The sequence below is a fragment of the Struthio camelus genome, chromosome 18 (assembly GCF_040807025.1).
Source record: "Struthio camelus isolate bStrCam1 chromosome 18, bStrCam1.hap1, whole genome shotgun sequence".
NCBI lineage: Eukaryota > Metazoa > Chordata > Aves > Struthioniformes > Struthionidae > Struthio > Struthio camelus.
The window spans coordinates 11,831,646-11,975,824 of NC_090959.1; the positions used below are offsets into that span (position 1 = coordinate 11,831,646).

The window sequence follows — 144,179 nt, forward strand, 5'->3', positions numbered from 1 at the left end:
TTTATTTAAATACGTTATAATAGGAAACAGCATCCTGCTAGAGTACTAGCTAGGTGTGTCGCAGCCTCAGTGCTGACAGTAGCACCAAACCCTCTTCCTAGACGACTTTATCAGTGACAAGGTCTTGGTTCCTACAGAATGTCCTAAAAAATTTGAGACATTATCTGCACCTCTGAGGGGTCAAGTCCTAAACGAACACTGCTAGGTTTGATACTAGTATGTCAGGCAATCCTAGTTAGCAGATATATTTTGTATATTATGTAGTGCAGTTAAACCCACCTACATGGGCAATGCAGTTAAATGTGGATCTTGACGCGCATATGATATAATCTGGATTCGGGGGCTGCTGAGGTCTCCAGCCTTGCTGCATTGCTTACTCACTGCTTGATAAAACCTACGGTTGCATATGTTGGGACCTACTTGGGGAACACTGTTGCTGTGCTGGCTCAGGCTGGAAGTATCAAACCGGCACTGGTGGCCAGCAGTCAGGGAAGCTGGCGTCATGCAGGCAGCATCTCTCGAGCTCTGCCATAGCCAAAGGTCAGAGCGAGCTGTCAGTCCCGAAGCTGCACTTTGATACACTGCAGACTCTGATAAATTACATACAGGAAAAGGAAGGATGGATGGTGACCTTGTGCCCTGCCGCTCAGTCCTGCTTAATCCCTCGTCTGTGCTCTGCAGATGGAGGAAGGTCCCTTGATGTATGTCTTCGGGAGAGTGAGGATGAAAAAGTTGCTAAAATGCTTGTAGGTGTCACAGAAATACAAAGCAAGCAAAATGAATGTTACGTTTTTCGCGAGCTAATGCTACCCTGGATTCACTCGGCTTGCAGATGCAGTCAGCATATATTTATTTCTATCTTAACATTCACTGTGTTGACAGTAATTTTGTTAGGGACAAAATATTACAATCAGAATCAGACTTTCCAGTAAAAGGAGGCATTTCATTTGTTGCTTTTTTCCCCTACTATCTTCTCTGCTTCTCACCACCTTGGCCTAGATAAAACAAAATTATTTGAATGAGCTGTGCAGAGGCAAGGTAATTTCAGTGCCTCATACTGCAATATTACTATACAAAATGACATGTTAGCCAGGTTATTGGTTTGTTTATTCTTATTAAATATTGATTATCAGTTGTTTATGCTGAGAGGCACTTTCCCATTTACTGTGCAAGTAGCTATATACCTCTATTCCTTTTTGTATTTTTTTTTTCAAGTTTAGTCTCATGAATTTGCATGTTTTGACACTGACTGATATCTACCAGTAAGTTATGTGTGCCATCCACTAGTATAACTTTAGTGTATTCAAAATCCATGGAGAAAATGAAGATGTTTCTCATTAGGAGTCCTGCTTGCACTTTTCCAGGTGTAGAGGAATCTAGCTTTGAAGGTAGCCTAAATTTTGTGAAGGTTTCATGGATTCTGCGACCCTCCCAATGCTGCTCTGCTGCCTGCAGCTTTGCTGCACTGTCCGTTGCATAGGAGCACACCGTACTCCTATGCACGTACTGGAAACAGAGACCCAGGGGAGGAAGAAGTAACAACACAGAGTACTTGAGAAATCTTTTAATCCCTATGGAATTCATTCACCAAAATCAATTAGCACAATAAAAACCAGATGGGGAAGGAAGAGAAATTCTCAGCAGTTTTGTGCTGTGGGACCAGCTTATGGTTTTGCATTAGCACCAGCAGTAGAACAGGTCACAGTTTTAAGATCAACCTATTCAAATGTCTGCATTTTGAAATATAGTAAATCCAGAATAATTCTTTTTTGTTTATTTTTCCAAAATTAAATATGGCTGACCAAGATTTGCTTAATGATGCAAGGCAGCTCTACAGATTTGGCTTTGTATGAAAAAGGAGAATAAGGGATTTCAAGGTTTGGAATAGCACAGAAAAAAAACACATTTACTGAAGAATTACACCTTTTTATTTTTGGTCATTGCCTATTGCGCTTCATGCAGCTGGAACTGGTCCAAATTCAGAATTTCCATTGCAAAAATCAGACCAAAATATCAAAAAATTATCTCACACTGAAACAAAATTAAACATATGGAATGTCAAAAGCTCTTCAGAGAGATATTACATTTGAATTCCCGTGACCTTGAAGTACTTGATAAGGTTAGAACACCTCATTGTCATATTATCATTTCTAAGCTAGTCTGAAAAATCAAAACAATAGTGGGAAAATGACAGCATTTTTGACCTTATTGAAACAAAATGTCATGGGAGCTTTTCATAAAAAAAAATATTGGCACATGTTACCCATTTGCAGAAAATCATTTCAGGGCGATCAAATCAGAAACTTTTTTGTCAGGCAATGTGTAACCAGTACGAGCTCCATCTGTTCGTGGAAATATCTTCCATAGAAAATATTGCTTCCTTAAAATGGCCTCTGCGGTTTTCATATTCTTTAGCTGGGCAAGTCCTGGAGATGCTTGTCAAAGATCACCCTTAGACTGTGATGAAATAATATCATGGGCTCTGGGGGTGACATGCTGCAAATATAATATGGTGAATGTAACTTCTTTTTAAAAAGCCATCATGACATTTTGAAAAACTAACTGATACCTTCATTTTCTGTTAAAAACAGTGATTTCTGTTTCCAGAGCCCTGAAAGCAAACAAGCTCAGTACAGAGTAATATAATATGTTATTATGAGATTAGAATATAACAATAATCTACTTAAATTATTAACAACAGGCTAGTACTTCAAAATGACCCTTGACTTGATCTTCATTGAAAATAATAGCAATAACATTGTCATTATAATGAGAAGAATTTGCATTTCAATGAAAGCTTATTAAAAAGGTTTTATACATTTTTGAATATCGATAAAGATGTGTAGCATTTGCTTATAGGGAGTACAAATGGTCACTAGACCCCTAGGGAAATGAGAGAAGGACTCCTGTCCTTCTCACATTTGCATCAATATTGAAAGCCCGATAAATAAGTTTTTTTGTGGTGATCATACTGGCTTGCAAACCCAAACAATGAGATTTTCTGGCACACTCTTGAAACATATTGCACGCATGGTAATTAAAATGCATTTTCTCTTTAAATCCTACCATGTGCAAAGGATTTGTTGTTAAAAGTAAAAACGTTAAACAGACATTAACTTCCTAATTCATCAAAGGATAAGCACATTCTTAAGTCCACCTTTACTTAGCAAAGCTCTTAGGAATGTGTTTGCCTGTAAGATTATGCTAGCGCCTAATGAAACCAACAGTGTGTGTTCCCAGGTACTGGAAGAGATTAGAGGAAAGGTCTAAACTTGTTGAAAAGTCATCTACTGTGGCTTTATAATTTGTCTCCTGCTACAAATATCTTTGAAATCAAAATAAATCTCTCATTAATTTTTCTGCATTTTGAATATGCTCCATTATTCTAGTATTAATATTTTTGTGGTGCTTGAGACTGTAAAATATGTTGGCTCACTGAATGCACACTTCTGTACAAGATGAAGCCGGCTGGGTGTCTTAGTTCTTCTCAGCTTTCAACTAGTAATGAAGTCTAATGAATGGTACTATGGGGTTGGCAATGGTGTTCTTGATCTGTGCAACATGTTTACTGAAAATACGTTACTTGGCAAATTTGCAGTTAGATACCTACCCTTTGTAATATGCAACTTCTGTGTTCTTTTTGGGACATTTTATTCTAGTGGAAGGACTTATGCATCTCAGAATAATCTAATTTTGGGGTGTGCTGGTGCATGGGAATGGATGTTTTCATTATTTCTAGCTGAAGCTGCTCTATTTTACGCGTTCCATAAAACAGCACAGCGCAAAGGAGAGGGAAATGTAAAATAATAAAGTCTGCTGTGAGGCAAAGACTGCAAACTTCTCTCTTTCATCTCAAGTGAATTAGCCCTTCAGCCAGAAAGTCTTACATTCTCTCTCTGTAATCCACTCCATCAATTAATTCTTAGTAAAGCCCTGCAAAGCATAATCACCTCTTCAAGCAAGAACTGAAAGCACCACACTGTTTCCATAGCAGAACAACCAGGCTCATTTGAGGTTGCTCCTAAAATGAAGGACCTACATATTTAAACCACAGAGAGGACAGTTGTATCACAGATGAGTTTTGTAGTCACTGAACCATTAAATCCAATTGAACACGACTTCCACCTCGCCCTGCATGGCTGTGAGCTGCTCGGCCTCCCAGGCTGCCCAGGGAGCCAGGGCGCGAATCCTGGGGGCGAGAAGGCGCTGTGGGACTGAGTGCCTGCAAGGCTGAGACATTTTGAGACATTCCCAGAAATGGATTTTGAAGCATGGAGGGAATTCTACTAGTAAAAGTGCAGGTGCTGAAAGACCTAAGACCCTCTATGATCAGGCAGCAGCTGCACAAGGGGCTTTAGCAGCTAAATGTTCACTATCTAAACCCAAAGGCCCTTTTATGCTGCTAGGAGATTCCCTGGGCGTTCCTGCTCTGCCTGCCACCTTGCTACCCTGCTTGCAATTCCCATGGCATGATAATCCTCAAAGTCAAAGTCATCTGGCTGACCTCCTCCTCAGGCTGTCTATATTGGGAATGCTATTAAAAGATGCTATGGAAAGATGAACAGGCCGTTTTTCCAGGACATAGTATTTACAGTATACCACTAACAGATAACCTTTGTAGAGCACGCGGGAATCCCTGGAGTCCCCTCTCGCACGGGCTCTTTGGCACACTCAGCAAGCTTTGCATGTTCTTGGAAAAGGAGAACTTGGTGGATGCAGAAGGCACCCCGGGGCAAGGTGAATGTCTTTCATTAGCACAACCACGTATTGCCTAGAAAATGCAGTGTATGCTTGTGTGACATTTCCACGACATGAAGTGCATTGTAGGACAACAGCTCCGGTTACCGGTCTTCAGCAGGAGATCCTGGAGCTGAGCCATTCGGCAGTCTTTGAGGCACCTGCAAGACTTTCTGGGAAACCCACTGTCCTGTGGAAAACCAGAGGTCCTACCTGCTTAGCCTCAGGCTCGCAGGGCAGATCTGACTACTACCAGCTGACCCACCTGCAGCTGCGTGACAGCAGCCACGGGCTTGATTCAGTCAGTGCACGGTGGCTTAAAATATTTGCGCAAGCTTTAGCACAACTCCTGAAGCAGCCTGCGACCTGGAGACTGGGGAACCCTTTGCTCCTCCAAACGGCTTTTTAGGGGGTGGGAGGGGTCCACAAGCCTTACCGGGAGGGCTGGGTACGGCGGGCGCGGGCACCCGAGCCGGGGGCTGCGGGGAGAGCGGCGGGGGGATAAAAGGGAGGCGCAGCGCGGAGGCGGCGCTGCCGGCAGCCCTTCCCCCGGCGCGGCCCGCCGCGGGGCCGGGGCGCTCCGCGGGGCGGCGCGGAGCGGAGCGGAGCGGAGCAGAGCAGCGCGGCCGCCTCCTCCTCCCCGCCGGGCTGCGCGGCGCCTCCAACTTTGCGCGGAAGGATGGCCTCCAATTTCAACGACATCGTGAAGCAGGGCTACGTGCGCATCCGGAGCAGGCGGCTGGGGGTGAGTGCTGGCCCCGCTCCGCGGCTCGCCCGGCCGGGGGTGGGGGTACCTGCCTCGGGTTTTTATTTTTATTTTTCTTTGCCCTCCTTTTCTGCAAACTGCGTCTGTGGGCTCCTCTGGAGAGGAGACAACTCCCCCCCCCCCCCCAAACTTGGGGGGGAGAAAAGGGGGAGGGGAAGGTATTTAATTGCATGTGCATGTATGCATGGTATACATGCATATATGTACAGATACATATATTTCCCCACCGCTGAGACACGGGGGTCCTGCCAGCGGGGCAGGCTGCGCTCCCTCCCCGCCGCGGCTCTGCCCTTCGTGCGGCGGCCGGGGAGCGCTCGGGCAGCGGCGCGCCCGGTGCCCGCCCTGACCCGGGAGCGGGGCAGCCCCCGCTGCCGGCGACTGTGAGCCGGGGCCCCTGGGGGCCGGGAGGGGATGGGTGCGAGCGGGGGCTCTCTCCGGCCCTGGGAGGAAGGCGGTGGCTTGAGGGATCTGTGCCCCGGCGGTGAGGGCGAGGGCTGTGCCGGGGGTCTCCCTGCCGGCCCCGGGGGTGTGCTGCAGCTGCTGGGGCTCTCGGTGCTGGGGTGGGGCAGTGGGGTGCAGTGAGGAAAGTGCTTTGGGGAGGGGGCTGCTTCAACCTGAGGCTTACAGCTTTCCTCGTGTGGGCCAGGAGAGGACCCTGTGATATCTTCATGGCTTTATGTTAATTGTCTTTGAGTTGCTCCAATGAAAATCCAAAAAAACCCAGCTTCCCCCATCCCCTTAGCTTCCTATTTTGTTGTAAATTTCTTTAAGTCTATTTTTCTTTCACTATCACATGTTCATAGTTTAAGCTGTAGGTGCCAGATATACAATAGCAGCAGGCTATGTTATCCCTTGTTGGGCATTTGCTCTTCTAAAGTGTGGCCTGTGCCTGCCCTTCCTGGGGTGCCGCTACCTGTTCTCCTTAATAAGCTACTCAAGCAGCTGGAGCTGAGACTTGCATGCTCCATGCCTCCTTTCTTGCTTCCTGAGCCAGCGTGGCTTCAGGGGGGACTTGGAGCGGAGGGAGGCTTTGTGAATATAAAATATTCTAATTGGTGTATCTGCCGCAGGACAGGAGAGTAACTCATTTCTGGTGGTTACCAAGAACTGCTAGGTTATTAAACTGGCAATTCTGAATTATTCATAGCATGAATTTTACTTTGAGAATTATTACAGTGGGATTTTACCTGGAAGTTTTTGCTGGCTTATTCCAATTAATGTCTCATTATCTTGCTAGACCATGTTCAATGGATTCTGTACAGTTTTGGTAGCCTCTGTCTCCCTAGCTGGCTTGGAAAGCGGAAAGCATTTTAAAATATTCTGGTAGGCAGCTTTCAGTGGAAGATGATATACATGGATTTGCTGCATGTAATTCATTCTTTATGAACTATGTGATTCAGTGATAAATGGAGATAACTTTATTATGAGAGAGCTTGCAGTAAATTTGGCTGGATTAGCCTACCTATTCTCTTCTAATGGAAGCATTCAGTTTGTTCTATCACAAATGATGATTAAGATTAAACTGTGACACATCTTTCCATATCATAACCTACTGGACCTGTGAATAGGGCAAATCCACTGAGATAAGCTTCTGACCTTTCTTTTAATAAAGATTTCCAATACCCTCTTGTAGGAGGGTGAGGAATAGTGTTCCTCAATATAAGTAGATTTGACAGCTGAATGACAAAAACCGAGGTGGAAATGGAGAACCACACTGAGCCCATAGAAGTGAAACAAATATTAAATGCTTTCTTTGAAAAGATAGTTTCTTTATGTAATCTCAGTTCTTATTCCAAAGGCTTGTACTGTGTTAAATGCCTGAAAAAGTGTGAAAGTGGTAGTGGTGCTGAAGAAGACTAAGCAAAGTGCTAGAGTGGCTGTGGCTCTAAACTTGGTAAAACAAGAAGCCCTGCACTTGCTCTTAGCTCCAGGCTTGCTGTTCTGCTGGCTTTCAAGTGCTGCAGAGAATGTCATGAGGCAGCTTGGGTTGTCCGTGACCCAACTGTTGCTGCTTTAAATCTGGTGGTAGGCCTGGGGCAAAGAAGCTGAGGTCACCTCTTCAAATCTTGATGCTCCACACATCTCATGCTCAACTCTACTTGTTTTCAAACAAGTAGATTTCTTAACTGTAATGCTTTTCTCTTCTTGTAGCTCTCAACTTAGAGTACTGGTTCACTTGTTATTTCAATCATTTATTCCTGAGTAAGTATGATCAGAGTCCTTCCTGTAACTTATTTTCTATAAGCTTTTTAAGATCAGAGTGCCCTTATTTAAAACATCTAAGTGAGAGTGGGTACTTGGGTTAATTATGATTAACCCGAGCTCTTTAAATGCAAGACAAGCTTGTGTTGATTGCTGCAGTAGTGTAACTGTCAGCATTTGCTTCTTAGGATACAGCCACAGCTGTGGTGTCAACTTGCCGCTTTGGGAATTGCTTTCCCTCCTTGATGCAGGTAAGTATGTGCAAGGCCGATATTGAAGCTGGCTAAGCGTCTAGGGTTGATGCTGGGCTTTAGGGAGAGCTTTAATCCAATATTATTAGGTGGCAAATGAGAACGTGGCCCTTTAGAGGAGAAGGAACTATGTAAAGTTTGTTTTCTAGTAGCTAGACTGGGGAGAGGTGTTACACCTCCTCCACCAAGAGTTTGAGGTGGCATGAGAAGGGAAAATATTTTTGCAGACTTTAATTTGTTCAGTTGAAAACTTCTAAAAAAGAACTCTTCTCCATACCATGGAAGTTATAGGAAGGTCAAGCTTGCTCCAGCCCCATGTAGGACTCCTGTTTAATTGAGAAGAATTTCAATACAGTGTGTGTGGTGAGATTTAAGTGGGAGTTATTAAAATACCTTCCAATATTATGGTGGCACAGCTATGATCAGTGAATTTTCTTTGCAGACTGAATTTAGATCCTGGATTTTCCTCAGTAATGCTATGGTAATTCCATCACCAAGGGAACTAGAAGCGGAGCTTACATCTACAAATTATCTCAAGAAGTGACTTTTCAGAGTAACTGGGGTGCAGGTGCTTGATTTGGAAAGAAAGACATGCAGGAAAGCACCTTGCTCAAAACCAAGTCACGCTCTTGCAAAAGGACAATTCTGATAGGCCCTACTTAATTCCAAAGTCTAACTTGGGCCAATTAGTTTTGTACCTGGACTGTTTTATTTACACTTTTAAATATTTAAATTTGCATATTTAATTTAATAGAATAGTTTCTATAGCAACATTGGTGGCACATGTGTCTTCTGCAGAGCCAAATGTATTCAGAAGAAAGGATGCTCTTGATGCTTTCCACCCTTACAGGGGAAAACACAAATCCCTGGGTCAGTGATATCTCTGTTATGTCATTAGCACTGACACATGGAGGAGATAGTGTTCTAGAAAACTGCTGCACAACATTATAGGCTTCCTTTTTAAAAAATGTCTGTATATAGATATCTCAGCTTTGTTCCATGGGCAGCACTTCCTGGAGTCACCGCTGTGCCTGTCTTTTGGGTAAGCAAATGCTCCAAAATACTGAGCACTTTTGCTTGCAGTCACCTTTGAGCAGCCTGAAGTGCTTTATAACTACATGGGGAATAAGAGATTTTTGTAGCTTTTGAACCTAAAATTATTTTTTACTGTTGTGATTGTGATATCTTGTTCTGTGGTACAGATGTGACCTTTGTGGGGTGGGGGAAATATATTGTGTGGGATGTTTTCTCGCTTTAATAAAAAGGCTTATCCCTGTATCTCCATTTTTAAGGACAAAGGTGTGCGTGTGTTTCTTGTGAACACACTTGGACTTTATTTAGGGATGGGCTGCTTCTACTGAGTGTTCAAATGACAAAATCAGAAGTGGAACAGATCTTTGAAAGAGAGGATGAGCCTGACTCTCTGCAGCTGCTGTTCTCACATCTGGTATTAAACTGATGTTGGCTCAGATACTCCCCTTGAAGGAGTGAAGGACACTCCTCATCTGTGGATCAAGTAGCTTGGGGTGCTCTTGCTTGGGTGTTTCATCACAGTACTCTGATACCAACTAAAAATCTGTGGCTTTTATGAAGAGTAGGATATGACAGTTCAAGATATCCCTCCAGAAGGCTTTTTGGGATGAAAACTTGCCCGAAGAGCCTTAAAAGGAAAGGGGCTCCTTGGGCTCAGAGCAGAGGAACAGGCAAGCTCCTTTCCTCCCAGGGTGAGCTGTGCACACTGGTTGCAATCTAACACTTCCACTGAGCTGCCTGTGATTAAAGGCTTAGCTTGCCATTCCTGCATCTGGACCCAAACTGTGGTTTGCTGGAAGGCATGTTTCAATTTGAGGATTAAAGAGCACAAACTCCTCTAAGGATGTCCTCTACTGCCATAATTGCAAATGTAGTCAGAAGCAAGAGTTGCAGGCTCAGAGGGATGGTGGGTGATCTCCCTGCAGCCTTTGCCTCAGGCTCTGTTAAGGCAGGAGCATCCCAGGGTACAGACTTGTGGGCTTGATATATGGGAGACTGCTGGAGCAAGATGCCATGGGGTTAGCTGTCAACTCTTAGCTCCTGGTATGCTAGTAACACACTAGGAGTGTCTTATTGCATTAAGTGATGCAGTACTGGTTAGTGTCAGAGGGAAACATCTCTGATGAACTGCAACTGCCTTAAGCTGTATCCAGCTAAAAGCAAAATAGTGTTGGTCAAACAGAAGTGCCTCAGCACCAGCTGAGATGTACTGGTGTGGAGCAGAGACATCTGAGCTGTGCGTGTTCAAAGCTGGTCAAAGCCTTGGGGTCTGGTTTGACTCTGTGCATTACTTCAGTGACTAGAAGCATTGGCTTCCAAAAACATTCTCTCATCTCTGGCATGCCTGTACACTAAGTACCTTCTTTCTGTTTGGTGGTTTGGCTGCAGCAGCCTTTGTTACTGCTTTCCAGAAGCAAAATACCTAACTGAGCATACCTTAAGACAGTACAGGTTTGACTACACCCTTTCTCCAAGCTTTGTCTGCTATAAACACATCTGGTTTGGGTGTTAGTATTCCCATTGTATCCCTGTTTCTCTTTCTGATGGCATTGCTTTTAAAGTCATCAATAGAAAAGGTGTATCAAGATTTGAACTTCATTCTGCATATGGTGATGTTTGATCTCCTGTGGTACAAGGTAGATCAAAGTTCTGCATGGACAATACAAGGAGACTGAGTTACTGAATAATCTTCCAAGAAAGATCCAGCAGCAAGGATAGACTCTCCAATTTTTAAGGCTTAAAAGAATGTGGAGCCATCTACAGTAGTTTATGCCCTCATACGCTCTTGCTATCCTGCAGCTTCCCTGTGCTGAAGCAGTCCCATCTGTCTTGCTAATAAAGCTTTTTTAGACTGTCTTTATTCTGGAGAAATATCTATGAAAGATCTGTGTTATAACCAATAGTAAGCTAGGCTGAAATAAGGAATGAATTAAGGTTAAAAGTTTGAATGTACAGTTGTTTGCATATTGTGTTTATTTCTCTTATTCTAAAGCAAAGAAAATATAATGCAGTGGGTGTGATGCTTTCTGCTTCAGCAAGCTTCTTTTTAACATGGGAACTACTTATGTTAGTTGGCTGACTGGCAGAATGTTATTTCAGGTTATCTGTCTCTTGATTGCATGGCAAAGATGTAAGAAGTGTAGCTTTACAACTTCAGTTCACACAGACATCAGAAGTAGCCTATCTCAGCTTATATGCACATTTGGAAAAAGGATTCAAGAAAACACTAAATTTCATACACATCTTAAAGCACAATAGGAAATACTAGAGTAATTTGTATAGGAGAATTAAGATGAACTGTATTCTAGGCAGAGATGAAAATTTTTTCCTTTAAAAAAAGCATGATTATTAAAACTGGAACTGTCTAGGACAACGTATGCAGTTGAATTAATATACATAGATTATTGCCTCTGCATGGCAGAAGTATTTAAAACAAATAATCCTGGCCATTTGGTGTATGTTGGAAAAGCCTTACAAAGCGTCCTTCTTTCCAGAAAATATACTACTGTTACTTGGGATGTTTATAACCTAGAAAACAATCTTAAACTACAAATAACATGTAGAACTTTCAAAATTTGACACTCTTAACAGGGGGGCTGATTTATTTTATGATCTCCATGGTTTTATGAAGGTACTTCTGCATATAATCACTGGAGGTCTGGGAGTTTGCTCCACAGTTTATATTACTATCATATTGCTACAGGCGATTAAAAATACTCATTTGGGAGGATCTATTGACTTTAATGGAGCTGTGCTAACAGCTAAATATCTGTTCCTAAAAACCCAAGTCTCTGCAAAGTCTTCATATATCTCTCTTTCAGAGAATAAAGCACATGCAGAAGAACAATATAGTGTTGTTTTTTTTTTTTACCTAACAGTTTCTTGTACCTTCGTCTGGCAAAGGAAGTGCTCTTAACAGATTTCTGCAGACTCCTCCAAGTCTCATGGGGCATCTTCTACTTTGCACTTACAGGCAAGCCTCAGCACTGTTCTTGCAGTCATATCTGTTTAACAACACTTCTAATTAAATCCACAGACTGCACAGCCAGCTCATGGTGTTGTGTGTAACCCCATCTGTTGGAGGCACCTCCTTGTTATGCAAGGAATGATCAGCCTCATCTGTCTATTAGAAAGTGGGTCCTCCATGGAAGTTTGGGCCAGATCCACGAAAGGATCTCAGCACCCAAAGTGAGGGTTAGCTGGATTTTAGTATCTGAAGTCCACAAGTACGATTCTGATGCTTCTGTGTGTCCTTGTGGGTTTCCCAGGGACACTGGAATCTGCCAGCATTCCCCAGGGTTTTTTGGTGATGACAAGCATCAGGTTGTTCAGCATCTGGCGTGTTCCTGCAATCCTGACCAGGGGCTTTTGTCCCCTGTCCTTTGGGCCTGGTTTTGTGCAAGCAAAAGTATAGAATGGAGTTTTAAACAGCTTTCACTATTTTTGTTTCTCTATTTCTTGTTCTCAGAGTGGCCTTGTGTAAGTAGGCACCTGAGTGTCTGGCTGCCCTTTCCAGAGGCGCTGGAACTGAATCCGCCTGCTAAGAATTGACTTCTTGGAGGGGAGGGAAGGGGGGGAAAAATAGGAAATTGTGCTCCTGAAGGAGCTGCATGCATCTTGCTGGTCAGTGAATTGGCACATAGCAACCTTTCCTGCCATGCTGTGGCTGCTGGTGTTTTGCGCGTGGTCACTTAACTCTGCTCCAAACCAGCTTGACTGTTCACTTAAGTCTTGGTTGTCGGAAAATCAGGGAGACGATCAGTGGTAAATGTAAGAGGGTCTTTTATGAAAGATGTCATACTGAAGCTACAAAAGTAGAGTTGTTCCCTCTTTAGTACTAACCTTGCTAAGGGCAGAAACTGAATCTGTGCATGTCAGGCTTCTTTGCTTGATGGGGCTGACTAGCCCAAAAAATCATAATCGCATCAGTGTGAAGGAATGTGATATATGTGGTGTCCTCTGGTGCACAACTAGGGCTGTCTTATAATATCCCGTAATAGAAATTTGTAATAATTATTCTTCAATGGGGCACAGAAGGGAGCTGACTTCATAAGTTTGTTGCTAGTTGCCTATTTCTAGGAAATACTTAAGTGGAGTAATGTGAGCTGTGCTGCCTGCCAGATGTTTCTGGACTGATTTCTAAAAACTCAAAGAAAACTAGTCCTTAGGTTCCAGGACTGCTTCCTGTCTTCAATATTGCAAGTCAGGTATTAGTTAAGAATTTTACTAATTTTAAAAAGCAAAAAATTCACCTAAAATCAGGGATCTTTTGTATTTTAGAGTATTGCATGAAAACTTGCATGTTGGACAGTGGCAATATTAAAGAGGAGAAATAAAATTTCTTGCTGTAGATTGTTCCTTAGGAAGTATAGCATAAATGTTTACTGCATACATTGGCTCTAGAACTAGATGGGAAAACTTTTGATTAATGCTTAGAAGTTTGGAAAAACTTTATCAAAGTTTTGGACTTTTGCTTAGGAAATCAAAAATGAAAAAACTTAAATTTTTAGCTCCAATAAAGCTTTTCATTTTCAAAAACTGAGGAGTTGAAGCTTTTGAAGAGTTTTCTGTTCTTGATTTTAATTTTACTGGCTTCTTGTACACCATTGAGAAGATTGCTGTTGAACATTTTAAATAACATGTACTTTTACAAGTTTTGCATAGCACTGTTTCTGCGAAGCCCTGTGGGAGGAACGGTAAGATGGGGGAGAGACAATCTGCAGGACTAGAACCATATGGTTCGAGACTGGTGCTTGAATAAGCATGCCAGAAGCTAATATGTGGATTTTAGAGTATGAGTTGTGAAAATTGGAGACGAGAATAAAGCAGGACTGAGAGGAGGTGGTGGCTGGGGGGAGTTGTCTGCCTATACCTATGCTTGAAGCAGCCTTATTAATCTATAAGGCTGCTTAATCAGTTAATAAACTCTAGTGTTCACCATACAGCTGCTTTCAGGCTGCAAGTACTGAGACAGCAGAGAACTTGAACGTTTATGTCTGTACCAACTTCAACCTGTAAGATATTAAGCCTGTTGGTTACTCATATTTTTAGAAAACTGTTAAACAAGGTGTTGGAACAAATTCACAGATATTAAGATGTCTTGACTCATTTCAGTGACAGCAGGGATAGGATCTAGGACTACTCGAGCTGCTGTCCTTGAGCTAGGAAGGGGAGAAGTACCAGCAAATGGCCTATTATTGGGTCTGTCAGCCCATGGACAAATCCATTCCAGATTTCCTCTGACACAAAGTTGATGTGACTTTGAGTCTAATCAGTCAGTAGCTGTCTTGATAGGGTTGCCTCAAGTATTGAAGCAAAGGTCCTTGGTGCTAAGATTGAGGTTTCCAGAGTGAGCAGAGGAGAGCTCTGTTAGGCAGCGGCTGTTTGGCTTGCGTTATCCATGCGTTGGACAGCGCCGGACCAGCTGCTTGGGGCTGTGTTCAGGCTGAGCTGAAAGGAGGCTTTCCATGTCTGTTTCTTTTCTTACCATATCTTGATGTTGCCTTGTAAATACAGAGTGGAGAAGCAAGGCTCAGATTTCCTTCCCATGGCCCTTCCTCTTCAAACTGTTTTTTGCTATCTTTGAGTTGCATTTTCAGGCAGCACCTGAATTTTTTGGGGGAAACTGCTCACAGTCCAAGATCTTGTGATCCAAAGCTGAACCTCAAGCTTGAAAATAGGCAAACCTGATCTTTGGCATTGTGTGCAGGGAAACAACAAAGCCTAAATTGGTTCAAGCAAACAAACTTAATGTCTCTAATCTTTCTCTGAAAGGCAGAAGGGGCAAGATTATGCAGATCATGGTTTGGAGTTTGAAATGCTAGTTTTGATGATGGCCTTCTGGGAGTAGGAAGAGCAATTTTCTTTTTTGTTTTTCTAGCATATTTTTTCCACTACATTTTCCATGTTTTCCTTCGGGTTCTCATTGTTTTACTTCAAAATGGTCTGTCAGCCAAATATGGCTCCTTTCATAAATGGAGATAACTAGTAAGTAAGTGGTTCTTACCCATTCTCTATCTAGTTTTAGGTGTGTGGGGGGGAGTTCTCATTTCAAGTCCAATGTGCACCTGACTGGGGTGCCCATGTTTTTTTTGCTTTTATCTCACGCAATTCCCTCATCTTCTGTCAGTCACCTTTCCTGGCTGTTCTCCCTTCCTGCTATTTGATTTTTCTTTGCTAGACACAGGTCTTTACATCTTCTGCAGGTGGCTAGCCGCTGTGCATATAGAAGAGTATGCCAAGAATAACTCTTAAGTGGTGGGAAACCAGTTGTTACAAGGGAAGTTCAGTTTTTTTTTCCCTGGTTGATGCCTTTCCATCATCAGTTTATGTGGTGTGAAGATAATTCTTCTGCTGATGTAAACTGGCATTACTCCATTGAAAGTAGATCACTGATAAATTAGTAAATTTTGTTGTGTTTCTGAAGTCTTTAAAAGAGAAGGAACAGATATAAGGTCTGTGCCTGAGACTGGCATCTTAATTTGATGTTTCTGTAGTTTTAGGTATACTGTGAGAGTTGATGGACTGTTCCTATTATCTTCTTGTCTAACTTCATCAAGTGCTGTCAGAAATACCACTGAAGGTTCAGGCTATTAGAATGAATAGAATCTTTTCTTTCCTTCACTGAGGACAATGTAACTAGTTTCAATTAAAAAATATCAATACAGTAAAATCACTTGTGTTTCCTTCCTTCCTTGTGTTATAACCCTAATTTGTTAGATTAAGCTGTCCCTTTACTTCCTGTATAATGTTTATCTGGGGAATCATAAATGCTATATCAGCAGCAATGGTAAAAACTACTGTTACTGGTCTGACTAACGCATCAACACCAGTAAAGATAGATGTTAGCTGATTGCACTGAATTAACTGTGTATGAGTGAGTGGCATGCTCTTGGCACAGTGCTTACATGGCAGAACACAAGTGGCTATTCTGTTTAATGAAGTGGCGCAAATTAAGAGGACAGTACGCTCAGCGTTCAGACACTTCCTCGGCAGCGGTCATACCTTGCTGAGGCTGGAGTCTGCCTAAATACGAATGAACTCTTAAACAGTCTCTTTCACATCCACTACACAGAAGTGACATGAGAAATTTAACAGGAGCTGGTTTTGTCCATTTGAAGTAATGTGAAGTCCGAGCAAGTGCAAGAGGACTGCAAGAGCAGGTGGAAAGTTATGTAGCAGGGAAATATTGGCTCTGGAATCCTTGTTTTGATTTGTCTCTCTTCAGAAGTAATTAGAGTAATTAAAAATGCTGGCCTCAGTTGCACCTTTACTTTAGTGTCTGGCCACTCTGCTTTTTCACATCATTGCTGAGAAGAAACTTGTGTACAAGTTTCAGTTTACACTGTCTAAAAGCCTGGCATTTTTTACTCTAAATGCACTCTGACTGGAGAGAAGCAAGATGTTTAAGAGGAGTTTTTTTCGTGTGGTCACAGCTTTAAATGTTCTGGCAGGGCAGCTGAGCCCTCTTACATGCAGGTTCATCAGTTTGTATGCAAGATCAAGTCCATCTACTGATGGCAGGCCCATGGATTTGCTGCTGTGACTCAATTCGTTTGTGCACCTGCCTTCAGTAACTCAGTATGTTTGAGATCATTGCTCTGAAGTCAGTGCACCATAGTGCTTGAAAAGGGAAGTGCACTTTAATTGCTGTGGGCTCTTTCCTGAATCGGCTTTGAACAGAGCATCAGGCTGTCTGGCAGTCTAGGCCAGATGACTTCAATTATTTGCTGCAATCCTGTAAGGCAATGCTGCTGTGCTTGTTACTGTGATTTAATGGGCTGCAATTCGATCACTTTTAACAAAGCACTGTGCTTTGAAATCGAACTTGCAGTTATTCACTTGGTAGCAATATTTGCTGTTTCATGCAAATTCACTTTAATTTTAAAACTGATCCGGCTCCCAAAGGAGTTGAGGGAATGACCTATGACTTGCTGCATAGCTGTGATGTCAGAAAAGAAAATGTGGAAGGAGTAAGGTAAGTTTACTTTGGGAGAATAGGATGGGTTAACGGATACTTTAATACTTATTTGAGGTATGTGGAGAGTGTGTGTATGGGAATGGGAGGTAGCGCAAATTTTATTAAGGGATGCCTGTGATGTTTTTTGTTGAAGCTTACAGTTAAACTAGTTGGCGAATGGCAAAGAACAACACCAGACCAAAAAATGGACGTTTGCCTCCATCTGTTGTTGTTGGCTTGTACAGCATTTGTCATTTTGGGCTCTCCAAGCAACACATATGGCACAATAAGTGTCACTAACTCAGCCTAACAGGTGGGCAAGTGGTGACAAGTACAGCTGGATTGCTCAGGTTATACACTGAAGACTGAAATTAAAGTCCTTCTCCTGCTTCTGGCTTTAGGATGCTGACAGCTTGGGGTGATCTGTAGAGATAAAGGCCATATTCACATACACTTCCTGCCTTTCTCATCTCAACATACCTAGTCTTGAAATCACAAGTCCAGCTCTGAAATACTGCTCTTACAAATGGCTGTATGCTGTAGGAGGCTGAAATGAAGCCTGTTTCTCAGAGCCTAAACAAGCACAGCTCATCTCTGCATGCAGAGCAGGGCTCCCTGTACCTTCTGGACATGGAGCTCAGGAGACATCCCTGTTCCAGCTCCTTTAACCAAGGAGCTTGTGCTCTTGTCATAGTTGTGAGTTCCTGTTAGTAAGGGTTAGCACATATGTGGTCTGCAGCCTCTTTACAGTTCATGTGCTAATGAGCTGTATCTATGCCATTTTCCCCTAGATCCCACATAATTAGAGTAACCAGATCAGATGTTTAGTGACCAAAAAAACCCCAATTCCCCAACCATAATTCATAATGGGCACTTAAGTTATTCAGCAGTTGCCTAATTCTAGTACAGCGCTAAAATAGGTTGTTAGACTGGGCTGGTGAATTAACTCGACCTAGTAGAGCAGCACATCTGATGGGGCTTTGCAGAGCTTGGAGCCAGCCTTAATTGCCTGCACAGTCAGCTTTTAGTCTCATGGAAAGAAAAAAGTAAATGTTTCCTTAGTAGCTGAAGTCCCAGACTGATTTCTCTGATAGCTTCATGCCTAGAATTAACTGTGCTCAAACATAAAGCTTAGCACATGTTCAAGGCACCAAATCAGGTGCTTAGTTCCACTCTGACTTTTTTTTTAAACTCTCACTAGCCAGAGAGGACTTCACCTGTAGATGCTTCTTGGCGCTGAGAGGCACTTTTTTCTAATGGCCTAACGCAGCCCAGAATGATAGCCTTTTCTGTGCATGATGAAAACCTATTACTTTGAAGGCTGTGAGCCCATAAAGAAGGGTCTGAAAGTAGGAGGATATTTTAAGTAATTATCTCTTTCTAAAGATACTGTATCCAACTAATGATTTCTGCAGGAGAACGGATTGGAAGTAGAAGTCTTGCTTTTAATTTTTTTTCAGATCCTGAAGTGCTAGACAGCCACTAGAGAAATTGAAAAATTGAGTCAGGTTCTATATTTCCTTCCGTCATGTCAAACAGCGTCACTGCTTATACCTTACGTCTGCTGTGCAGTTTGTGTTGTGCAGTTTATTTACATGTTAGTTTATTAACAGGTCTCCTGAAACTTGTGTGAAAGGAATGCTTGCCAAAAGCCACCATGCACTGAGTAGAGAAGGAAAAGAATAAATGACTCCTTTGCTGCCTGCTTAGGGCACTCATGTGGGATGGACAAGTCCTAAATTTGTTTTCTCTTCTTAATTTACATTTTATATGAAGTAGGTATCACTGGCCTGTTCTAAGTGCCAATCTCCTGGGTGTCCCCCTTGCTCCCAAGCCTATTTTGGTGCATGCACCTGAAGTCCAGATGCTGTTGTAGGTGTCCTGAGTCTGGTGGCGTCTCTGCCCTGTCTGAATTAGACCTGTAGTGTCCTCCCAAAGCCCTCCAAAAATCTATGGTGAAGAAAGAAGCAGACTTCTGTGATAAATGTGCTTCAGCATCTGGCTAGGATGCCTGATTAAGATGCTGCTAAACTCGAGTCCTTCCAGTTACGTGCATCAACAGTTTGAAGGGGGCACATTGCTTCTAAACTACCTTATTGATATTTGCAGGGATTTGCTGTAAAGGGTTCTCGCAAGCTCCTGGTTGCCCTCTTTAAATTCTGTTACCAAGCAGGAATGCAGCTGGAAATCCTTTCCTGTCTTTGGACAGTTACTGGGCAAGTCATTTTATACATCAAAGGGTGGATGTAGGCACGTCTTTGTTCTCTGTGCTTAGACTGTGGCTCTCCCCACCTTGCTGTGAGTCAGATAGTGCCCTGTTTCATGACAAACAGCATTTTGGTTACTGGGGATGTTTTGGAAATAAGTAAATCTTGTGTATAGAATGAACCCCACATAATCATGAAGGACCCAAAGAAGAATAAAACCAGAGCCCTGGTTGTTTAACCAGGGTGCCAAGTGGGAATGAATCTGTAGCCTCACATCCAGCTGTCTGGTGTCTTAAACTAATGCTGGAGGAATGACTGAGTTCTGAGTCTGAACCTTTAATAAAATACTCCTTCATACTCCTTCTAGGTTAATGCAATTGCAGTTAGGGAGGAGAGAGCAGGAAGAAAAGCTCCCCCCCCCCCCCCCCCCCCAAGGAAAGACTGATTAAAACATTTCATCTTTTAGATCAGCAGACTTTCTTTGTATTCTAGATTAATGTGTGTAAGAGGTGTATAAATTTATCAAGATCTGTCAGGTATTGTCCACTGGTCTTATTCTAGCTAATTCTAGCCAGGGTTAAAGTCAGATTTTGTAACTTGATGGGAAAGCTTTGCAGTATTGAGCAGTCTTCACTTGTGCGTGTTCGGGATGCACAGAGACGAGTTTGCTGCTTCATTCCTATTGGCAACTGCAGATCAATTCTTCTTACTTTAAAATATTGTTCCTGAAGATGCAGGGGAAGAAATGAGGTTTGTTTGTCTATATAAATCCTTTTCAAGGGAAGGAGGAGAAATCTAGATTATCTTTAGTTCCCTGGAGAAGAAGATAGCTTGATGTAAAACAGCTTTGATTTATGTGGTCATTATAACCTGATCACAATGAATAATGCAATATCACTTACTCATAACACTAACATTGGATATTCTGGGGAAGTAAAATTGTCCTGTTGCCAAGTGCAGCTATATCTTACAGACATGGACAATGTGGACAATTTTGCTGCTTATTTTGCAAAGCCAGTGAACCAGTTTGCTTCTCCATGCACTTTTGAAGTCACTGTAAACAAATTTCAGGTACAATCTGGGTACATTTGCAGCTATATAATTCTTTCTAGTAATCTCTCTGCTTATAATCATTTTATACTTGTATTGTGTGGGTTTCTTCAGAATGAAACAGTGCTGAACGTAGCTACTGACAGTATATGGAGATAATATCTTTATTTGGGATGAAGTGGAAGATACACAACTGGGTTGGAGAAGTAGAGGCAAGTCATGACCTATGGAAGAAATAAAATACAAGTATTTAATTGGAGTTAATGATGTCCCAGAAGAGTTGAGGGTCTTCACTAGACTCCCTCAACATCCCATTAAACATGATAGCATCATCATGCATGGCGGTGCCTAGACCTTTTTAATAGAAAGCAGTCTTCCGGCTATTCACAGAAACAGCTACCTCATGGAGGTTTACTGCTTCACACACGTCTGAGAAGTGAATATAATTAAATGACTGAGTTACAAGTTGGCTTTCTAAGAGTGTAGTCACTACTGCCTCTTTACATACAGGAAATAAGATACAAACATTTAATGCTACCTAGCTGACTTAACGTGTGTGGGGGGGGAACCTTGCTGCTGGAAGGGATTTTGTATATACAATTCCAACCCAATGGATGTTCCCTGACATAGTTTAGGGCAAAAACATCTTAATTTTCCATATGCAGCTGAAGTACTTCAGTGGTGACCTGTCTACAGTCTTCTTGGATAAGACAGTGCGTTTTTGTTGCAAAAAAGCTGAGGAGACCATACTGTGAGAAATTGCTTACGTTACTGAGTTGTCCTTTAGCTAAGTTATCTGTTTCTACAGGTTATCAGAGTTGCAGAAGTCAAATTACTGGCAGTAGCGTAGACTTTCTGAATGTTATCCTAAGCTGCATAATGGCACTTTTTTAACTGTTTTTAGAAAAGTAAAGTTGTTTGACAACAAGTCCCTATAAATGCATGCCGCTGGAATTTTTTGTTTTCGGGCACAGAGCAGAAAAATACAACGCAATAAAATAAGGCAGCTTTCCCTGAAGGCTTGCTCTTTGTTTGCAAGACAAATTTGCCAAATGATACTTTGTACTATGTCCTTGACCTTTCTTTCCCACCCTGTACTTGTTTGTTATTTAACAGGGATATTCTTTGTCCCTAAGGCAAAATAGGCTTACTTTGCCTTAATTTTTTTAATCCTCTACCACCTGACCCAAGATACCCTCAAATGCTGAAATTATATTTGACTATGTCTGGGCACTCTTTTTAGATCAGTTGCCAAACCAAAGTATAGAGTGGGTAGGGGAAAATCAGCTTGAGCTGAGCTGCAAGCTTTGTTTTTTATAAATTCAGACTTCTGTTCTTGTGCAGAATTTTCATAAAGTAAAGAATGAGATTTTTTGGGGCATTTGAAATAGAGCTTTTCTCTCCTGATCAGTTTGGAAGTGGTAGTGGTGGATATGGTGTTCTTCCTTGCCCATGCCTGTTCTTTACAATAGCTCTGGGATTTGGGCAGTCACATAGGACAAGACTCTGGTTTCAGCGTCTTTCTCTGAGTGTTTCAAACCATATCTGAACCATTAAACCCAGAAAAGTTGGAGGGAAGCCTTTCCATGTTACTAAGCCAGCTAGTGACCAGTTCCAGCTCAAGGCAATAGCTCCTTGCCTTGCAGTGTATTTCCAGCATCGGGAGAAGCAGTGGGAATAGCTGAGGAATTCTGCCCAGTTTGTAAGATGTAGCACTGAGGGGCAGCAATCCAAATGCTTGGATCATGTAATTCCTTTGAAGTTGGTCCTTCTTTGACTTCAGTTGTGGTAATGACTTACATCAGCTGATGCTAATAGCTCAAAATAGAGCTGACTGATTTGATGTGACCTTGGACATGCATAGTAGATCACCTCACCGAGTTTCAGACGATCCATTTCATACAGTCACGTTGTTATTTCCTTAAGAGTTTTATGGTGTTGCCTGCTTTTGGCCTATTAGAAGCTGAAACTTTCAGAAGAGAACATAGGAAGTAGATGTTAATTTTTATGATACTTGAATTAAATCTGAGGTTAAGCTTCTCAGAAGATCTTGCAGAGAGTGCTTTGGAAGTTTTAGGAGGTGTTATGCAAATGAGAGCTATTGCTGTTCTCTGCAGCACATGAGATCCTGATTTGCTCTTTGGATTATCTAATCATTGTCAGTGCAAGTGTTTGGGGTGGAAGTAATTACAGCAGCACTTTTAACTAATTCCTATTCATGTAGTAGTGTGGAAAACATTGAGTTGAGGAATAAGTGAGCTAAGTGTTTGTGACTGAATAGGCACCTAAGCATTTGGAGCTGGTTCTTGTTAGAGCTGTTTTGACAGCAGCACCAATGTAAACAGTTCGTGTCTTCTACTTGAGAAATATTGACAAGTCTCAGACCTGCGCTAGATCATGATGGCATCAAAGACCTAATTACTTGCTCTGTATGTAGCTCATAATAGGTGTAGTGATTAGCTCTCTGTTCTCGAGCATGGCATTCTCTTCTATGCATTGACTGTGGTGAAGAACTCTGTGCTGCAAGGCAGGAGCTACTAAATCTGCCATTGCTGGAAGCTAAGGATCTTGTGCAGTTTAGGTTCAGTTGAGACTGTGCTGGATGTTCATCTAAGATGTTACCTTATAAAGGTATATGGGATACAGAAAAGTTACTCTATGATAGTAGTATCAATGTTGATGGCTATCTCATATTTTCAAAGCTGCTAAACAGACCTTCAGCAGACTGGAGTTAGATGTGTTCCATAAACTAAAACATCAGATCACTGACTTCAGCAGGAATTCAAACAGCTGTTCATTTAGGCACCTTATTCTACAAATATACCTTATTCTACAAATATAATTTATGTATACCTTTGATTTAAATTCTTTAACTTGTCTTACCCCCACCCACCCAAACACCCAATAAGAAAATATGTATTTTTGTTGCTATAAATGCTAGACAAAGCCCCACTGAGGGATCAATCACGCTAAAGTAGCTGGTTTTCTATTTGCATGACTTTGGAGATTTGAAAACTCTCTCAAGAGACTTAAGCATCTCTCTGTTAATTTAACATCCAGGATCTCTAATCATGGACCCAGACCGGATGGCCAGGTACTGCACTGACATGCAACTAAAGTCTGTACAGAGGCAGTTGTACTATAGATGAGTATAGCAATTCATTAGACAAAAGTCACTTTGTAGGTAATCCTTATGAGGATTAAGGATTCACTGCATACCGTTTACCCTTTAAAACGTGGGCAAGCTTCCAGTCGGTGCTGAGCTATGTAAGCAATGCTTCATTGTTAGCAAGCGCTGCTGGTGTAAGTGTATCTTTGAACAAGATATGGTGGCAATAGTATTAACCAAGCAATGGAGCCTTGCTAATAATAGGGGTGGCCTGCTAATCTGCTGGTGCACCCAGCTTTGTTTCAATACCTGGCAATTAGTCTGTAGGTCTTTGTTCATCAGCTGTGGAGGAGCAGCTCTTTTGAGAATGCCATTGCTTAGATGCAAAAAGGCTTCTTGTGAAATACAGTATGAGCAGTGGAAGATAATTTTGTAGGGAGATAGGTCTCAGCCACAGTTATATTTACAAATGCAGTGGGTGATAAACCACTTTGCTAATCTAAGACAAAATAAACAGCAGAACTCTTTAACCTGGCAATGCAGAAAGCTAATATGCTGGCCTTTAGCCTGGAGATGGCATAAAGAGTTGACTAGCTGATACAGAAGGAGGTGGAAGTTCAGGGGAAGAACTGTTATGACCTGATTAGCTTTCTTCCAGTGTTATTACATTATGATGAATAATGTGCTTGCCTTAATACTTTGATCTGGATAATCTTGTGCTGATGGTGCTGGTATAATGACATGTTCCAAGCTTGAGAGGTATTTTTTCTTTTTTTTTCTTCCATTAGAGAAAAATTATTGTAATACTGGAACAGAACCAAAATTTCAAGTCCAGTATTTATGTTGGAGGCTAATTTGGCTTTTTCATCCTTGGAGGTACTTAAATGTAGCAGGTTCTTCCCAGCGTTTCTCTAATTCAGATTTAAATCCAAGAACTGGTCTTGATGCTGCAATAGTCAATTCTTAAACTACAACAATAAAACCCTAATAGCTCCAACTTCTAGTCATTACCATGCTTGAGTCGAGTCTGTCAATAGTGCCTGTGCTCCAAGTGGTGTTTGGAAATGGTGATGACAAACTGGGATCTGTACTCATTCAGAGGCAGAACAAAATTCTTCATTTCCCTATTAGTGTAGAATATCATTCTCCTAGTCTGCCCCTAACTGTCTGTGTGCTGCTGAGGTCGGCACTGCGGCTGCAGCTTTGAGATGCTTGCTGACCTGAAGTGCTTCTGAGAAGAAACGTCCGAGTAGTTTCCGTTTTGTGGTTGTGTTGTCCTAGTGCATGTTAAATAACACCTAAAGCATTACAAAACCATTCTGTTCTCCTCTATGGGACTTTAATTCCTCAAGTTAAAAATACAGCTTTTTTTGAAAAGCAAAAGTACTGAGTATTCATACAGAAAACTCGCAGGAGGTTTTGGAAAGCTTTTGTTTTTAAATCTGATGAGTTGTTTTGTTTTTAAATCTGATAAGTTGGTGCATATTTGAGTTCCTTTGGTGGTAAGCTTTCATTTTGGTCAGTGTCTAGTAATTTTTAAACCATTCAAATCAAGCTTTTGTGGTCCACAGAACATGCTGTTGAGTGTCCAGTTGGCTGGAAAACTGGACGAAAGTCTTAATTGGTTCAGCTGCTGCCTGGCACCCAAGCAGCCTGTCCGGGTGCCAAGTGCTTCCCCAGGCAAGTGGGCAAGTGGGAATGTGAGTGGCCACATATGAGGCAGGATAATAAAACTGGGGGGCATAATGTGGTTCCCTGAACAACTATACAGAAACAGCTTAAAAGTAGTGGAAGAAGCACAAGTAGTCAGCTAGCAATCACTTCTGGGCACAGAAACAAAATTATTGCTACCTTTCACAGGTATAACTTGTATTTTGTGCTCAGAGCAGTTGGAAACCCATCAAGGGTTCAAAGGATGGAGTTGCCTTGGGTGCTGGCTCAGTTGGAGGTAGTGAGATGTTTTTCGTGGGTTTAGTCACTGATCAGTTCCAGGGAACCTGAGCTCCCCTGGAGCTCTGCCAGAGCTGTTAACTCTGTTTGACAGTGGCTGATCAGGATTTCTTCCTTGAAATTGCACTAATTCTATAGGAAATTTTTGTTTCTAACTTACTAGTGTTGCTTTTGAATTATTGATTAAACGTAGGCTGTAAACAGTTGGTAATGCTTAACACTGTCTGTATACTAAGAATTACCTAAGCTGAGAGCCATGGTTCTGAATAGAACAGGGAAGTAGAAAGAACAACACAGTTGAATAGGTGAGTAGATGGCAGGAAATGAGGGGTGGAAGTTTGAGAAATGAATTGGCTTAAAATTGCATTTTTTTTTTTTTTTCCAGCCACAGTTCACAGACAGAACCTGCCCCAATAAGTTAAATTTAAATAGCAGACTCTGAAAGCAAAATTCCCAGTGGTCAGAATGGTCCTAGGTTCTGCAGTTAAATGATCTGGCTTTGCTGTTACCCAGTAGCATCCCCTCTGTATTGATGTTTACCTGTATATACAACATAGGTGTGTATAGTTTTCTCTTTTACTCATCTGATAGAAACTCCATTCCTACCTGCCTGTTCCAGGTTTCTTCATATCTGCCTTAAGCATGCAAAATTGGAACCATCATCAAACTAATTAAAATGGATAGTGTCTTTTTAAAAAAGCTGTTTCCTAGAAGCCCTGTATTTGCAGGCATACTGCTTATAGCTTTTTGTTTCTATGACCTTTCATGCAGGCATGCACTGCCTTCATAAGAATCTTTGCCTGTATTGTAATCCAAAGGAAATGGGATGCAACTAACCCATTAGCCTGACTCTTGAGTTTAAGCTACCGAGAGCCATTAATTGTAGCTCCAGAGTAATAGCTGATTTAAGAGTTCAACTTGAATGCAGATACTAGTGATATTCAAGTCCTTGGAGATGCCACATTTACTTTCTTGTATTTCTAGATTTACCAGAGATGCTGGTTAGTATTCAAAAAAGCTTCAAGCAAAGGTCCAAAGAGGCTGGAGAAGTTCTCAGATGAGCGTGCTGCTTACTTTAGATGCTATCACAAGGTAAGATTTGATTATGTACTTGTTTCTTAAAATTTGCTTTTACATGCAATAAAGAACAAAAACTAAGATGCTGTATGTTATTTGAACTGAAAATTGTAACTTATTTACTATCAAAGTCCTAAACCCATTTGCATGTTCCTTCATTTGGTAATGTAGAGGCAGAGTGAGTGTTACTACTTTTGTGCTTCACAGCTAGTACACATCTTGCTAAGCTAGTGGAAGATGTCTCTAATATTTTTATAGAATAAGTCCTTTCTTCTTTTCAGTCTAATCTTTTCCCTTTTAGATCAGACCTGAAGTATTTCAGAATGACTACTGTTAGTCATAATTACAATAACAAACATCCAAGGTAACATGACATGAATTTAGAAAGCTGGGTACTTAAGACAGGCTGCTATTTTACTAGGACTTTGCATCAGTGGGAAGATGCTAGACCTTTACAGGAATGAAGGGCAACATGAAATTCATCTTTACATGCAAATTTTTCTTACAGTGGTGATGTGAAAACGTTTGAATTCACCAATGTTAAAAGACAGAAAACTACATTCTAATTGCTTTGCTGAAGTTATGTTCTGTTCATATTCATCTGAGAACTTACATGTGTAATTCTCCTGGGCACAGAGATGAAAATAAGAAACCTCTTAAGCTTTTGCCAACAACGATTATAAATTAATACATTAGATTAGGAATTATGTGCATAAATTCCTAGGAATCCGCAAGCACAGCTCAGCTTCAGGCCGATCTGTGCTTATTCACTTTTGACATACACTTAGGAGGAGATCTTGAGGGAATACTGGATCAGAATTCTCAGATTTATCTGTCTGCATGCCACAATTTGTAATTGATAGGTCATAAAACCCTGTGGCTCTTTGTACTAAATCATGTCCAGAAATAGTTTATTCAAACTTCTATTAAGCAACTTTCAAAAGTACTGAAAAGTATATATTTTGATTTGTGAGGATTGCACTGTGTATATGTTAGATGATTTCCATGAATTTCTGATGGCATGGTTCTGTCAACTGTTGATGCAAATGTTCGTTTCTTCTGTTATGTTAACACAATAGATCAGCAGCACATGCACCACTGGTGTGATGTTCAAATTAAGTAATGGATGTGAAATCTAAGAGGAATCTGAGGCTGGGTTTTCTTTTCAAGAAGATATGTAGGTTAGCTCTTGCCATTTGTCACATGTATAACCTAGAAGCAGTTTCCTGCATCTGGATCTGCAGACTGAAGCACCAGAGAAAGCTTTAACTTCAACAGATTTTCAACTTTATCAAGTTCCCATAAACTTACACTAAGCTACTTAATGTTCAACTATTTTCTTCTATGAGCTTATCTTCTCTGGTAGTTTATTTAACAGGAATAAACAACGGCCAAACTCCACGGCCACAAGTTAGTGGGACTTGACTGGCTGAACTTTGCAGTTACTGAAAACGTCAGTCTATTCTTTCAGCTTTTGAAAGTAGTGTCCACGAGCTGTCAGATATGTGCTACTAACAGTTACAGACATTTCAGTCAAGACTAGGCTTGGCTTTAGTTTTGATTTTAAAAAACACTTCAAACAGTAGTAAAACATCTTACAGGAACATTTTGTTCCTGTAGCCAGAGAGTGATTATTTTTATAAGGACTTAACAATCTAAGGTTTGCTTTAGGAAGGTGGCCTAAGCCCAAATCTTTTCAGATTTCTTTAGGGGTGAGAATAGACACTCTTACATTTTGGAGAAGTAAACAAATGTAATGTAGAACACTGGAATGCAGCATGTGCTCCTGAAAGCTGCCGGTTCTAGCCGGAGTGAACTAATCATTTCTTAAGTCCCCTTTTGTGGAGGGAGGAAGAAGGGCAGAGTTCTGAATCTTAAGCTGAGTATACTTAAGATCTGAGCTTCTATCTATTTCTTGGTGTTTTGGACCTGCTGAGATTAGAGCTCACTTTCTCTGAACCCTTCCCCTAAACTTCCTTCTGCTTCACGTCTTGGGTGTGTAGAGCTAAAATAAGGCATGCAAAATCAAGGTTTCTACCAGAAAGCCCATAGTTTGCCTGTATAAAATGGAGAGGTTTCTCTTCCCAACACCGTATCAGCCTGGATGGTGCAGATGAGCCTGCTGTGATAGATGTTAGGGATGCAGACAGGCTGGATGACTGGGCAGCAAGATATCCATTTGTGGGGAAGAACTCTAACATTGTCATCACTGTTTGTTCTCCACATCTGTCATTCCTCTTTGCATGTTCTGTAAACGAAGCAGTGCTAGAAGAACTGCAAGTAGAACTGTTTAAACGCAGTTATTGCAGACTGCAGGCTCATTCACGTCTGATGTTGCTATTTGGCAATGGGGCTCTGCAGCATTCCAGTTTTCCACTGAGATGGAAACTGGGGCTATCTCCTAGTTCTCGAGTCAGTGACTAAGTGTGGACAGGTTCTGCTTATTTTTACTGAACCTTACTGAGAAATTAATGAATGTTAAAAAGCACTTTCTGACAAAAACAAGCTAACTCACAAAGAGAGCACCTGTGGATAAAAGTGATTTTCATCTTAACTAAGCTTTGTGAATGTGTGAAATTCTAAGGTGGTGAATAATGCAAGTACTTCTAACAGTGTTATGCGATGAGGTGTTAAAAAAGGATAACGTCACTACTGCTGTATAGTTGAGCTGGTTCATATAAAAAGCAGAGCTAATTAAAAAACTTAATATGGCAGAGTCCTCATCTAACACAGCTTCTAGCCAGTTTTTGATGTCCCATATATATGGGACTGGGTATCCTAGACGCCGTGTGTGATGCCATGAGTACTGGTCATAGCTGTTGCCTTCATCTGTATGCAGCTAACCAGGAACGGCTTGTAGGAATGGCTTAATAGTGCGTAGCCTTTTTGTGATTATTCACGTTTTGTCACCTGTGCATAGAAAGCTGCTTCTCACTGACTCTGACAAAGTTAAGCCTACAAATGAGAAGACCATTCAGTCCTGTTAATGTGTCAAGTGTCACTGTGTCAAAAGCTTGTGCTAATGAACTGAAGGATGAGTGTAGTGCAGCCTGAGAGATAACAGTGTGAGAGAAAACCCTCCCAAACCCTTATAGATTTCCAGTGTTTAAGAAATGTGGTCACTAATCTCCTACCTGAGTTCTGAAGCCTGATTCTCAGATCTTGGTGAAAGCAGCATCACATGTGGAAAACTGAGGAGTCCCTGCTCACCTCATCAATCCTGGGAAAGTTTTAATCCATCATAAAAATGTAAAGGTCAGGAAAAGAAAAATAGTGAATGCAGCTAAGGTTTCAAAAGCACTTGCTTCCCTCAATGAAGTGTTAAATTGTTGTTCTTGTTTTCTTTTTCTGTGATGCATTAAAGTGCAAACCTTACTTTCCATTTATCAAACTGAGAAGAGCTTGGCTTGAATATTTCTCCTGCTGGCGCTGTGGTGCCTGTCACCAAATCTGAATTGCTGTGGACTGAGATGGCATAGAAGCTGCCTGGTAATTTTATCCAGTCTGCTGTTTATCCACTGGAGTCCTGGATCACGGGCTCAGCAGTGTTTTGGTCACACTGGGGGGTGTGTGCACACATGTGCATAAGCTGTGTGCATATGTGCCATCTGTGCCCTGTTGCACAGTTCTTGCACCAAAAGCTGAGTTTTGACATCTTTCCCTGCTCAAAGCTTGCTCGTGTAACCCTTGCTTTTCTCCCTGTCCCATGGCTGCTCTTCCTATCTCTCATTTTACTGGGGAAAGATTTTTCTCCCATCCCTAAAGCACCAGCAGTCTTGGATCTCAGTTGCTGCAAGCTGGGAATCCTCTGGAGCTCTTGGATCCTTCTGGAGGGTTGATAATGATTAGTTAGCTCAGCGTAATGGATGCATATTAGAAATATCTGAATTCATTCTTTATTCCAGGTCCAGAGACTTGGATGTTCACTTGTTAGGCAACTTTAAGTCAGGGTGTCCTTGCCATCATCTTACATGTACTTTCTTGGGAATCCAAATGTGTATGTGTATATATATAGAGAGAGAGAGAAACCTCTATTTTAAATACGAAATCAATCGTGCATTCTCTGCATCTATCTTTCCTCTAAATCTAATCCATAGGCTAGAGACTTTTACTTAGCAAAGTCAATACATGTATGTGTGATGTGTGCTTTCTTTCTTTTTAAAGACAGGTCAGCTGAGAACAGTCATCAGTAGCTCATGAAGTGCGCTGGAAACTCGCTTTTGCAAAGCAAATTGCCCACTTAATTCATTTGATCCCACAAGGGAGGAAAAATAATTAGGATCCAGGCTACAGAGTCTGGGCAGAAAATTACCGTTCAGGTAGCTGTCTAGCTTTCATTTGGTAAATATAAATAAATATCTACAAGCTACTATATGCTTTAACAAAATAACATTGGGGGGAATGCAGCAATAAAACTGTTTCTCTAAAGGGCTTTTGCCTTTGCAGTGTACCAGAAGAATCCTTAATATTCCAATATAAAACCAGCTAATTGCTTCCTGCTGGCAGGAATACACTGGTTCCTCAAGGGGATCTAAGTTTTAATCCGATTAATCTTGCCTTGAAACAGCAGAAGTAATTTAAACAGTCTTTCCGTCTAGTTATGGAATAATCCATTTGGAAAATTGAATTGTGTAATTTGTAATTGTTTTCCAGGCTTGCTAATGCAAAACTGTATTGGTAGCAAATTAAACGCTTAAAGTATGACCACTGTGCTAATCACTGGCTGTTAGACATTTGTTTTGATGAATATATCCCATGCTATGAATAAAATGACTAGTTTGGGGTTTTAAAAGAATTTAAGTAACTTATCAGGGTGCTTCGGCATCTTTATTGTGATGCCGTGTATCGAGGCTCATGGCAAATCTGTGGGGCGTGGAAGTGGCTCCTGCGCAGAGAGAAGGACCCAAAGGTTGTCAGGCAGCTCAGGGTTGTGGGTTTAGTGCCCATCTCTGCTGCTCCTGTGGCTTATGGGGCAGTTTTTGGGAGTGAATAAAAGTGGAACCTCAAAATCTGGTGGTAGTTCTTGGCCTTAATTTTTTTTTTTAAAAGCTATTTCTTCTAAAAGCTGCTGGAGTACACCAGGGTTCTGGCTGTTGTATATGCAGTTTTGTACAGTAACAAGTAAAAACTAACAGCTGGCAGCTTTTCCCCCTGCAAAAAGGGAGAGGTAGCTCCAGAGCAGTGTAAAACATAGGCATGGCTTTAGATAATATATATTACTTTCTTAGTATGCCATGTTTACATAGTTAAATATGTGCAGGCAAATAGAATAAACAGAAATGGGCTGGAATTGCAGCAGTGACTGCTAACTGTGCACCAGCATGTTGTGGTTTGAGGTCTACCCATAGTCCTTACCAGGCAGCTATCTAGGGAGCCAAGATTAAAACATTAGATATTTGCAAACCATTGAAAGTGGCAGATTTGTAGACAAATGTTCCCATGCATTCTGTACTGAAAGACCACTGGTATTCGAGAATTAAATATACAGTTTAGTGGGCTACAGAGGCTATCTTTTTGGTAAACTGTACATTTGGCATAATTTTTGCAGAGAGTGTGCTGGCACTGAGATGGAAGAATTTTTGCCTGTGCATATCTGGTCAGGGTGAAGCTCTGTCTGCTTGTGTTGTCAACTGAGAAATGAATGATTAGTCCCTGTCCTACCTCTGAGCTCTCACCACATAGCTCAGCGAAGTATTTTAGTTTTTTTAATCTAGTGCAATGTATTTCAATTATATAGATTGTCACCTTAACATAAAGGATACCTGAAAGTAAAAGGGAGGGGAGAAGTGTGCAAAGGAAAATGTCTTTAATCTCTAAACAAAACATTCCTCTTATGATTTCACTGTTAAATACTGTATTAGGAGAGCATCCTGTGACTTTTTTCTTGCCTTTTAGAATTAAATTTATAAATATAAATTTTCTTGCATGCTTTTATTTGTCCTCGACTAAGGAATTAAACCAACCATGAAAATGCTTTGTTGCAGGAGTCTAGCAGGAGGAGAACTATTGCAAAAATGCAAGGAAGAACTTCAGCCTCAGCTATATGCAGGTGCGCAGTGTCTGTTCCTGAGCTCTTTCCAAAAGCACAGTGGAGGGGCTGTTAGCAGCCTGCCACTTTTGGTGCGAATTCAGTGCGTATGTGCCAGACACTCTGAACCATCTGTTGCGTAAGTGCGAGCAACAGGAAGGCTGTTTAGGCATCTGGGATAATGATGGCATCTTGCTGGGTGACACAGCAGGGCAAATATCAACTATCTTTAAACAATTTTCCCTTGGGAACACAGGTGTGCTGTTAAGCCTCGGCAGCAGGAATAGCTTCTTGGCTAAAGTTAGATCTTGCAAGGAGGGGCTATTCCCATCTTGGAGTACATCTCAATCTCAAACTGTAGCAGCTCAGCCTCTAAAAGCAGGACAGGGCAGCTGCTTATTGATTTATGGCTGGCAAAACTGTAGTTGTGTGACAAAGCTGTATGGTGGGCAGAAAGCATGCATGAGCAAAGGGACTGGAAAGCCCTGAAGTGACAAAGGAACTCCCCTGTGTGACGTCACTTCTGTCATTGATTTCCAGAAGATTCCCAGAGTGCCAGCTTTCGTCAAACTTATTCTCCCTGTGTGCACCAAGTCCTGTAGCAAAGAAGAACTTGGTGTGAAACCAGCTGGGAAGAGAAAGTGGTATGGATGTCATCATAGTTTTCTGGACCTAGATCAGGGGTTAGAGTTGGGGCCTGCATGTCCATTGCCTTTTGAAAGGAGGTATTTCAATGTCAGCTTGTGCAGTTATACAGAAACGAATGCCATCAGGAAATCAGATGTATATGAAGAATTTCAGGAAGATTGTGCAGTGTGAAGTGCCATTATACAGGAGTTCTTGAGTAATCAATGCAGCACGAAAGAGCCTAGGGGCTGCCAAATGTTGTATCTGGGTTTTCTCCATATATACATACTTTTTCTCCATTTTATGGATAAAGCATGAGTTACAAATGGTTTGATCACTTAAACTGACAATACAGTCAGTATTCAGCAGCTACCTTGAAGATATTAAGAGGTGAAATCACCTGCAATTTTCTTTGTCCAGGCTCTGAGACAGGACTCTCAGAAGGGATGTATTTGTAATATGTTGCACTACACTTACGCAGTATAGTTTATTCTGCATTTGCACAGCATATAAAGTGATTCCTGGAAGCATCTGACTTATTGCATGCTTTTACAATGTGGGTACTTATCTCAGGTCACTTCTGTTTCCTCCGTTGTCCTAACACATAGCCCTCAGATGGGAGAGAAGTGAATGGGAAAGGCTGTATAACAGAGCCTTGTAACTACTGCTTGAGCATTACGTTGTTCCTCATGCTTTAGACACTCTTCTGTTGTATTCCCCTTACTTCCTCACATCCTGCAGAGCCAGGGAGAAGCCAGTTATCCTGAGTTCCACTCACCAGTGCTGGTAACGCTCATGCTTTGCATCTGCATCCTCTGCTTCCATATTGATACAGGGAGAGACTTTACCTATGGAGATGAATTACTGTTTGTTGATATCTGAGCAAAGCAAAATAGACCATTGTGAAGTTAGCAGATGAGGGCTAAATAATGGTTTAGATAACCTATTTTGTCTGCTTCATAATGCAGTGTGTTTAGGAGTACCTAATAAAGAATAAATGTAGGAGAAAGCATAATCAAAGGAAAACAAATTTTTCTATTCAGAAGGATGAACTTTAGGATTTCAAGCATGAGCTGCATCTTCTAAAATTGCTACTAGAATACATTTCTCTACCATTAGGATTACTGCAGTGAGGTACTTAATAGCCTTTTGAGAGGAACTGATAATAAGAAAGAAAAGGTTGCTGCTTTCAGCTCCCAAACAATTGAGTTATTCGGCCCATATTTCCATACTTAATCATTTCAAAAGGGAAATTCAGGAGGAGTTTTATGCTGTCTTGACATCAAGTCACCCAACAACCATGGTTCTGTCCACCTTGAGTTTTGTGCAAATCTGCAAAGTTCCACTGAAATGCAACTGTAGCATAAAGTGGTTGTCCTCACCTGTGAGGAAGAGAAGTGAGAATCGTGTTGGGCTGTAGGATGGGAAGGAGCTCCTCAGTAACCTTCAGTGAGGCTCCCCTTAGCTGTGAACCCGAAGAAAGAACATCGTGGGTTGCGAGGCTTCTGTTCTGCTTTGTGTGCAAGGTAGATCTTGGTGGTCGTTCACCCGAATCAATCAGAATGACCACCAGAATGACCTGCCTCTGTCCAGAGGGAGGCCACAGGTATCTGAGATACTGCAGGAACAAATAACGTTCCAGAGATGATGTGATCCTAGGGCTGCAAGATGGATATAACACTGAGACATAAGCAGCTGTATGCAAGGCTGGAAGCCTGTGGGTGGGTAGTGGTGTTCTTGGGATTGGAGTATGGAGACTGGAAAGGTAGACAATCTCTAGTAGTACAGAGGCAAGAAGAAATGGGTGCTGGATGCTGTGTGCCAGGGGTGCAAAGACTGCAGGAGCTGGTGTAGAGGGATTGGAGTAGTTGCAGCATGTCACATTAATGACACAAACAAAAAATGAAACAGCTTGGGAGGTAGACTGTAGTCTTAGGGGTGTTGGGAGTGGGGAACGTAAGATGCAGAAGGCTGGAGCCCTAATGACAGAAGCATTAATCAGAGATGTGTTGCTCCTTTACTGTATAAAGATAAAGCAGTGTTTCATTTCATCCTCCTTATGTTCCCGGCAGCATTATGAGCATCTACTCTCATCTGGCCCAGAGGTGCATGCTTAGTCTGAACACAGAATTGTTAGTGACACTTTTTTCCTAGCCCTGTACAATAGCTTGCAATCTCCCATGTCACCAAATGTGCTTTGTCTGCCTTGCTAGGATGTCTACCGCCTCCCCGCCAGGCGGTGCGAGGCAGCGAGTGCTGCTTAGTCCCTAGGGGCTCAAGCAGAGCATGAGCGGTGGGCTCAGCAGGTAGTGCTTCAAAGCTGCCTAATTGGCTGAAAGTGCTTTTTAGCTCTGAGCTCAGGGTCAGCAAGGGAGGTAGTTTGCTGTTCCCTGACTAGTATAAACCTTTCCTGACCTCATTTAAGCCCTGCCATAGCGCCCTCAGGATTCGTTGCGCTACAGAGAACCATGGCGTTATGCAGCAGTAGCAGTGTTAAATGCTTGATTTTAAGAAATGAGTTTTTTGTTGGATGAAAAACTAGATGAATAATTCATTAGCAAAATAATGGCCAAATTCTGCTACTGTTAACTTGAACTGGGTTAGGTACTTGCTTCATCATTGGTCCCAATTTCGTTAGCATGCTCACTTACAGCAAATGGAAGTGTTTGGTGTAAATGTCAGGGTAGCTGCTATCCTGAATGAAAGTCTAGGGTTTTTTTGTCTTCCGTTTGAATACTTTTGTGGCATATGAGAAGAATGAGAGTTGAACTTGGCAGCTGGCAATTTGTGCTTGACCTGTCATGCGCCACGTACGATGGGAATACGCTATGACAGATTTATCATACTTAACAATGAGTTTGTCAGTGTCTTGTTAGCACTGGGGAATGTGTGTCTATCACAGGACTTCCCGTAAGAGTGAGAACTGCTCATGCAAAATTAAGCACAATTAGGAAGTCTCAGTTTTGACACTTAAAATCTTGAACCTGGAGGCTATAAAAACCTGATTTCTAAACTTGGCAGCTCTGGCAGAGGGCTTGATGCGTTCTTTATGCGATGTTCCTTTCACATTGGTACTTCCTTCTGGCACTGACTGCAGAGTGAGCTTCCAGATACAGGCTGTGCTGCTTATTTTCTTTATTATTTTTTTCTTTAATGAGATTGCTCACTAATTGCTTTGTCCTTTCAGCTCAGTGAGATTACCTTTTCAGGGATCTTGCTTGAAAGTCTTACTTTGGCTGCCCTTTTTCCCTTGCTAGAAGGGAATGAGCAGTAACTTGATTAGAAGAAGCTAGCTTAGGATGAAAAGCCTTGGAGATGCAATAGGTATCCTGGTGAATGCCAAGGTGCTCTAGAGGAATACTGCTACCTTTTGCTGGGCCCTACATTGCTGATTACTTTTTGCAATTTCTTTAATTTCTAGATAAGACAGTTGCTGTATTTCTCTATTTAGAGTTAGTACTACTTGGTACAAGACCATTCCACAAGTTTCTGGTCTGTGCCGCCAATGCGACCAAAGGAGTGAAGGTACCTGTTGAGTGTTAGCCTAAATGTTAAAAGGCATGAAATAACAAAGAGTTCCCCCTCAGACAAATTTACAAACGTTACTTATGGGTATGAGGGTTAAAACCAGATATTAGAGAGATATGAAGTGCCTGCAGTATGTATTTACTGAAATTAATGTGTAAGGTTTACGTTCAGTTTTTGGAATAAAAGCTATTTTTCCAATTGTTTTTTGTCAACCGAGCAACAGAAACCTGTCTAAAAGCCTGGATTCACTTTGAACTCTTAAAGTGTTTTGGGTATCTAACTAAAAATGTTATTTTTACATAATAGCTGTTTTTCACCATTCTTAATTTTGTTCTCCATGAAGAAAACTGCAATAGGACTGAACTTGCCCCTCCAAATGGGTGTATTCTCTAGGCTTTTAGTCTCTACTTGCTTCTGCTACCTCAGGTTGGTTTTTCTTTTGCTCTTCATCTAAATATTTTCTGAGCTGAAGTGCGCTTTGATTCTTCTACCAGCCTCTTGGTTTAAATCCTGTTTGAATTAGGTTACACTTAGCTCACAAACAGACAGGGGTTGAACTGGCAGATGTGGCTGCTTCGTCACCCAGAGTCTTCAAGTTGATCGTCTGTCGTGTCAAAAACGCGTTTTGTTAAGAGCAATCACAGCCATGTTCATGTGCTTGCTCGCTCTCTGTATTCTGCACTTGGCATAATTCTGCTCTACTTCTCCAGGCAATAATGCATATATATTTTTTTTTCAAGGTCCTAATCAGAACGCCAAATTGTGCTTTTTCAGGTCACGGAGCTCAATAACGTAAAGAACATATTGCGACTGCCAAAAGGCACAAAGAAGCATGCTGTTGGGATTTATTTCAATGATGACACATCCAAAACCTTTGCTTGTGAGTCAGGTGGGTAAAATGGCAAAGCACATTAGAAAACATAGGGGCACTAACTGTGAAATTATAAATATATTATACCTACACACAGATTTTCTGGGCATTTATACAGAACTTGAGGCAGATGAGTGGTGCAAGGTGTTGCAGATGGAGTGTCTTGGAACACGAATTAACGACATCAGCCTTGGAGAGCCTGACTTGTTGGCCTCTGGAGTGGAGAGGGAGCAGAGTGGTAGGTACATAAAATATTGACTACTTAAATCCTTATTGATTGCATTATTTTGAAGTTTTTGGATTGTCATAGGAAAACTAGAAGTAAGTTGGTATAAAGAAAACTCTATTTTTTCTAGCCACTGTATTTTTTTTGTTACTATTGGAGATAAGCATGGTAATCATGTTATGGGCTTTAGAATTATTCTGGAATAGCACTTTTCTTAGGCAAGTTAATTGCTCTTAAAGATGGGACTTTCTTTTTTGTTGTGCATTTTGTTGTACGGGATCTGCTACAACAGTTTCAGTATGTGACTGAGGCTCTTAGGCGACACTGTAATGCAAATAATAAATAATAGTAATTGCATGCAAAACCTGAGCCCATGGCTACTTCACTTTCCTATGCAAGTGAACTAATTACATGCACAAATGTGCTTGCAGTGTATTTATTTATGCATGCGCTTTTATTAATTGCTTGCAAAGATCAGGATTTTGATGGTGCGGTTCCTTTCTGTATCTGAATGCATGCACAAATCTCTTGAAGCCCTTCGTGTGTAGCATTTTAACTGCTCCAAACACTGAGTTTGAGTTAGTAGAAGGAATTGAGTGTTTGCTCTTGGATTAATTGTTCAAAGTGGAAATAAGATCGTGTAATAGAGGTGGAAAATAGGAAATTCCTTTAATGACTTGTACATTTAATTGGCAGGGATTTTAGACTAACCTTTTGTTTTTCTCCCAGAGAGATTCAATGTGTATTTGATGCCATCCCCTAATTTAGATGTGCATGGGGAATGTACCTTGCAGATAACGATTGAGAATATCTGTCTTTGGGACATCCAGAATCCCAGAGTAAAACTCATCTCTTGGCCATTAAGTGCCCTCCGACGCTATGGACGGGACCCCTCTTGGTTCACGTTCGAAGCAGGGAGGTAGGTGTGTGTTTGCTACAGTGCGTTGTTTTCCTTGCTGGTGTTGGGTGGTACTCTGAACAGTGCTGAGGACTGAGCTTACGTTCCTCAGGTAGAGGCTAGTCTGTACCCTGTATAAAAGTCCAAAATACTGACAAACAAATATAAGATGAAAGCAAATAATAAAGCTGCTAATTCCAAGTTGCAGCTTGAGTGCAAACAGCTGCCAAATACAGGTGCCTGTGGGTGGAGAGGGGAAGAGTAGCTGGAAAGACTGGGAGAGCTGTGGTGTTCAGGAGACTCTAGGGGGAGGCTGACAGCATTGCATGTTACTTCATAAAATAAAAGATGTATAGGAGCTAGAGAACTGGATGGACAGATATGGGAAGAAGGGGTACATATATTCCTGAATTTGTATAACGTGGGCCCTTGGGCACAGTGGAGAATTATGGGTGTTAAGTGGCTCTATAGTAGGAGAATGAGAATTTAAAATTCAAAGCAATGAGTGCCAAGTTGTTTCCCAAAAGCAAACTAAAATAATGAAAGGCCTCTTTTTTTTTTTTCTTCCATGGATTATACTCCTGTTTTCCATTTATTTGACAAATGGGTTTATAAGGAATTTGAATGCCGTTCCTTGTGGTTAGGAGATATCATTCTCTATTGCTTCCTGCAGCTTGTTTTTTTTAATGGGCTGAAGTGTTTGAGGCTGAAGTTGGAGCTCCTGTTTTCTGAACTAAACTATCAAATGCTATTTAAGTGATATGGACACATTACTTTTCGATAATCACATTAATGAATTACAATAGTAAGAAATAAATCCTATAATTAACTTCCCTGGAAAAGAAGAGGCATTTAAATGTCCATTCTCCCTGTTACTGCAGGATTTAGTTCTCTGGGAAAAACAGTGTGTGTGTGTTCTTCAATTAACTGATCACACATTAGCCGTGGTGATATAAGACAATGCAACTAGGATCGCTAAGGATATGTACTTAGTGTTTCAAGTGGAAGGTAAAACTCTGCTTTCAAAGCTAGGAAAGTTTGGAAGGAGAGTAGTTTTTCAGGTGGAAGCAGAGTTCTGTTCTTGCTTTACATTCCCTAGCCTCAGTATTAAGTATCACTTGTAAGTTCTGGTTAAGTTTTTTGCTTTTGTCAAAATGGATGCTTTGCTGTAGGCCGATAAAACTAGAATCATTTCCCACAGGTTCCAGAAATTTGTACCCACCACTAGCATGAAAAATCAGTAGAATGACACTCAGTACTCTTATAAGCAGATCACAGTTTAATAAAACTTAACTTGACCTATTTAAAAAAGGCAGTAAAGGAAGTAAAGTTTCTTCCCTTGCCAGTGCTGCTGACGGCAAGCACAACATGAAGCTCTTCAAGGTAGTCACTGCGGTTTGTTACGGGCAGTGTTTAAAAGCTTGGAAGGGGGAGAAGATTAGAGATTTAGACTCCTAACTAGAATCTGTGTGTCAAAAGTACAGTCTGGGTCTTGAGCATAAGCTCTCTAGAGCTTAAGAGATTAATGCTACTAATCTGAGCCCCTGTTTGGCAAAAGAAGGTGGGTTAAAATAGTAATACTGGACTGGGGCTCTTAAGATCCAGTCATGAAGACGTCTAGATAACTTTGTTCTGTATTTCAACAACCTTTGATTTTTATTCCTACCTGCATGATAGCACTTCTGCAGCAGCATGTTAAAGTTAAACTTTACAGATCGCCATGAACAAGGGAAAACCTCACATCTGGATGCCATCTGTTCTCACTTTGGCAGGATGTGTGACACAGGAGAAGGACTATTCATCTTTCAGACACGAGAAGGGGAAGCAATCTATCAGAAGGTGCACTCGGCCGCTTTGGCCATAGCGGAGCAACACGAGCGCTTGCTGCAAAGTGTGAAAAATTCAATGGTATGGCTAGTAGTTGTGCTTGCTATCTTGCACTTGGCACCAAAGAACAATACATTTCTTCAGTGTGATTTTTACCTTTTGATTCACAGACAGTACACGGTCTGATTCATTTCTCTTATTAACTTGCTTCTGCTTGAATGCAGTATTTGGAGCCACGTATAACTGGGATTGCTTTTCAAGAATCAAAAGAACAGGAGAAATACTAATGCCTTAGTCCTTATGTTTTGTTTCTTGTATTTGCAAAGCATCAGTAAATGTTAAATGATACAAAAGAGATGATCGGATCTTGTCAGTGCGCATTTGCCTTTCTTATTAGATTCCCTTAATCAGCATCGTGAGACTGGAAGCATTTCTCATCAACTTATTTGCAAAATGTTGTGGCTAGAGCTCGGTTTGCCATTTGTTAACTGATGTCTATACTTCAAAGATGATTTGGAAAGAGTCATATGGTTCAAATTAAACTGCGAGTGTGGGTGAAAGATCAGAAACATCTTGTTTCTATGGATGTCTGTTTTCTTCAACATGTGCCTTTTGCATCTTACGCTGTTTTTGACACTCACAGCTCTTAGAAATATAGAAGTATAAGGTGCAGAACTAACATACAGATTGAAACCGTCTGGGATCTCCAGAAGTGTTATGTCTAAAACATAGTTATATGGCCCCTATACTTAAAGGGTTTAAGGCTATTATTTTTCTCATGAAACCTTTGGGGTGAAAAGGAATGTTTGTCCTATATGACAACTATGTGCTGCCAGTCATCCTGTGAATCCTGGGGCGGGATTAGTATCCTGAAGATAACAGATTTCCTAGAATGTATAAGATGCTCTCAATGGGCAGCTGTTCAAGAGCCTGCTTGTAAACAACACTTCCATTCTGGGCAATAGTAATAGGTTTATATAACCTGCAACAAGACTTATGCCATATTTTCTTATTGTAAGCATAAGTTCTGCTGTTATCCGTACCATGTCTAATCCTTTCAGTAATTCTCCTAACATCTTGCTTTCAGGGATAAGTTGTAATGGTGGATAATACTGGAGGACCCAGCAGGGATAGAATAGAAAATGCCATTACTATTTTGGTAACTTATAAGATGAGAATGGATGCTGAGGGAATGAATTGCCTTAAATATTTTTATTTTGCTGCTTTCTTGGACTTGAGCCAGAGTGGAAGCCAAATCCGTGATAGGAAAGTGATTTCTTAGCATTCCAATCAGGAGTAAATAAGGGATGGAGGAGTGGTAGGAAGGAAACTCTTTCAAGGTATCCAGACCAATTTTGTGGAATAGATAGTTCAACTGAGCATCCTGGCACACAGGTAATTCTGTTGTAGCTTGTAGAGCAGGTAGGATAACTGAAATGGGAAAATAGCTGCTCTAGGAAAGGAAAATTCAAGTCTCTCTCTAGGTGATGTGGGTCATGCATTACTTTCCTTTTTTCAACAGGAAGGACTATTGTGACTATACTAATTTGCAGTTGACCCTACTATGTTAACTTCTGGCTATTGTCATTGCAATACAGTCACTTCTGTAAAGTCTGTGGGAGAGCTCTGTGTCTTTGAGGCTTAAGTACTAACTTGAAGCCTTTATTAAATAAGTGAGGAATAAAACTCTGCCCTGTGTGCGTTTAGAGCATGTGCTTTTCCCAGGCGTTTCCGGGTTGATTAGGAAGAGCTTGAAAGTTTGCTTTCTTTCACAAATCTTAACTAGTAGGTAAACTTTGCAGTCAGCAACAATGGTATTTTTCCTTTTCCCAGTAAAATATCATCTAATGCTATTTTTGACTATTTAGTCCTATTTAGTGAAAGCAATTTTTCTCCAAAAATATTCAAAATATCTAACTTGGGACAGAGGGGTAGATGATGTGTTTACTTATCAGTAACTAAATTAAGCAGATTGCAAACAACCTAACATAGGTCAGCATAGCTAGCAACAAGGAGTATTTGTAGCCCACCAGTATTAGAAGAGACCAACGTGCTGAGGAAAAAACACTTTCAAAAAAAAAAGAACTTCAGTAACAATGATCTCCTGAAGTGAATAGGCTTTCGGGCAACTTCATATTTGGTGTTTTTACATTCATGTAATAGCAGCTTTAATACATAGTGGCTGTTGATGCAGTACTGTAAAATTTGTCTTACAAGAGCCAGTTTGCTCAACAGATGCACAGTTGCTATAGATTTCAACAGAGCAGCTGCACAATTTCTAAAAGCTTTTTCATGAACAGTGTCCAACCATAACCCCTAAATCTAAATTTATAGGACCTAGAATGCTATGCTGAGGATAAGAACATATTCCTGTCTAACTGAAAGTCATATAATTTAGTAGAGGAATATAATTGTTTCAGATGAGCACATCTGCCCCTGAATAAGGGTTTCCCCAGCCTGTTATAAAAATGCTGTTTGGTTCTGAAATACTGAGCGAGAGCATATCCTTGAACCCTAGAGCGTACTCTCTAGGATTCACAGATACTCAGATTTAGACCTGGAAGATCTGGAGCAGAGGACCATTCTATCAGCATAGAAATCAGGTGCCTCATTTTACTGATCGCAAAATATTTTGTAAATTGCATCTTCATCGTTCAGAACGATTTCTCCTGTTTTTCTTCTACTTGAACACTTCAACAAAGTTCATTGTAGATGCTTGTGCTTTGTTCTCTGCTGCCTGAGCTGCATCATGTTTCTATGACCAGAAATCACTTACCGCCTGTGAATTTTCATGTTAGTGAAGCTTGAGCTATTATTTACAGAAAGGATAAATTCAAGTAGAAAGTAGGTGATGCAGGTGATGAGGAATTAAGTCTTGGAGGGTCTTCTGCTCACCCCTGTAATCACGGCCACCGTTACATGAGTGATCTGGAGGGTGATCCTCTGAGGCAAAGTGACTTGTGAGGATGGTGACTCACTCCAGCTGCTGTCCCCATGGGGCCATTCCTCAACCTGGGTGAAAGGACGGGGGGGCCTGGATGCCCCCAGCTGAGTGTGTGCGGGGCCTGCGACTGGGCTGACCTTTAGTGTCGGTCACCTTGCGAGGACTTGCTTGCTTTATGTTACAGTACATTGGTTCAGTGCATGAGTGTTACTTGCTCAAGTTTCTGAAATTGTGTGCAGAATTGGTGTGATAGTGGTTCCTGCACTTTCTGTTTGTCCTATGGCTTTCTGGCAAGGCCTGAGCACATGCTGACAAGGGTGTGTAACACACGTTCACAAGTAGATGTAATTTATTTTCCTCTACAGTGAATTCAAAGATGTCAACTTTTTCCCCTTTTTAAAGGGATGAAACAGCTTGCTCTGCTTAGCAATGCATGAAGCCTTTTGGATCGTTTGATAACACTAGTCTCATTCAGCTGCTGCTTTCCTTCACTTTTGCGCTGCCAGACAATGGAAAGGAAGTATCTATTCAGACTGTAGAAACCCTGGTTATCTGGCTGTCATAAGAACTGACCAGTGTAATGTTGAGACTTTACTGTTGTCATTTATGCCTGGGTCATGCTTTAAAAAGTTGTTTTAGGAGACCTCATTATAGCTGGACCTCCCCTTAATGTAAGGAAAGTGAACTTCCCAGTTTTGGAAGCTACAGGTCAGTGCTGCATAGAAAGATGTCATTAGACAGCTTAATGGGCAGCCTGTTCTCCTCCTGCCCCCTGACAAAAAAAAAAAATTTGGGGGAAAAACTTTATACTAGGTCCATGTGAAGTGCATGTGCTTCTGAGTTAGAGCCTGCTATTAGCTCTGGCCATTTCCACAGACTTCTGTAATTAAGAGTAGAAACTTAACTAAGAGGGGCTCACTAACTTTTGAAATAAGAAAAGAATATCTAGTATTCAATAATATGGATAATAATGGAAAGCCAATCAGAAGAGCAACAATGTTATTACCCTTTAATTTCTGAATTTTTTTTTTTTATTGTAGCATTTAGCAAGTGTTACTTAAGCAATTATCTAAGTAATTTTTACTGATTGGGGGATTTTCTTCCAAAAGAAGCAAGTTCATGTACAGAACACAGTGCGCAGAGCACAGTCCCGTCCACATGGGGATCCCAAGAGGAGTTTGCTTAGTGCAAATGCAACTTGTTCAAGATGAGTGTGTTTTGCTAAATCGCTGAAAATTGTATAGTCCAGCCTGAGAAAACCAAATTATTTTTTCCTTCCTTTTCTGGAACCATGTTCAAAGCTAGCTTGGAAGAATGAGGATTTTTAAAAAGGCAGTTTCTGCCTCCAGTGTTAGCTTTGCTTATTGTTCTTAGGTGGGATCCAAGAAAGGAAACACTTATTCCTCCTTCCTTGAGTCCTCAGGTTGTCTAGGAACCAGCTACACTGTTGACCAGACTTATGCTTTGGCCCTGTGAACCTCCTGCTCTGCTGTGACTGCTTCTTGGGGCTGGCTGCTGAGGGCTGCTGCTCCGTCCCCTCTGCCGTGGGTTGCTCACAGCTGCTGGGGCTGAGGGATGGCTTCACGATGTGCCTTGCTGCTCCTTGCCTCCTACTACTTCCTTTGATTTAAAGACTTAATTTAATCCCTGCTGCATGTGGAGAAAGGCACATTTGAACCGTTTGACAACTGTGACCTCTTTTTGGATTTCAGCTCTTCCCTTTCCCCCTAGGGAGATGGTGAGAGGCTATGGATTAATTGTCTTCTAGTTAGCAAATTACTTGTTATGTTGATGATATGCAGAGTTGGATGTCCTATCTGGTGCTCTGCTTGCCGCTATCTTCCAGGCATGTTCCAGCATATCAGTTCCAAATGTTTTTGAGTGGCTTTTCAGCACTGAGTGCCTATGTGGAATAAAGCCAGGTCATTATCAAGTTATTCCTACTTTCTTGGTTGCCACAGAGATTCAGTAGGTTAATTGTGAAATGAAATTGTTGTTAAAGCTGCCTTTGTGCAGAGTCTGAGGTGTTCAGATGAAGTTCTGTGTGTTCAGGGTGTAGCATACTAATTCTTCTCTCTAGCTGTGGGATTTTTAAAGATTTTTCCCCTTGATTCAGTTCAGGAGGGGCACTTCTGGCTCCTTTCTATGTCTTTAATTTGCTTTCCCTAGCTGTTTCTTTTTTTTTCCCAAGATATCCTATTGTTTTTTGCTCTTCTCTAGTCAGCTGAACTGTTGCTCCAACTCTCTGAGCTTGCCAATAAACGGAGCCACCAAAAAATTATCTACCTTTGGGAAAATGTCAGACTTGCAATGCTCTGCTGATTTTTGTTTCCAGTAATAGATCCTTAGTTGTTTGTTTCCATGGTGCTGAAATGTGTGTGGTAATACTGCAAGTCCTATTTGGGCTTTATTGAAGGAACCGTAATAAATACGCAGTATGATGTAGGTAGAAACTTGTATTGTGCAGAGTGATTCACATCTTACTGACTCAGAGGTGGGTGTTTTAAGAGCAAGAGTTTACTTGTGTTTTTTTTTTTGTTTGTTTGATCTTATTTTCAGATCACAGGTACAGTGTCAACTGTGCAGAGAGGAGATTGAGGGTGGACGGCCGCATTTAAATAACGTCACAAAGGCTCTCTGCAAAGACAGCCAGCCCTCATCTCTGCCTCGTCTCTGTGCTTGTTTGATCTTTGTTTTCACTCCGAAATATACTGATTTTTGTAAAAGATTCTTTCACCTCAGGTTCTACAAAAGTAAAAGCGTACTCTTTTATAAAAAGCTATCATTATAAATTAGAAAAATCAAGTGCAAGATCAGTATATTTGAACTGATGCTTTCCTGGGTTTCAGGAAGAAAATTTTAGTTGTACTGTGAAGTTTATTTTAAAATTTGAGTATTTTCATCAATCTGCATATGCATGCTACTGAACTTCATAGAAAAACTGCATTCAAATGGTTAGTTTTCATTAGGCTCAATAAAATAATATATATAATTAACGAGGGCCTGTGGTTGCATGAGAACCGCTGAAGGTCTGTCTGGAGCGGGGGGAACTGTGAGATGGGGCTCAGGTGCATTGCTGGAAGTCCCGTGCTCTCTCCCAGCATGTCTGGACATGCTCTTTGGTCCAGGAAAGTAGTATAAAGGTGCACTTGATCTCGTGTTGAGCTTCTGTGCCATCCAGCTGGCATGTTCCTCAGCTCTAGGAGAGGAGAGATGGACAGAAAATGCTTCAAAATAAGAAACAGTAGGTTCTCCTCAGCCATGCGAAACATCAGTCAGACTCTTGGTTTGTTAAGGCTGCAGTTAGCTTTGGGAGCTTTGCCTGTGTTGTTGGGAAACCTGCTGGCTTTGCTGCTAAAGGAGGGGCCGAACCAGCACTCTCCTGTCTTCTGCTGATCCCCAGTTTCTCTTTCAGCTGCTTGAGTTAAAACTACCTTCAGGGGAAGCAGCCTTAGCCCAGGACCAGGGAAGTGCAAAGGTGAGCTTTGGTGTGCAAAAGCAGTGTAGTCTCCTAACCTAAGCTTTGTGTGCCCGTGGGGCCTAATCCCCAGTTTAGTCACTGCTGTGGAGGGTGGATAGATGGAGGGAGGGGGGTGGCTGCAGCAGTTATTGCATTAGAAGTTTTTGCAGACAGTGGATGTACTAGTCTCAGAAGACGTACAGTAAACACGACTGTCTTGTTCACATTGGTTTACTGCTTTGCAGCTCCAGATGAAAATGAGTGAGCGAGCTGTGTCCCTCAGCACCATGGTGCCATTGCCCCGGAGTGCCTACTGGCAGCACATCACGCGGCAGCACAGCACTGGCCAGCTCTACAGCCTAAAAGGTAAGGAGGTGGTGTGCGAAACGGTCAACGCACGCATTGAATCATGACATACGTTTTGGTACCATCTCAGCTAATGCTGATGTGCAGTCTAAGCAAGATGCCAGTTGCTCTTTATGGTCAGTGAAGGCAGGGGCAGAGGCACATCCCACCATCGGTAGGCAACTTGGATTGGTAGGAGGGTTGTCATCAGGTGCTTCTTGATTGACTAGTTTTCTAACCTTTTTAGACAGTTAAACAAGGAGAAGTTACTATTACAGTACTACCAGTTATCGAGGTTGCCCAGTCCTTCCTGTTACCTTCCTGTTACAAACTGTTTTAATGGCATCTGATTTTGCGAGACTGTTTGGCTCTTGATGTCTGCCTCACGCTAAGAAAGATGTAGTCTTCATTATTCATTTTGTTTACATGATAACATTCAATCAAAACAATTGCATCCTTGAAAACAACTGAATTTGGGAAAGTATAAAGAAATGGCCATGTTAAGTGATTCTAGAGAACTGTGCCTTGACCGCCTTTGCTGCCATGCATTGCAGCATGCCCTGAAGATTGGCAGGGAGCTATCTGTTTCATATGTGCTCCCTGCTGTCAACCCAAGGGACTAATTATTTGGAGACTCCTGCCCAAAAATCCTCAGCGAAGGAGATTCACTGCCAGCTCCCCCCCCCCCCCCCCCCCAGTAAGTCTTGAGACCCTCTTGTGCCATGGTGGTCATCAAGGGACATCTAGTGGTTACTGGGCATATGGCTGAGCACCAAGCACCATGCAAGTTAGGGGGACCAGTGGTCACTAATCAGGGTCTGCGGGAGCACTGACTGACCTCTTCCTGCTGGTGAAATGCCCATTTAGTTCAAAGCACGTGTCAAAATTGTGCTTTAGTTGCCTGAGATAAAGGAAACCAGTGGAAACAGCAGCGTCTTCCAAGCAGTGCCAGAGCATTCTGTGCCTCGTTCTCCAGGGGCACTGCTGGAGTAACCTGTGCTTTCCAGTGCAGAGGTGCAGGTGCTTAGTGCCTCTCAGGAGCTGGCCCTAAACGAGCATCCTGTAGTTATGCATGCTTTATTAGTTAAAAAATAAAAAAAAGAAACTTATTTGTTTTTTAAAACACTTCTAATGCAGATATGAGCTGACTGAATCGTTCAGAAGTCAATGAAATAGATGTATAATAAGCAAGGTGGTAAACTTTGCAGGAAAAACTCAGCAGTAGTACTAGTACTAACATTGAGACTACTACTAACATGGAAATATCATTTGCTGACATCAAGCATTCAGAAATCAGTAGTCAGATGCTTTAAAACATTTAGAAAAATGAGCATCTTTGGAGTTTTTTATACTTCCCTCTCTTCAGACAGTAGGACTTTCTTGAGGAGTGATGAGTTAGACATTTATTTTGTTTTTTTAATAAAGCTAGAGACTCTAAGGATTGGAACTGTCAGAACATGAAGCATCACAAGCTGTGATTAAAAATGAAAAATGCTGGCAGCCCTGAGTTGAATAGCCCTGTTCCATTCTTATCTTCTGATTTTCAGCAATTTGTAAATAAAGCTAATCATATTTTTCTCTCTTTTGAACACTAGAGGGAGCAGGCAACACATTAAAAAGCCCTAAGTAAGCCCTGCAAATGCTTCAGAAAAGGGAAGAATAATAAAAGTAGTACTGACGTGCCTGCTTAAGCTTGTTCAATAAATTAGGGCATGGGAAGATGACCTGCTGGTGGCAGCCTGTGACACAAGAACAAGACTGCTGGCAGCACTCTGGCACAGTCACTGTGCCTTACTGTAGAGTCCTTTATTAAAACAGTAATTCAGCCTTGAGCTGCCGTAAGATCGGTAGACTGTAGTGGTACAAACCACATGTTTCATATTTAGGAAAATAGCTTGCGGCTTAAACTGAAGAAAAGGATCCTAGCAGATTCTCCCCATGAGCATGGGTGAAAATCTTTGAAAAATCCTGGCCCTCAAAACATAAAGCTGTGCAGATAGCATTGCAATTAGGAAGGCTGAAGTTACTGTCTCTTTCAGGTGTCAGGGCTACTATTTCAGTGGTATCTTGAGCATTTCTAGATTAGGTCACCAAAATCTCAGAACGCTCTAATTATTAGTGAAGAAATAATTGGTATAAAGTAACTGCTATACTGAGTTGTATACTTCCCATATATATGTGTATATATATATACACACACACATATGGATAGCAGCATTTTACTCACTGAATGGCAGGTGCTATTGAAATTTTATATGCACAAAGTTTCTTTCATGTAAATTGGACTCTATGGGATTTGAATGGGATCTCTTTTCACTCTCTCATACAAAGAAAAGAACTGGTATTAATATTTTGAGATAAAGGATGATTTTTATTTTAAATGTCAAGTTGGAACTTCTTAAAAATCCATTTTCTCAAACTTTGTTCTGAAAGAACTGTGAAAGAAAGTCCAAGTCTCCATATTGTTTGAGACAGCAGCAGATTGAGCAGATGTAGGTGTAATTAAAAGGCAGTAATCTGTAGTTCAGATAGTTACAATATGCAGCATTCTATAAAGGACTGTTCCTTACTAGTACTGTTCTATTTTTGCATTTGACTTGGAGAAGACGTTTCTAGCCCGATGAAGCTTCATCGAACGGACACTTTTCCCACCTACAGATCAGAGCATCGATAAAGGACCGTAAAGAACTCTACAAACTGTCTTCTGCTAAACTGTCCTAATGGATGGCTGTGATGATGATAAGCAAGGATGGAAACACTGGAAACATTCAGGTTGGATAAAAGATTCTTGCAATACAACTTTTTTTTTTTAAACCTTGGCAAAAGTTAAATCTGTTCTGTAGATATTGGGGAAAAAAAATAAAAAATTGAACAAACGCTCCAGTGTTTGTTTTCTATCTTACAGCCAGATAGAGAAGAAATCTCTCCCTAAATGTTTTAGATGTTTTTGTATGATATGTATGCTGTATATACACGACTTCTGTTTTATACTACTGTGGTTCCACTTTGTTTATTACAGCTGTGGTTCTCTGTGCACTCTGTAGGAGTCTTATGCTTCGTATTTATTGTAAAGTTTATCTTTTAGTTATGAACACTATTGTTCAGCCTAATCTTTCACCTTTGAAGTGATGGCCAGTTTTGAGCAGTTATTGGCTATTTTTTTCCTATTTGAAGCATGATTAAGACTTGATTTTTTTTTATTTTATTTTAAAAAGGACACTATCTTCTATTTCTTGTATTTATTTCCAACTCTGTAATGTTTAAAATAAACTTTTTCCCACTTAAGTTGTAGTACTTCATTTACTGTTGGTAATATCAGCATCACGTCAGCTATCGTGCAGCTGTTAGTGTGGCAGAAGGGAGGACGGAGTGGGAAAACAAGTGGTTTGCTTTGGGTCCTTCCTCTACAACCAAACTATTTCAACTGCTCTTTGGGTATTCTAGTGAAATAAAAACATGAATTCAACAACAGTCTCTCAATTCCACAAACAGTTTTGTGGCAGAAAACACATTTGTTTTGCTTGACAGTCTCCTTGTTATGTTCTGCTTCCAAAGACTGATACCAGCATCTTAATTTAACAGCTAAAGATTTTTCAAAAATTGTTTAGTTGACTCTTGTGTGCTACACCAAATGGTGAGGAATTTATAAGTGCTGTAGATAGAAACCTTTTTGATTATTCTGAAAACAAGCATTGCATTTAGCTAAGCAGAGTTAAGTCATTTGTTAAGCTCGAGTACAAATGACTTAGTTTAACAAGTCAGGCTGATCACCTCTGACCAATTATTCCTGCTTACTTAGCAAGCTTAAGGACTGGATCTTATTTTGATTGCCCCAGTAGGGAATTTGGTGTCTCTGCAGGTTTTTAATTGAAAAAATATGGCATGCAATTTTAATGACAATTGCATCTATCTAGGAATGGAGAATATTATAGCTAATCTATCAGCAGATATCCTGGAAGAGGGAAAAAACGGTAACGGTCAGTATGGGTTTGTAGAGAGTGAATTGGTTCAGCATAACTCACTCTTTCATACAACAGAAGTAACTGTCGTGGTTTGAGTAGAAACATCTTAACTTGACTTTAACTGTGAATATGAAGTTTTATTTAAAAAAAAAAAAAATCGGGGAAAACATGGTGTTGATCATGACCCTCGTGATGACTGTAAAATGTTTCAAAGCTGTACTTACATATTTTGAGGGAGCTATACTCAGAGATGCTGTTGGTGGTCAGCTGTTGGAGCAGGATATCCAGAGTGTAGTGCTGTTCTCCCTGGGTCCAGTCATAACAAATCACCTGGGTGAAGCAATAAGAAGTATGCTTATTAAAACTATGATCTGGACAAATGAGAAATGCAATAGGGACAAGTGCATCTAGGTGAGACTAATTGCCTACACAAGCATATTATGGGGTGGGGGGAAAGGCAAGAGCGGCCTGTCAGAAAGGGCTGTAAATGTTTACAATTGAACATGAGTTGTCAAGGTCATGTTGCTGCAAAACAACTAAATGTCAAAAGATATTTAGCTAAAGTATTTCGCTTAAGACAGCTGAAGTAAAACTTCTGCTCTGCTTAAGGCTGGCAAGGTCTCAGCTGCAGTGCTGTATCTGGAAGGGCGGCTCCCAAACTCATGTGCCCAGCTACCTAAAAATAACTGTATGCTGTTAGAGTTGACAGTGTGGGATAGTTCAAGCATTTTTTGGGTTGACTGTGTGCTATAAAATCCATTTACCTTCCTTTATTCAGTATATTTTCCTTCTGTGAATAAGGGAGCAGTGGAAACTTCCGGTTCAATTCAGTCTTTGTTAGTGTCCTGAAGTAACCAGTTATTCCAGTAAGCTTTTTAGTGGTTTGGGTTTAGCATCTGAATATGAGTTTGATAAACCTATGATTATTTTGCAGAACACTGGAAAAATGTAAAATGTTAGATTTCTCCGTCTAATAGGGTTGTACTAACAGAACTGAAGGTGATGGAAGCTTTCAGAAAAGCAAACTGATTAAGCGTGGGAAAGGTAAATAGCAGCATGCGTTTCTGAAGGAGAAAAATCAATACACTATCCTTGCTTAAGGTATGCTGTATGTAGTGCTAAGATAAGCTTAATTTATAGTAAATAAGGATTATATTCACTTTATTTCAGAGCTGGACTGCTAACATAAATGAGTGATTGAAAAGGCATGTTATGACTAATAGGTCTTTTATCTTTCAGGTTTACTTCTGCTAATGTATTCACTTTAAAGCTGACTTTATCATGGATATGACAGTTCAGTAAATGCTTTTATTCGCCTTTCACTTATGCAGTGATTGATATAGTAAGACTTTACCTGTGGTTGAACAGTCCAATTATAAAGAAGACAAAAAACACTCTAACCTTGGCTTTTAAATGAAGAGGCCTTAAATCAACTAGATCTGATTTTTTTTTTTTCTAGTGAAACCGTCTGTGATGGGTAGTAAAAATGGCCTAAAAACAACTTTGTGTTAAAATACTCTGTATGTATGATGTGTAATATCAAAATGTTACCTCTTTTTAATTTGAGGTTCCTATGACTACGACAGATTAAATGACTTATCTTTGCATTGTTACTTACTCCCTTAGTTGGCAAGGACATTAGCGAAGGCAACTGAAGGGATTTGCTCCTCACATAGCTGCTGGCTTTATGGTGAGGGAAAGGTTTCGGTTTTATTTGGAGGTCAATTGTTTAGACTGTACAACAGATTATATACATAAAATAGCGATGAGGTGATGATGCCTTTGCACATGCCAGTTGGGTGCTGCTGGTACCTGGTAGCCTGGGAAAAGCAGATGTAGAACTGGAATGGAAATGGTTCGTGTAACTGAGCTATGCTCTGAAAAGACGCACTTGAGAAGATATTCTGCAAATCCATTTGTAGAACTGTAGAGCTTAAGGATGCCATGGATTCAGACTGAGATCAGCGTGAGGAATCCTTGAGAATTATATTTTCTTCAGCCTCTGCTATATACACAGGCCATCCATGTTAATGAGATCTTATAGTCTTTTAAGCTTGTCCTGTGTGTAAAAGGATGGTAACAATTTTATGGGCTAGATTCAACTGCCCCTCCAAATTCTGTCGCCACCTCTTGTCGTCTTCAACCTTGTTTTTTCTCAAATGAACGCAGATCTTCCTAACTTTTTCAAAGGCACAAAAGCGTTCTGTGAAGTCATCCAAACCAGCAGCTTTTTGGCTCTGTATCACCTCTCTCATTCATATGGCAGTAAGTAATGCTGTGCTATTTATTGGGCTGCTGTTCCTCAAAGATCTGACAGAAATGTCGTCACCTCTGAGCTTTCATCCCACAAAAGATCAGTGAGCAGTCTGCAAGTCATAATAGAGGAGAAGAAAGAATATATTTTAGGGGTAAAGGAAGTGGTCTGAAAATAAAGTGTAGGCTGCTTACCCCACTTCAAATCTGTGTTTTTTTTATCTATTGGGCAGATATGAATAAGCCAACTAGTAGCAGCCCAGGGAGTAAATGGAGATGATCCAGACTGCGGCAAAACTCTGCGGGTAATGATCTTAAAAGGCTAATATTGGAATGAAGTCCCTTAGGAAAAAAATGTCCCGATGTCAAGACAAAATGTTTTTTTGTAGATATCTTATTACAGGTAGCAGAATGCAAATGCCATTATCTAATATAGCATAGAGGGCAATGTAACTATCACAAATCATTGTGCTACTGTGAGAATTAGGATGGCTAACATCCTCTCCCCTTTCATTTTATAGACAGTGACAGTGTCATGCAAGGATTTTGTAATAGTTGTTCAAGGCCTTTGTTCTAGGTGAGACAATGGTCTAGCCTGGCTACCTCAGTGTGCATCTTGGTTCTTCTTCCTGTTATCCTTTCTTATTAGTTCCAGCTGGTGGTCTCCTGGAGTGTTTGGTTATTAAGAGACAGTCAAATGGCCTTCCTCTGCTGTTGGAGGAAGGCCCTATGCAAGATGGGATCACTTCAGAAGTACTAATAGAAAGGTAGAGACCACTTAGGTTAGTTACTGTGTTTTCTTGGACTGGCAATACTTACTTTTTTTTTATTCTCCTTAGGATCTATCTCATAATTCAGTGAAGTGCCAAAGTCTTTTCGGACGTGTACGTGAGCATGGTCCACATACTGCAACTGGAAATGAACAGATCAGACTGAGCATTTGACACTCCCATTCTTACTACTTGGGGTATGCAGACACCACACCAGCATTGTTCCTTCTTTGTGACAAAAGTTTCTAAACTTGGAATTAACAGTCCTACAGGTTGAATTTTTTTTAAAGCTGTTTGAAAAGAATAGCCACTGGATGTTCAGTAGTGTGCTAAAAAATTTCCAGGAGGCTGCTCTCGGCCACTGTTGAACACTTGCCAAGTGTAGCGAAAGGCGTGCTGCAGCTGGGTGTGTGCATGCCTTGTGCTCATCAGACAGCTTTTTGCTAGGACAGACCTCCAGCTTACCCTTGACTTCATGCTGAAGTGCTGAGATGAAGTTGAGAGGCTCCATGTTGCAGCGACAAAGCTCCTCTTGACCAAAAAAAAGCAAAGGTGCAAACAGCAGCTCTGAGCACCTGCAAAAGCCGCAGTGAGAAGGTGCTGAAGGGAGCAGAGCCTGGGTCTCTGTGGCCTGGGCTGGCCTGGCAGGACAGAAAGAGGGCCCTTCAGTAATTTGTATTTCCTGCTGACAAGATTTAATTTATAGAGTGGAATTCCCCTCAGTAATAATTTAAATATGAGAAATTTCAGGAAAATTAAAAGTCAAGAAATGGAACGCATTTGTCAGAACGCATCAACTGCTTCATACTGTTTCAGTAACAAGTTGCTTAAAACACTTTAAAGGGTATTGTAATATCTCCTTGAGGGCATTTCACAGAACTTTCAAATAATAGGGAAAAACTCAATCTCATTTCTTACTACTCAAGATCATGTTTTTGGGAGTAGGTTTTCTATATTTCAGAAAGCTCTCTAACTGATAAGCTGCCTATATCATGGGACACGGTGGAGGCCTGGGGCTTTTTAAATAAAAAATGTTGAAGATGTTACTTTCATCATACTTCAAAACCTACTTTTTTTTTTTTTTTTTAATAAAGACGACTTTTTTTTTTCCCGCCTGACCAAGCTTTAACAGGGTAACTTTTGCTTCCTTGAGGGATAGGGGTTTTCTAAGTGGGTTGTTTCGGTGTTTGTCCAAGTGAAATGATTTTATCGTTAATGTTTGGAAAGTTGTTCATATTAATTATTAAAATTGTTAATATTTAGGTTTGCTTTCCCTTTTCACACCTAACAGTAGAGAGCAGCATTAATATTTAAACAGATGAGCATCTCTTGAAGTTTGTGACTTGCAGCCATAATGCTGTTAATTTTAATAATCACACAGATGAAGCTAATGCAAGAAGTTTTGTATCTGAGTGCTGTTGCTGAGCAATGTTGGAAAATGAATAATAATTCTGCTGCCTCAGGCACTGAGATCAGGGGTCACTATGTGATATTTCTATGTATTCATTAACTTTCACAAGGGCAGACTGATCTTCAGTTTCCGTAAATGCTAATGAACCATTTTCTTATTTTTAGGGAATATTTTTATCACTACCACTACCCATGTAGTCTTTAAAGAAAAGCTGTTTTCAAACAAAAGGCTCTAATTAGAATTTTAATATCAGCTGTATTGATTGCACTACACTTTCACAGTGGCTATACTTGATAGGGGAAAGTTTGTGGTGGCTTTCTCTGTAGTATTTAGTCTGTTTTTGCTTTCTGGTTTTTTTTCTCTCTCTATTTCTTGTCAAGCCCAAAAAAGGGAACAAGGTGCTGAGATATTCAGGATGATTGGTTTTATATGTTCAAAGGACTCAGCTGGGAAAGTGCTCATATTCAAAATCGATCTGGAAATCTGGGAAATAAAAGGTGAGTGGTGTTCATCTTCCTTTAAGCTCTAAAAACAAGTTATAGTCTCTCTTGTGAAATTAATTCCTGGTCTTAATCAAGGCATACGCTATTAAAGGCTTTGCTAGACACTTGAATGTGAGAACATAAAGAAGAGAATACCTAAAAATAGCTCAGATTGTGTTTGGCTTAGTTCTTTTTTTGTCTCAATAGATTTGCTTCTATCAAGGGCTAGAGATAATCCTGAACCTCCGTTTTTGAAGTGTAGGTGTGATCTCTGTCGCAGCCACTGGGCGCCACTGTTTCCACGGGAAAGCAGAAAGGGATCCGGTTTATTTACTTTATTACTGTCTGCTTGGTTCTCTGATCTTCTGCTAAACTGAGGTTTATAGCTAATAAAGTAAAAATATCTCACACTTTTTCTTCTTTATCTTTCTTGTGGCACCTTCCACCATTTCTTCCATATCAAGCCCATATACTTTATCTCTTACCCTGCTTGCATAGCAATAGAATCCAAGTGAAACATTTGGGTTGTTCTAAAAGGGGATCTCTATGGCTAAATCTTATAAAAAATACAATGGAAGCGTAATTGTATTGGAGAACTATATGTTCCTTTTGTACAAGCAAAAAAGGGGATGAATATCCTTTTCTGTGCGCTACTGCTGCTTTTGCATGGTATGAACAGAATTGAGGAAGGTGCCAACATCTGCAGTTTGCTGATGACTTGAGGGAGGTGTTTCAGCCAGGCAGGAGCTATTGTTTCCTGGAGGGTTACACACAGAAGCTAGGTAAGGTAGAAATACTTGGGCAACAACCAGGTTTGCCCAAATTTCTCCTGCTGCTTGCACCAATCTGAGAACTCAACATGTGTGAAAGAGCTCCGGCCAGCCTGGGTGCCCGCAGCACAGCACAGCCCCCTGCACGGCCAGCTGCTCGCCGGGGGGAGGGGGGGCAGAGAAGAGGAGTCTGGGGCTTGCCCTAAGGCAGATTGTTCATTTGTTTGTTTAAATTACTTCTGATTCCTCGTTGTTGTTGGGTTTTGTTTTTGGATGACACTAAGCACGTCTCCTTAATCTGGAGGTGTCTTTGGAGAGGAGCACAGTTCGTGGGATCTTCTGCCAGCCCCTGCAGCTCACCTCCTGCGGTAGCAATGGTCCAGTATGGTTGCGTTAATCACATGTTAGGTCGTAGTCACCTAACTGCAACTGGTCATCTCTGATGCCTCCAGAAAGCCACCTCGTAGCTAAAGAAGCAGTGTCTGAGCAAATTCATCTCAAGTGAACACTGAAAACAGGGAATGCAGCAGGGTTATCCTACCCCTGGGTTTCAGGGAAAGGTAGCGACCCAAGGGAAGATTTTTATACTCTAGGATGGGGAAACCAGCAGCGTTTCTCTCACTCCCTCCAGCCTGGCACTGCCCTATGTGCCTCACCACAACAATAGGATGGTTAATAGGTGTCTAAGCAGTTCCTCCTGCAAATGGGTTAGTTTCTCATCTCAGACTCTTTCCAGTTTGGCCTGGGTGTCCCATTTGATTTGCATTTATCCATCGTAAAAATGGCAATAGCATGTTCTTAGGCAGGAGTCCTGAGGATAAACGTTCAGTAGCAGTGGTGCCATTTCCAGAAACAATATAGTAAGGACCACATAAAACAGTGTGAAAAGGACCTTTGTCCTGTTGGACAAATTATATTTTAGATAAGCCATAAAACAGAGACTACCTACCTGTGCTCATTAAGAAGCTTTTGGGTTTTTTTTCCTGAAGATTCGGAATTGCACCCTAGCCACATTTAAACTCTGGCAACTGCCTGCATTTTGTCTTGTTTTTCTAGGTTGACTTTGCCTGCTCTCCTATACTTTTATAGTCTGCTGTGAACTTTTTTTTTTTTCTTAAAAATACGTACTCCACCCCGGAGGTTCATGCATTGCTTATACACAGGGTATGAAAACATACTTGTCATTTATATTCCTCAGAGGTGGAAAATTATAGCTTCTAATAAGATATTATCTGTATTTTAAGATTGCTGGATAAAAGACATTTAAAATAAAGGCATGACTTAGCTAGACTGAGAGAATTTCACTAGTTAATATAGTTTACTGTATCTTTCTCTTTGAACAAAAGGTGCTTAATTTTACATAACTTGATAAAATGTATACAGACCAAATGACATAGAGAACTTTGTGATGAAGCTGGTACAGCCTTTGGAATACACTGTCCATAAAACTGAAGTAAGGAGTTGCATAAATCCTTATTTCTCCATGTAAAGACTCAGCCACACTGTATTATTGATGCATGGTCTCTGTTTTTGGCATGTTTAGTAAAATGAAAGGATACGTACTTTTAGCATAAATGAAATATACAGATGTTCTGTAAAGTAGGAAGGTAGCTCTTCTGCCCAGGTGACACAGTAGGAGTTGTAGGGAGTTGTAGGGACCTGAGCTGAAGAGCTCTGGTGACCCTTGGTGCTCTTACTTAATATCCTTTTCCTCATGTATTTGACACCCAGTGGAGACCAGGCCAGACATTCATCTGCTTTTTATACCTGTTGGGGATAGGCCCAAAGGATTTCTGGATGTTGGGATGTCCCTGGGCATAAGCATCGAGGAGGAACTAGAGCAGCTTGTGAGGCAGTTGTGTCCATATAAAACCTCTGCAAAATGACCTCCTTCCTTCAGCCAGGTGAGCAGACAGAATTAAAAAGCTGAGTCTGCTGTCAGTCCTGACTTTACCTCACCCTGCAACTGCGACAGACTGCAAACCAGAAAACGTGGCCCAGGCCTACTTTGTGAAAATGAGCTGCACTGCTTCTGGTGTTTCACTCTACTCAAGCCTTCCTCTGTACTAGTATGCTCATACCAATATGATAAAGACTAAAAAATTATGTCGGTCACTACCCGCAGCTTCCAGTCTCCTTGTAAAGTGCCTGCAGCTCACCCCTTCCATCGAGGGGACCTGGCTGCTGCTGACCCCTCCTGCAGGAGGACTAGTGGTCATTGGCATGGGCCCTGGAGGGTACTGGGGTGCCCTCTTCTAGTTCGGATATGGACTTTCAGTGGTAGTTCTCAAGAAAAAAAAGGTCTCCTTCTCTGCTCCCTTCATCCTATGTAATTCCCAGCTGGGGCTGCAGTATTCTTCTGGAGAGATTTGGCCTCATTTGCGGGAGACAAGGGCGCTGGGAAATGGACTGGGCAAACACTCGCTGGTGGTCCCTCTAAGACACGAGCAGCGTTCCTTTTGGCGGCTGGGAAAGAGAATCGAGTGCAGTAGCCAGGCAGACGCACTCTATTAGACACACTGTCAAGCAACGTGCTTTAACCTGAGCCTACTGCGCATTCTTACTATTTTATTCCCTTTCTTCTCCAAGACATTTGCCATTTTTACAAAATCTCTTTTCAGTAACAAACTAAAAGAAGAGCAAGACATGTAGTTTAAGAGTGGTTCAGTCATCCTCCTTCCTGAGAGCCACGGTAGGTCTCAAGCATGGTTTATCTTTTTTTTTCCTGCTTCAGAAAGTTTACAAATATTTATAAGAACAAAACGCTACTGTGGTAGACCTTTGCTGACCTTTTGCAGTTGGCTGATAAGGATCAATCAACACCAGGGTCTATGTAGAGCAGCGTTATATAAAATAAAAATTCCACTTACCTTTGTTTGGGGGTTCTGTTATTTATAGCATTTGTTTAGCCCATGTATTATTCAATTGACTTGTTTACAGAGTGAAACAAAATCAATCCAAAGTTGCTTTTCCTTTGCTACACGTGACTGTCAAATCCTTGTGGAAAACTGCCTGAATTGCGTGATCTATGGTTCACAGTGAGAAGAGAACATTTAATTAGAGTTTAATTATCTTGAAAGATTTGAAGCTCTTTGATTGCTTTTGTTTTACTTCTTAACTTACTCAGAGCTCTCTGTTGAAGAGTGCCTACATTTATAGCGGAACCAGGTGCACAGGTTGAAACTGCACAGTTCACCAACACATGAGAATGTATTTTCTCTTCAGTCTCGTGCTTACATGTCCATCTGTCTAACTGACCTCTTAGCAAGAAAAGTAAAATATGCATCTTAACTTAGGCCTGATCCTGAGAGCTGCTCACTGAGTACGTAAAAACCATCTGGGTGGACGTTATGTTCTGTTTCAGTCACTGTTTTTAAGGCCAGAGACAGGACTCTCTGAAGAGCTGTGATTTGTGCCATTGAAAGCCACCACTTAACCCATTCATTCAGGAGCTACTAATGCTCTTGGATCCCAGTGCCTGATGTCACACTAACTGGATAAAAGTTTTCCCTTGGGGATACTTAGGGGTTTTTTGGTTAAGTATATTTAATTTGAATTAGTTCCCGAATCTGGTTCACTCGGGGCTTCGCAAAGGCTGCTGCTAGCGCAGAGAGGGCTGAGGCAGAGGCAGGGAGGGGTACAGGAGACAAACTGCTTTTCGCATCAGTGCTGGGCCGTGGTGGCTTATGAAGACCACTGAACTGTGGTGCAAAGCCTCATTTGATTCAGAAGTGAGACAGAGAAAAGGCAGATATTAAAGCTCATGGGCAGAATTTGCCACTGAAAATCTTGACATCTTGAATCTTAATGTCGTTCAGTGTCAAGAGAATTTTTGGATTTGAGTTTTGCTCAGGTTTTGGATCTAAGTTTCACTTTCATTTTGCCAAGGGAGAATAGGATTGTTCACTAACTTCTAGTAAGTTAGACTTATGCTATTTTAATGATAACAAAGATTTCTTGCTGTAGGATGGGGAGAATTTGGCTGGAAAAACTTCTTACCTATAAGAGGTAAGGAATTAAGAACCCATGAAGAAGATGCATTTGCAGAGGGTGATTTTTCTCTTTTGCATATTTTCTTTACCCGTGTTGTTTAACTGGGGATTATTTAAATAAAAGCATATAGTGAATTATATATATAAGAAAAGGCTGCCTTCAGTGTCAGACTTCCTCCAGGCTCACTCCTTGAGCTGCACAGCCAAAAATAAAACCTGACATTTGAGCAAGCCCAGGTAATGTTTGTGTTATTTGCAATAGTCACTTCTTAATTCAACCTTAAACTGGGAAAGTGAACAACTGAGCCACTGAAGGCGACAGGAATCCTTTCCATTGATATTACCGGGCTGGATCAGGCAACCATTTATTAGCACTCTTGGGATTACACAAAGTCAGCATCGAATGACAATGGCATTATTACTGGCTGTCGCTGGTAATGTCACTGTGAACATTAGGTCTGTAGCACATAAAATGAAGCAAGAAGTCCAAGCACCGTAGGAATAAAGAAAGAAAATCCTAGGAGAGGAAAGTTCGCAGTGCTATTTTTAATCTGTTTGAATCTATTAATTGGCTAGTAACAAATCTTTATGTATTATTTGGTTATATTTCTATGCCAGTTAATTTGTTTGGTCATGATTAGGATATTCAGAAGAATAATACTAGCTTTTTCTTGTTTTATCAGAAAAACAAAATCTGATGTGTCATTACCCATGAAAGGTTGTGAGCGCTCCTCCTACTTTTGACATGTGTTCGACCGAACTTTTCCTACCTTGTGGACCAAGAATACAAACTCAGGTACTCAGGTAGGTACTGAGGATGTAGTTTCACCTGCTTTACAAAGTGTGGGAAGGTTTTGCAGGTTCAAGATTCAAAATATATTCTCTGCTTGCCAAGAGAAATTAGATTTGTATCTTCTTTTAATTCTGTTGATTTGCAGTGTTGAGCTGTAATGCTACTTCTGTTCTCAGGAGCAATATCTCATCCAGGCCTTATTGCAAAGGAGAAAGAAGCCAAACATAGGTTCATCGGAAAAGAAGAGACAACTAATTCAAAACACATCTAAGAAAGCTGGATGTAATTAAAGACAAAAATCTGTACTTAAGCAATAATACATTAAGCTGGAGACAAGTTGTTTTATGATAGTAAAATATGAGCAAGCTTTTTTGGGGCGGCCACTACTGCAGTAGCTCTCCAGCAAAGATGCCATATGGATCCTTTGAGTGCATCTGTCGGCACCTACCACCTATCTGCAACCTCTGCTCTTTGACTGCTTGGAGTTATTAGAAGCAGCTGCAGGTTAAATCAACTCTTGGCTTGCTCTGAGTTGGATCAAGCACTGTGTCAGTGCGCAAATGCGTGCAGAGTAGGAAATCTGGCTGCTGCTTCTGTGGGCAGGGAATTACCATACAAACTAGCAGACGTTACTGAAAAAGGAAGGCAGGAATTGAAATGCACAGGCAGTGAGAAGTTTAAACCCTGTTCTTGTCCATGCAGTTTCCTGCACGTTGCGCAGTTCCTTTTCCAGTTTGCTAAACTACAACATCTTTTTTTCCCCACCACTATAGAGAATACCCTGATCCAAAACACTTTCTGATGAATCTCATTAGGAAGGAATCATTCAGCAGAATATCTGTGTTCTAACTGCAATAAGACCTGAACTATCAATTTATAATTTATTTTCTTGCATTGCATTTTTCACCAGTTTTGTAACTTGTGAACAGGTCAGTGAGCAGTTGCTGTTCAAAAACCCCAACAAATATTGACTTTGATATGGTACACCTGGCGTGTTTTCACAGTGGTTCTGTAAACACATCCTGATGGGACATAAAGAGCCCGTATCATTCCACACCTAGCAGTTTGTTACCCAGTTTACATACTGTTATATTACCTTTGTGAAAAGTCACAGTCAAAGAAGTTAGGGAGTTCCTCAAACAGGTAATTGCACTGGCTTTCCCGTGTGGGTGGGTTTGAGCTCTCTGGGTGCTGAATGAGGCAGAACATACTTTTTGACGTTGCAACATGCTTAAATTCTTCTTGTTTTGGTTCTTTGTGTGAGGGAATATTTCTTTTATATCTCTCCTGATGCCTTCAAAAATCATCAGCTGGAGCTGGAGGAGCTGAAAGTACTGTAATTGTCCAAGTGCCAAACACGGATTAGGGTAAAAAGAGGTGGGATAGAAGTAGATGAGCCACACGGCATTAGCCTTTAAATGAATATCTCAATAGTTAGGTGTGCCAGCATTGGGAGGGTCCGAGCTTCTGGATTTTTTTTAGTGAACTCCAACTCGCAAGTCTGAACCTGTGATAGGGAGCACTGTTATTCTGGTGCACAAAGCAAAAGCTGGATCCTAGCAGCTTAGAGCCTGGAAGGTGCTCGGGCGTCACGAGGGTGAGTCTGGCATTTCCTAAGTCTCGAGCAACTGTCTTCCATAGGAAGGTCATTGCCCTGAGGTAGGTGAGGGTTGAAATGGGAGCCAGATGCCCAAGAACGGGCTTCTCGCCAACCCACTATGGCTTCAGCAGAGGTGAGAGAGAGCACTCCTTCCCATCCCTCCTGTGGATCTTATTAGATGATTTTTTTTTTTTCCTGTGGAAAATAGATGAAAGGGGTCTCACATATTCTGAAGAGCACTAAGTCCAAGAGCACTAAGCATTCTCTCGTTTTATAATTTCCTGTCAGGACCGTGTTTCTTCCACTCTCTAGCAATGTGGGAACCTCTTCAGAGAACAATTTGGTCTCTAAAGTGGGCAGCTGGCCAACATGCAATGCTGCACATCTGTTAAAACATGAGCAAGAACGGCAACTAGTACTCTTTCCTTAAAATAAAGAATTAATCAGGCACTTCTGAGTGAAATAAGGCAAGAGTGTTGTTTTTCTTACCCTGATGAAACTTAGCAGAGATTTCCAGCTGAAATACTGTAATATCACTTGTTTTTCCCCTTATGTCCTGTCAATTTTGAAAAACCATGCATTCAAGAATGAAAAGTTGTAGCTAAATTTTATTTGCCCTCTCTTACCAGCAACCTGCAGGGTGCCGCTGAAATGCCCTTTTATACTATCCTTCAATGGTCAATCAGCTGGTTACATAATAAACCCCTATAGGGGTATCTATCTGAAGCATACAATGATGTAAAAAATACGCAAATGTATTAAGATGTCTATTTCCACCTAAAATACTGTAATTTCCATCATTTCTTTTTCCCTCCCTTCTCCAAGCATTTTCTGCAGCGCACAGAGATAGAGATATATTTTGTTAAAAGAGATTTTAGATCATAAAGCAATGTGTCGGTGACCACCATCAGAATGAAGAAAAGGGTATTTATGATATACTGACGCTGATCCATAGAATCAACAGCTTTTGTCACTGTGGTCAGCCACTGTCTTAACAGCCCTTTGAAGAGCATGGGCTTGATAATTTGTTTTATAAAATTACACTGAATTTTGAAGAACCTATTCCATTGAAGTTGCTTGCATTGTAAATAAGGCAGATTGGGGTGCAATTTAAGTGGTGCAGGCCTAGCTCAGGAGAACATCCCAGATCTTCATTTCATTTCACTGTTACTGGTCTTTTGAGAAGAAGAAAGAATTGATTGCTGATTTACATGCTTTGTCTTTCATTGTGTTATATTTCTGCTGTGCAGGGGGTCACAACAGAGCCTATTAACAGCAACCGAGGCAGAACCAGCTGATGTTCTTACAATCACATCAGATTCTCTTCAAAATTGCTGCTAGTTGCTTTTTCTCTGTAGTTGTCTCCAAAGTTTGCAGTCTGTTCTCCTAGCCATGACTAGAATTTTAATGGTCTTGCAGTCTGTTGTCTGTTAGGGTTTTTATTAGTATTAATATGGTCTATTTTTCTAGCTATCTGTTTCACTATACTTAATTTCAAATTGTTCTGAAGTACAGGCTGAAGGGTTGCTCTCAAGCCACCATTTGCTGAGAGTCCATTTTAAAGCCATTATTATAAGCCGCCAACGAACCCTCATATTACTTTATGCAGCAAAGACGAAGGACACATCCAACTGACTCTCCACTTCTTAGAAAAGATTTTTAAAAAGATTTCAGCACTATAGTAAATGCCTAAATAGAAGATTTTTCAGAGTGATTACACCTCACTGTTGAGATATACTGACTATATGTAATCTGCATTTGAGTTTGCACTGTGGTTATGGTCTCAAAGATCATTAAGCATTGTGAAGATCACAAGCTTTGTGAAAGACAGAGGTTTTCAAGTGAGGGAAAGGCTGAAATATGAACTAGACACCGAAGAGATCCCTACAGGGAAAGATGCAAGTGGAGCTCCTTCCTGACTGTTCACCCCCGGGACACAGATCCCAAAGAAATGAGAGCCCACTAGTTGTGTTGCTTGTAAAAGGTGTTTGTTTACCCGTGCTCAACCCCGCACTAGAAGATGATTTAAGGAATGACTAGAGAGACAAGTGTTGGAGCCCCTCTGGCTGCCAGCTACCCACAACAGAGAGAGTTTTCCTGTAGCTTTCGTTGAATAACAATTTTCTTATGGGCCCAACATCCTTTCGTTGTCTTTGTTTGTGGCTGCCAGGCCTGCAGAAGTAGAGCTGCCGTTCCTTTCTGTGCCGTGTAAATCCATGGAAAGCTGGACATGGGGAAGACATGACAGAAACGTGGAATTCCTGCAATGCATCTTTTAATTTGATATTTAAGAAGAAAAAGAGATTGTTCTGTTGCAACAGATCAGTTTCACCAGATGCAGCTTTCATAAGGAAATGCACCAAAGTTCATGATACCAAAAAGTCCCTTTTATAACATGTTGGTGACAGGTGCTCTGCTTGGGCAAAACTCCCATTGATTCCTGGCCTCTTGGGAATTTTGACAGAATGAAACTTTAGTGTTGTCCTCCCTCTTCCTGGTGTTTCTAGAATAACACATAATAGCGTAAGTGCATTACTGCCATCCGGCTACAGGAGGCTTCATTAATTTGATTTCTGAGCTCCCTTCCTTAATCAACAGTTTCTTATCTCCGTAATGTTTGGAACCGGAGCGTGAGATATGAACCTTTTTGCCCTAGGTTTGGATGAACGAGGCTTAGATTAAAGCGAATCTCTGGTCCATAGGCTGTATGGCATAAAAAAAGCAAAGCAAACCAAAACACAATTGCATTTGAAAATAACTTTGATGTTCTCTGGTGGAAAGCCTAGTTTCTGTCTCTATTTCTGTGATGTTTGTTTCTTGCTGTGTTTTACTTGGCTAGGAAAGAATTTTTCTTTGGCAGAAGCCAGGCAACACAAGAAGTCATCCTTTACAATTTACACACAGTGTGAAAAGCTTTATTTTCTTACTGGCTTCTTTCACCAGCCTGCAGCAAACATTTATCTTCCAATTCCACTAATGCGATGTGACTTGTTGTGACATCATATTTTGAAAAGCTGTGATTTAATGGGTGTGTGTTATCCCCCCTACCCCAACATGCATATGTTATGCAGAGATTCTAATCATTTAAAATGCAGGGCGTCCTCCTGGCAATTGGAGTTGCTGCTAGAGGCTTTTCCCCACTTGCTCAGTCATGACTTTGCACAAGTCCGTCATAAATAAACATCTTCGGCATCAGATGCATTCAAGATCAAGCAGAATTCCCTGGCCCTGCAATAATGCAGGGCATTGTAATGCAGATCACGCTGGCGAGATATAAGTTACACAGAATTAGCTGTACTGCATTAACATGTGCACTGAATCCCACAGAAATGAGAACATTGAGTTTCCTGTATTATTTTGCTTATATCAAGTATAAAAGGCCAAAGTAACACACTGATAACTTAAAGAAATATCCATTTCCTCCCCTCGCAGTACGGATCGAAGATAGAATTCGTTCCATCAGGGAAGCACCCTAAGGAAATTCTGAGCTGTCAGCCGGAGTAGGACTGTATATAAAACACCTCTGGCTGTATTAGTATTTGTGCCATTCCTGATGAGAGTCTTTAATCGTCACCATCTGATTCGGGGGAGACTGGAACATGCTACATTTTCTTTCCTGAATGAATTATGTAGACATCTGTTTTTTACATTTTTGTTTATTATTTTAAACAAATAGAATTGGCACTGAGCAAATCCTGTATGCTGTTTTCAGATGGGTTTTTCAAGCTGGGTTTACCCTGCCTGAAAAGAATTCAGTCCTGGAGGGACAGCTTCTTCAGGACCAGCACTTTGCAAGGCGAAAGCCGTCCTATCCCTTCTGGGAACTGCCTGCTCCAAAAGCCTCCAGGGCTGGAAGGGACATTGCTATGTAGCGGGGTGGCACCACCTCTGCAGTCCATGCTGCACAACCATCCCAACTGGTGACCCAGCAACACCTTGACGCCCAGCGTTTGCTCTCGAAAGTGGTGCTCCTCATAAAAAGAGGGGGAGCATGCAACAGGGTGATGATTGTCTTGATTTGTCTCTCACAGATGAAGCTACATGGCACATAAGAGATGAATAAGCAAGCATGGGGACTGAAGACAGTATAACTATACTAACACAGGGCTACATAGGGGCTGACCAGCCCCGTGCTGTGCTAACAGAGTGGTCACATAGGGAACCCAGGACGGTGGTCTCCAATGCTGTATGTAATACAGACCTGAATGTCTTAGGCTACGCAAAGCAGTGGTAAAGCTTGGAAACTGCTGATGCTGAGAATAAGCAGCACTAGCAGATGCTTTCAACCTGTGTTTACAGGTCTCTTGGGTGTCTACAGCTGCCTCCCCACGGCTCACCAAAGGGCATTAGGAAAGCAAGCATGTGGTCGCTCGGTTTACAATTGCACTCCCTCTGGAAATTGCTCAGGGATCTATTTGTTGAAAAGAGGTTGAAAAGAGTTTAAAAAGCAATGTGTTTGGGGGTTGGCAGTGAGGAAGGGAGAAGCAATCTCTCCTGACCCTCAGACAGCTGTTACTGGGAGGGAAAAATTTCTCTGCAACCTTCCTGTTTCCCCTGCCTTTACAAAGAGACCAAGTGCCTGGTGCAGTACTATCTAAGTACAGCAACATTTGGGACAATCAGTAATTAACCCTCTAAGGGAAGGATTCAGCTGCCCTATTTAGCTCCTGCAGCATAAGCCGTTGTGAATGATAACAGGCAGCCTTACAGGCTTAAGAGTAGGAGTGGCTATGCACTCACTGGGGTAATTAAAATGATTTGTGGCACGCTTGTTTCATGGCATGAAATAGTGAAGAGAAAAAGCAAGAAATATGTACTGTGCCATGTGAAGTTTATCATTGCTCTTCAGGCAATACAGGGCCAAAGTCAGCAGTGGTGTAACTCTGTTTACTCTACCAGAGTCCCACTGAGGTTATATTAAACCCACTATATCTACTCGGCATGTAGCAAGCCGGTGGGGAACTGGTTTAAAGAATTTGTTAAGAATAGCAGCTTTTTCTCATTAGTCATTTTAAAAAAAATCCCAAGGGCAAAAGCTACAAAAGCAATACATGTTAATGAGAGCGAATGGTCATTGTATATGGCAGGCTTGCTTAACCACCCACCAACCAATTTCTTTGGTATACGTGTTTTTTTCCCCACTGTTTACTAAGGTCTCTTTGCTGGCCTGCTCCCATCTCGCCTCTCTGAGCTGCAGTCCTCCAGAACTGCGCGTAACTTTGATTCAGATTTATTTTTCTCTAGTCCACGTTTTCACTAACTCCAAATATTCATTGCCCACCCTTTTTTGTTCTTTTCCTCACTTGCAATTAGGTCTGCTTCCTTCTCATTCACAGCCCCATTGCTCAAGGAAAAAATTTTGGAAATTCACAGCTACAGGGGTACGTTTTTCAAGTTGTGGTTGGTGCTAGTACGCATTCACAGGCGAACTTTAAGCACCTAACTTTTGAGTGCTTTGCCTAGTCTCTCTAAAATCCCTATGCAGTCAATGAAGGGAGAAGAACTGTCACGTTGAGGGTGATCTGAGATGTTCTGCGCTGCCTACTGGAGGAGCTGCGAGTCCTCTTTCTAGTGAAAACAGAGAATGAAGGGTGCCTACACTGGACACTTTTGACAGTACAACTGAGATCAGATGACGTATTATGAGTAGTGATTGAAATGCACAGATCAGGCACCCACATGCACAGAAATTAGTTCATTTTGCTCCATCTTGATCAATCCCAGATTTACCGGCTAGAGAGGTGTGTATTGTGCTAAGTGGCTGTTAGAGCTATCTCAGGGTCATGGCCATGGGACTTCCCAGTAACCCCACCTTGTTCAGATCACACAAGGCTCTTGTAGTTCCCTCTACACCGTCACTAATTCCACATCCTTAAAAAACTCAGACCAGCAACCCTTAACAAGTGTGTTCTATATTGAGTAACTGGAGTTTATTCAATGTAGTGATACTGCTGTCATATCCCTTGTTGTTTCTGTTTGCCAGCTAAATCGATTTTTAGCCATTTGTAAGTGTGAATACCAGACACACAAGTCCTACTTCTCCCAAACTCTCTTTCTCAGGAGATCGTTGCACTCATATTTATCAGTTCAAAACAGACCTCATATTTTATCTTTCCTTTTTTTTTTTTTAGGCATCCCCTATTTCCTGTTTTAGCTTTACACTTTAGCATGTGAAAAAGCATGTTTTTAAAGAGCACATCTTAAAATTCAGAAACAAAGAATGTCCTATAGAACAAATTGTCCAGGCGGATCATGACAGTGAACCTGCAAAACTTGGCGCCTGTTGTGTGCACAAAGCTTGTGGATATGCAACAGCTGTTTAGTGGATCATCCAGTTCACAAAAGAACACATGCAAGTGCCTATGCCATTTCTTAAGAAGACAGAAAGGCATATATTTTCATGAGGACACCCAGTCTTTGTAATCCTGCCTGCATATGTCTAATTACATAGTTAGAGAAGAATGTTACTCTTTTCGGCTCAGGTACAAAGATTGAATTCAGTCAGGTGACAACATCAGGGAAATAGAATAAGCCAAGAGGCTCCCCTTTTAAAAACAGCGGAAACAGGGGTGCCGATTTCTTTCCGCGTTTAAGTTATATTCTATAAAATTAAAAGCAAAAGAAAACATCCTTCTGGCGATGTCCTGAATGACAGGGTTTGTTGCCATTTCTCCTACCATTAAAGCACTACTGTGTGTGTCTCCTGTAGAGCAGAAGCAGCTTGCAGGCTGGCCCAGGCTCTGCTCTTAGCTAAACTGCATGCAGCCATGGGGAGCTGGGAGCAGAAGGAGCCCATTCTTAAGTCTGTATTTGATATTAGAATTTGAAAATGTCTTTATTGACATTTAAGGGAGGACCTAATCTCTGAATGATGAGAGGTCTGCCAGTACCTTGCCCTTTGGGTGTTGATCCTCCGGGCTGAGTAGTTGCCGCTGAGTGTCTGCTTTCTGCAAAGCGCCCACAGGATGTGTGCGAGGGCCAGGCAAGGCAACTGAGGGGATGCTTAGTTTGCAGGGCCAGGCTGGGAGCATGCATAGAAACCATCCCTAGGGCTGCTTTCAAAGTGCTGAGACCCCGTATCTAGGATGGTAGAATAGAGACGTGGAAGAAACGGTTCGTTTCTGGCTGCTGCAGGGTAAATTAAGTCTCCCCATTTCCCTGTCTGTAAACAAAGAACTTTACAAGAGGAAAACGTTCCCTGGCAGGCTGAAGATCATTTTACCAATGAAGCAGAGCACGTTGGTCAGATGGGAGGCACTGGGTTGTGGTTCCCTGCCCTCGCCCTCGTCTGTAGGGCCGCAGGAGAGCAGCATGCACCCCTCCTGCTCGCCACACACGCGCGCAGCTCGTGCTGGCTCGCGGACCCCTGAATGCAGCTGTATAACTGTTCATGCATGCTGAGAGCCTACTAGCTCTCTTTATGATCTCTATGTTTTCCTCTATCAGGGGTACATGGACTATTTAAACCACTTCCAACTGTAAAGTTATCCCTCGTGTCTATTTTTTGGTGTAATGTCCTTGTGAAAAAAAAACAAACAAAACCCCCCAAAATGTGAAATTTTAGTATGAAAGATATGTCTTTATATCCTACTAACAATGCAAATTTCCTAGTTAATATTAACACTTCATACTGAATTAACCAATTCTTTACCTAAAACACGTGTGATAAGAGTTTGTATATACCACACAGGAAATTTAATATATGTGAATTAAGATGCTACTGCTCTCTGCTGTGAGCATACCATGCATTTTGTTTTGGTGCATGGTCAAACATGGAATGAAGCAATTTAGCCAAAGGAAATGATAAGCGATGTAAGTTATCTTCACCCTATGGAAATCTGCAGAATGCCAATAATTTAATAAAACATGTGCTTGCTAGTTCAAACACTTCTAACTCGCTCTGCAGTGAAACCATGAGATCCAAGCAGAAGGTATGCTGAGATACTGTGCTCGCCGAATCAGTAAACTGCTGAGTACCTAAAATCATCAGCTACTTCAATTATTCTTGGTAGCAGGAAGTATCTATATTTAAATAGATTTTAGGATTGTGACTGTAAACAGGAAATGAAAAATAAAAAAAGCTATGTTGGAACAGAGAAATAAAAGCAGGTGATTTCTAACTAATGTGAGAAAACTGTTTAAAACTGTGAAACTGAAGTAAAAATATAAAATGGAAGAAAAATACAAAGAACTTCTTGCTGGTGGCAGTGCTGAGGCTGGCAGGATAGCTGATTACAGGTAAATGATTGAAGCATGACGAATGCATATGTGTACTTTACATCAGTAGTGTATGCATTATGTATATCAGCAGTATGCTTCACATGGGAAGTTAATGGTGCAGTATGTCAGTATGTGATACTGACACCTTACAAATTATGTTTGCCACAATATTTATGTATATCGGCTGCACAAGGAATATTTTCAAATCTATGTTCCCATTATGGTTAATGCATGCTTGAAATAGATATTAAAATGCATATTTAAAATAACAATATTTCTCTTATGCTTATTGTCTAAACGGGGGGGGGGGGGGGGGAGAAAGGTGTAGAGGATCCAAGAGCCTGAAGCAAGAGTTCAAGATCCCACGTGCCTCTCGTGGGGGGAGGAACACCCTTAGCTCCCAGGGTGACAAGTACTGCAGCGCAGACCTCAGCTGAACTCATGCAATGCAAAGAGTTAGTTATTCCATGAAGAAAAGAGTTGGAAAGCCAGTAAAAGATGAGGCGTAGAAATCACAAGAAATACAAACTTGAAAGTCTTGGTCTCTGATTGAACTGCAGTGGGATATCAAAGAGAGAGACTCTTTCCCTTTCCCTGCCGCCGGTAGGTAACGTACCCTGGGAAAGCAGTACCCACGGCTCTGAAGCTTACCCAACTTTTGTTTATTCACACATTTCAGGGAACTCTGCTGTGTATGATTACCATCTGCCCCCCAATCAGTGAGTTCACTGCAGCCCCTGGAGATCAGTGACAACAAGGGGGGCTGGTGGAGAGCATGGTGGATGGGCCACTGGTGCCGCTATGACAGACTGAGCCATAAAATGCCAGTGCAATCCCTATGGCTTGAGCTTATAAACATCAGACTATTGTGGTAGTGGACACATATTTTTAGGGACAGCCGTTGCATGTTGTCCGGCATGTCTGATGCTCACCTATGAAGTGGCTCTATTGTTTTACCGACTGTGCAGAGCTACACGTTTCCCTTTTTTCTTGTTATACTTTGTTCCAGAAACAATTTGTGCTGAAATCAGCACTGAGGCATCCCTCAGCTTAGAGGGGGAAGAATCCAGGCTCTTGCCTGACGGCTCTTCAAAGTGGATCACAAGCTTAAATAACAAGATGGTTGGTGTGAAAGCATTTTTGCTTTCATGTTGAAAAAAGATTTTCTGGCAGTTTCCCTTCTTTTGCTTCTATTGTGAGCAGAAATGCACATAATAGCAGTAATGTAACTGATATTCTTCTGGGATGAGTGAAAGAAAAACAAAACAGGAGATCTGCTCATTGTCTTTATTCATCATAATTTTTCATTTCCAGGCAAGTCAATTGTGCAATTGTTTTACATCTGTCTCACAGCAACCGGGTGAAAACTTTTGAGAAATTGAGAAGACTTCCCCAAACTGTGACTTCTTCAGGAAAACCAAACATTTAGGTGTCCTGTCAACTGCTGCTGTATCTCACTAGTTACTGTAGAATAAAAAAGCCTTTATGCAAGAAATTGTTACATGCAAGGGCTTTTTTTCTTTTTTCTTTTTTCTTTTTTTTTTCTCCAGTTGTGAGAAAATGCCCAAACTCTGAGCTGTTACGAGAAACTTTTATGTCTGTAAGAAGAACTTTGATCTTCATTCAAGATTTAAAAAGTTAAATTCTATAGGACCCCACAAAGTTTAAAGTTAACATATCCTTTGAAATCAATAGTAGTGTATAATTATATAATATTTCTTACCGCTTAAGAAAACACATAGCATGAATCATGGAGAATAATTCTAAGGCACATTTTTGAATTTTGTAAGAATATCAGTTGGGTGGTCTAATTAGTAATTTTGGTGGCACAGTTCTCACCATCCATGCTCCACTTGTTTTCCATTATGAAGTTCATTATGATGATGGTCAGATACCATTTTAAAGTCCCTGGAAGGTTATTGCACAATTTCATCAACATTAATCAGAAGAAAAAAAGCCAGTCTGCTATGCTAACACATACCTATATTTATTGCTCTAATACATAAAATGCAGAATTGAAGTGCCCAGATATTCTTCCTGTTGCTGTTCCCTTTTCTCTAAGCTCTAACAAAATGTAGCAGATGGTTAAATTTACTGTATCATCTCTGAGCAGCAAGAAATAAGGTGCTGACTCTGCCACTCTTCAGTAACCCAGAGGACTGCAGCAGCAGAAAAGCCAAGTAAGAGCCCCGTTCATTAACATGATCTTTATCATTCCTGCAGGTGCGCTACAGTCATTTTCCTCATTCGTCTCTCGAATTTGCAAGCTTTAGTTTTCATGTGAGTAGATGGTGACCCGTTAGTCTCTGTATGGGAATGGCATGGCAAGAACTGGTGAATCTTATGCCTCAGATAAACTCTACTTTTGTTAAAGTGTCTTGAGATCTTGCGATTTTGTTTCTAACAAATCCCTCCTAACTTTTCCCTGGAACATTTAGAAACTACTGATCACCTCCGTTCCTCTCAGAAAGTGTCTCCTGGTCCTCTCCAGCCCTGAAAAAAAAAAAGAGACATTAGTGGGGTGCATTATGGAGAGTGACTTAGGGAGAATTGTGAAGTGGCAAAACTGTCTCCAATGTCCTAAGAAATACATCCAAAGTTTATAGCAGCTTTTTGCCTTGACGGGCAGATGTGACTAGAAAAAGCAATCAGTGCTTTCCTGTGCTGTGGAGGGCCTTGGGTGTACCAAGAGGCCTTTGTTGCCCTGAACAGCCTCACCTGGGACCCTTACTCATGCACCCTTCTGCATTTGGGCCAGCTCCATGCCTCAGCTGAGCTCTGCTGTGGGTGGCCTCATGGTTATCCTTGTCTCTTGTTGCACCACCTTGCTAATGGCTTTTGCTCTTGGACCTACTTGTTGCCTTGTGCTTTTCTGGCTGCTGCTGAACCTGTTGCTGTCAGCCCAGTGTGTTGTCCTTGGTGTGGTGCTTGCTCCCCTCTCCCCATGCCGGAAGGCCCAGGTAATTAGTGCTTTTTGTGTTTACAGGGCTTGTAGCTTCTGAATGTTTAGAGCTTGTGATATTTTATCTCTGCCAGCTGCTTGTGAGTTAGGGGAAATGGTGATACCTGTTTTTAAAAATATAGAGTTAAATCAATTAAACTTTAGCCCAGAAATGTAAACATTTCCTGGATTCAGCAGGAGCTGGGTGCCTGAGCATTCTGAATTTAACTAAATGGTCCAGCTTTCTACTAGAAGTCTGTAGCAAGGCAGAGGTTTGAATGTAAGTTATCTCATTTCCCAGTGTATTGCTGCTGCTCTGTCCTGTAATAGATTCTGGAGATTATCTCGTATGCTAGGAAAAGAAAGGTGGTACTGTATTGAGGTCTTTTATTCTCTGAATCCCTAGGAAAAGACTTTTAATATATGAATGGTTGAAACTTTTGTGCAGGAACGGGGCAGAAAATGATATGTACACGTGTAGATTCTTTTAATAGCTCACTGTGATATAATGTTTTTGTGGTGGTGGGGAACCCAAAGACTAGAAATAAAATATTTGGCATATTGAAAAATTACCTTGATGTAATGTCTAGTAGATTTTTTTTTTTTTTTTTTACTGTCAACTTTGTAATATGAATGATGCATGTAGGCATGTGATGGGAAATAAAAACCAGCATTAGAAGGGAAGAGATGAGCAAACTGCTGTGAATCATCCTCTCCAGCCTGAGGACTCAGCAGAGCAGTTCTCAGGGGATGACCTGGTCAAGGCCAGGGAGGGCTCGGTAGGTTGCTGGAGTTCCCCCAGGGCAGGCAGCTCTCCTATGGGGCTCGTGTGCTGTGGTTTCTGCTGGTGACCAGCCCGTGGCAGTGGGGACCTCTGGGTCTATGTGCAGGCCACCCCTTGCCCAAAGGAAGTGAAAGCCAAGTAAAAGCTTTTCCTCTCTCTGCACCTAACCAAGGGCTTCCCAGCCATTTGCATGAGACAGAGCAGTCATAGGATGCAATAAATATAAAACCTCATTAGTTCAAGGAGCATAGTATGCTGGTGTAATGATGAATTAAACCTTCCAATATTGCTACTCATCAAGAGAGGAGAACATCTATGTTCCTACAATACTGGCTAGAATACAAAATTAAAATTTGTTTTGCTTGTTTTAGTTCCTTTTAATGTCTAATTTCTTTACAAGTCACAGCATGTAAGCTGGGGAGGTGGAGGGGAAGTGCTCACAGAAACAACCAGTTGGACAGGTGTGTGTGAGAATAGTCCTAGAAAAGAAAAACCGTTACATGTCCAGCCTTTGCTGGTGCTCCCAGCTCTGCCTGGGCTGTGTAGGTGCCTGGGGCCAGCAGGCAGTGGTGGGGGGACCTCTGGGTGCTGCTGCTCTGAGGTAGCTCCTGGTTCAGGCTACTTGGAGCATCGGCTCCTACTCAGCTGGATGCTGCAGCGCCCTTGGCCATCTCTAGCATCCTCCCTCTCTGCCATAGGGCTGAGAGCGAGCAGGACTATTCATCTTCATGTGCTTTGCGGTAATTACTAGCAGTCCTCTGAAATGTTTACTCTGCGAAATTCCCTCAAAATGGAGGCAGGTTTAACAAGTCATCGCTAAACTTGAAAAGAAAACTGTGGGGAGGATGATGTGCTTGTGATAGCTTGTTGTTTGGAAATTGAATTGTCCTGCTGGAACTGTTACCCATCTGTTGCTTTTCTTCTCTTTTTCATCCTTGGTATTACTTTTCAAACTGTGATAATGCATTTCAAGAGCCTTTCTTGATTAAATAATTGTAAGTCAATAAACAGAAACCAAAGTTAGTATTGGAAAACATGGCATTTGTGTGGTATAGAGATTCAGCAGAAAGACTTCATGTGCTAGATCCAATAGAGAGATGTCAATTTACAATATTTCAGGATCTAAACTCCTGCTTGTAATGCAAAAGCATTTGTACTCGGTATAGTACTTCCGAGCCAGATATAGCTTCTATACAAAAAGCTGTGAAAATAATTAATTGTAAAGAAATTTGTGTAGCCTTTTTTCTGCTTGTAGGATGAATTTAAAGTCATTGCACTTCAAGTGAATTCATAAGGATTTTCCTTTTCACTCTTGAATTTATTATAGATAACAATGTCCAAGTGTATTTGTTACTGGAGACTGAAGCAGGTTGGTTTGTGATAGGAGACAAGGTGCATTTTCCTTTCCTTGAAGGATGCAGATTTTACAGATCTTTTTTTCTTGCTGCAGAGAAAACCAATGGGTTATAATTTCCTTAAAAAGACGCAAGAATAGTTAAGATAACATCGGAAAATATCTCGTTGGAGCAAAGTAAGTTTTTTTGTTTGTTTGTTTTACTTTTGTGACTGAGTATAGTCACTCATAGTAGTGAGTAGTCATAGTATCATCACTATGATTTGCACTGTCAGCAGCAACGCCATCAGAAAGGTCATTTGACTTAGAGGTGAATAATGGAAAATTGGGGCTCTTGATGCACTTGGGTGGAACGAGCCCCCGCTTACACATATGGGCTGGGTTGTTCCTAGTAACCAGCCACTTACCCACAAATCTACCTTGAGGCAGCTGGGGATTGGTACTCCCTCTTATCTGGAGAACTGAAAATGCCAATTACATAATAGTGTGTGTGGCTTGTTTGTTTTTTAAAGCCTCGTATCATCCTTGTAACAAATGCGGCTCATAAGGTATAAGATCTGACTGAATGATTGACATGCTTTAAGGTTTGCATAAAGGCAGGGGTCCAGTAGCACGCAGTGTCTGGGCTGAGGCGGATATGGACAGCAGGGGAGGAAGGTGTTAGTGCTGCCTTTACAGAGAGGTAACAGGCCTGCAAGTTTGTTCGTTGATTAGTTGCACTATAAAGACAAAATTCAGAAAAAGGTCAGGGCTAAATCACCTGAAATCCATTCCTCAGTAAACTTCAACTATAATTATTTGTGCTAGGGGGGGAAAGATGCCATCTCTTACCAGTCAGCTTGAGTTTCTATCCCTCTGTCTCCACAGATCATATTTTCTTCTTGCTCTTTTTATCTGATTTCTGTTCTGTCAGAGAGACGATTCCCAAAATACCTTGGGGTACATTTCCTCACTCTGGATGTTCATTATCTGTAAATGCCCTGAGCCCCACATATTTATTTTCTGTATACCTCAGTCTGGAAACAAAACAATAAACTCTGCAGCTTGTTGTGGCTGTGCAACAATCTGCAATCTGCCTTATTTATTAATTTATTTGTTCTGAGATTTTGTTTTCGTTGCTATCTGCTGTGATTCAAAGGGCTTTTGTATGTTTTCTTTTCAGTGTTTTTTCCCAAATTATATTTTCCCAAATGCAGGTTACCTTTCATGTCATTCACCTTTCATCAGCTCTTCCCCAACCCTAAATAGCCCAATAGCAAACAAACCAACCAAACCCCAGAATACCCAAGATCTTGATCGGTATAAATTGCTATAGCTTTACTGAAGTCATCTTGGTCTGCCCCTGATTTCTAACCTCTTTTAAAAAAGATTATTGAATAATATGAAAGAACTCAGGAGAAGCTGACTGATATAAATAGTAGTGAGGCAAATGTCCTCTTACCTATTTGGATTTGCCCTCGGGATTTATCGTCACTGTAGGTTTAAAGCACTCTTCCACGGATTTTACCCAAACCCATCTGCCATCTCAATGGACCCTGCATACCCAGGTTAATACAAGCTTTAAACCTAGCATTGTTTATTTTATGGAGGTATAAACTAGAGTCCTTTTCTTTTACATTGCGGATGCAGCTGAAGCCTACTTGGCAGAGCTGATTTGTGATAGTCCACCTGTCAACAGCTAGCCTGGGCAGTTTAGTGCCCTGGCTCTGAGCCACTGCCCTGAACACCAGGCACAAGTATGTGGGGATGGGAAAGGTTTGAGGAGTCCCCAAGCAGCCTGGGTGGCTTGGGAAGCCAGTGGGGCGTGTCCGGCACCTCCAGCAAGCAGGGCTAGCAGAAGACTGGGAGAGGAGCCATGGCCTGGGGAAGGATGGGAGCAGGCAGGCCTGGCAATCACTGCCTGGTAGGGATGTGCTTATGGTGGTGACCAGCAAGGGGAAAGCTAGAGACATTCACTCAGCAGAACTGCTCAAAGGAGGAGGAACCTGAACCTGAGAAAAAACTTCTTCACTGTGAGGGTGACAGAGCATTGGAACAGGTTGCCCAGAGAGGTGGTGGAGTCTCCTTCGCTGGAGATATTCAAAAGCCGTCTGGATGTGATCCTGGGCAATATGCTCTAGGTGACCCTGCTTGAACAGGGAGGTTGGACTAGATGATCTCCAGAGGTCCCTTCCAACCTAAACGATTCTGTGATTCTGTGAGTTTCTTATGATCTCTATAAGGAAGAAGAAAGGCAAGAGGGCAAACGTGCAATTGTAGCATCTTACGTGGATCCAGCTTACACATAGTAATGCTGATTGCGGTGCCCATTAGTTTTCAAATATGAAATACTAATTTCAGATAAGGAGTGCTTCTCCCTTACCAGTGCTCAAGAGACCTTTTTTGATCCCAGACCTCTCTTACCAGGACACCCACATACACTGCACCCATGAAGTTGCATAACTGCCAAATGTGCTTTCCTGCCCAGGAAATCACTTGAGTGCATTTCTATCTACTCAAAAAAAGAAAAAGAAAAAAAATAAGGGGGGGGGGGGGGCTTCAAGAGAGTCAAAGTTTGTCCTGACCAAAATCTCCGCAAGATCAAATGCTTCCCCAGATTAAAGGCACTGACAGCCCTAAAATTTCTCATTGATGTTTCACTCTTCCAATGGATATTGTTGATAGAAAAGCTTTTTTCTAATGACTGAGTAGTGATCTGAAAGACAGGGCATTCAAAAGGTGGTGATGGGGCTCTGGGTAGCTGCTTTAGCACTTTACCTATTACTTAAAGGTAATAGGTAATAAAAGTCTTCCTAGTACTTGATTTTTGGTTATCATTACACAGCTATCACACAAAGATGCTACCACCAGCTTTAGATATGTTCATTTCATTTTTAATTTTTTTATTTTTTTTAAGTATATGTGCTATATACGTCCTTTGATGACTCAAGAACGATTTTTGGTAAACATTGCTGCTTCATTCTTTTTGTTAGAAGAGAATGAAAAAATGAAAATCTCTTTATCAAGTTTTAGCTAGCTCCTAGAAATATTTTCTGTTACTTCAGACTATTTAAGTACATACAGAAGTAATAAAATATTTCTGAAATACTTGAAATGCTTCCTTGTTCTATATTATGAATAATACAGAGCATAATGTTATAGTGAATAATATAGAGCAACATAACAGAGTTTCTTTCAAAGCTGAATAGTGAATGTTGCTTGGAATAACTCACTATTTTGAGGTATCTGATTGCCAACATAATGGGTCTCAGTGGGAATTCGTAACTATTACACTATCTTTCAAGCTAAAGTTAAAAATACAGAAATTGTACAATAAAACATTTTTCCATACATAGATATCTGAATCAATAGTTCTCTTAAAGTGATCAGGTGGAAATCGCACGTGGATCCCAAAAAGAAGCAACCTACAACCTTCAAGCAAAGTAAACTCGAAACATTTCTTTTTTTTCCTTTATTTTTAAAGAGTGAAGACTCTCTCGCTGTTTAATTTCCAGCCCTTTGTACCCATTGCAGGTAAAAAGGTTTTTTTTTTTTCTCCTCCTGACTCTCCCCTCTAAACATGTGTGAGTTTGAGCTACCTGGTGAATCAGACTTCAGAGTACTTCAGCTAACGGCTTATTTTAAATTCCTGTCACACACTAGGGTAGTCAAGGCTATTGCAGGGTTTTTACAGCTCATAAGGAGTTCAGTCTCTTCATGCTGTACTCGCTGCACCTATAACTGCTCCTCGCACAACGTGGCGTGGTACCCCCACCGCCAGGCTGAGCCTTGCAGGACTTCCCCAGGAGCAGCTCCCAAGACTTGCGCTGAAGTAGCAGAATAACACTCTCTTATGTGAAAACTGGGAAAGTGTAAAGTAACTAGTATCGGCAGATGATTATGAGTAACGTGCACTTATATAAGAGGCATTTTTTCCCTTTAGGATCCTTTAGGGTATACCGTATTGATAGTAATACTAATTCATATAAAATTGCCTTTAGGAAGCGGTTACAGGAATAGAAAGGTTAAGTAAGAGTGGGAAGTGTATGATATCACTGAATATCAGGGCTAGAGGCAAATTTTACTGGACAGGCATATGTTTATACTTCCATAGCTGGGGACATGTCTGCAGCTTGCACTGCCATGGCTATAATACAGTTCAGTCATATGGCAGAGCCAGTCCTGCCTCAGCGATGTCGCATTTTCAAAGAGATCCAGTACAGTCCCTCTTTCAGAGTGATTAAGGCTTTGTGAATAGATTTGGCTCGGAAGCTGAAATAAAAATTTTAGGGGTAGAAAAGGTTATTTAAAAGAAAGTGTCCAGGCCATGCTATCATAAAAATATGATATTTTTCACCCTTCTTTATATAAATTTTCATCTTTTCTAATAATATATATTACTTGACAGAAATATTAAATAGGGAGAATTTATTTTCAGACTCAATGTACTTTTTCTTGTCAAATCAAGTCTGAGAGAGACTTCCTTCAAGTACTGGTCAAATACTTTGGAATAATTAAGAGGCTCGTATAGACTCTGGGCTGCTGGTGTCCCTGGCCTCAGCAGAAGAGAGGCTTGAGCCTGACTTCCCCCGTGCTGGAACGCCCTGATTGCGGGCCTGTGAGCTCTTCTGACTTGCAAAAGCTCTCGTATTTATTTATGGTTTTATTCTAGATCAGAGTGGAATCACATACTGAAATCCTAAGTAATTTCACAGGGTGGGAACACTGTTCTCTACCTTGACCCTCTCGCAAACATAACCCATCAGATTTTTAGCGATGTGAAATACATACTAACAAATGATGACGAAAGTCAAATCATACCTGAATATCAGGACCCCAAACTCAAGATGTAAAGGCAGCAAAAGAGTGCCCTCATGAAGGCTGCCTATAACAGACTTTTATCAGGAGGCACAACGTGCTTAATGAGTTTTTAATGACCGCGTTGCAGCTACAAATTGTCCCCAAATATGCTTACAATCAACAAGCATAAAGATCGTTTTTCTGTATTTCATGTATGAAATCTTTCCCTAACAATCTTTCCCCTTGCACCTACAGCTTGAGGTTTTAAATTTACCTTTGTGTTCTGTGAATTCTCCAGGAAAGAAAAATCGTGGTTTGGCTCTCTGAGATCAGAGAGATAGTGAACAAAACGGTGGCCAGGTCCTCAGTTTAAAAAAAAGATGCATTACTTTGTTTCAAAAGTGCTGTGTGATCATGTAACACCAAATAAACATTAGAAGTTAAGCAGTAGAAGAGTTAACAACCCACAAAAGAGGAAGAACAATGATTTTTCATAACTATAGTTATTATGTGTTATTAATAATGTGGAGCAAGCACACAGTGAGCATTACCATACACATCTCGACGATAAATATTTTAGGGATAACAAACAGCAGCAACATCATAACCCTTTTAAATTCTTGTTGCTTAGGGAAATTGAACAGTATTAAAGAAAATCACTGTCAGAATCCTGAGGGGGGAAAAAAAGGAGAAGCTATGAATTTTAGAATATGGGGGAGATTGTATGGAAAGCTATAATAAAAAAACAGATTGAAGAAACTGGTCTCATAGGAAGAAAAATTCGACTCCAATGAAGTTGGTTAAATGATTTATTGAACCTCCATTAACTAAGGTGACAAATGTGCACTCCATTTGTCATATGCACATTTAGGGAATGATGGTAAATGTCATTACATGGTCAAAAGTGTCTTTGCATAAGGATGTCGCACTGGCAAAAGCTATCATCAAGCTTTATGAAAATGCATTTATGTTGTACAGCAGAATAAAATGCTTAACCTACATGTTCTTTATTACTACAGCTAGTTCATTATGTGAAGCATTATGTTTCAGCTTAAGAACAGTTTAAAGAAAATTGGGAATCTTAGCATGAGATTTAGCAAGGAGAGACTTAAAAATAATACTTTCACATTCCCTTTGTGCTGGGAGGCATTAGAAAAGAATACAGGTAAGTGTTTATTAGAAGCAAAAATATTTACCATGGCAACTCCTGTATCATCCATTATGCAATCTGGCAAGTTTCACAATCACAGCAATTAACAGGATAAAGAGTGTAGGTGTGTTTTTTTTTTTTTTTTTAAAAAAAGGAGGAGGGGGGCAAGAGCCTCATTCATGAAAAGTGATTTCAAATAGAAAAGGAGCCTGCAGAGTGGACATATGTTTCTCATTTAAATAAAGCTGGTTTGACTCTGACATTTATGAAAGTGAGAGACTAATGAGCATAGACCAAGCTGTGTTCTCACCCTCAGCAGGGCGGCACCAGCTTGACCTGACCGTGAATAAGTGAGAGTGTAATCTAGTTCAGTTATTGTCTAGATAATGGGCAGTTGCTACATACAGTGTATGTGTGTTAATTTTTCCACAATTGAATTTTATTGGCGTAAATGCTTAAAAAAGGCCTTCTCAAAATCCCCTATGTGTATATTTGGCAGAATAAAGTATACTAGCAAAACTTCATGCAAAAAGTACCTGTATGAAGTTTTGCAGGCTGATTCATTGGCCTCTGCCCAAGAATTTGAAAGGAAAGGAGACAATATTTCTATGTGAGCCTACAACTGTTCTCTGGAATTCCTAATATCAGTATTTCTTGGGATATTCTATTTTATTCCATGTCTCAAAGCACCCATTACGGAATAGGAGGATAGTGCTAGAACTCCCTGCCTGGTCCTGTTCAGCGTGGCAGAGAAGGAAATGTCACAGTGATGCTGAATTTTAATTTGGAGAGAAGTTGCACCTGAGAAGACACAGCTATGTAAATTATTAACACAGAGGTAGCTAGAAACTGCTAGAGATGGCAGAGAGTTGCACTAAAATGAGATGCAGGTAGGCATTGGCAGAAAAGGAAGTAACAGAAAACTGAAAGATTTAAAGTTCCCTTTATTTTTACTACTATTCTGGTCCAGGAAAGGTTAAAACCTGAAATCAAAATCTGCAAATTGTAATTTCTTTGAGGACTCTCACTGCTTAATAGCAATGACTGCTCTATTAGTTTAGTTTGAGCGCATCTGTTTTATATAACTGCAACATCAGGTGCAGGAAATATCGTCAGTTAATGCCCCTCTGGCAGGTATCGATCCGAGGCCCCATGCACTAAGGGAAGGATGTTTACTGAGACACAATTTAGACAAAGTCTTGATGAATTCTGGTGGACTTAATCTAGTTTTAAAGAAACTAGAGTTCGGAGAAGCTTTCCAACACAGCAAGAGAGACTTGAACTTGGTCGAGTTAGTCATTTCAGTTGCTGCCCCTCTGCTGTCCTGTTAGCTGGTGTGGGGATTTTTAGCCCAGCTGACTGTAAATAGCACTGCATAACTTCACAAATGGCCTGGGTAAAGGAAAAGTGGTCAGCTGTGCACCTAAGCTGTAAAATTTGGCTAATACGGTTCTCGAGCAGTTTCACCGTGAGAGCTGTCAGTCACTACGACCGAAGTCCAACCTCTGTTCTCCTCTAAATGTGGGTGTGCAATACAGAAAGGGCAGGTGATTACAACCTGTCACCACGAAGTTAAGAATGTTTGCCCTATTTCGTTAAGTTTTCTTGCTCCAGTCAAAAGAAAATGACTCATTTGGTGATTCAATTAGGTCCAGAAAGATAGTGATGCTGTGCAGTCATTTCATTAAGTTTTTGGTTTTTAACTTAATTAAATGTTAATATATTAGGCTAATTCCTCATATACGAAATAAACCTAATCAGAGAAGAAGGAGCTTTATCTTATCTTCTGCCAGTCCTGGAAAACAGCCAGGGGGTAGATGGATCATTGACACAATTTAGTGCAGCAGCAAGACTTGCTGGAATGCCGCCTTCCAAGCCATTTTCGTCAGCCTCGCACCACCAAAGTTCTGCTTACCAGCCCAATATCCTTCTGTGCTTATCCTACCCTGAAGAAGGGTTTATTTTAACAAAGGTAGGAGACTTTGCAGAAAGGACACTTGGAGATTCCAGTATTACAAGGGAGACTTTGCCCAAGAGATGAGCACTAATCACTATGATGCCTATTGACTTTTCAAAGATTTTTTTTTTCCTTTAGTCTAACCAGATCTTATTTGAAGGTCTGTGGATATTGTTCTCCTAGACTCCACTTCTTGCTTATTGCAGGGTTTTCCCTTTCCCTGAGAGCATAACCGTGTCCAAGCGTAATGACTCTGCAGTATGATTATTCATTACAAATAGAGACCTGTATCTGGAAAGCAGAAATTCTCCCTAAGGAACTCGGATAAACTGCAGTGCTAGGCTTCAGCTGATGTCTGTCTCACTAGTATTGTTTCTTCCCGCAGCTGTACTGACAACATTAACCATACTACTACCACAGCAGGGAATCACTTTTAATGGATCAGACGTTTTACCATTGTAGCCAAAGAATAAGATACTAATGATCTCTGGAAGGTGAACCAGAGCCTGTTGTTAGGGTCAATTCATACCTAGAAGCAAAGCTCTCCTGGTGAGATTGGTGGCTGTTGTTGTATGATTGGAGACAGTCTATCTCCAGTAGTGTCACTGAAATTAAATTTATCTACCTGTATATCTTTCCCCTCCCCCACCTTTTTCTTAGAAAAGAAGCTACTTTGGGTCTTTAGCAGTGAATTCATATAAGATTAGTTGGTGCTATAGCAACCATTCATCTGACCGAATAGCCTACTGGAAATGTTCAGAGTATGATTTCTATCATTTATTGTCTTGTTGCAGTTTATCTCTAGCTCCTGCAGCTTTTGGCTTCAGAAGAAGCTCATGTTTGCTTTTAGGGAATTTTCATATTCATCATTCCTACCTTCCCAAGTTTATTTGAAACTTCTTTGCATGTTATTAAGAATCTTATCAACAGTTAATGGATTAATAAATCTGCTATTTATTTTTTAGTTCATGGTGAGGCATGGGATAGGAACATACTTCATGGATTAAAGTTTAAAAAAAAAATCTATTTAGTCAACTAGTCACTAAAGAGGTACAAATTCTCTTTCCCTCTATAGCAGCACCTTTACCAGATATCAAATAATAATTCATCAACCGCTCAATGACTTTCGCCCCTAATCACCAGATCAACCACACTAAAAAGATGTACAGGTGAACTAGTGGGCCAAGGTAATAGTTTTCTCATTTCTTGCATCAGAAGCTCATGGCTCTTTCAACACTTTTTATGGAATGAATTTTATAATGTCTGATTCCAGATAAGTTTTGTGTACAATAATCCTATATAAAATTGTAAAGTTAAAATGTTTGGGCGAGCATGTTTAAAATGGTATGAAAAGAGTTCAGACTCCTCTTTTGGCATGAAGGTAGAGATAGCTGAGACATCAGCTTGCTGATGACCAGGAAATCTGAGGTGGCTGCAGATTTGCTTCAGAATTATTTTTGTTTTACAATTTTTCAGGAAGCTGTTAAAACTGCACAGAAATGGCCAAAAATGTGTTGCTCTGCTAGAAGTCCCTCTTGTAATGAAGCTGAAGTGTTGCACTCGCTGTGTCTGTGGCTCTCCTGGCCTCTGAGGCTGGCAGTTGCTTAACGAGGTGGCCTGTGGTACAGGTTACATCTGCATGCATAACGATTCCTTTTAATCATTTTCCTTCAGGTTTCTAAGGAAGAGGTTGGCAGACCAAAAGCAGAGTCATGCATCTAGTAGAAAACTAGTACAGTGGCTTTCTGAACACAGTGAACTTTCTCTAATTAATAAACAGAAGCACAAGCATATACACTTTCATGTGCTTATATGTACTTCCAGCTTTAGGTTTTGCTAATTACTGCACTAGTCAGTTCTTACACATCTGGGATAAGATGCATGAGTTCTGATTGCTTTGAAGACACATTGATAATGAAACCCTGAAATAAATAAAATATCTTGTCTTATATTGTGTTTTATAGCATGTCAGGAATCGCTTATACTTTGAAAATGGTCATCATTCTTTAATGGCAACTTATTAACATTTAGATTAGCATTTTGTGTTGTAGTGTACCACCGTGCCTTGCCACTGCCAAGACAGTAGAGAATTAAGTGAAGTCAAGCTGTTCTATTTTGAATTAATAGCTGACTATGCTTCACAAACGTGAGCGTAAGAAGCAAATTTGCCTCTCCTTTGCAGTATTTTTGTTAATAAATGGCTATGAGATGCAAAAGTAGTAAAGAAATAACTTTTTATACTCATCTTCATTGCAAGGGTCATGGTTGAGGCTAAGTGACCAGCAATAAGCTCAGGGAAACTGCCTGTTTCTATAGAGACAAAAATTTCTCTAAATTCTATTTAAACACTAGAATAGAACAGCTAAAAAGACTTCATAATACTTCTTGAATCTAGAAACCTTAGATAAATCTTCAAAGTACACCAACTCTATTTCCAGTAATCATGGTTTTAACTACTTAACAAGTGAAATGAAAATGATGTGCATGCTTTAAAACATTATTTGGTTTAAATTATTATTTATTTGTAAAGAACAACAATGCCGGAGCCAGAATATTTCACAATATTAGGAGAATTAATGAAGAGATTTACTACTGGAACTCCTCTCTTCACTGAGCATGTGATATATATGAAGAATCTGCCATAGTAGAGTAGGTTCCAGAACTGAGGAATCACTTAACAAAATACATGATTCTCTTTATTGAAGAGAGCACAGAAACCAGCAAAATATTCTTTAAGCAATGCTGAATACACAGTTTAACTTGTGACGTCACATGATACCCAGCAGAGTAACAGATGGAGAGACAAATGATGACACGTAGTGAAAAATGAGTTGCCACCAGCAACTCTTTAATCTAGTATTTATAATCTGAGTAGAACGGAAAGCAGAAGTCATATTTCTGCCTTGTGGCTCATGTTTAGCCTGAGACACCAAGCAACAGCATGACTTTTGGAGCATGGATGAGATACAAATCTAGCCTGAGAGAGAGAAATCTGGACCAATTGCACTTTTGAATGGTTCTCATGAAAGCCTAATTCGTTCCTCGGTCTTCCGGGTGATGTTCCTGGTTAGCAGGTGTTTTTTTTTTTAAATAGAATACTTCCCCTTTTATAACAAGGATGCTTTGAACCCTCAGACAGTGAATAAGGAGGATTTAGCAGTATTTCACTGGCAAAATATGCTTTTTTGTGTCCAAACGTTTGCTTAAAACTCATGCCTATTCTAGTGTGTGACTAGACCTCACACACTAGACCTCATATCTGGACCTCACAGTGGCTGTCCACCTAACTTTCCAAATTAGTCTTTTAGTGGATTTTTTTCAATATAGTACCTTCTAATATCTGAAAAGCCTGTAAAGTTATCTTTTTTTACTAATGAAGCACAGTAAGACAACCAGTGAAAGTTGTCTACTTTTAGCCCCTCTAATGAGATCACTTGGTCTTCTTCTGAGGAAAGAAAAACCAATGGTCATTCTGTACAATGCTTTAAGGTATGAACTTTAAAGTGATATCTGGGCTTTATTAAATAGACAGCATGACTGATTCATATGATGCATGTGTTTGTTTTTTTTTTTTTTTTAACTCCTTCTCTCTCACTCTTTTGGCAGGGGGAGGAGTGGCGGCAGGGTCTACTCTGGATTACACAGCCAAAGGTATCTTAAAAGCTTTTGTAAACTGATTAATATAGTTCATTATTTTTATTCCAAAGGTAGAAGGGATTGCAATATGTGCTATGTATGGCAGGAAAATGAGAGTTGAAGTTCAGAGCTGCTAGACCCTAGAGTGTTCATAGCAAGAGAGGATTAAAGGTCTTTGGCAAAAGGAAGGCTGAAAAGGATACAACTGCGTTCGACAGGTATGGGAGATGGTAAAGACGGAGAAGAGCTTTTTCCGCTAAAGGTGAATATGAGAATAAATAGCTATAAGGCAGCCATGAGTAAATTCAGCCTGTAAATGAGTTTTTTGTTGTCAAAGTAGTGGATAAAAATGGAAATAGCTTTCTCAACAAACTGCCTCCCTCTGTGAATGTAGAGTAATAACTATTTTCTTCAATAAAATACTACCCATGAAATGTTTGAAAGAAAATAAGACCTTTGTGTTTCACTGAACAGCTATGTAACACCTGAGGTTTTCAGCTAAGGAAGGTAAAAAACCCAACAAAACTCTAAACCAATGAATCCTCTGAAAAAATTTATGTTTTTATAGCCTTTTATCTGAAAGCATGAAAACAATTATTTTAATCTTTTTTAATAAGGAAAATATCATTTTGATGAAAAATGTGACCAACCTTATCTAGGGTAAGAGAGACCAGAATGTATCTGGAGCATATTTTGGTACTTGTAACAATACACAAGAAAGGGAAACTCTGGCTTAACCCTTGGATCCCAGGCTTTTTTTGAAGAGAAAGTTAGAAAAATATTTTTCTAGTAAATTGAACAAATGTGAAAGAGGATCACTGAAATCTTGCAGCAACTGACAGTGTCAGCTTTCTTGCTTTACAAAGGCATTTTTAAAATGGGAGTGTTCTGCACGCAAACTTTTTTAAAGTGAGAGTTTCCAGAAATGCAATAGAACATGAGATCAATGCTTTGGCATATTCTTTGCCTCTTATAGATTCATTCACTAATGACGTTTATCAGGACCTGCTAATACATTTGATTCCAATGCTTGTGTAAACTTCTATGTAAACTTAGCACTTTCACAAGAAAGCAAAGCTCAATTTGTTCTGATTGGTGCCCATCACATACATTAAAGATGCTCTTGTTCTTTTTTAAAGACAGTAATGCCTTAAGGCCAGATCATTAGCTGGAGTAAAACAGCCAAGGTCTTTACCTGTACTGATCTACACTACTTTGAAGACGAGTGTTTAGTAATTGATAAACACACGGAAGCCAGACAAACGTGTGTGTGCTTTCTTTGGAGGTCCCCAATTCCTAATTTTACATAAAAATTCCTTCAGGTATTTTCTTTTTTTGTGCATTTAAGCAATGCGTTTTGAAATGGCCAAAAGATTTTTTTTTTCTAGAAGAAACAATAACAAAGTAGAAAACCGGTTAGGATAAGCACTGCCTAAATGTTAGTTTGGTAAATTATATAGATTCTTAGAACACCAAATGTGTGCTAAGTTTAACTATAGCTGGTATCCCATACACAATTTATTGTGCGAATTAATGGTGAAATTAAACAAACGCCATGTTGCACCTGGTTAAAAAGAGTGTATTAGGGTTCATGCAACTATATTAGGAAACAAGCTATGCTAAATAAGGATAAAGGAAAAAGAGCCAGCTAGCTTCCACATAGGTTAAATATACTGCGTAGCAAGTCTTTAGCTATTATTCTTGTTGCCTCTCTGTGACCTCAATAGTTATTTATCATTCCTCAGAGCTGAAATGCTGCTTTCTCCATTAACTTCTATCACTTCAGCTGTCACATTTGAATTTATTCATTCCTTGAAAAAATATTTTTTTCCTTCCCTGTAAAGTGGGAATGTGATGATTAGCCGTACCATCAGAAGATGTTGATCTTCACAGAAATTCTACACTTTATGGCATGAATAGGAATTATATGCCCTCAAACTGTATTAGTTACACTCCGTAGGCAGATACTGCTCAGAGAGAGACAGACTCCTTTAGCGGCCTAATCTGAAGCCAAAAGGGAAAGGCGTGCACTAATTTCAGTGTGCTTTGAATTGGGCCAGAAGTCTGAAGTAATTACATCTTCAGGATTATAGCAATGAAAGAGTGAAGTAAGGTCTCTTATCTTCAAGCTCTTCCGCTCTGAAGATGCTTAGAGTGATAATACTTAAAACAGGCAAACTAACATTTCACTTTACCTTTTGCAAGGTAGATTAAAATAATAGATCTGATTCATTCCTATTTTATTGCTGAATATCGCTGTTACTGAAGAAAGGATTGTTCTCCAAGCTTCCAAAGGATACCACGTTATTTCATTTTTATTTCTCAGTAACATTGTGCCTAACTGTGCGGACGTTGTTATTCTTCCACTTAAAAAAAAGAAAAAAAAAAAACCACTCAGATGTCTTTGACTAAAAAATCTTCATAGAAAAATGTAAATTATTCCAGAGGGTCCATCTACATAAGTACACATTAATCTACTTCTTAACCATGTAGCAGTCTTTCCCCTGAGAAGACTATGGAGCTGTGAAAATATGTAACTGTAATTAATTACTAGCCAAGAATAGATTAATATTGCATGCTAAGAATAATAAAACAAAATGTATATAACTAAGTGGTGTCTGTAGGGTAATACAAACTGGGAAGAAATATCAGCCAGTGACAATGTTATATTTAATATCCTATCAAGAGGAAAGTGCGGTCTTTTATTTGAATGACATTTTCCATATAGCACAGCTATTTATTTTCACAGCTCATATTTTAGACAAACGAAAACATTTTATTTCCTATTGCCCAAGAGAGTTGGCTTTATTGTTACTGCAAAAAGGCCATTTCCTCCTCACAGGAATTGCTGTTGGTCATATTACTGAAGTCTCTGCCTTGGTATTAAATATCATTGCCCTGTCTGTGTTTGCATGTAAACTGGAGATGAGAATTTGTTCCTGAAAATATCTGCCATGCACTGTACTTTGGCTTATATCATTTAAAGGTTTTGCCCCAGTCTTACTGCACTTCAGCCATTCTGTCTGCTGCTGTTTATTTTAAAGTTGATGCAGCAAAGATCTGTAAATGAAGTCTAGATGGAGTATCTCTAGGTTTGGCTGGAATACAAAACCAAATTAACAATTTCAAATATAAATTAGCATATGTCTTGTGTTAAGTTGAACTTCTAATAAGTTGGGAGGATGAGCTGAATTACAGTGTAGTGGGAGAGCCATTAATAGTCATGCCTGCTACTGTTTTATCCTACAGTAGTGGAACAGATTTGAAATATGTATTTTAAGTTAAGGTACTAACAAAAGAATTGATATCTAGTTGCTTAACATGAGAATGTAAAAGTGGAAGAAGGTATCTGGGTCACTGAATCTAATTTTTCATGGTTGTAGGCAAGTACACTGGAGAGACAGTCCAGAATAACCCTTCAAATCACAGCACTGCCTTTCTTTCCTTACTCCGCGGAGTCCTACACTAAAAAGTGCAAAAAAAATGCATCAGCAGCCACAGAAAATTATGACTTTTAGTGTAAAAGTGACCCTACAGAGAGCAACAGAGAGATGCTGATATCAATGAGTATGCAAGTATTCCCGATTTCTAGCAAAAGCAGGATGTTTGCTGGATGAGACATCTAATAACCTGGTGAAACAATAAGAATACACAAAGTTTTTCTGTGTAATCTGCACAAATCACTGGTTCGCCCTCAGCAGCAATAGAGGAAAATGAAGGTACAGCTGATTGCTTTTCCTGTCCTGGGGCAGAGCAGCAGAACTAAGGAAGCCGCACTCAGTCTGTACAGGCAAGTGCTGTGATTGTCTTTATTTTTTTCAGGACTGACAAGTTCCTTCTGCCTGAAGGCAGGTGAAAGCTGGTGTTGACTTGCCTAAGAAGACCCTAATTCATGTATTGGTTCAGAGTAATGTTCGACATTTTTTAGTTTGCCGGCCGTAAAAATTTTTCCACTAGAAACGTAGATCCCAGCATGACAAATAACTCTGAGGATGGCCGATTTGCGGTAAATACTTGCCTTCACTTTATCTTAGAAATAGTCCCCAACTTGAAAATATAGTTCTTCCTCAAGGTATGTTTCCACAATGGTAAACCAGTTCAGGATTGTGGAACAAATTATTTCCACACAATTGAAAATTTGCTCTAGGCTTTTTTTCTTTCTCTTCCAAGTATAAAATTCACTTTGCTAATAAAAGAGCATATTCAAAACCAGGCACGTGATGTTTCCACCTGCCTGAGAAAATAGGAGGAGGACTGGAAAACCTACTATAGATAGTAATGGTGAGCGTGATGAAGGAAAGTGAACAGAATAACATAGTACTTCAGAACAGGATTGTCAGCTCTTATTCTAGAGTGGATGGATTTGTTGTGGGGATGAAAAGCAGACTTCACTTTCCACTGAGGTAAATTCAACATCTGTTCATGGAGTGTTTTTTTTTTTTTAAACATTTAAATGGAGTAAAATAACATCTTCTGCCAAAACATTTGAGATAGATATGTACATTCCCTAGTGTAGATATAGCAAGAGGTTTAAAATGTCCTACTTTCTGGTTTTCATGAGCATCTACGGCAGTTTGCCAGATGATTCAGTCTTAAAATCTTTTCTTTTCCAGGAAAATTGAAACCTACTTGGCTTTTCCCTCTCTCTAGATGCAAAGTATCTGAAAACAGCAGGTGTAGCATCAGACTGTAGCTTCTAAGAAGTACCAGCATTTCACTTTGTCCTATGCAGCATTGCTTGGGAAGGTCGTTTGGAGAAGAAAGAGATCCCATGGCACAATTTCCCTCCTGCTTTGCAAAGTATCTGCACTTCTTTTTAGCATATGGCATTGTGCTTATCTGCTTCTGCTTATGTTACAAAATCAAAGGGGAGGTAGGTTAGGGAAGAACTGCTAACAATTCACCTATATTGCATTTTTTGTTTGTTTGTTTGTTTTCGCCAATGGTCCCTCGATAGACTCTTTGAAAGTATTTTCTTTCCCTTTCTAGCCGTTAACAGCTCAGGAAACTGAGACTTTGTCTTTTGCTGTGTGTCTATAAGCTGCTGGAAGGGTGGAATGGTTATTAGTTTGATTATACAGGGTCCTGTTTGTGGTCCTGAATTACCTATTTATAATAAGGACAGATTCTAGTGTGCACTAAACACACATTTGCATGATTGAATGTGTTATTGTGCTTCCAAATGCCTCTTTGTATCTGCAGTTTTTCATGGCCGCGTGATCTAGTGGCTAGAACAGGAAGCTACCAGCAGGCAGAAAATAATATTTATACCAGCTCTGCTATTGTTTTGTCACATGGCATTGGGAAACCGCTTGGGAAGGGGGAAATGGTAGAGGCTATAGTCGTTAGGCAGCTCCTATATAACTGATACGTAAAACTTAGTATTTTTGCCTTACTGCAGAAAGAATATTCTGAATGCTTACATGAATGATTATTAACCTATAGTTTCTGGTCTGAACTACAATGTGTTGGCAAAAAGCAGAAGCTTAAAGGAAGCCTTTCATCTTGCATGAACTGGAGTGGGTTTTTGAAACAGAAATATGGTCTTGTAAAGTTTTCTTGACTGCCAGATAGAAGGAGATAACACTAATCTACAACATAATTCATTGGTGACACTGCTTATGTCTGGTTAGTTTCCCCTTAGAAATAAAGGGAAATTAATGTAACATGATCAATTTGATCTTTCTCATGATACAAGAATAAGGGGATATGAACAAATCTGAGAAGTAATGAGAGTAACAGACACCTTCCAGGGCTATATAGGGTGCTATAACATTGTTGCTGCTGCAATGCAGTTAAGAGAGAAGTGACTAATGCAAGATTTTTTTTTCTTTTACCATGATTTTTAAGGCCAGTGCTGGCCCTGCTAGGTGAGACAGTAGATTAGATGAGTCTGAGATACGACAGTTCTTTTCATGGCCTTATTCTCCTCCACTGGAAAGTTTCACATCAGATAAAGTGTGGAGGGGAGGGTTTTTTTTTCTAAACTTTGTAATTTCCTGCTCCTTCTCCAGGCTTTGTAATAACATATCACAATGTCAAGACTTGATTAATTCAATGAATTATAGCAGAACTGGAGCTGTCAAGAGGTTGCCAGTGTGTCTTGATTGATATTCAATTACTTTGCATGTAAACACCAATGATTTTAATGTCCTTATATTCTATTATTTATGAAACAAACTTCCTGGAACCCATCAGTGAAAGAGTCAGAGTTGCTACTCATGGGTTAGATGTCACACTTGTGATCATTGCTATACCATACGTGAAGAATTAAATGTTGTAAAACAAAGGGTATTTACAACCTGCTCACCAAAAGCTTCCTACTGCAAGGAGTGTCCTGAAGTTAGTCGGATCAGAGCCTCGTGGCTGTGCAGTATAGGTCTATGCAGGACAGGAATGGAAACTGATTGCAGTCACTCTGAAGAAGTCTAGCTGTAACGTATCTGTACACCTATCTGATCCTAACAGCTGTTTTCTACTTGGGCTCTGAATTTCTTATGCCAAATAGAGCAGATCTGAGCCTCTAAGCTGACTGTGCGCTCATTTATATTACTGAGTACTCTCAATGGATCCAGCCTTAGCAATGATTCCACAATGACCCTTCAAGGATTAAATGCTTTATGTATGCTTAGTGACCAATGTGGCCCAAGCAATTCTCTCTTTTCTTGAAAATCTTACCTGAGGGAGAGCCTTACAAATGTCAATTTAGCACTTGAGAATAAAGTTGAATACGGTCAAACGTGGTAACATATTTTTCAGGATGTCATCAAAACGTCAGATTATGTAAAAAAAAAAAAAAAAAAAAAAAAAAAGGTGGGTGGGGGCATAAAAACATGGGTCTGACCTCACACAATAAGCCAAAAGGATCACAAATGCACATACATTGTACTCTACAAGTTGAAATTGTAACGGTAGTATTTGTGTTTTGCATATGTTGCTTTTCTTAATGAGGATTATGTGCAACATTAATGAGACTGAGTGTTGTCAATTCTACTATGAATTAGTGCCAGAGGTTGGCCTGTTGTAAAATAAGACCCACCTGCAACAGGGCTAACACTTTAAGAAATAATGTTGTCCAATCTCTTGAGGCAGGATCATCAGTCCTACGTCATTTCCAGCATGGATGGGAATGTTTGCGTGTTTTTTAAAGCCTTTAGCAAAGATCTTCCCTGGTAATTATTAAAGTTTTAAAATGTCTCATCTAAATCTTTCTTCCTGTGCTTTGCTTCCCAAGTTCACCACTACGATGTGGTGTTCCAAGCTCCAGGCGAACGAAGTTTCTTAATTTTTCTATGTTTTTGTTTTGTTTTGTTTTTGTTTTGTTTTTTTACATTGGCCTTTTCATTTCTGAATGTAGTTACCGTGTCTTGCTAAACAGCCTGTAATCTTTCTCAGTAGGTTAGGGTTTCTTTATTTATAATCATTTAATTCTTTTCCTCTGGACTATTTCTGACTGGTCCGCATCCCTAAGAGTTGCACACAAATCTGCAGCAGGCACAGTGGCCTATGAAGACTGAATGGTGTACATCGCTGAACACATCCCAGAATCTGAACTCCTATTTGTAGACCCTGGTATGCTCCTTACCTCTGTTGTTACAGAATGACACTGTTCAGTTACGTTTGGCTCACGTGATTTTTTCCAAAGACATACACCATGTACTTTTCTGTAGAGCCGCTACCTCACTTGACTGTTCTGGGGTTTTGTACGGTTGATCATTCCTTCTATGATGTAGAAACTTGCATTCACCGTTACTAAATTGCATGAATTTTTTTTCAGGTTGTTTCATAACTTTGTCACAGATGCGTTAATTGAGGTCAACGGCATGATAAGAGCTTACCCTATTCAGTCATTTGCTCTGTGTCCCCAAAGCGATTATTTATCAGCCAGATAAAACCATGGTTCACAGTGCTGCTCCAACCCATAGATGGGATAGATCCCATAAGTCCACTTGAGAGCAGTCCACAAGTAACACTATTATATATTACTGATAAATATAAATGATTAAATATATTCTTGCACAAAAAGTTGTTGAATACTTTGCTCTATAAATTCATTATTTCACTATCTAGAAATATTTTATCTTCATCATTTACCAGCTTTGAGAGGAACCCACTAATGCATTATATATGTTTGTTGAACATCCTGGAATTCATAATAATCACCATAAACCTGGAGGATAGCTCTTCAACCTGATTTGAAAAAGACAATTAATTTAAATATAGTTTCATTTTCCAAGAAGCTTATAAATTTCTTCTGTTAAAATCCCTGTATTTTCCCAAAACAAAGGAAGATAGGTTGTAGAAAGGAAAATGTGACACTGGATAGATACAGGATACCTTCTGAGGAAGGCAGATAACTATCTGCTTTCTTCAGAGAGCATCATCTGCCCAATCGGATCATTTCATTTTATTATCATATTTTATGAATTAAGAATCTATATATAAATGTAGAGTTTAATGGAAATTTAACAGCAAATGCAATGAAATGCAAATGCTTTCCTAAGTGCAGCATTGCATTCTTAATTTTCCACTCAAGTAATTTAGAAACCATTAGTTTAAGTGAATATCTAAGATAAAGCACATCCATGTGATTACAATGGCTCCTCTGAAGACTGCACTTATAATTGTCTTAGAAAGATAAATTCCTAATTGCTTTTCATTACGTTTTGTTACAGCTGGTGTAAGTGTATTCTGAAGATACCTGTCTGCCAGATGGTTTTAGGTTATACAAAGGCTATATTTTCACTTAAGAACAATCCTTTCTGACTTGACCTGTTAACAATCTCTTACAAATGCTCAAAGCACAGCTGACCGTTTCAGCCAGATTCCGATTCAAAATGAAGCAGTATAATTTTAAAGCTAGCAGAAAATGAGAACCTGTCAGATTGTGCTGAAAACAGATGCAAATATTTGAGAAGGGCAGGCTCTGGCAGTTGGATAAAGACAGAGATGAGGAGATGTGGTAGGAGCTGCCACATGCTAATAAGTCGTCATGACTCCAGATAGGCCTATAGATTATTCCACAGCAGTGGAAGAGTAGCTTTATACTGGCCAAGTGAAACAAGATGGGGATAAACAAGTGGGGAGCTCACCCACTGTAAGGTAAACGCTTTCCAATTGCGACGGTACTGGAGGTAACGGGTATTAGGAAGATGTTAACCATACATCAGGTCCTACTGCCTAATGTTACTAGTTGCTTAAGTTTATGCCTGCCTGCACGAATGGATAGATACATGAAATATAAATTACTCTCTTGCCTTCTGGGACTGCTCTAGAAGGTCCATAGACAAAGATATCACCTACTAGATTAGTGTGCTAAACTGAATTCAGCTGCCTCCGGGTTTGTATGGACATCTCCCTAACTACCAGGCTCTTGGTTTGCTCCTTTTCTCTGCTTAGCTTTTCACCACCCCGAGTATGCTCTAGCTTAGAGACTAGTGGATTACTTTTTGAAACGGGATCTCTGAAAGCAAATCCCTTCAGGCAGGGAAATGACTAAACTTGGCCCCTAGCCTGCCAGCTGAGTTTTCTAGCCGAGAGCTGTTGGATGGAGGAACTTTGTCTCTAGTATTTTGTGAGACAGGACTGATCTGCTAAAGTAAATGCTAAAGCCTAAGAAATGTAGCTGAAAGAACTTACAAAGGTTGCTTTAGTAACTCTAAAGCTGCCGAAGGAGCAGTAAGCTGTAAAAACTTCCTAGTGCTCAAAGGAGGACGCAGATGGAGAAATAATTGTACTGCCAGCACAGTACCTGTCACATCAGGTATGCTTCAGGAATACCAGCCATACTGTAATCTATGGACGCTTTCATCAGGGACACTCTGACAGTGACAGCACTGGAGTGAGGAGTGAGGCAGCAGATCTTCCACAGGACTCTACGCAGGCTGTAGGAAAACATAACGGGGGGAGGAAATAATGGTTTGAGTCACTTGGAGGTTGAAGATTTGAAGTGGAGGAAAACATCTTGGTCATCAGATAAACAGCTTGACCTCCTCTAGAAGGAAGGTCCTACCTTTGCTCCTAGCAGACTCGGACACTTCCCTTCTCAAAAAGTGAGCTTCTGAAAACTCTCCCTGGAGGATCTGATTTTCCCTATGGGGAATGTGTACCCCTAACCTGGGCCTGACATCACCAACTGAATAGGGATCTAATCTTTGAAAGACCTGAACTCTGCTATTATCCAACACTTGAAGCCAAACTGGATTAATCTCCTTGCAAGAGAAAGGTTAGAACAAATGATCTGCCCTGAGGTTCAGCAATAGAAATGTTAGTTCTCCTATTCATGCATTTTGTCATTCTTCTTGCAATTTCATTAAGAAATAATGTTTTTTTTCCCCCTTGCATTACTGAATTCTGAGCTGTAGGTACTGATATATAAAAAAATTACGTACAACCCTTCCTCTTTTATATGGCCAAAACAGAGTTCACTGGCTTCTAAGAGAAGTTCTGTTTTCAGTCCTGGAGAAACTGCCTGAAATACATATTTTCAAGCAAAAATTTGATTTGCTGATTTCTTAAATAGAGAAAAATAAGGAAAAGGGAACACTTAGAGATGCTTACTCTGCTATAGTGGGTCTTATTTTCTTTGAAACTTTGACACTTGTTCTAATAGCAGCTGATCTTGGGGTTAATGTTCTCTTTTACTAAGCAGTCATGTGTGTTTTAGCCATGCTTACAGGTAAAGTACCATACAAAATGCCTCGTTATGAGTTATTTCAGCTGTCTGAAAGGCTCTCTGGGAGCCAGATTGGTATGAAAATCACTGCAAAATATGACTAGCTGAAGGCTACATGAAAGTAGTGCTGATTGACCAGTACTGACTAGAAAATATGCGAGCATTTAGAAGCATTTTCCTACCTAAGTTTTTTCTGCTTTCAGTATTCAGCCTAGAACATTGTTTCAGACATAGTAAGCAGTGTATGCGTGTATGTATATATTTCATTAGCTTAACCTCTGAGCAAAGCATGTGCAGCATGGAAGCAAGGCAATTAGTACCTCATAGTTCTTCACTGAATTATATGTTGATAATTTCTGGTAGGCTTGCTAGAACATGTTTAAGATGAAAAATGAAAGCTTTTGTATCGCAGGGCTACTCTCTCTCTCTCTATATATATATAAGTATTTTTTTTTTTACAGCCAGTGAAGGATTTAAGCTACTTGAGGGAGTTTCAGTTTTTAATATTATGTTTCTTGCTCTTGACTATATTTGCACTGACAGTCATAATAGATTAATTTTATTATTGATAATTTTCTCTTTCTGAATGACCCTTTTTGTGTGATGTTTCAAGAGTCAGAGACGACAGAGATCTTTATTATGCTTTACTAGCCTTTCTTGATATATCATGAACAAAATGAGACTGTTAAAGTCAGTTGATTATTTTCATTAGAGGAGTACAGTGTTTCATATTATCCCGGACCGGACACCTCATTACTCTGAAATCTTCTAGAAGTGTTGGATAAAACAATGATGAACTCTATTCATTTCATCAAAGGCCATCACAAACAGAAAGAAGAATAATTCAAAGCGCTCTATCACTTCAGGTAGATTTGCATATGCTGATACATTGTAAACATCACTTAACTATTCTTGAAAGTACAGAACATTTCTTATAGTGTTTTTATAAAAGTTCGTGTTTACATTATCCTGTGGGGAAAAAACCACAAAACCCCTAATTTCTAGATTAGAAATCTTTCCATTAGAAAGACATGTTGCAATATTTCCTCATCTCCTTCCAAGGCGAACAGTGTGTTGGGGGGAATTCAGAGACAGACAAGAACTTCCCGAATAGTCTTTTGCTAGGACAAAATTATGATGAGCTAAAATGCAACCATGGATATGAAGCATGTTCCTTAAAGAACCTAGATCTGAACTTCTCTGGCTTTATCCCATTTACAAATCATAATTATAAGTTCTCTCTGTTTCCTTGTTTTTGGTATTTTACTTATTAATTGCTTCTGATGGGCTTCTCCTGGAATAAACTGACGCATCTCTGCTAACATCACTAGTTCTTTAATTTTTTGAGATGAATTCAACATTATGTACCACCAACAGCTTGTGGTCTGTGCTAAACACAGCTTATGATCAAGCTAAACAAGACTGTGGTCAAGATTTGCTCTAGGGATAATGACTTTCCAGGGTCTTATTGAGACACTGTAGGGCAGGGCTTAGATGCATAGATGGCTGAGTATTAAGACAATTTGGAGATGGTGTGTCTTAGCACCATTTTATGGCTTTTCTCCATGGCTGTAGACCGTGAAGCCCTTGTACAAGTAAGCTATACTGCCAGTTACGTGATGTTGCCCTGTTGCCGTGATAGCTGCACTTAAAACAGAAAGGTTATGAAGCTTTATACTTGCTGAACCACATTATTACATAGGATGGTTTCAATATGAAATCTATTCAAAAAGTCAAAAAAAGGCTTGCTTAGCTCAATGTAGCTATTTATTTGCTTCTACTTATTGGTGCATAATATATAAGAGAAAGAAAACAAATGGGAATAACTAAACGCTTTTCTTGACAACTCAACTTACTTTGCAAGATCAGTCACACCCTGATCCTCACTCAAATGCTGATGCATCAAAGGTCCTGTACTGAAGGTATAGGTTTCTTTTCCCTATATTTTACAAATAGAAACTCCAAAGCAGAAGCACTGAGGACAATCACTCAGAGGAAACTCTTGAAAATCAGTTTCTTTTTCAGCAGTACTACAATTTAATTTCTAGACTGTCACAGAATGTTGGATCTTAAATTGTTGAACAGAAGGGTTCTTGGCATTTGATATGCTTCCATACTTTCCTGTTACAATATAGAATATGCATATTTTCTGTAGATTTTTTAGAGCAGGCCTTTACTGTTTTCTTCATATTGAGTAACTCTTTAGCAAGACACTAGCATCTCAGAATATGAAAGAATGCAACAGAAAGATGTTAATGTTTTGTCAGAAAACTGCACCATGTAGAATTGCCAAAATCCTGCTGTCTCATTGGAAAGTTGTGGCTAAAACTGTGGTGTGCAACAAGGAGCTGATTTCCTGTCCTGGGAGATTCCTCCTTTGACAAAGCAGAATTCGCAATTGGAGGATGGAAATGTTTTAGCAGGATATGTGAACACTTGAGGTTTAGCTACTAGGAACTGCACGTTTCTTAAAGCAGCAGTGTAAATAATCAGACTGAGTCAACCAGGATGGAAAAGACCGGCTATACACAGTTCTATCTATGTATAGATTTAGGAGTAATGCAGGAAAATCCTGCTAGCTTTCCATTAAGTACCCTCAAAAATCTGTAAAGAAATCCTCTAACAATTTGATGATTCAGAAAATAAGCAGTCGCCATTTATTTTGCTCCATTTGCTACATTAATTCTCTTCAGATCCAAACTATCCAAAGAGACAGCAGGTGTCAGAGCTGAAAGAATAATTTGTGTTTGTTTATTTAGTTTTGTTGCCATCTCCCTTGGCATACTTTGCTGGATTAAGCATCTGAAGATATTTCGCAATCAAATTAAGGAGGGATATTTCCTCCAGGCACGTTTAAAATGTGAGATTTAGAAAGTGGATTTAATTTATCTGCACACTTTAAAAATATTTTTTCTTAGAAAGTCAAGGGTTCTTGGCTCGATTAAATATCACATTGACTTTCACAAGCAAGTTGTTTGCTCTTTGGGCTAACATTAAGAAAAGAATGAGCCTTGGCATATATTGTTAAAGATAACAGTTGCAAAAGCAGTAAGAAAATCTGCTTTTTTTGTTTTTGTTTCTTCTTTTTTGAATGTTCATCTCTATCCAGGTGAAGTCAGGTGCAGCACAGAAAGATCTCCTTTGACTTTAGTGATTTCTAAGAGGCTGATCTTTTGCAAAGAATAGATATGTGTACATATGAATTAGAACAGTGCTATAACATTGAGCATGTAGAAGTTCAGTAACATATTTCATGAGCTATTTATCCTAAGTATCACTGTAAACTGTATGTTTTTTTGTTAGAGAAGATTATAGGGCATGATGCTTCCTCAGTCTGAAACAGTTATTAGGAACCAAGTAGAGATACTGATCACTCGGAGGTCTTTGTTGCTAGGTACCACTATTTTAGGGTTTTCATAACTTTGAAGCATTCTTCTTTGCTAAGCCTGAGACAGATGGTGAGCATCAAATCTACATGAATAACCCTACTGAAGTCTTGTCTTGTTCCTCAGGGTGGAATCTGTGTCTCTAGGACATGCTGCCAAATAGGGACATTCCTGTTATGCTACTATCAGAACAGTCTTGTCAGTAAAGCAAGGGCACTTCTAAGATGCAAAGAAAATATGAACTTGAAAAGCTAGAGGCTACTTTAAAGAAAATGTCTAAGAAGTGAGATGTGAGCTGAAACCTAGCAGTCGGGCTGTCTGCTATTCAAAATTTGGAATGCTTTTTCATTCTTTAATTTCATGAATTCAAGTAAATCACATTTAATTGAACTGTGTAAATGAATAGTTAGTTTTGTTTTAGTTTGTTACTTTTCCCAATAGGAACAAATTCTAGGCGCTCGTATTTAATCATCTACTTCCCCCATAACTCAATTAGATTTAACAGATGATTGAAATTGTTGAATTTTCTGCACTTGTTGTAAAAAAAAACAGGTGAAAAATAGCTTATTAATGCCATTACTGGACAAAAAAGCAGCATGAACACAATCCTAACTAGAGAATCTGTTTTAAATGGTCACGTTACAAGTGTCCCAGCTATGGGAAAAGCTTCATTTAAGTTCATATGTTGCTAGACTCCAAGCATGTATGTGGGTAAAGATCTTATCTGGAGGAGTTCATTCTTCATAGCCTAAGTAAGTATGAAATCTAGGTAAAATCTTCCCATATTTAGGGAATTTGTAATGTCTTTTTCTTGTGAGGATTATCTGACTACATTCAGGGTACACTCCCTTGTTAATTTGTTAGAATGTCAGTTAACAACGGATGGAAATTCACTGGAATCCAGTTTATATGGTTATTTTGGTGATCTGACACAAGCTGATTGCTCGAGATGTGTACTTTTTTGATGAAAATTGCAAATGTAGGCTTGATGATTTCCACTATGGGGACAGTCAAAATAAGGAATCTGAGTTACCATAGCCCTATGCAACATCGTGTATTTATCTAAGAGTAAGATAATTGTGTGGGAGTAACTGCTGAGTCACTATGAGTGACTGCTAATACACAGTTTAACATTGATTGTCTTTATTTTCATCTGCTTGCAATTTGGATACAATTCTTCTGTACTCCTAGGTAGGGGTGTATGAATTAGCTGAAGGAACTGATTCCAGGAATTCTAACTTTGAAGAGAACTATAAGCCCTCAAATTACTCTCTTTAACTCCCGTTCATTATAGCTGCAGATGAAAGTCTGATCTAAAACTCATGAATTAAATGGGAAGACTCCTACTGACTTCAGTAAGCATTGAATCAGACCCTGAAGGCTGTGAATTAAAATAATTTCAATAATAGTTTTCCTGTGGCTTTCATTATGCAAATATCTGAATCCCTCAAACACCTCCAAGAAATTTAGGAGTCAGGGCTTGGTTTTGACAACCAAGCCAAAACACACACTCACTGTATATGTATATAAATGGCTTTTTAAAATATATAGTTCTATCCTTTGAGCTAGCATTATTTGAACTGACTTTGTTGCTGCACATCTCTGCAATTCATCTGAGGTTCAAAGACCTTGGGCCTTTGTTTTCAAGTTATGTTAATTTTAAACCTTTCCATTTCATTTCCTATTATTCTGCTGTATAAAAAGCTTGATAAAAATAGATTTGGACAATGGTAATGTAACTCAGAAGATATCTGATCCGATTATTTGCAGGTAATTATTTGATTTGATATTTGCAGGACTTCAAACAAGTTGCCTTGGTGAATATTTCACTACCCTTCCATCTGCAGTGGCTGTAATTAACATTAAATGAAAGCTTAATATTTTATACTCCATCCCTTCTGATGTACATATTTACATTCTGCATTAGCTCATAGGTGATTTATTATTGTTAAAGATAAAAAAAAAAAAAAGTAACATATGTTGGGATCACTTAATAAAAACACTGTGATTTGAATGTAGCCTTGACAGGTCGTATGCTCATCTGATAGAAATTGATGGAGTTATAGCAAACTCTGCATAGCTTTGCTGATTTATACCAGTCTCAACCTAGAGTAATAAAATGAAGTTTAATTTTATTTGAAGTGAAATTCTTATGAAATGCCTATCACTGAAGAAAACTGTATTAAATCACAACCTGCACAGCTTATATCTGCTGCTTTAAGCAATCTTGTACGTAGGCTTTAACTTTCTAGAGAAATTTCAAATCCACAGAAGTCAATTGATATCTTTCTGCCAATGTTGGGATTGGGCCCTGTGGTGATCCTAAGTAGAGCTGCAGACCTAGGGATGAGGGGATAGTTTTGCACTTGTCCATTAATGACTTGCACTAAACTTTTTTGCCTTGCTTACCTCTGGAGATAATGTCCCAAATGCACCTACTGGCATGAGTGGGGTTTGCACCAGTAATAAATCTGGCCTGGTGAGTCTTGTCTGCTTACGATGTGAGATAGTTACTCTAAAACATCAAGTGAGTCAGCATTAGCACCTTGGTCGTGAAGCTACAGATAATATTTGCCATTTAAGCGTCTGGAGTAGGCTTTCTGAGAAGAGGATTTCCAGCTACCTTCGGGTTTTAATGAAAGTGAGATAATATTTCAAACCTGGAGATTATTTTACATTGACAGTCAGCTGCCTGTCTTCAAGAAGTCGTTAAAGACCAAGACAGAAATTGTTCATGGTAAATTAGCAACAAAGGTGTGCAAAGTATGTAAACCTCATGTCAAATCCATGCTGTTCATTTCTCTTTGCTAAGAGCTTTCCAACTTCTTAGTCTGTGAAAGAGTTTGTGCAATCAGTCATAACATTTCTATTTTCACCTATGCTATTACGGGGAAAAATTGGATCTGTGTTGTTGCACTCTGGGCAGAGGTACAGTAAATTCACTGATACTGTGAAGAAAAATTATTAACGTTGTATAGTTGTCTAACACAGTAAGAGCCTGTTATGTAACAATCGATATCTGCAGTTATGCTTTCAGCTTTGTTTACCTAGGATATTTGTTAGAATCAAGATAAAATAATTTTTATGTTCTTTCATGTAAGGAAGTAGCTGCAATGTGTTCTTTATTATGGGTATAGCATACTTTTGTGTAGGAAAGTAAGTAAAAAAGACTGGAAGGTTTTACCATTTTCTTTAGGATCTTAAGGTATAATGCACCCTGATTTTAATTGGTTAAAATATGCAGGATACTGTCTGGACTGTATGATGCCCATGGAGATGTAAGAAAGTGAATTTTAATTTCTTATGGATCCTTGCTGATAAAGCTTAACCTTTGTAACTGATCAGGAACATAGAGGTAAGAAAAACTACTTAGACTTTTGAAAGTGTAAAACATCAAAACCTGCTTGTGGAGGAGTCATTCTGTCCTCCAAACAGTTTTAACTTTAAAGACAGCTCTTCCTAGCTGAAATTGCAATTTACTCCTGTCTGAAGGTGGTGTTTTCTGGCCCAGCCATATGCGCTCAGTATTAGGATGAAGCAGGAACAGAGACAGCCTTAGGCTATGTCTACATTAGTGAGCAGTTAGATGCGAGAGGAATGGAGCTTTATGGGAAAACAGCTGCTGCTGAGGATGTGAAGTCTGTACTAGAGACACCAAATTTTCACTCTGGACTGGCTTTAGTCTGGTGCCATCAGGTGGAAATGCCTGCTGGCGTGTGTAAGGGGCACTCCTGTCATTTGTCTTCTGGTTTAGTTTCATCTGAAAATCTGCTTTCATACTCAGAGACTCCTTATGATGCAAATCGAAGTGGGATGAGCAGAGATGAGGAGATTCACTTCAAAAGTGCACTTCTGATCTAAACTGAAGCGTTGATGTCGATGCACCTGTAAGTTCTCCACAGTGCAATTTGGAAGTGGCTGTAAGGCAGCCTTGCCTATAGAAGCGAAACTGTTACGAGGTTTGCTATTTGTTTGCTCTTTCTGGCAAAAACAGTTCCTAGCCTCTCTCTGCTTGAACCACTCCTTCTAGTATCTACCAGATGTACCACCCCAAGCTTGAACCTTCAAAGTCACTGGCAGATGCACAGCATATTGTTGCGCTATGGACACATATGCTATAAATTATACAAGTAATCTCTGGAGTCACCCTCAGTCCTGACATTGCACCCACACTTCAGTGTATAAAGTGGTGAAAACAACTGAAAGAAATGAAGTAGTTCTTTTTCCTGCAACGTTTACATAAGTGCTTGCTTTAACAGAAAGCTCTTGAACTGCAGAGATAATAAGCATGTCTGTTTATTTCAAGAAACCTTTTTACTTCCATTTCCCCACCTACACGTATTTACTGTCATGCCTTAGTAGGTTGTATGATCTTTAGGCTACAGAGCTCGTAGGAACAAGGACTTGTTTTCTCTCCTTGTTTGCCAAGCTTCGTGCATTGCTATGATGCTATAAAATAACAAAGAGAAATAGAACTGACTTGGAGTCTTGATAGCTTTTTCAGTAGTACAATGAATTAATTGAGGGGAAAAAGCAAGCCAAGTGTAAAAATAACTTCTTGTGTGTTCTTGCACTTTAAAGGTTTTTCTTCTCAAGGCCTTTTACAGTAACTTATTAACTATTACAGAAAAAATGCTGTATTTGAATGGCATTAAGTGCTTAAACTACCAGAAGTCCAGAAATTTACTGTGAAGGTAGAAAGCTGATCTTGTACAATCTATTGAGATATGATATTTTCTAAAATGGGTGTACTTAGTGCTCCATAGTTAAGTGGCAGCAAACTTAAAAAGCCTTGGCCTGTAGCAGGCTTTGAGTCAACCTGTACTTTTATACAACTCTTCTAAAACTAGTGCTGAAATAGGTGTGATTCTGTGGACTAATAAGCAGAGAACGGTCCATATAAATTGCCATGACAAAACAATGGTATCTAATATGTTTGGACATAATTCAGTGTGACATATTTGCTAAAGTGGATATCCCAGCCATTCTGTATTTCTTTGAATGATCTGAACCAGTGATTGCACACTGAGCCAACAGCTGTGCTGCTACTGGGCTCCTGATCCAGGAGCTCTTGCTCTGCGCAGCAGGTTGAGTGCTGTAAATTCCTCCGTTTACAAATGAAGGCACAAAGGCTCTCTTTGAACATCATGGCTATCTTTTTTGCCTCCAGCATTTGGAAACACAGTAAGGATGTTACTAAACTAATCTCAGCCCCAATTCCCAGGCCTCTGGGGAAGAATAATGGTATTGAATAATCAATAAAGCTGATTACTCCTCAAAGTCTTGCTAACTTGTGTAAATGTAAGATTGTATCAATATTCTTAGAAGAGAAATAAATAATTAATTTACATCAATGCTTGCTTGTCAATGGTTTTCTTTTCATGCCAGGCAAAATTTTAACCTTTGGATTATTTAAGTGTTTGCTAGTGATGCAACTCCTCTTTTGTTCTTGCATCCACTTTTGAACTGCTCAACTCTGCTCTCTTGAAACAATATTTGTACTGATCTGAATACTTCCAGCTTCCAAATGCATAAATTATGTGATATGAGAGTTTATTCCTGCTCAGTTGATCTAGTAATTTGCATACTAAATTGCTGCTAGTTATCCTGGCAGCCTCTAAGCATGTCATTGCCAGGTATTGGAAATCAAAAGGTCCTTGTGTAGGGTGTTCTGCCTGGTTGACAGAACAAACAGCTCCGTAGAGACAAAGTCACTCAGAAGGGAAGCACTGGCACTGCCTCACAGAGTCTTATCCAAATCTTTTTATAATAGTGTTAAAGAGAGATCATTACAGTGGCAAAGTCACTGTAATGTAACTTAACCTGTTGTTGAATGATATTGATGTTGTCCAGCGGCATAACTAGTTCTAACAGAAATTATTTTTCTTCTGCCTTCAGTAGAAATCAAATTGGAAAGAGGGTGACCCAGCATGACAAAATCAACAAGAAGGGAGAAGAGTGATTGAAGTAATGGCTCTGCACTACTAACTCTGTTTTTAGTTTCAGAACTCTTTTAGTTTTCGCAGAAGAGTGTATAGTTAGTTCTTATGCAAAACAAAGATTTCCTTAGAGACTGAATCACCCTGCACTCTAGAAAAGCATGCTTCTAATGAAGAGGTTTCTGGCTAGACCCTGATACAGCTCTCTGCTCTAAAACTTCCTAGAATCAGTTCTCCATGTTTGTTCCTGACTTCCACATACTGGCGTATATTTTTGCCCCTCTGCACATATGTAACATGAGCCTGTGATATGCGTGCTCTTCCTTTCTCCTTGCCTCTAAAATATGGGTTTAGAAACAGGCAGATGAAACTGGGAGAAACACACAGAGACCCTGTGGGTGAGGAAGAAAGGTTACTGTAAGCTGTTCCCACTATGAGGCTTTCTGGGCTGCTCTTTGTCCATTTAGTTTCTCATGTTGGTGCAGTCAGCACCCTAGAGAAGGTTTTACCAGCCAGCACTGACCACGGTCCTTTTGCGTTTGGCCGAAGCATTGATCAGAGAGCATCAAAGTGGGACAACAGACTGGGGAGAAGCAGGTGGGCTCACTTTGTGCACTTCTAGGACTAGATTAGATGTGCTCCTGGCTGTCCTGATGATGGCCTTCCAGCTACTTTGCTTTGCACAAAATAAAGTCACGAGTTCAGGCCTCTGGTATGGCCATTTTTGTTCATTGCCAAACCTGTAAAAAAGTGGCTAATTCTTGCACACCTGTAAATCAGATAGTATTTTCATGATGCGGGTAGGGATTGCTCTACATAGAAAGTGCAAAGTGTTAATAATGACATTTGTGATGAATGGAAGGAGATTTACCTTATGCCTTCTGGGATGATATGTTCTTGGGGAAGTAAAAGTGAATAAATTATTTTCTGTTTACGAGAGCAATATGGATTGGATTCACTGGAGTAAGGGTGCTCACTGGGTTGCAAATGGGATAAACTGTATGAACTGCAAGTGTCTGGTTACCTGAGTTTCCTAGGAGGACAAGCAGTTTGCTGTGACCTCAAGCGACTTGGGCAAGCACACAGGTAGCAGGACAGCAGTGCAGCAGAAACTTCAGAACTTCAGTTTTTTTTAAACCTTCTCCTATAGCCTCTTTCTTTAATTTATTGGATTGAAGTCCTTGTTTTTCTTCTAAAACTTAAAGGGCAAGACATTATAGATTAAAGAGAATATTGTTTATCAACTTCCTTGCCTATTTGATGATCAGGAAATGTGTCCTTACATTCAAATGCCTAAATTTACAGATACATTCTACAGTGGTATTCCAGAGGGGCACATTTGCAGTAAGTGACCATAAAATTGCAGTCTCCACTAAGTTTTAGAGAGCTCTCACTGTCACTGAAGTCAATGATATCTAGGTTCATGGATAATCTTCATTTTGTGAATGGGACCTATTTGTGTCGAAATGAACTTCGTCTGGAAACAAATGGTCTTTGAAACAGTAGGGAAATAAGGGCTTGGGTTGTTTGCTAAGGAAATAAAAGAACAGCTTTACCTGTAAAGCAAAAGGACAAATTGGTTTGGAGTAGTGCCATAAACTCAAGGGGTAAACAACCCAGGAAATACATAAATAAAACAAACAAAAACCCTATTCAGTTCCTTAAATGTTTAAAATAATTGTTAAGGTATCTCCTACGTTAATGCAGCATTAATTCAGGTTGTAAGCCAGCCCTACTCATTACCATTACTCTTATACTGCATGCTGCCTTGAAAGCCAAGAGCGGGGCATTTGAATGCTTTCTGCCAGCCCTTCTACATACGCCAGAGAGCCCAGCAGGATTTCGCTACCATCCAGGCTTTGCAGTCTCAGCCTTCCTGTTGTGTTCCTCAATCCTTGACTTCAATACAAACTAAACATGTTATTATTATCTAAAAAGTAAGACTGAGTCCTTTAAATCTCCTGAGAGAAGTCACACAGAATCACACAGAATCGTTTAGGTTGGATGGGACCTCTGGAGATCATCTAGTCCAACCTCCCTGTTCAAGCAGGGTCACCTAGAGCATATTGCCCAGGATCACATCCAGACGGCTTTTGAATATCTCCAGCGAAGGAGACTCCACCACCACCTCTCTGGGCAACCTGTTCCAATGCTCTGTCACCCTCACAGTGAAGAAGTTTTTTCTCAGGTTCAGATGGAACTTCCTGTGGTTCAGTTTCTGCCCATTGCCTCTTGTCCTGTTGCTGGGCACCACGGAGAAGAGGCTGGCCCCATCCTCTTGACACTCCCCCTTCAGATACTTGTACACGTTGATGAGATCCCCTCTCAATCTTCTCTTCTCCAGGCTGAACAGGCCCAGCTCTTGCAGTCTTTCTTCATAGGAGAGGTGCTCCAGCCCTCTAATCATCTTGGTAGCCCTCCGCTGAACTCTCTCCAGGAGTGCCATGTCTCTCTTGCACTGGGGAGCCCAGAAATGGACACAGTACTCCAGGTGAGGCCTCCCCAGGGCTGAGGAGAGGGGCAGGATCACCTCCCTCGACCTGCTGGCAACACTCTGCCTAATGCACCCCAGGAGACCATTGGCCTTCTTGGCCACAAGGGCACACTGCTGGCTCATGCTTAACTTCACTTTATGAATAAAGTCTTCACTTTATGAATAATAAAGTACTGGAAGAATTCAGCATACGGGGTAACCTGACTTCTGGAATCGTAGCAGAAACACTCACCAAAACTGAAGAAGCTATTGCTGCCTACACAGTAGCAGGTCAACTGCAATTTAGGTCAACTGCTGCTAGCCCTTAGCTTACCTCTTTAGACTTTGGAGATGCGAGTGGTGATGCTGGCTCGGTAGCCTTCATTATTCCAAGTCCTGCCTGCAAATTGCCTCCTACCTCAAAGAGCATCTCAGTGAAAGGTATGACCTGCTGCCCCAAAATCAAGAATAAGAAGTTCAGATCCCTTTGCACTGATCCTCTGTCACCCTTGGCAAGATTTAGTATCAAGCTAGACTCTGTGGTCCAACCTTCTTGAACCTTACCAAAAATGAAGCCTTGATGAGAAAGAGTAGAAAATGTGGCCATACTCCATCTAAAAGGAGACTAGGTTGCTAAAAACATATTCTAAACCAAAAAAAAAAAAAATCAAAAAGTGAGAAGATGTAATAGATTTTATTATTGTTTTTTTCATAAGTTCATGTGCTTTATTTATTTTTATTTATTTATTTTTTAAATCTAAACAGCATGGGGAAATGACCATTGTTATTCTTGTGCATGCTGCTTCTGCTGAGCATATAAATTGAGGCATTAGGAGCTTTTCAGAATGGACATTTTTTGTGATCCTACAAAGCAGAATTCCCATCTTCTGAAGGGAAATTCAAAACCACAAACCTTTTTCACTAATTTGAATCTCCACCTCATATTTCCATTTCTCCCCATCTCTCCTTTATATCTTGTCAATCTTCTAGCCTGAAGAGGGTGATGGGAAGTGGATGAAAACTATAAGTAGCATAACTTCAGAGACTTGTTGGACAATACTGAATCACAGTATACCCATTTTAAATAAATGATAGTATTGGATCTGGGTAAGTTTTCCTGAGATCTTTTTTAATGGTGGATTACTGTATTCCTTCTATAAAATATGTAGCTAAAAGTATCAATTATTGTTGCTCTATTATATTTTTTTCTTGAATTCCATTTAAATTGCATTTTTTAATTTATCTCATTTCTGCCAGAATAATCCAACAAAAATATTAGTGAGTAAAGTCACACCCCTCCCAGAATCTCCAGTTTAGAGACCCACTTATGCTTTAAAGTGGGAATAGTAGGCAATAACAGACATTTAATGTCAGAAGAATCATTGCTCTGTCAGTTCAAATGGCTGAATTTAATTACAACTGCCTGCTTTTTTGTTAAAATAAACTGATGTCTTTTTCTAATATGAAATTCATCTTGTTGATAAACCATCTCAAGATTTTTTTCCATTTGCTTAATTTTACTGCCCTCAAATTTATTTTTTATAGATAGTAGGGACTATAAAATATTTAATGCATGAATGAGAATTCTGGCTGTTTATAGAATATTTATTAGGTGATGTTGGAAGTTATTCTCTGTTAGTGTGGCCTGTCTTCAATCATAATAAAAAAAAAAAGGAGTTTCGTTCTTCTAAAGGGAAGAATATGCATTAAGAGAAACCTGCTTTTGCATGCCTTTGGGAGATATGACAGTTTAAAATCCACCACTGGGCAGAGGTGAATGCACCAAGTGAAATCCCAGAGTTAGGAGCTGAAGGCCTTCTACCTGGGATGGATCTGTCCGTGTCGTCATGAACATGAATATTCCTAAGATTTTTTTTTTTTTTTATTCCCATGGTATCTTCCTGGTGGAGATTACTGTATTTCTTTGGGAATTGTTAACCCCTTTGTTTATTATTTTCTTTTTCTGGAAATAGAGAATTTTTCTTCTTCTGGGGTATTTAGCCCCAAGACCAGTTACTTTTTCTAGATATAGTTATATCTGATTTGTAGCTGAAATATTAACTTATTTTTATTTGTTTTAAGATTCAACTATAGTTTTTAACGTAAAGAGCAGAATTTTATTAACTTTGTTTAGCTATGAACTGCCTCTGTTTACCTCGTAGCTTGAGGTTCCCATAGGTTAGATATTTCAGGGAAAGAATGGTTTAATATAACAGCCTCACACCCATAAACTTCTAGCTGAGTTTTTTCTGTTAGAACTTTTAGATATTGTTGAAGATCCTGCTAGTGGTTTGCTTGAGAAGAATCAGTATAAATGGCTACAGGAACAGTTGACAGATACATACGTTACTGATAACAGTGTGATTTTCTAGCAACCTGCATTAGATTGTTTACCATAGATTTTCAAATAAACCATTAGTTTTTGGAGGAACCCTTCCTTGTGCTGTGCTTGGTAGATATTAACAACAAACTTTGCCAACGACAGGATACTTTTCTTGAAGTCCACCATTTCTTTCAGATTAATCATTATTCAAACATGACAATACTGAAATATTATGCTAAGAAATAGGATTAGATGTAATCTAAATGTAAAATGTTTTAATCATTGAGAAATAGTCCAGAAGTACTAAATCCCAACACTGAATGTAGTGTTGTATGTATATATTTCAGTCATAATGAATTTTTCACATTCTTAAGAATTTTCTTGGAGAGACTTCCCAGGTATTATGTAGTAGGACATTTCAGTACAGAAATGGAAAAAAAAAAAAAAAAACCAAATAGCAGCTCATTTGTGAATTAGATGTGAATTTGTTGCTAATGTAATGCCATCATTTCAGGTACAACAACTTCAGTTTGTTGGTTAAACTCTGTATACTGGCTTGGGATAGAAAAAGTTATTTCTTTTGCATTGTCTCAAAATGTTATGAATCTGTCCCCCGTTGGTGCATTCTTAGAAGAGACTTTTGAAAAACTTAAGCAAGAGGCTTCTGATTTGGATCGTTTGCAAGGTTATGGCCTGAATCTTTAATTTCCTGAATACTTTAATTTCTGTACTGGTGTAAAGCTAAGGAGGGAAGGAACATTATGTGGTGCTTAATCCTGGGAAGAACTGTGCAGCTGTTAAGTACAAATGGTCAAATGTAATGCTAGAAAGAGAGATGAATATGTTAGGAGTGCAGTTACTAAGGATGAAGATTTTAAAACTATTTAGTCCAATCCATATGTTAGTTACAGTATAAAGACCAAACTGAGGATTGATTGGGGCACAAGGTGGTTTGTAGTAAAATGCATAATTTCGTAAGGAAAACTAGGAGCCTGTGTCTTTGTGATAACAGATCCTTGGCTAGTATATGAAATGGATAAAATAATATATAACCTTTTAATTATTACTTGTATCTATTTTTGAGGACATGGGAGCCCACAATTCTCACTGACTTTGTTTGTAGCAACCGAGATCTTGTATTTTACAGGCAATTAAAAAAAAGGGATGTTGGAAAATAGTAATAATTGGCTGTTGAAAATCACCCTGTTGCCAAAGTGTGAACTAGATAATATAGGCTATCTATTCCTGGGGCTTTCTGGATTGGAGTTAAGTTCTTAGCAAATTAATCTGGTATGTCAAATACTCAGCAGTTTGTCTGTCACGTGTCCCTGCTTGCTGCAGCCTTGCTATAGCGCTGGGTTTGCTTGCTTATGGTATTGAGCTTCTGTATTTTTTGAGCTGTTGAGCTATGCCAAGATTATGAACTTGGACATGTCTAGTAGAAATGAAGAGAAGTGAAAGGCTGTCTGTGTGTTTAGAAGAATGAGTGTTTATCCTGGAGTATTTGCAACAGCTATTCTGTATCCTGGATTTTTCTTCATTTAAAGGGCAGAAAAAGCAAAATTGACATTTTTGGCTGAGGTGCCCTCATTTCTTTCAATGTTGTCTAGCAGCTGTTTCTCTCTCACTGCCACAGGAAAATAGTTTATACGCATTGCTGTTAGTTTGTCCTCTCTTTTGGTCATCTTTTATCTGTGACTGTTAATTGGTGGGGGTGTTTTGCCTCAGGATGGATAGCTTTTAATGATCTCTAAGCCAAAGAGAGGCTCTCTCTTTCTCTCTTCCTGCAAACTTTTTCTTAAAGTTTACCAGAAATGGTGTGGACTATGTGACAATTAAAGGGGGAGTCCCTGGTTAAAAAAAAAAAAATCTTTCATATCTGTATATTTTAAATTAAACATTTTTAATGATAAATTCTAAATTTCAATTTTAAAGAGAGTATAGTTTGCATTGTCTTCCTACTCCTGCCTACTAGAGCAATATTTTGAATTATGGCACTGGGTAATAATGCTACTGTCTTATCTTCAGCCATTGTTGCAGACTGCTGTAGCTTTTTCATTCTCAAAATGTGTCTCTTCTAATAATGCATATAATATTTCTCTGAGATTTCATTTTACGTGGATGCATGACATTTCTTCAATAAATTCCCATGCTAAACTACTGCAGGCAGAAGAAGAGGTTTTCCTCACCTGGGGGAGAGCAATGAGCTGCGGAACAACAGGTTGACGCAAGTCCCATCAGACTTGGAAATGGTTTCGGAGCAGTGCGTGTATCAGCAGAGGCCTTGTCACCTTACATCAAAGAAAATATCTTTGGGGAAGCTCAGGATGGAATACGGTTGGTGCCGAGAAAAAGAAAGGTAACTTGCAATATCCATCCAAGGCTGTCATTAAATCAAAGCATCCTAAAGGGGTATTGGCAACAAAGAGAAATATCCAAGTGGTGTCAGTTCTCCCAAGCATTCAGCATCAGTTCATATCAGTAGTAGGAAAAGTTTATGCACTGATCCTAAAAGAGCCTGCCAAGCTGTCTTTGATACATGACAGCTGGAAGAAATTTCTCCAGTAAAAATGTACTGAAGTAGTTTAAAAAAAAAAAAAAGAAAGGTAAGGAAATGTACAAAGGTGATAGGAATAGATGGCCAGAGGGGTGTGAGCATAGCGGGAAAAGAACTGCTCAAGGAAATTAAACGAACTTTGAGTGACTCTAAATGACAGCTCTGTGGGTTTCAGGTATGTTGGCTGTCGTAAGCTATTTTTCTACAAGACACATTTTGCTCTGTATTGGCTCTGAAGACTTCATCCCATTCATAGTGAAGACAAGTTCTCAAGTGAGACTTTTCTATTCTTTCCATAACACACCTAATGACTAAAAAATGCAGGTTTTGTATAGGAAGCTTTGCATAAATATTAATTCTTCGTGTATTTTATTTCATTTTTTCTGCAATGAGTCTCACATGCCTGTAAAATGCTTTCGTGGATTTGGTAGCTACTGCTAGATAAATTAGTCAGCGTGGACTTGTCGGAAGAAGTTTTAGGTCTTCTTTAGGTGCTTGTACCATGTATGTGTTACTTGTTAAGTGGTGCAGATTAGACAAGCCTCGTAAAGAGTGGCTCTTACTTCAGTGGGAGTCCTTCTCAGAGAGATTACAGAGTTCCTTCCAAGCTTATTGGGGTACTGAGGGTCAGTTTACTATGCTCCTTCGCACTGCTGCGGGCCCAAAGGCATTAAGGGGTTCTTACTACAAAGCTAGCAACAAGTAGTCTGTGAAATCATGATCAGGGCACATCTTCTAAATACCCCAGGATTCCTATTTCACTATCACGAATTAAAATAAGTTAAGTTTACCCTTAAATATTGTACCTTTTTCCCTGTAGGTGTCAAATTTCTGTAACTACAGTATATTTTGGTTGAACGTTTCCCTACCAAGCTGCGTCGTGTTTCAGTTGTGAAAATCTGGGCTGAATTTATATGGACTTTGTGCTTTTTGTGTGCTTTTGACATTTGGGTTTCCATTTCACAACTCTCTAACTTCTCAACTTTTGTTGAATAAAAACAACCAAGCTTCAGACCACCTAAAACGCTTACAAAAGGGCAAACCTCTGAAAACTTAGACCAAAGTTTCCTGTCTGAGAAAGAGAAGTCTTTGGCATTAGAAATGTATTTTAATCAATTAGTAAACCTGTATTTCATACACTTTTTAAACTAATCCTTCCTTGATCCTATGAAGCAGTGTAAATGTCACTAGTGTTTAGAATGCAGAGTTTTAGATGGGTGACAATTACAGTGTTAGATAATCATAAATTCACATAGGTAAATATGATTCCATTGACATTTTAACATAATCACAAAATTGTGAATCTGTCTCTTCTTTTTTTAATTCATCAGAAATTTTAATATTCTGGTAAGCCTTAAAGATGGCCTGCAACTTTCTCTCAGTTGGAGCTTGCTTATTTACCTTCCTGCCTGCTTAAGGCTGGAATTTTTTTTTCCCCTTTGCCTTATCATAGCTAAAGATTTCGAGATAGCGAACAGTCAGGGCTCTGTGCGGAATAATAAGTGGAAGAGTCCATTTCACTATTGCAAATGGTACAAGATTAGCTTACAGCAAAGAAACATGGATTGAGATATAAAATCCGTGCACTGGGCTACACAAGCTTTTGTCACTTGCTAACATTTTTGCACTGTCTCTTGGTTAGCGCTAGAAACCTGTTGTAGGCAAATAAGTTTCTGAGATTCTCTCCTTGCTTGACTTTTTGTTTACAAGCATCCAAGATTTAATCTTAATTTGTATTAGTGTTGATTTTTGAATTTTTCTTAAGCATTCTCATTTAGAATACTGTAAAAATTTGTCCAGCGAGAAAAGGTGAAAATTTCAAGCTTCCGTTCTAAAAGTGAAGGAAATAAGGTCCTACAAGAGGAAAACCTGTTCTTCTGGTGAGAAACCATGATAGATTCATCTCCAGTTCATAAGTTCAAGTCTGGTCCATATCAGTAAAGCATGTATAGCTAATTTGGCATGCATCAAAGAATACATTATAGAGGCCGCTTCACAAATGCAATAGTCACTTACTGGCTCAATAGGACTAAATTAGTACATTAATTTCAATTATACTCTTGTTCTTACTGTCAGTGTTCGGAGTGAGATTAAAATATATCGATGTGATTTTGTGGGGAAGCATTCAGTTGGGTTCTCATTTTTTTTAAATAGGTGAATAGGAATTTATAGTGCTGTCAGTGTGTCACTTTTAATAGCATGTTATTCATTTACAAATTTAAAATAAAATCTCAAACAATAAAGCTAAAATGGAATATGGATACCGTAATTCAGGTATTTATTATTCAACACAATAAAAGATATATCTAGTGAAAAAATAGAGAATTTTTATTAGGTAGTACATATAAACTTTGTTAACAGTTAGTTAAATCTTCATATCAGTATAGCAACCGTCATGTTGCCTACCAGAGGCAATTCATTTTTCAAAAACCAACCTGAGGAACTTCTGCCAAGTTATACATTTCAGGATATTTTCTGCTTAGCAAGAAGGAAGAAGTTTGGGTCATTTTTAATTTGTGCGTCTTGCACAAAATCTGGTATATATTCTATCACTCAGCAAAGCGTCATAGAGGAGTTGAAAACCAAAAAAGCAAGGTGTGTGTGGCACTGACACAAGAAAAATCTAATCTGCAGTTCAACTGTGCTCCAGCTCCCCCCCCCCCAACAAAAAAAAAAGCATTGCTGGTTCATTAAGTAGCAAGCTCACACTATTTCATAGTTTCTACTAGAATGGGTGATCGATTGGAAAGCCAGTCAGAGCAGATGCAGTGTGAAATGAGTCTTTATATGGCAGGTTTTGTGGAAGATGCTCAACACATTTGCCATGTTGAGACTGACCTGTGCAAATTATTTATTACAGTTAGTATTCTCTGCTTGTTTTAGGTATGCTTTGTTAATGAGGTAAGTTCCTTGTCCTAGATAGCTGTTCCTATTGCTTCTATTGCTTTTATTCACTGGCTATATGATAAGCTTTGAGCACAGATATGGGGAAATGTGTGTTATTAGGAAAGGAAGAAGTCTGTGTATGTCCATGACTGCGAAATGGCATGTGCTGCTTCTCTCTTGGATGGAGTCATTGCTCCTCATTTACGTTTCCTGGGGTCTGTAACAACAGTTCTCAAGTACTGTTACAAAAACCATATTACTACTAAACCGCACTGGTTTTCCCAGAGGTCATGTCTTTGACTGCATGTGATGCTACAGCAGAAGTTCATGGATTAACACTCATATCTGAAATAGTTTTTTCTCTGTCTCAAGCAGGAGGAATCACCTGGAGAATGACACAAATTTTCTTTCTCTAGAGACCTGATAGTATTCAGTGGGTTTGGATTGTAGCAATATAATCTGTAATAAATCTAGCTTTTACAAAGCCTGCCCATTTCCTATAAGGCACTGATTCAATAGTTTTGTTTGCAAATTGTGAATAGCTACACAGATTTGAAAATTTAGCCCTAAAAGATTTTACCAAGGGCTGAGGTTGGAAAAAGAGAAATTACTTTCACTGATGGCAGTAATTCCGAAAGAAACATGCAGGAAAAGTGTTTAACATATGAAATGCTAAGGAGGACTCCTCTTAAATTTGAGGTGTGTATAGGCAGAGCAGAAAAGAAATGTAAGATTTTTATTAGATGCTAACATCTGGTGGGATCTCCAAATACATAATTCCCTGGGTAATAGGAATCATTCCAGAGATGTGAAATTTTACATTTTGGGCAATTGAATCAGCATTTTTATACACAGGCATGTGGATTTCAGTTCAATTCTCACTTTTCATGGCAGACAAACAATGCAAGGGAACTGATCTTTGTACATCAATTCTACTCACCTATATTTTACTGGCGATTTGTAACATGTAGATTTTAAAGAAAATTGCTTCCCAAGGGAGAGGGAGAAGGGAGGAGAGGACAACACAGTACATTATAAATAAGTTGTCAAGGTATTTATGAAAGGAAATGTTACTGCCATAGAAATAGATGTCCTCTTTGATGAGTTTTTATATTGTGCATGACATTATTTGCAGCGGCAGCGGCAATGGTGAGTAAATGAGGGAAACGAAGCATTGCAACTTGGAGCAATACAAATGCACTTGAGGAAGAACCCTGAAGGGGTGACAGACTGAAGGCAAGGCGGCATCGAGCGGGACACCAGGACTGGTCCATGGACACAGCCATTGGCACAGAAGTAAGAAGAACTATTCCAGCTGCTCAGGGAAAATGGGCTAGGACCACATCTAAATTGTGTGATATTAAAACCTGTGTTGTGGTCTTTTCGTATGTCAGAATCTGACAAGTGCAGAATTTGTTTATTTACACTTGCATTTTCTAGTAGTGCAATTATCTTTTTTGAAATACATTAAAAGTAGAATCTGTGTGAGATAAATTATTTAGCTGGCATTTAATGTGCTTTTAATTTTTTCTGTTTTGAGCAGCTCAGTTCAATGGGGTTCGTGGCTTATTGAAGAAAGACAGCTGGTGGTCTGAATGAAAAGTCTGCCTAGAAGATGTTCTCCATCTACTGTTTGAATAAGTCAAGACTTTCCCCTTCTAATTAGGCCTTCTGTGATTCTAATCACTCATTACTCTGTGATCTGAGCCCTCATCCTCACCCTGCATTTAGAAAATGTTTCCAAATGCAAGGATATAGGCATGAACAAAGCTGTGAAGCTTGGTAAGCTCTGGGCTGCTGTGCAGGCATGTTTGGTATGGCAGGATTCACGGATACCTACTCCAAATGCTCTCATACATCACACCCCCGAGCACTTCATAAACTGAATCTCACAGTATGAAATATTAAAGCTTGCAAATTGCAATGTGTCATAAGAATAGGAAAAAAAGATCAAAAGCATCACTTGTATCCTAAACCCCTTCGCAGGAGGGTATTTCTTAATGTGAAATGCTGAGATGATCATAGGAAGCACTACTGAGGTCATTCTATGAGTTCATAGGTGGGAAAAAGATTCTAAAATGAAGCAACGTTCACAAAAATACCCGTGGCAAGGTCAGCAATTAAACTTAGGTCTTTACAGACCCATACTGGCATATGTTGACTGAACCTATTGCCCTTCAAAGAACACAATAAGATATGTCTGTATAAATGGGATGCTCTAGGGAAGGAGTTTCTCAAGTAAGACTGTGGAAGGGGAAGGAGCTAGTATGCTTTAGGTATTGTTTGTTTCAGCTTCAAATCTTAGGTAGATGCCTCTTGCTTATTCTTCACATTAAATCTACTTCTGCAATAACTTTAAGAAGATCGAGTTGTCAGATTATGACCTTCTCTTGGGTAGTGTTATTCTCTTAAATAAAAAGTTCACATTAGAATGTAATGTATTCCATTAGAATGTAATATATATTTTGATGCTCAAATTTGACATATTCCTCTCCTAAATTTAGTAGAGTTACATTGTAAAGTGGTCAAAAGAAGCCACAGTCTTTCATATTTTCCATAATGCTTTCAGATAAATATACCAGAAAGTTGCATATAAAAATAATAGATTAAAAAAAGCAATTTGTTTTGGTGAATCGAAAGTCTTTTCCTACTAAAGACTTGATATGGGACTAAAATGGATTAAAAGGTTTTGTATAAACCCCCTAAACTACTGTGGAAAAAAGTGTCAATTTAATAATATCTTACAACTTTCTCCTCTTTGCCTTTTAGTATACTTTGAGAAACAATATAACCTATGCTAGTAAACTGCAGAGTAATTTATTCTTTGTCAGTTAAGGTCATAACAGAAATCTACTTTTTTTAACAGCTCATAAATCTAATTTTTTTCCCCTGTAGTTGTGTTTTCCAAGTAAGCACTAGCTGGTGAGGAGAAAGAAGAAACTAACAAAAAAAAAATCGCAGCCCTCACTGCACTCTGCTGCATGCAGCTATTCTAAACTAACACAAGGTCTCCAATGTCCATTTTGAGTGCAGAGTGCATCTTGTGGGAATCTGGCCACCAATACTTAAATGTCAGGTATATGTATAAAAAAAAGTATTTTCATGCCAAAAGCGGGAGTCTTCAGTTGTGTCCTGTTATAATATAACATTTGGTTTTGCTACTGAAAAGCTGGGATGCACAGATTTAAATAATTTTTCTACTAGTCTGTCTGCCTTGGGTAGTGTTTATTTTCAATGCCTAGCTATGCCTTCTATTTCATTTACATTTAAAATGAAATTATTATGCATAGTTAACTGGTAAAACTCGAGCATCTGAATGGATTAAAAAAAGTAATGACAAATTAGATTTTAAATCACAGGGAATTTCACCTTCCAATCCTATCAATTCTACATGTGTAGTTTATTATATTCTGGGAGACAAATGCATTTAACATGCTGACAAGTTCAATTTCCTCACAGCTTTATTACACAAATTACTTATTACAAGGAAAAAATGTCAGATGCCAACCCCTCTGAACTATGAGCATGCCTTTTGAGCAAAATTGCCAGGGTATAAGTAGAAGAATGTAATGGCTTGGTTTTGATGCTGGCACCAGCAAGGGTATAGCTACTTCTCATCCCATCCCAAGTTTATCTCACTCCTCCAGTCATTCAGTGCAATCAGTCTTTCCCCAGCTGCTTGTTTAGAATTTATTGTGACAGTTATATCCTAAAATATGTAAGCTGTTTTTGGATTTTTCTTTGCCCGTTGATACCTTTCAGAAATTTGCCTTAATAACCATCTGTCAAATATACAAGTAAAACTCACTAAGGCATTCCACAGATGCATGAAGTACATATTGTGTCATATGCAGCTGATGTGGCCAGCTAATTTGTCTGGTGACTCAGCCAAGATTAAGAAAATATCTAATATCTTTTGAGGGTAAATATCTCAGTACGGTTAATGCAGGCAGAGTAGTGTCTTAGCTTTGGGATGGCTATTTACCAGAGCTGATAGAGTTCATTGCGTTGCTGCAAACTGATTTTCAGCTTTAGTGAGAACTCGGACTGATTTGATTGGGAAAGTTGGATTAGGTTGTGATTCATTTTGGTATGAGAGAATTAGATATTAAGCATCTTTGACCTGCGTTTAGTCTGTCCAAACTGGGAAGCCTGAAAGTGTACTGCCAGGTGCTTTCCATTTGCAGAAGTTTTTGAATTTGTCTCCTGTCTTGTGATTTTGCTATCCTAATATTACAGACAAAACACACCTACCTGAAATCTGTAGGAAGAAACATAATAATGCATGCACAAATTTGGTGGGAGTTCTAAATTTCTTTAAAAAATCTATTTGGGTTTTTTTTTCTTCATTTGTACTTGTTTACATAGCTAGATAGCTATACAGCTACGTAAACAGCCTAGCTGTTGGAGAATCAGTTCTTTCTTGTCTGAAAAGTTTGAGACTTGTTTAATGATATTTCAGTTAAAGTGGAAGCAATGTTCCAACCAGGATTTATTGAGTTCTTTGCAAAGCTGTCTGCAGACAAGCTATTCTTCTCCAAATACTGCCAAACTGAATCTGATTTAAGGAATTGTAGAAATGAAGATCGATGATAAGTGAAAAGAAATGAATTTGTTATTTAAAAAGCTCACAGCCAGGAGGGAAAAGGAAATACTAACACTGGGCAGTATGCTTTAAAGGGATTGATTGATAAGGAGTATTTATTAGCACTATCCTAACTGGAACATCTGAGGATTTGAGATGAGTTTGGCCCAACTATATGGCATCCTAGTGAAGCCAGCTGAGAGCAGAGAGCCAAAATGAGTGGGTCGGTTCTGCACAGGTGGCCTGTGACAAATTTGGACTTATGTATCCTTGAGTTTTAGTAGAGTGCCTTATCTTCCATGACAGGTTGGCTTCTCGTGGCATAGAAAATGCTGCATCTCTTTTACTGGGAAACATGAGAACCATATCAGAATAAAGAAAGAAAAAAGTATGTTGCAGTAAAAAGTATTACTGCTGTGGTCCTTCTTCATGTACAACATTCTGAACTTTTAAAGTACTTGTTGTAGTAAAAATACTGACCTCTTGGTAATAACAGATCAGATTAACATGGTAACCATACCCAGTAGACACAGGAATAAGTGTGGGAAAGCATGAAAAGCCAAAAAAGTCTGACTTGCTCTTGTGATGTCATTAGGGCATCTAGAAAATCTGTTTAAACATGCCAAAGAGCACCTGTGTGCAGCTATTCCTGTGCAGGGTACAAACACTACACCTAATTATTTCACCATACGAGTTCTCACTTTGATGATTCCACCGAGGTAGACTGCTGCTTTGCATCACTTCAGAGTCAGAGCTACACAAACAAGCAATATTTTCTTCCCAAACCAGAGAAAATCCTACCCTTGAAGTGTAAACATAGGTAGTCGGTTGGACCAACTGTCTTTAAAGTAATGGAAATCTTTTTTAAAAAAAGATTTCAGTTCAATTTTCCTTGTTCTTACCCTTAGTCATGAGTAAGCTGTGTATTATCTAAAACAGGAATTCTTCCCTCATACAATTGATGGGCTTTTAATGATGAGCTGAATGCATGGCTTAAAGAAAAACTAAAAAAATCCTTACACAACCCATCCTACTGTGCAAGAATCAATCCTTAGGCATGTCAAATTCGGTGAGGTAATGCCTCTGTTGTCACTGATTCGTCTATCATTGCACGAAACAAATTTGGGAGTGATAATTGTCAGACTTGGTAGCAGTGCACATAGGGGCTTTTTGTTCTTTCCTCACATTCTGTTAAAAATTTTGACTAAACTGTAATTCACTGAGCATCTGCAAGGATTAAACAACGCGGAGTTATGATGTCCATCCTAGGACTGTTCATGAAGCTACATAAAATCACAGGCTAATGAGAATGGTAGAGAATAGGGGATCTCTACCTCTCTTGCAGGCAGGATCAGCTGTCCCTTGGTTGTTTCTCTCTAACCTACTCTTTAGCGTCTGATGGGGGGGAACTCCACAAAGGTTCTGTTCCAGAGATTCACTAGTCCTAATATTAGAAAGTTGTTTTGTAATAACCTATATTTCTCTTGCTGCCATTCATACTCCTTTCCTTACTCACAGGGAGTTTGATGAACAGATTGTTCCCTTTTTTTCTTTCAAGGCCTTTTATATATTTAAAAAAGGACATGATGATTACCATCATACTTCCAGCCCTCTCTCTAGTTTAGCAGCCAGAGTGTATTCAGTCTTTCACAATAAGTCATGTTTCTAGTCTGGGCTCTCCTGTGGACTGTCAAGCTGATTCTCCATCACCCTGAAGCATAGACTCTGAAACCTGATGCCAGGCTCTAGCTGAGACCACGCAGCAGCTCAAGGGCAGGTTTACTTCCTATCTCTAATAACCATTCACACAAGGGTCCCTAAGAATGAGAGCCAGATAATGTAGTTCACCTGAAACAGTTCCTCTCATTTTTGCCATGTAGTTAATTAAGTCAGATGTTGATTTTAGGAGGCATTCAAGCAGGTTGTGATTATCAGAAAAAACAGCAAGTAAAACGTGTCTAGAGGTTCATTTTTAACACATACTGATGGCATGTCAGTCCTTATAAAATGCACATAAAGTGCTCATAAAAACAGGTTTTAGACTAAGTAAATGATGAAAGGACCTTTACTATACACAACTTTAAAGCCATTTCACCAAAACACTCTCAACTTCAACAGGTTAGTGCTAGCCTGGACACATAGCATAGCATAACATAGCATGATATAACATAACCCAGTTTAATGCGGGACTGACACACAATACAATATTTAGCAGGAGCAAACTTTAATCCACTTCTTCCACATCTCTGCTTATTGTCTGAATCTTCTGATGAAGTAATTTGACACTCTGCTTGAAAGACCTTAACATTTTTTTAGTTTTTAGAATGGGCTGAAAGCTTAGTTTATGTAAGTCAGACGCATTGAATACCTTAGTGGGGGGCACTGAGTACCTGAAACAATTCGTGTAACTGTGTTTAAAAGTATTCGGATGTAGACGTTATTAGAGCAGTGAACCAAATGCTCAGCCCAACTAGTTTCTGCACTCTGCCTTTTGCTACTTAAAAATATATATTACTTCAATATAAACTCAGGGGCATAAAATATATTTGGAAAAAATGTGATTTATTTTTCTTTGAAAACATGAGGATTTCGTGAAAATGGTGATATAAGAAGTAGAATCCAGGCATAAACTTTATGGATAGAAAGATACCAAAAAAGGGAGGGAAGGAGGAAGTATTTGGGAGACTAAGGTTTGCTGTTATCAGCTGTTCCCTGTTCTACAGGAGCAATGAAGCAATTACAAGTGAGTGGCAGGTGTAGAAAAGGAAGTGTTTCTTTTTAGGAGAGGCACCAGGGCATCTTCCCCTCTGATGCCCAGGAATCAACTCTTGCAGGGAATCTCCATGCGGAAGTCAATGAAAGTTTTACTTCTCTGGGAATTTCTGGTTTGGGTTCCCTCTTCCTTCCCCAAGATCCCAGATCTCATAGTTGGAAATAGGTTTTCAAGAGTGTGGCTTCCACTTTGGCTTTCTAATAGTGCCATAGACAATCTGGCTATTCAAAAGAGATGGTCCTTGATTTTAACACTTCTGTCTAACGTTTCCAAAGCCATAATCTGTCTACTGAGCTCTTCTAAAAAGGTGAATGAACTTTTTGATGCCTAAGTGGGAACTGAATCTCTAATAGCCTAGTTTATAATAGCACATGGCGTGACCTCTTTGGAAACAAAACAGCAGACACAAGAGAAGAACTTGATTTTAGCTAGCAAAGTGTGACGAATGCTTCAAACGCTATTCTGATTTTGTATTGCAGGCATATCTGAGGGAAAATCATTAATAATTTAGGTAATATTTTATTGTTTTGGTCTATTTCTAGGAAGACTTGTCACTAGAAAGGGTTCAGACCTTGAATGAAGATCGTTAAATGAAACCTAACCTTTCTGCTGAAATCAGTTGGCCTTTCATTAGCAGTTACAGGCCTATCCTGCACTCTTTGAAAATGAAAGGAAAATCTGCTTTATTTTAGAAATAAGGTGTTCAGTCACTCGGTCATCGTCTTTAACTGGATGGTTACTGAAATATCCGAATATACTTTTTTCTTTCCAATTAGAGAAATTCAGATATTATACTATTTTTTCCAGACCTTTATGTGTAATTTATAATATGGATGAACACTTTGCAAGCAACTGTGAGCAGATTACTGATAACTGAATTAATAAAATATCACAATTTTTCCAACACTTTTAGAAGTCAAAGGACTGAACTTTTGCATTTGGCTTGGTTAGGATCATTTTCACATATGTTGTGATAAGTTGCTGTGTGTATTATAACGGCATCCTCAGATGTTGCTCTTTATAAGCATGATTAAGGAGATATTAGAAGTCTAAATCACAGAGAATTATCTGTCCTTTGATGCAGACACAGGCTCCCCCAAGTAGGTTGCCTTGAGAAATGAGCTTTTGTTGTTCAGATTACCAGCAGCAAGAGCAGCCAGCACAGAAGCTTAAATACATCTTAATTGGCATGATTATCCTCCCCTGATTTAGGAAAACTCTTGCTCCTGGTTCTGTTCTGTTTAATGTGGCAGAGAAACATCTTATGAGTCCTTTAAAGCATAAAAGGGATGCTGTTGCTGGACTTTGTGTCCCTGCCTTGGATCTTTCATGACTGACACTTGAAAGAGGAGGCTACCAAGGGCAGTAAGTTAAAATGTGCATTTGTAGCTACGAGCGTGTTCAGAACTCTCTCATCTCTGACTTGATACAAGGCAGCAGAAGGCAGTCTCACTTGAGGCAGTGGATGCTGAAGATGAACCAGGGGAGTTCCAGCAGAGAGCATAACTACTCTGAACTTCCAGCCTTGCCTTTGAACACCTATCATCTTACAGAAATGGCTGGAAATTTTAACATCGTGACTTCCTTAAAATGTCACCGCTAAATTCTCCGGAGGGGTCCCTTTTGCTCACTTACAGCTTTTGAGACCTGTTCTAGATACAAAAGATTTTATTGATGATTATTTTCAGACAACTTCTCCTCACTCTCATCTCTTGTCTTACTCTCTCCAGTCTTTTAAGCTCAGTGTGGAGTAGAAGAAAGTGAATGTACTTGAGCTCTGAGGCTGCTTTGCCCTTTGGTGGTGCCAGTCCAGATAAATCTTGGGGCTTGCTTGGGATAATGTGGGGGCAGCACCCCAGCTAGCCTTGGCAGGCAGGTAACACTCATGTTGATCCTTGGGAGACTTTGGCAACCTGCGTGCGGCTGAAGTTGGAGGGAGCTGACTTGGTGTGTGGGCTCAGATGGTAAAATATTGGGAAGTGATAAATTTACAAAGATAGGAAGTGGCCTAGGACTACAGCAAGCTGCATGATCCACTTTGAGCTTGCCTTAGTTTCTAGATTAAGATTTTACCTTTCTTTACAACAACAGCATCTTCATGTAGCATGTCTTTTTTTTTTTTGTCATGTTTCCTATAAAGGTTTCACTTCTTGTAGTTCATACCAAAGACATCCAGTCAGCATAAGCTGTATAAATAGGAAAAATATGACATGAGAAATCAATGTGGTGAGATTCATCATGTCTTTGTGTACAGCTAAGAACAAACTGCATGATTTTGAAGCTTTATTTGCAACTAGTCAATGCTGTGTTTCTGTCATCTCTGTTTCCAGGGGAAGCTGTTCTTTCTGCTTTTTTTTCTTCCTACTATCACCTTTCCAAAGTGTAGTAGCCTTGATGTTTCAGACTTCCTCTTTCTTTGGAAAATTGTATGAGGCCATGCTGTCAAATATCTGTCCTTTTTTTTTCCTTCTTCTTTTTGTTTTAAGCGTTTCCTTCTTATCACATATTTCAGAAAGGGTCTTGAAAAGTTTCCCAGTACGACTGACCTTTCTGAGCTGCGGCAAGCAGAGAGTATTCTTTGATATACTCTAACCTAATAAACCAACTGCCCGAGATGGGTTTAAAATGAAATCTTGGTTCTTATAATAGAATTACTACTTTAAAATATACATGAACAGGCCAAAGATTCAGCCTGTAATACCACAGAAATACAATACAGAAGAATTTCTTCTTGTGTCCTGCTTTGTCTTACTCCTCTGTCTCCCTTTCTTTTCATATTAGACTGTGATTTATAGGATACAAACAGTGGTGATAACACAATGCCATAGTGACTGCTCAGATTCTCTAAAGAATTATGTGCCATTTGTGAATATTGATGAAAATGTCTAACACTCAGAGATTTCAGGAAAGATTATCTAGCAAATTTCGCTGAACAGTAATTGAAAAACTACCTAAGAAGCAGAAGAATAAAAAACACTGATGATAAGTTTTAGTATTTTTGCTGTTTTTTGTATTTGGTGAATGATCTATACTTAGTTTTGTGGTTTCTCCTTTTGTTCAAATAATGGTGAAAATATACAATGCTTTAATATAAGATCCAAAATAAAAATTTCCCCAATTAGAGCTACAGTGGCCAAACCCTTTATTTTACAGTTCCTATTTGTTGAAAATGATATATTTTTTCAGTAGTTTGAAGTTTAGCGTAGATAGATGTACTTTGTGTGATATTTTAATGAACTGTTTTGGCAATAATCTGTTTGGGGAAGCAGCAGAGTTGTTGAGACAGCTTTTTTCTATGCTTTTTGGGGCCTGCATTTCCTTAGTTCATTTTGTAGTCAGGTGCCTAATTAAAACAGCTCAGTCATGACAGAGCAGGTATAGCCAAGCTGGCCTGTCTCTGTTTCTTGAGGTTTGTTTTGAGGGTGGATTTGCTGCTGTCTCTGTATCTTTGCTGCCCTGCGGTTCAAAGCTGCAGTGGCCTCTCTGTGGAGCGCCACTCCAAACCTGTCTGGAAACAACCAGTTGCTCAGATTTTTGCAGTCATCTTTGATATTAGGCCCATGCATGTGTGAATGAGTTGCCATCTGCCAGCTGAGTTTCACTAACAGCCTTTATTTAAGAGGATAAAAATGAGGCAATGGGCCTTCAGTGAAGGAGCTCAGGTGGTCATAGAGCAACAGCTTTGTGAGAGAAGGTTGTGGTTTTTTTTTTTTTTCTTCCTTTTACTTTGCAATAACTATTTAACAATATAACAAATTCTGGGTTTTATTTTGCAAGAGGTTTAACTTTGCAGGCTGTTGACTGTTGTCTAAGTCACTAGAACTAAATCACAGCACAAGTCTGTTATAATGCAGAGGTACCAGCCCCTAAGGCTGGTACCTCCTACTTTTTTCCTAGTCCTTAACAAGGTAAATATTAAACCAGGTTTTATGTGGGGTTTTAGAAAACTGGTTCAGACATTGTTGCTTTCAGTTATGTTTAATCTGTTGTTGTGAACTTGAAACATGATATGAAGGCATTCATGGGGCTGCTTGGTTGTCACAATAAAAAAGTGTCAAGGTCTCTCAAAGCTTTACTTCTATTGAAATAGCATGCAAAGGGAGATATGGAAAAGATCGCTGCCTCACAGAAATTGGTAAATGAATGTTCTCGTGGCTCTTATGGGAGCTGCTGGGAAGTAGTATTGGACAGTTTGGTAGGAAGGGACTGATACTTCTCTGCCTTATTCCAAGCATGTGGATGAAGGGAGCAGGAAACTTAAATTTCTGAGGACTTCTAAATGTAAAGTCTGTTCTTACTTGCTTCTAGCAAAATACATATAGTGCTGGAAGACTATGTAAGTACAGCTATACTGTTGTACGGTAATTCTGCAGTCACTTACACAAGTAAGGGAAAGAAGGGAAAAGAATCAGACACTTAATCAGCTAATTGGCAACTTGCTTAATGTTTTGCCTGCTTAACTCTATTATTAGGGAAAAGATCTCTTGTAGTGTGTATCGATGTGTCTAAACAATCAATAAATGAAACATCTAATTAAAAAAAATCCATTTATATGGCACACAGCAATTTAATTAATTGTAGACAGGAACAGATTGGGATTGATTAGTGCTCATTGTTACTTAATGCTACTTCCCTTAATTGTTACCCAGTAATGTTGCCAAAAAAATTAAAAGATGGAAAATCCCTTGTGTTCCTCTGTCAGTGCAAATACAGAAGTCTTTTCCAATAGTATTAATATTTGATTAATATCTGTCTTGGGTATCTTTTTGATAAAACATTTGTCTTGCCCTGCTATCCAGGATTTCTGGTTGAAATGTTTCCTTGGTCATGTAAAAAGCAAAAACCTCTGATGGGAAAAACTGTCATCACTGTTGTTACCTGTTGAGGAATTGTATGTAAGAACCGGTTCAATAGAAGGCAAAAATGGTAGCTATGAGATATGAAATTGCCCCTTGGTGGGAGTGGAAAGACTCCAAAAAATGTCACGTATGCATGCCGTGGAAGAAATGACAAAGAGTAAAATCTAGAAAATGGCCAAATGGAAACTGATGTGATAACCACTAAATAAAAAGCTGGGAACACTGCTGAGCTATTGTATGCATAGGAGATGCCACCTTAACACAAGAACTGTTGTAGGAGTGTCTGTCAAAGTATGTAAGAGAAGCAAAGGTAGGGAGAAGAGCTGTGGTTGTGTCCTCTTTCCTAAATTCCATGCGTTAAGGACAGGAAGATGTAAAGGTGTGTTTAGAATGCCCAATAACAAACCTGGTTTCAATAAATTGTGTTGTTTTTGTTCTCTCTACCATAATGCTAAAATCATATGTTACTTTGAATCCAAAGTAAATTACTTATTCAGGCTTTGATTTCAAGCATGAGCTGTTCTGGTGATGTTTATCATGCTTCATCTGAGACTGCCTTTAAAAGATACATACTGTCTTTAATGATTTGCATTTTAGTGTTCTTTAAATACCTGTCACCATAATTTATATGAAAGCACACTTGGTTAGTTTTCTCTTTAAGCTAGAAGAAAAATGCATTAGGCTTGCTGAGTTCATCCTCACTTCTTTGATGAAGTACTAATCTAATTCTTTCAGCTTTCACAGCCAATAAATGCTCAACACTGTAGGTCAAGTATTAAATACTAGTTTAAGATTCATGCTGCTTAAATATAAGTTTGTTATGTTGTGTTTATGTTTCAAAACACTATTATATTGGTATTATCATTACTTGATAATAGCAGGTTTACCAGGCATGTTTATTCAGAACTTAATTTTTGGAGGGTGAGAGAATGAAGAGAAGACTTTCAATTTTCCATTTCCAGAAAACTTTTCATTTTAATAGGTATCTATAACTAAATGGTTGTAACAATGTAACTGTCTCCCTTACTCATTGCAACCTAGAAAGACCTGGGGAAATCGCTACTAGCATAAATTTACTGTGACATGCTGATATTTAAAATAAGAGTAGTCTATGACATGCATAAAACAAGGAATTGATAACGAAAAAGGGCTGGTAAAGTCTTTAATATTAGTCTGCAGTCTCATTTGGTATTGAATGGAAGCTTTTAACAGTCAAAACGTGCATCTCGGTGGGGACTTGAGGAAAGGTGTAAAGCAATGAGTATCCCCACGCTTACTGGTCACACGTGGTTTATTGGCTCCATCCAAGGTCCATGTTTGAAACTCACCTGGTTTGTCTCTGCATTGGGCAGGATTATATCAATTTTTTCCTTGAAATCTCTTATAAGAGACTTGACGTACATGCTCTTTTGTGGCCTTGCAGGATTTTTGCAGGAACTGAAGGGTCTGTCTACTTTAAAACTGCTGATTTTAATTGTATGAGATAATTGAGCTATAAAGTAATAACCACATAGGATTGATTTTCTTCAACAGCATGGAGATGATTTGTTTATATTCAGAGCTAGTGAGCTAACTTGTTCTGCAGATATATCTGTTTCTTTAATGTGCATTGTGGTGTGACGTTGTAAAGGATGTTAAGTTTTTATGATTATTAGAAAAAGACAGCATTTAAAAATAAACTGTTTTCTAGAGGCATACTTCCAATATTGATTAATGTCACTCCTGCATTCCAGCTATAGAGGTTCTCTAAGTTGGTAATGCTGGGTATCAGTCATCAGTGCTGACCTGGATAATTTTTTTGTTTTGTTTTGAATGGAGTGAAAAATTTTCCTATCTCTGAAGGGCACTGTATAAATTTAGAGCAATGAATAAAAGTTTCTTAACAACAATCACATTTGGAATTTTGAGGATGATGATAGAAAAGATGTAAAGAAAAAAATCTTTGATTAGAATGTCCCTTCCTCATGGAGGAGTTCGGTAGAATAGAATGCAAGATGCTTTATTGAATTTGCTATAAAATTTTTAGAATCTGTTTTAGCATTCAAGGTTAAAAAGAAAAGTTTTATTGAAGCATATACATGTTCTAATAAATGCAAGGAAGTATAGCAGCACTTCAGCAGGTTAGTCTTAACTTGTATAATTATCTCTTCAAGAAAATAAACCTTAAGTATGTTGCTCATCTTAGGTGTGGTGTGTGGTTTGTTTGTTAAGCATTGCACTGCACTGGTATATATTGAATTATAATGGTAGTATACCCCTAATGGGATTTGAATTCATTAGCGTTTAATTTCAGTGTTTGGCAGAAAATCTTGTCCAGCAACCACAAGTTATCCACTGAAGGGGATACTGAACCAGGCTCTAACTCTGGGTGCTTGAGCACTTCTATAAGAACCAGCAGCTAAAAACTGTAGCTGTATGGAAGAGGGTACTCTCTTCAGGCTCATTTATGTAAAAGACCTTTTCTCTTAGGCTTGATATATTCCCCTTAGATTATAGAGGCAGTGAAATCTGGCTATCTGGGCCTGCATGAGAAGGAACCTGTCTTGAACGAGGCCTGCATGCACTGTTGTAATAGATAAATATGTAAGTAGATATAATGTAATTTGCACAAAAAATTGAAGCGCGTGAGCAGCCTTAACAAGAAACAGTGTTTTTGACCTTGAATGCTGCCAGAATCCCCATACTAATTTATATTGCTCCATACTTTGGCCACCATATTCCCTGTTACGTATTGTACAGGTGGACGGCGTTCTGCATAGGAAAGTCTGTTTGGTATTTCTGGCTGAGAGTTGTTCTTCTACTTGGCTCCTCCTTCCCCTCCTTGCCCCCTCTTTTGTGTCTGTTGATTTCTTACTGTAAGCTGGATCCTACTTGCACATCAGCAAATCTGACTTCAGAGGTAGCAGAGCAAGACCTTACGTTCTGCGCTTCTCTAAGTGCCTGCTCACTATCTTGCTCTCAAAACATTGTGACAGAATGAGTCTACTCAGCATTTTCATACAACTCTTCCTGTGTCCCCAGATGTTTGTTCTTCTTCTTTTTTTTTTTTTTTTTTTTTTTGCTTTCTGTTAGCCTACCTGTTCTCCTCCAGCTTGGGATAGCTGTTAAACGATGAATCTGTTTGACAACTACCAGCAGTGTATTCCTCCTTCTGTCCCTTGCCGGTCAATAGCTGGACGTTTGCCAGCTACTTTTGTGAAAGCCCAGCTGGACTCATTGCAGTGTGGTGTGGCTCTCTGCTGTGGCTCCCTGGGTGTATTCGGGATGCCATCGTGTGGCAGCCGGGAGCCCAAAGCCCTTGCAGAAGCTGCTGATGCATGTGTGGTCTTGTGGATTTGTCCTTGCTGGAAGAGCACACTTGCTGGCTTGAATCCCGGCCTAAATAAAGCATACACTGTCAAACCTGTTTTATTTCAAGTGACAGTGTGAGTGACCTCATTCAGGTGGTTTTGCCTGTTTTAACTTGCAAGTAATTCTGGCATTTGCCTGACTGTTAGCCAAACTAATACTGATGAAGTAATATCTAAAGACATGCTTACCTGGTACAGTAGAGCGCCCATGCAGAGGACTAACTAATCCTGACTCATCTGCTACAGCTCTGTGGTGTGGAGGTGTGAGGGCTGGAGCTTGCTAACTTGATCTCAAGTTTGTATGCGACGTTGTATTGTTCAGTATGAAAATAAATGGCTAGAGTTTTCAAAGAACATAACTAGACTGAAATACATGTCAGTATGCTTGTCTCGAGCTTTCACTGAAGTCTTTGTGGAAACTCACTGAGAAGAGACTAAATGCCACAAAAATGCCAACTGTTAGTATCTACAACATTGCATCCCGAGGCTATGTTTATAGTAACCTCCTGTGTGCCTTGCTTACAGGTAAAAGGCATCATTAGCAATGGTGTAGCTCGGTTTTTGATGCTGTAAAATTTACTGCGAGTTCATCAGACATCTCTGTGCTCTAGTGGAAAAATAATGCATCAAATAACTGTATTTGTAAAACCTCATATACAGTAAATTATGCATGTACTTATCTCAAAAGATCAGTATTAAGATCTAGTGGTATGCCATAAAACAAATGTTGTACTTGTACTTTTGAATGGAACCTCTTGTTGGGTGGTCTAAAATTGAGTAGAGAAGATGAGTGTCTTAAAATTCTTAATAGAGATAATTGCTAAAATTGCTTCCATAGTAAGTGCAGAATGGATCTAAATATGTATGACAGACAATTTTTATTTTTTTCTATACAGAAAAAATAAGAAATATAAATGGATAAATTTCTAAATGCTAAAATTATCAGTTCTGGAGAGTGAACACTCAGTAAGGCTTGAAAATTGATAAGAAAGTATTGCCATATGAGTCACTTCCAGTAAGAACTTTGAAAACTTTTTAAAAATTGATCAGCTGTTTGTATCTTGTCTACACTAAACTGTTGAGTTTTTTTTTTTTTCTTTGCTACTTGCTTAGCATAAAGGTGATCCCTCACAGTGAGAAGCATTTTTTGGTTCACTTTCAGTGCTATTTTGATAGAATTATTACATTCAAAGAATCAGTGGTACAGAATGGCATATGTTACCATATGTTAAATGGCTGAAGTTCAGGATTTTGTATACTAAATCCTTAGATCAGCAAATCCATGCTAACAGTTATCTTTAATATTGCATTCTTTTAGCAGGGTGGAGAGGAGAAATAGGAAGGAGAAGGAAGAAGAAGGAATTGAATGGAAAATATATAGAATGAGGTTTTTGTTTTAATGCTTCTTTTTCCACTTAGTTGCTGAAGGATTTTTTTTTAATGGGGAAAAGCTAGTTTTACAGTGTCTTTAAAAGGTATTAAAAGATGGGTAAGAGCTATTCCTTCTGGGGGAAGAGAAGTTGTTCATGAGTTGGTGCTTGTTGTTAAAGAGCTGGCAATGTTACAACTATTAGAAGCCAAAATAAGGCAAAACTGGTGAAAAGAATAGGTTTGAGGTACAGCTGGCTCTTATTTTCATGTTCATCCTTGGGCAGGGCATAGTCAAGACTCTTGATTTTATAGTACCTCTTTTCTTCAGCATTCACCAGATGGAACATATAGATATACACTCACTTTGAGATGTTCCCATTGTGCACTGAAAACCACCCACCTCAAGGGGGAAAATGAAGCAGCTGTTCTTTGCTAGTTTTGCTGGAGGATCATTTCAGAGACAGGCAGTCTTTAAGAACACATTATAGCATTCATATATGCCCTTCATACCATATCTCTGCATTAAAGATTTCAGTCTGATTTCAGAATCAGCTGTGTCTTGGGTGAATATATTTTTATAGCTAGGTTTTAAATTATGCAAGTGTAATATCAATTTTTTCAAACTACTTATTTGATTTATGGACATTTTAACTTGAAGCACTTCGAATAGACGAGGTCTCCTTTTTACTGTATCATACATGTGCCATGCTTCAGTTTTACACACTTTTACTATGCCTGATTTTCCCCATGGCAGCTTACTACACTGCAGTCTTAACCTTGACTGTCCTACAGGAGTGATTGGTTTGGCTATAAAAACTGTCACCTTTGTCTCGTTACTACTTAAACCGTCTACTTTCCCCCTTCCTCTCCAGCTCCCTTTCAAATGGTTTGTACATAGGGGGAACACATTTGTGTTGAATAAATGGTGCAGAATGATTGTATTTCTCGGATAATATTTTACTGAGGTCAGGTTAAGGAAGAGTGTTGATAACCACAGGCAGGGAGGAGTGGTGAGAGAACCTGCTTGGAGAGAAAGCAGGATGAATGCTATCTAACTTGATGAGAAGCTTTGGACTCAGAGATGAAATATGGTTGAGGAAGAATATCTAAATATCATTTCAAACCCAAATGACTCTTCTTGGGCTCATTCTTTACAATTAAAAATTAAGGGGTTTACACTACCACATGCTGAGCATTCCCAGTCCCCACTGATTTTACCTGGATCTCACAAAGCACACCTCTATTTTTTTTTTCTTGTTCCTGTTGTCCAGTATGTTCTGAGCAAAATATTACTTTTCCTAGTATTCCAGAAGTGGCAAAATTTGCAGGAAGGCTGATGTTTCCTTTCAGGCTGAAAGTTTTCCTTTCCTTTCAGGCTGAAAGTTTTCCTTTCCTTTCCTCTCCTTTCTGCTTCACACAAGGACTATGAGGTCCTTGTGTGAAGCAGGGCTCTAGGCAGAGTGTCCTTCAGGACAGCCTCTCTCCTGCATAGTGAGGGAGGTAGGATGGGGCATAGCCAGCACTTCCCATCGCCACGCTTCCCACGCCAGGCTGGTGTGAACTGGTACTGCTGCTTCTACGTGCAGCACTGTAGCTTCCCAACAGCTCTTGCAGCGTTTGCAGTGGATTTTGAAACTTGCCTCCTGTAATCCTCTAAGGTTTTAACCTCAACTGCAGCTGCATCTGAGGTCATGGGGAGTAAACCTCTTGGACTTGTCAACTGGGCTGTGCAGCCTTGCTAATCCCCGGGTATGGATTCATCTGGCTCTAAAGTGTGAAGCTGCAGAAAAAGTAAGACTGACTTTGGATGTTTTAGATTTTCAAGACTACTGTAAAAGTAAAGACCAATGAGAACCACTAGAGGAAGTAAGAAAGTACATGTAGCTAATTTTGTTATTCTGCAATAGATTTGACTGCACTATCAAGTTTGAGGTGATGAAAAGATTTTTCTGATCTTTCAGCCTTTTTTTGTGAGCATTCTGTGTGTATAAATTCTTTGGAGGAGGAAGTTGTTTTCATATCAAATCAGTGATGCATGCAAAGATGTATCAGGAGAAACGATATCAGATGCATTTGACAGGAGTGCAATAAAACCAGTATTGCTTCTTATGCCAAGACAGCAGAGTGTTTGGTGTAGATCAAAGGTGACAAAAAAGCAAACTCATTAATAGTTAATAGAGATAAAAGTATGAACTGGAGTTTAACATATATGGACTTTTGATATGGGGATGCCACTTAACAGCCTATTTTTCCTGCCTCTGAGCAGGCTCTTTTGGAGCCTCTGAGTCAACATCTGAAGCATTTGTGGTGATAATGAATAGAAGGGATGTGGCTGCTAAAATGTTTGACCTTCTGTGAAATTTTAGGATTTAGGGCTTTGGAATAAGCAGTTGCTTTATTGAGTTTCAAGCACTTAATGAGGTTGCTGGTTTGACAAGAAGCGTATTATCTAAAGCTACAATGAGTTATATTAGGAATACTTATTAAACTGTGCTATTTAAAAGAAAAAACATCTTTGGAAAGGGTTTTGAAGAGAAGAATAAAAGGCTGTTGGTGATAGTAAAGCCTTTGAACCCCTGAAGAGGCTATAGGCCATGGGGTAAACTAAACTAATAAATTCACCGGAAGATGATTGCCTGAGACCTTATTATTATGTTAGTATTTAGCATTACAGAAATCCTGCACTGAATAAATCTTGCAATGTGGGAAGATGATACTGTGGCACAATTAAGATCTCTTTTTTTTTTATATATATATATATAATACAGAGGTGTATTTAAGGTATTTTCTAACTTGCAAGTACTGAACTTTGCAAATTTATTATGTTGGTCTTTACCCAAATATGTACCACTGTAAATTACACCTCTTATGTAACTGGTTTGATGCACAGAATCACAGTAATTGCATTACACATGCACGCACACCTGTGTGCGGACTTGGGGCTTCCTTTACTTCAACCTTTGTTTTAATTCTTTCCCAGATAAATTCGAGGTTCAACCTTGAATTTTCTGAGCATCCAGCTGTGGGCCTTACTATGCATTTTTATTAGGCCTTTGTGCCTGCTTTTGAAGGTGTGATTTGATATATGGGTACTGCTGAATGAAGTTAGCACAATTAAAATGTTCTGAAGAATGATTCCTCTCCCCATTGCTCTAGTACTGAAAGATCTCCTGCGGTGGTAGCGAGGCAGAATCTTGGCTTCAAGCTGCATGTTTTGTAGTTGCCTCTCACTGATTTTTGTGGTAGTGGCTCCTGGGAATCTGAATAGGAAATTGCCACATAATCTACTCGATTCAGTTCAATGATCTTAGTAGAGAAGAAACCCTGTGCATGCTTCATGTTTGCCATAAAATGAATTTCAACAAGTACCCCAAACATGCTTCAAACTCTACCCTTCCATCTGTGGGCAAAGATAGACAACAGCAACACAGATGAAAATGAGATGGTAACTTTGAGCAACGTGACAGGAGTTTATAAATCTTAGGACTGGCCTTGTACTGCACAGAAGATTGCAGTCTTAATTAAAAAATTGTTCAGTGGCTCTCTAAGGTAGCCAATGACTCTTGTAGTTCTTGCCCATTGGGATGTTTACTTGGAAAGCTCAGTCAGGCTGTCCTACGCCTGACTGAACTCTAAACGCAGTAGACAGTTATGTAATCTGAACGTACCTGTCACAAAGGCCACTTATAAACCTTTAATTCAAAACTAACTGTTTTGAAGTGTGGAATTCAAGCCTGTTCTCCACATCTTAAGAGTGTGCTCCAAGCAAGAGAGTGGTCTGATTTGCCTTTGTGCAGCAAAGATCGCTCACAAAATTTCTGAAAAAATATAACGAGCCTGACTGAGTAGCCTGTGATTTAGGCGTTTAGTGGAGGCAGGAGGACTAAGTTTCCAGTTTCTGCTGGGTAGAAGAAACTAATGCTTGCTCTATGAGGAGGTTACTTTAAGTGAAATATACAGTTTGCAGGGGAGTTGCCTTTACTTACTTGGAACAAGCTTATCGGAAAAATCAGAACAAGGCTTTATTTTGTCTTTTGCATTTTTGGAAGAAGAGATGAGAGGAGATTTAAAAACATACCATCAGAAATCCCTGAGAAACTTTAAGCATTTTAAAGTGCAAAGTAATCATGACACAAGGCTGTTCATTTTTCACATTAAGTATTCTAGTTCTGTTGAAATCGATAAGTTTTACTTTTGCCCTTAAAATGATCAAGATTGCAGACAGTAGTGCATTCTCTGAATTTGTCCTTTGCAGGCAGAAGCTCGCTTTACAGTTGAGGGGGAAGTATGTGTGTTATCCACCCCTCTTCCAGATTAGCAGCAGCTGGGGCAGAGCTTTTTAGTCATACAACCCAGCTGCAGGGATTTGCAGCTCCCCAGTTTTGGATACCTTTCAGTTCACCCCTCCTTTTGGGATACACAAAACGAGGTAGCACCACTTGGGAGGGAATCAGCCCTGTGCTCTGTATCATGTTTTTAAAACAACTTTAGTGCAGAGCTTCTATGAAAAACAAGTATAAGCAAAATGAACGTTTTTGTTCCAGGTAGAAAACTGTCAGAGAAATCTGTGATATCACAAGCAATTAACTTTACCTTATTCATACATTTGATTTCATCCTGATCACAAAGGCTTATTTTAAAAGAGGAATTAGTTTGACTGTCTCTGCTTGGAGGACTGTGCTTTGGAGCCTATGGTGAAGATGAAGTGAGCTGACTTGACACATCCCATAAATGTCACCCTGAGATCTCTAACAGAGCTTTAACACCCCGAGAGCTTTAACAGAGCTGAGAAATAAGTCAAGGAGAAAATAGCGTAAGATTAATATGCAGGTTATTTTACACACCTAGTGCTTGGTGGCACTGATGACTGTGTTGTGCTGTGGAGCCAAACGCTACAGGTTTGACATGGGGAAACGCAGCTCTACTGCAATCCAGATGGATTTGCCTCGTGGCAGCACCTGCCCTGTGTAGCTATTGAGGTATCCATTAGAATGTACTTTTAGATTAGTGTCCTTGTGCACTTTACGAATCTTTTTCTTTCCAGAAGCAACGTTGTCTATAGTATTTAGTGTAGGTATAAGTAAAGTTGAGTAGGACAGTTGTGGGTTAATATTTCCTGCTTGTTCCTTCTTCTGTTTCTTTTGCTGCTTTCACTAGTTCCTATGTAACACCTAATGTGCCCACTAGCTTTCTGTTAGTCTAATACCTTCTTTTTCTGAGGATCATCCTAAGTGGTTGTTTCCACATCACATCTTTCTCATTTTTGGTGTGTAGTGGATTCTAATAAGTAATTTTTTAAATGTATTCTTGTGTATGAAGACCTTATTCAAGACCTAATCATGCATAAACCAGGCAACAGATTGGCTCAGGGTTAATTTAAACAGGCCACAGCCACTTCTTACTAGGTAGTGCTCGCTTGCCTTCAATTGAGGGCTGTTTCTTCAGGCAATCTTTTCATCCAGCTGCGAGTTGCTTAACATAATTTTTCTTTGCTTATGCTTTTTCTACTGTTTCCTGTCTCAGTAGCAGCTATTTCTTCCCCTACTCTTTATACCACGAAACTTAGTAGCTAATTATACAAAAGTCAAGAGTGTAACTGTAACTCATATAAACCTCCCTGCCCTGTCACATCTTATGGAGATAATGGACTTATGCCACTGGTGTGTAGCTCTACACTGGTGTGTATCCCTCTCTGGGTTTGCTTGTGTAGATTTTAGGAAGCCTCAATGCTTTAATCTAAATTAAAGGTGCCGTCTGAGTTGCAACAATCTAAAAAGCTTCCTGTAAAATGGTGCTTCTCTTGAAGACTCAATTTGTAAGACTAACCTCATCCCTCTCGATAATTTTCTTCTATTCCACTAAGCTGTCAGGCCCCAACAAAATCAAACCAAAAAGCCATTTCAGAGTTTTGGAAATTAAATCTTTAACTTCACTGTTTCCTGTCTTTCCATTATGCACTATATAATAGTGAATGTAGCATGACTCTAGATATTTCCTTCTGGAAAGATAATGCTATAGCAAGAAGAAATAATGACTTGGGAAATCTAATTATGTAAGGTGTGCTTCAAAAGAAAGTCAGTCCTTCCTAGGATATGGATGTCCTATGGATTGATACAACAGTGCAATTCCTCTTCAGTGTACCTTTCAGTACAGCTTAGCTCAAATTCTTCTCATAGTTCTGGGAATACTGTACAAGGTTACAGAAGAAACATTTATCATAAGTTTGGAACGCACTAACACTAGCCATAATTTGCATGTCAGTGTTTTATCCCTTCCTTAAACACTATAAGGTAGTGTCTACTACTTTCCAAATTATCTTTGATGGGACAAATTAATGATAAACATGACAAGAAAAAGCCCATAGTATGACCTATCTTTGAAGAGTACTTGACATAGGAGTCATAAGTATTGCAAGTTACAGCTAAATACTGTATTTTCAGTATTAGTATTGCTTAAATTAATATGATATAAACTGCATTTATAGGAGTTGTAGAGTACTAATCGAATAAATTATTTAAGAAAATATCTAAGTGAGAAGGTTCATACATTTGTCAAATGTCATGCTCCTAATTCAGTTCTTGCAGTGACGTCATATTGGAAAAACTGCTATTGAAATGACTGGATTTATAGCAGGCAAAGTCAGAATAAGATCAGCTCCTGGAGAATCGGTCAAATGCGGATTTTGGGGGGGTATAATTAAAAGGCAGATTTTAAAATTATACAAAACTGTTTTGTGAGATGTACAGTGCCAGAAGAAAGACTTCTGTATGGGGTAGGTTTGTTTCTTCAATGTTTAATTAAATATTGTCGGGCTCAAGTTCAGTTTACCCCTGTAAAAGGTTCCCTGGATGGCTGTTTTACAAAAAGTAAACAGTGTTTAAGAGAAAATCAAATCATAGCTGTTACTATGATTCCCTGATGGTTTTGTATGTAGATGAACCCTAAAAACACATACGATAGCTGAGTTGCTAAGGGCATATACTTGGAAAGAAATGAGGGGTGTTGTGAGCGTGTTCAGAATTGCAGATCAGTTAACTGAGTGCTTCTGGCTACAGGCAGAGAACAGATGAGAATTTAAATGGAGCAATAGCGCAGTCTGTGACCATGAAAACATAACGGTGGAGCAGCAAATCACTGAGAAGCGCACAACTCTTACTCATATCTCTGTATGCAGGAAGAAAAGACATAACCTAAGGCTGAGCAGTGGCACGTAGTTGATTTTTAGAAGTTTAATGTCAAAATATATGAACGGTTTCTTCCTCTCTCTTATTGCTCTTGTAGTGAATGTGAACTTGGCTTAGTTTGCACCAAAGACAAATTGCAGCAAATGTGAATGTTTCTTTTACAAGTACATAACTTGAAAAACTGCCTTATGTTCTCACTTGTCCTCAATTTCTGCCCTCGTCAAACAAGTTAAAATCTTGCTATGTTGGTGAGAACTGTTAGCCAAAAGCAGAATAATTCTGTTACTCCTCACAGCTTGACTCGAATGTCTGGATCTGAACTTGCCCTGCCAGTCGAGGTTTCTGCATGAACCATACTTGCTATGGAGTTGGCTCATAAGCTGAAAGTCAATATAGCCGGCTTTAGAATACCTGAAATACGTTTTTAGCAGGTAAGTGCTTTTAGTGATTAGCTAGATGATGATCTCCACTCTCTCAATCTCAATTAGAGCATTAGTTTTACATAAGGGAAACTATGGCATGCTGTGGTTTATTTATCAGGCTTTTTAAAGTGTGGTCATTTCTGCAATTTGGAAGGTCCAAGTGGAAAATGTTTTTGTAGCTTTCAAGTCTGAATTGTCAGAGCTGGTCTGCTGCAGAAAGTGCTCTCTTGCATTTCTTGACACACAGACAGTGCTTTGGATAACAATCTCTGTGTGCAGGGTCTAGAGGAGAGTATCCAACACATCAGTTGCTCTTCTTTGTGCCTAATTCCCGTTACAGTTCAAACGGGTAGCATCAAGATGCCGTTCTGCAGTACAATTCTCATCAGTAACATACGAGTCCTAGCAAAAGCTCCGTGGAGAAATCTGTTACAAAGATCAAATTGCCTCTTTGCATTTGGTTAGTTGAGTGCACAAATTTGCTTTAAAGAAAAGTAAAAACAAAGGAATGAGCATCATCTCTAGTGAGCAGAAGTAGTATAAAAGGGGTAGAAGTCATTACCGCTGTTTTTTGTATTTTGTGTAATTAAGAGTTACACAGTCATGGAGGATGGACTGAACTGTTGGTCTGTCTCTCAAGCAAATGTCCCAGCTGAGGCAGTATGTCGGCAGGTGTGACCAATTTGTGCTGATCTTGGGCTAATTCTATTTTCAGGGACATGGTTGTTAGCTCCTTTCATTTTTCATCTAAGTATGACTTACTAGAAATTGTGCTCAGTCATGGGTACGTTCGTTTCAACTATCTCTTGTTCAGCACATCAGGCTGGTATTTGGAGATGATGAATAAACTATGTTTGAAAAATGTTCATTTTGCTTTTCAAAGTCTGGGAAGATATATCAGTGGAACTGCCTGGATCTTTTTTGAGATGGCAGAAGGTCGTTTCATCTTCTCCTTCGCTGCTACCAATCTGAGTGCAGTTACACACTTGCTTTGTTATTACGATAATAATAGAGGTTGAAATAGTGAAGCTTTGTGAGCACCTCTAAAGAAAGCTTTGGAAATTTATGTGTTTTGTCTTTCTACCTACATGCAAGTCATAATTTATTTGTGCCAGTAATGACACTGCTGTAGTAGCTTTTCTCCCAAGAATTCAGAATGCCCTTTAAGTCAGTTAATGGCATGTTATATACCTGGCATACAGGTCAGATGGAGTGCTTGAAATGAGTCAGAACATAAATGACAGAGCTGATGAAAGAGCATAGGTATGAGGATGCAGTGTGCTGTGGACAGGCACACCACACCCTGGAGAGTGTGTATGAGGAGAGGTGAACAGATTTACTTAAAATTTGACCGCATGAGAGCGTGAAAACCAGTTCTACTGGGCCTGAAGGAACCCAGGTAATATATAGTCAAGTGCCAACACAGCAGATGTTCTTGAAGATATAG

General features: G+C 39.7%; 1 protein-coding gene across 12 annotated transcripts; it reads left to right on the forward strand.

Annotated features, from left to right (window-relative positions):
• Positions 1 to 5,273: 5,273 nt before the first annotated feature.
• DOK5 (docking protein 5) lies at positions 5,274 to 50,379 on the forward strand. 12 transcript variants are annotated; one of them, XM_068912682.1, is made up of 9 exons: positions 5,274 to 5,482; positions 26,249 to 26,356; positions 37,299 to 37,413; positions 37,493 to 37,633; positions 38,351 to 38,540; positions 40,292 to 40,427; positions 46,706 to 46,768; positions 46,996 to 47,116; positions 49,702 to 50,378. In XM_068912682.1, the coding sequence occupies exons 1-9, from the start codon at positions 5,417 to 5,419 to the stop codon at positions 49,767 to 49,769; spliced, it is 1,008 nt and encodes a 335-aa protein (XP_068768783.1). In that variant the 5' UTR covers positions 5,274 to 5,416; the 3' UTR covers positions 49,770 to 50,378. The 12 variants fall into 12 exon arrangements, with proteins under 12 accessions (XP_068768783.1, XP_068768786.1, XP_068768784.1 ...); XM_068912685.1 differs by having other exon boundaries at positions 49,754 to 50,378; XM_068912683.1 differs by having other exon boundaries at positions 37,514 to 37,633; positions 49,699 to 50,378.
• Positions 50,380 to 144,179: the final 93,800 nt, after the last annotated feature.

Excerpts from the sequence above, each read along its gene's own strand:
- DOK5 (XM_068912694.1), top strand. The coding sequence starts at position 5,417 with ATGGCCTCCAATTTCAACGACATCGTGAAGCAGGGCTACGTGCGCATC. Across the intron at positions 38,541-40,291 it reads TTCACGTTCGAAGCAGGGAG|GATGTGTGACACAGGAGAAG; the intron begins GTAGGTGTGTGT and ends TCACTTTGGCAG. Across the intron at positions 40,428-46,705 it reads AAAGTGTGAAAAATTCAATG|CTGCTTGAGTTAAAACTACC; the intron begins GTATGGCTAGTA and ends TTTCTCTTTCAG.